The sequence below is a fragment of the Pseudonaja textilis genome, chromosome 2 (assembly GCF_049901715.1).
Source record: "Pseudonaja textilis isolate UNSWEBS1 chromosome 2, rPseTex1.2, whole genome shotgun sequence".
In the NCBI taxonomy this organism is placed as follows: Eukaryota; Metazoa; Chordata; class Lepidosauria; order Squamata; family Elapidae; genus Pseudonaja; species Pseudonaja textilis.
Window position 1 is genome coordinate 15,281,929 of NC_141991.1, and position 144,179 is coordinate 15,426,107.

Here is a 144,179-nt window from a genome sequence, read left to right on the forward strand (position 1 = left end):
GAGGAAGAACCAGGCCCATCCCCTCTCCATCCTAGGACACGCAGGGAGGAATGGAGAAAGAAACAACTTGGCTTACAAGAGAGGAAGCGGCCATGATCCCCTCATTGGTTGCAGCTGGGGAGACTAGTATATAAGAGTGATGGTTAAAACACAATGTTGCCAGAAGCAAAGCAATCTTGGTTGGCGTCCTTCCAACAGACTATGCCTTGTTATCTCCTTGAAGCTGGTAATTACTAATCCTGGTCCATTGTGGAAATTCCTTCATTGCAGTTTGTTTTAATTTTTTATTTCACCTCTATCTGCTCATTAAGTTTGGACTGTATTGCTTTCTTTTGAAGACTATTTTTGAATAAGTTTTATCTCCAACTGAGAATTATTGAACAGTGGGGCCAAGTTGGAGGCATTAAAGGACATTTATTTACGTTTTGGCTTTTGTTATGTTTGTGTTACACTCTGGGTCATCACATGACTGTTGCTGTGTCCCAAGGACAAGTGATCTCCCTTTGCGACCTTTTGACTAGCAAAGTCAATGGAGGCTTAACAACTGGGTTACTAACTTATCAACTGCAGTGAATCACTTAACAACCATGACAAGAAAGGTCATAAAATGGGACAAAACTCACTTAACAAATATCTCGCTTAACTACAGAAATTTTGGGCTCAATTGTAAACTGAAGACTACCCGTATTGTCAATTTCTGCGGTATAGCAAAAATTGGTAATTTTTAAAATGCCGTCTTCCTCAACCTACATACTAGTGCAGATTGGGAATTCTGGGATCTGTTATCCCAAGTTCAGGTAGTCCTTGAGCCCAAAATGTCTGTTGCTAAGCGAGACACTTGTTAAGTGAGTTTTTCCCCCTTTTATAATCTCTCTTGCCCCAGTTGTTAAGTGATTCACTGCAGTTGTTAAGCTTAGTAGCACGATTGTTAAGTAAATCTGGCTTCCCTATTAACTTTGTCAAAAGTTTGCAAAAGTTTGATCACATGACCCCAGGACACTGCATTCCATCCTAACTATGAGTCAGTTGCCAAGCATCCAAATTTTGATCATGTGACCACGGGGATGCTGCAATGGTCATCAATGTGAAAACTGGTTGCAAGTCACTTTTTTTCACTGCCATTGTAACTTGGAACAGTCCCTGAACAAACTGTTGTGAGTCGAGGACTACCTGTACTTTGGAGGTTGCCAGATGAAGGCGACCTTAAAAAAACATCATTGATTCTGAAAAAGGGAACTTCAAGAATTCAGGTCTGTCAGAACTCACAAGGCTGGTGTGGGAGGCTGTGTGTTGTAATCCACAGTGAAACTGTTCATGTTGCCATTCTCATCACTGATCAGGACATCTGCTAAAGGAGAACAGCAGCTGGACCTAGAGAGGAGATAAACATAGAAGATGGCTAAGCAGGTGATGGTAAATTGACACTCCTTAAGAGCTTTCTGAAAGGCTGGTAGAATCAGAAGGTAATGACATTCCAAACATGCAACCCAAAAAGACACATTTTCTGGGTCACCAACCTTTTGGATCTCAGGGACCACCAAACTTATAATTTTAAACCCCGCTGACCATTAATATGAATTTTAACTGACGGTGGCTTGCTGACGTTGGTGGGAAAGTCGGTCCCATATTCTAGAGCTGCAGTAGTCACAGGACTGGCCCTTTGGTCATCCCGGAGCAGCTGCTTTTCCACCGGGGTACACCGGCCTGCCATGGACTGGAGGAGCTGCTCTGGGATGACCAAAGGGCCAGTCTTGTGACTCCTGCAGCTCTGGAATATGGGATCGACTTTCCCACCAACGTCAGCAAGCCACCCCAGGGTGGATTTCGCTCCTCTGCCGCTGGTCTTAACTTCCAGTTCCAGCTCGCGTGGCTCTACTCAAGATAAGGTTTGCACTCGGCTGAAGGGTGGGGCCAGCGGGTGGGCAGGCCATGTGGCCGGCGCAGCCTTGTGTTCCGGCACAGCCTTGTGTTCCTGCACACTGGATTAATTGCTTTGGGGGGAGTGCTTTAGGGGGGGGACATTTCTCTGAGGACCACCAACATTTTCTCACGGACCACCAGTGATCCCTGGCCCATCGGTTGGCAACCACTGTCCTAGATGATATTTTTATTGATGGGAACTGAAGTGTGTTCCTCTTGTTGGACCTGATGAAGCACACAGAAGTAAGTGGGGAAACTCGGTCCTCCAGATGTATTGGCCCCAAGCTATAAACGTCAAGGGTGGGATTCTGCTGGTTTGGAGCGGTTTGTGTGAATCCCTAGCTTCGGTGATCAGCTGGCTCCAAACTGGTTTGCTCCAACGATCATGTGGGCCCGCCCACTCGCCCGCCCCTGCGCTGTACTCACCTATATCTGCTCAACGGATTCACGTGGCAGAGCTGATTGCCGCACCTCAACTGTGTTACTTCCCCAAAGTAACATTGAAGATAAGTAATTTTGAAAGCTGTGCATGCAGCGCGCGCAGCTCACGATTAGCGAACCAGCTGTTACACTGGCAGCATCCCACCACTGATGAAGGTAGCAGGAGATAACCAGAATCTTGAATTCCACTCAGAAGCATATGGATTATGGAAGCCAGGGAAACTTGCCGAAAAAAAGGGTGCAACACAAACATAACATGATGGGAGGGGTCCTTGGTGTGCTCTCTGAGCTTGTTTGTTTTCTTGCAGATGTTTTTAAACAGTTAAAATAGTACTCCTGCTGTTCCCTCCCTGCCTCCCCAAAGTACATATAGTATATGATTAATATATAAGGCATTTCATAGGTGGGTTACTTGTTTCTTTCTGTGTGGAAAGGCGAAATGTGTACAAGAAAAACAGGGATGGGATTCTACTGGTTTGGACCGGTTTGGGCGAACTGGATGTTAAGTTTTCATCTGGTTCGCCAAACTGGTATTTCAACTGACCGGCTAGCCCTGCCCACCCTCCCAGGAATCTCCATGTAATGCAGGTAAGTGCAGGGTCCATGTGGAGGCTCTGGGAAAAAAATGGGCCTGCCGGAAATCTGGAAACAGGCCTGTTTCTGGCTTCCGGAAGGCCTCCAGAGCCCGGGGGAGGCCATTTTCACCCTCCCAGAGGCCTGAGGGAAGCCTCCGGACTCTGGGGAAGGCGAAAAACGGCCCTCCAGGAAGTTCCAGTAGGCCACACCCACCATGGTCACGCCCACCCAGCAACAGGGCAGTGAACCAGTTGCTGGGATTTTTGAATCCCACCCCTGAAGAAAAGCCATGCTTGAAATGGGCCTCAGAAATGCCCCTGAACTAAGAAATTTCAAATATGTTGTACATAAGCTCTATAGCTGTACTAGACACATAGACAGACAGCAGCTTAGGTAGCTTAGGTTATAAACCAACAAGATAAATAGAAAAGATAAATATATCAATCTTTCACTGCAGCAGGCAGTGGTCCCATCGTGCTTTAAGATGGCCGTTACTTTGCCAGTGCCAAAAAAACCCTCTACAATTATGGGTCTCGATGATTACCATCCAGTTGCGCTTACATCCATCATTATGAAATGTTTTGAGAGGCTGATGAAGGACTTTATGGTATCCAGCCTCCCTCCAGCATTTGACTCGCTTCAGTTTGCTTACTGTCCAAATCGCTCTACGGGGGATGCTATTTCTTCTGTAATCCATCTGAGCTTGCCTCACTGAAAGAAGCAACTGTGTGCGAATGCTGTTTGTCGACTTCAGTTTGGCATTGAATATAATCATTCCTTGGCATCTAGGAGACAAACTGAGCCTTTTAGGCTTTAATACCCCTTTGGGCAACTGGATTGTTGATTTTCTTATTGACAGGCCCCAGTCAGGGGTGTGATTCAACCAGTATAACAACTGGCTTGGTGAGCATGTGCTTTGCGCACGCACATCCTTCGCATTTAAGAAAGCTATTACTTACCTTCAATTGCAGCTGAACAAAACAGCTGAGGCAGACCATTCTGCCGCGTGAATCCGTTGTGCTCTGACAAAAAGACATACAGCACAGGGAAAAGCAGGGGCGGGCAGGCCGGCCCACTGTTAGGAATATAAGTCACCTAACAGGTATTTGGGTTAGAAATATATAAACCAGGATAAACATTTTAGTACTATGTCTTTAAGAGATTGCAAAAACTGCAATTGGGTGTGGTTTTTCAAACAGACATAAGATGGAGCCAGAAACCTGGATTGTCTTAGTCTTAGTCTCAGAAGAGAGTGTGTCTGAGTGTATATCTGTTTCCTTCTGTTGGAAAGTATTGCCGTTGCTCCATTTCTTCTAATTGACTGATATTACTGGATTTAATGTAAGTCTGATACTGAACTGTTTTTGACACTGGAATTTGATTATTTGGATTATCCCTGGATTGAAAAACTGACTGATTTACCTGTGAATGACTTTTGGACTGCTTATTTTCAACTTTGCTTAAACCTTTCTGGAAGTAAAAACCTACATTTACTGTACAGTGTATCTGTGTGCTCTGTGTGTATTATTCCAACACTACTCTCTATACGTCTCCCTGTATGCGCTCATTCTCCTAACGGGGAATTACCTCAACACCCACATGGCTTATCGGAGTGAACTGGTTTGGAGCCACCTGATCGTTGGAACAAGGGGTTCGCCTGAACCAGTATGAACCAGAAGAATCCCACCCCTGGCCCCAGTATGTGCGAGTTGGGATTAATCTTTCTAAACACCATTTTCTTGAGCACAGGTTATCCCCAGGGCTGTGTCCTAAGCCCGCTGTTGACCTTGTTGACCTGCGACTGTTGTGCTAGGTTTGCCACCAGACATATTGTGAAGTATGCAGATGATACGATTATAGTGGGCCTTATTCAAGATGAAATGATGGTGCTTACTACAAGGAGGTAGACGGTTTAGTGAACTGGTGTAACAAAAGACAGCCTCGTTTTAAACGTAGGAAAAACTAAAAGGGATCATTGCCGATTTCAGAAAAGGCAGCCACAGCCACACACTTCTGTATATTAATGATTCACCTGTGAAGGTAGTTAGCAGCGCCAGGTTTCTGGGTGTGCAGCTGAGTAAGCTAGCTTGGTGGCTCAACAGTGAGATGCTGGGGAAGTGGGCGCAGCAGCGCCTGCATTTTCTGCATCGCATGAGAAAAATACATCTTCCTTCCACTGTCCTTACCACTTCCTATTGAGGGACAATCGAGAGGATCCTGTCTTATTGCATGACAGTCTGGTTTGGAAGCATTACTGCTTTGGATAGGAAGGCGGTGCAGAGAGTGGTGAGGATGGCAGAAAAGATTATTGACAGCTTCATTGCCTTCTATCCAGGACATGGCAAATAAATGATGCTTGAGCAGAGTCCGCAAAATTGTCTGGGACGCTATGCGTCCACTTCACAATCTGTTTTCCTTGTTAACTTTTGGGGAGAAGGCTCCATGGTATCTGAAGCAGACAATCCAGATTCAGCCAGAGTTTTGTTTCATATAGCACCAACCTTGCTTAGAGAGGGCTGGAAAGCACTGTGAAGCGATATATACGTCCAAGTGCTATTGCTATATAGCATGTGCATATGTTTGTGATGTATGGGTAGATATATATACTTTCTTTTGTGAGCAGGCAACAGAATTTCATTTTTAATGTGGGCCAGTGTGCTCACAGTAAGAAATGATAGTAAAGGTTACCTTATCTTATTACTGATGATGTGAGCAAAACTAAAACCAGAAAACACATACGGTTCTTGACTTACAACTGTAATTGAGCCTGGCAATTGTGATTGTAAGCTGGTCACCCAATGAATGGGCCTGATTTTGCAATTTTTTTTCATGGCTGTTATGAAGCAAGTCCCCCACTGTTTGCTATTGGATGGTTTTTACCGGAAACCGGGAAATAAAGACCTGTTTTGGGCGCCATATTTATAAATTGTAGTCACATGACTGTGGGGTGCTGCAAACAGCCGTAAGCACAGGGGGCGCCGAGCGCTTAAAATGTAGTCACATGACCATGGGGTGAGCAAGGTCAGAACTTCAAAACCAGGCTATAAGTAGTCTTTTTTTGGGGGGGGGAGGGGTCGGCTGTAATTTTGAACAGTTGTAAGTTGAGAACAACCTGTATATAAAGCGGGAACCTAAACACTCCAAAGCAAAAAAACCAGCTCTTTGTACAGAGAAAGAGACGTAACAATCCTTCTCCCACAGTTTGATGGATCAACCCAATCTTTACAGGTTTTCTGAAAATCAGAAGAGAGCGACCATTTGAACATCTGGAGGGGGATACTGGAGGGGGAAACATCTGGAGCAGCCACTGAAAAGCAGTGGTGGTATTCTACTGGTTTGGTTGAACCGGTATTTAAAAAAAAAAAGCTATCGGTTTGTATCTCTTTTTTTTTCCTCCTGACGACTAGCTGTTCCAAGGATCAGCTGCGCCAGGATCCCCCTCACTGTCTTACTGCTTCTCCCAGGAGGCTTCCCTGAGGCCCAGGAGGCAAAAAAGGGGCACAGCCCCCCCCCGCCCCCATGCTCCGTTTTTTTGCCTCCTGGGCCTCAAGGGAAGCCTCCTGGGAGCAAAAACGTGGTTTTCCCAGCAGGCCTGGGGGAACCCAAAGTGTGATGGAGCCCATAAAATGGCTGATTTAATCATGTGATGAGGCAGGAGCTGGGTGGGTGGTAGGTTATTGTTTTATTTTAATCTTTTTTTAAAAAAATTCTATTTTTATTTTTTTTCCTATTTTGTGTTTTTTTTTAACTGTTTGTGAGCAAGTAGCCGGCTATATAAATGTCATAAACAAACAAACAAACAAACAAATAAATATTGCTCAAGTATATCTGGAGAACAGCTGGTTGACCATTGTACATTCTGTTCTACAGTTGTTCAGAAAACAGAGATACTCACTTGTAATCACAGATGAGCTTCTTGTTGCTACCTTCCTCTTCTGAATGACAAGATAAAGCGCTGGGATCTGGGCTGATCTGGACGCTAACAGCAGCTTCAGCACCCTCAGCAGAAAATGTCATGTTCCAGGTGTGTTGAGAGCAGTCAGGTCTTTGCCAGCTGTCAGCTCCACAAGGCATGTAGAATTGAAGAAGGTGGTAGGCTGGTGGGTTTTCTTTAGTTTCCTGAAGGAAGAGCGCATATCTATTAATCCTCCTGGTGACCAGACATTTAGATACAGATTAACAGAGTTGGAAGAGACCTTGTAGGTCATCTAGTTCAACCCCTCCGCCCAAGCAGACCTTACACCATATGTGACAGATGGCAGTCCAGTCTCTTCTTGAAAACTTCCACTGATGAAGCTCCCACAACGTCTGGAGGCAACTGTTCCATTGGTTGATTGTTTTCAATGTCAGAAAATTTCTCATTTCCAGGTTGAATCTCTCCTTCCATCCATTATTCCTTGTCTGGCCTTCAGGTCCTTTAGAAAATAGCTTGACCCCTTCTTCTCTGTGGCAGCCCCTCAGATATTGGAAGACTGCTATCATGTCTCCCCTGGTCCTTCTCTTCACTAGACTAGCCAAGCCTAGTTCCTGCAACCCTTGATCGTATGTTTTAGCCTCCAGTCCCCTAATCATCCTGGTTGCTCTTCTCTGCACTCTTTCTAGAGTCTAAACATTTTTTTTATAGTGTAGTAACCAAAACTGGGTGCAGTACTCTACGTGTGGTCTTACTAAGGCTTTATAGAGTGGTATTTGTGCATAATTGAGCAGTAAAGCAAAAACAGTAAAGAAACAGCCAAGCTTCCTACAGCTGGCTCCAATCCATTGGGTTCACAACCTCTGGTGATCACAGAAAAAGAAGTCCAAGATCTATTACACAGACAAAAGCCAGGAACAGCACCAGGGCCAGACCAGATAACTCCTTCTTGCTTAAAAGTCTGTGCTGACCAATTGGCCCCCATCTTCACCCAAATCTTCAATAGATCACTAGAGATGTGCTATGTTCCTTCTTGCTTCAAACACTCTACTATCATCCCAGTGCCAAAGAAGCCCTCCATCAAGGAACTGAATGACTACAGACCAGTTGCTCTAACATCTGTAGTTATGAAAATCCTTGAAAGGCTTGTGCTGTCCCACCTGAAAACCATCACGGATCCGCTGTTAGATCCCATGCAGTTTGCATACCGAGCAAATAGATCGACAGATGATGCTGTTAACATGGCTCTGCATTACATCCTACAACACCTTGAATCTCCAAATATCTACGCGAGGGTCCTCTTTGTAGACTTCAGTTCAGCATTCAATACCATCATTCCAGACACTCTTTTAATTAAATTAAACCAACTAGCGGTACCTGAACACACTTGTAAGTGGATCATAAGCTTCCTAACAGACAGGAAGCAGCAGGTGAAGCTAGGTGGAATCACATCTGATACCTGTACCATTAGCACAGCAGCCCCCCAAGGCTATGTGATTTCTCCACTTCTCTTCTCTCTCTATACCCTACATTCCCTTGCTGGCTTGGGAATTTTAGGAGTTGAACATCAAACATCCTAGTTACCAAGTTTGAGAAACATTGGGCTAGACAGAGAAAGGTTTTTTTTACTGTTTTCTCTTTAAATGAAGTAAACCAGAAAGAGCAGGAACACAGGGCTGGACTGTGAGCCATTGTCCGCAAGTTGAGAAGCCTCCTGCCCAATCTTTTGATTTAAATTTAGCTAATTTAAGACAACGTGGCTCCATTTTAATCTGGGCTTGTATTTTTTCTTGTTTTTCGGAGGAGCAACAGTTGTTCCTCCTAAGACAGGTTTGTCAAACTGGCAGCCCGCGGGCCGGATGCGTCACGTGCAGGCCATGCCCACCCCAGCTACCGCAAAGCGATGCGTCAAGTGACAGCAACACGATGCTGTGGGTTTGACACCGGCGTCCTAAGATATTGGTCTGGATCATGACAAGGCAGAGAACCAAAACCAGAGCTGCCAAACCAAGTAAAAAAAACAAACAAAAAAAGATTGCAGATTACGACGCTCTCCTTGGCTGAGGGATTGAAGTCCGCCTATCTTGAAGTTGATAAGGTCAAGAAAGACTGCAACGTAGAACCAGTGGTGGGATTCACATTTTTTTTACTACCGGTTCTGTGGGTGTGGCTTGGTTGGAAGTGGCAGGGGAAGGATACTGTAAAATCTGCAGTCAAAGGTGGGATTTGCCGGTTCTCTGAACTACTCAAAATTTCTGCTACCGGTTCTCCAGAACTGGTCAGAACCCGCTGAATACCACCTCTGTGTAGAACACGCAAACAAATTTGCAGAAGTTTAGCAGTAATTTGGGAACTGTGAGAGAAAAGGAGACTCACCGAGGCTGTTTTGGGAATGACAGTGATGAGCAGAGTCAGGTAGTTTTGTGATGAACTGGTTTTGGCTGTAAATGTCGCAAGACTGAAAGAAAAGTTAGTGGTGATTGTTAAGAATGGAGGCATATCTTTGGAAGGGTGATATGAAAAGACCCCCCCCCCCCCAACACACAGGGGTCCCCAACCCTTGGGCCACAGCCTGGTACTGGGCTGTGGCCTGTTTGGAACTGGGTCACCCAAACCGCGGACAAGTGCACACATGCAGCTCAGTGGTGGTATTCAAATTTTTTTACTACCAGTTCTGTGGACATGGCTTGGTGGGAGGGGAAAGATACTGCAAAATCCCCATTTCCTCCTTACCCCATTAACCTGCTTTCCAGCTCCGTTCTCCTGGGCAGGGCAACCAAAGAAGACCCAGCCAATCAGCTGGGACTCGATGGGAAGCCGATAGTAGATGGGGGCGGGGCCAATCAGAGGCCAATCAAACTACTCAAAATTTCCACTACCGGTTCTCCAGAATCTGTCAGAACTGGCTGAATACCATCTCTGATGCAGCTCCATTTGTGTGAGTGGTGGGCACTCGTGCGCACACATGAAACTCCAGCACAAATGGACCTTCGCTTGTGCATGCGAGTGCCCACTGCTCATGCACACTGAGCTGCCCATGCGAACATGCACGCCTGCCACCTTCATGGGTCCATTTCCTCTCCCCCGCTTCCCTGGCTGGTTCTGCAAAACCAAAATGGTCCGAGATCACTGCTTTAGACAACCCAGCACTTACATTACTAGTTAGGACTGGCTCTGACCCAGAGGTGGTATTCAGCAGGTTCTGACCAGTCCTGGAGAACCGTTAGCAGAAATTTTGAGTAATTCGGAGAACCAGCAAATCCCACCTCTGACTGGCCCCACCCCCATCTATGCTCTGCCTCCCGAGTCCCAGCTGATTGGCTGGGTCTTCTTTTGTTGCCCGGAACAGGAGAATGGAGCTGGAAAGCAGGTGAGTGGGATGAGGAGGGAATGGGAATTTTGCAGTAACCTTCTGCTGCCACGCCCACAAAGCCACGCCCACCGAACCAGTAGTAAAAAAAATTGAATCCCACCACTGCTCTGACCCCATTTCAAATTTAAAATAATTCAAAGAAGTCAAGAAAGTTACAACACATGGCTTTCAGAGTGTCTCTCTCTGAGATTAAGTATTGGAACTGCAATCCTATCTGTTTCAAGATTCCCTCTAAGGAATCTTCCCTTTTAATCCAAGTCAAACTGTAGATAAATGTTTGGAATAAATGGAAGGTTGCCTCATGATGGCATGAATACTTGAGGCAGAAATTGGTTTTCTAACGACTGGGTTTGTGTATCGCAATAAACCATAATGCAATTGCTTGGGTGCACTGTCCAAAACCAGCCATAATGGTTTAAAAACTGGATTTAGTAGAAGGAGGAGAAAGCTACTTTAATACCAATACTGGCAGGCCTTGACTTATGACCAGAACTGAGCCCCAAATTTCTCTTGCTAAGGGAGACAGTTACGTGAATTTTGTCCCATTTTATTATCTTTCTTGCCACAGTTATTAAATGAATCACTGCAGTTGTTAAGTTAGCAACTTGATATCAGACCTGCCCTAATTTAGACATTTTGGAAAAAAAAGACCCTCCGTTTGATTGAAGTGATAGGTTCTGTGATGACCCGGGGCGTGGGTCAACACAGGCAACACAGTCAGATAACTAGTCGGAGTCCCTTTATTAGCTCCAACTTTGCCCCCAGTGTCCTGGTTACCTTCTAGCTGGAAAAAAACTCTCCCAGGAACAGCCTTTGGCTGCAGAGAATGAAGTCCAAAACTTGGTCAACAAAAACTGTAACTATAAGTCCAATCAAGGCAAAATGAGATAACGAATCTGGCAGGGCAGGAGTAAGAAGTCCAGACATGAAGGCATGGCAATAACTCAACATGGTTGGGAAGACACCAGGAACACAGATATTCAAAGTCAATACAAGATAAACTCATGTTTGCTCCCAGCAGCTGCCACACTCAGCGTGCATTTCTTTAAAACTCTCTTCCTAGCTGTGGCTAATGAAGGGAATCAGGGCCCTTTCCTCCCCCAGAAGCCACACAACCCATGTTGCTCTCTTCTCCATTCTTCAGGTCCTTTAACTAAAGCTAAGTGGCTGCAGAGAAAGTAAAGCTAGATCTGAACATGCCTGAAGAAAGATTACACTTTTTCCCCTTTCCCTGGCCCTCCCCACTTGACCAGTCCATCAGTGTCCAATAGGATGTCTTTTGGATGTTTTGGGAATGACTCAGAGTGTGGCGTTGCTCACTGCGTTTTTGCATTTGGTACCCAGCCCAGGTGTCCTTGGAGACTGGTTTATTCCTATTTGGCACCTCTGGTTCCCATTAACATCCCTCCTGCCGTTTGTCTTCTCACTCCCATATTACTGCCCAAATTTCTCCCCCTACTTCCTTTGCAATTTATGGCAGGATGCCAGAAAAGTGAAGAAGCTGAAGATGCCGGACCGGACACACGATATCCCAAATGTTGGTACTGCTATCTTACCTTGAGGCAAAATTGGAGCTATTGACAGGTGCCGCAAATGTTGCCATGAGAAGAGTGCTCTCTCCTTTCTTCAAGAAACGTTGTGCTGGTCTAAAGCTCTGTGTGAGATGCAGGTCATCTCGGACATTAAAGGTGAACGTTGCAGCTGCTGATCCATCATTCACCACCTGGACAGAGACCTCTAGGCTCTCACCGGGCAACAATGTACCTTGGAAATACAATAGGGCACACTGAAGATGGGGGGGATAACTTGCAATTAAAGGTGACTGAGTTGTCATATAATGGAAGTCCTCACCATTTGGTACTGATGGCTCCTTTGAACTTTCTGAGAACCATTGTGGCGCAGTGATTAGGATGCAGTATTGCAGACTAACTCTGCCTACTGCCAAGAGTTCAATCCTGACCGGCTCAAGGTTGACTCGGCCCTCCATCTTTATGAGGCCAGTAAAATGAGGACCCAGATTCTTGGGGACAATATGCTGATTCTGTAAACCACTCAGAGAGGGTTGTAAAGTACTTGTCATGCCTCTGTTGGAATCTGATTCCGAGGGGGAGGTGGAACAGCTGACAGGGAGTGGGAGTGTGGCTCCGGTGGCTGTGGAGAAAACTAGGGAAGAGCACAGTCCGGCTGGGCATTTAGAGGAAGACCCAGGCTCACCCACTCTTCATCCTAGGGCAAGCAGGGAGAAACAGATAAGGGAGCAAAGTGGATTACAGGGGAGAAAAAGGCCTTGATTCCCTTCATTGGCTGCAGCTGGGAAAACAGGACATAAAGGGTGTTTGTGCACAGCACCATGCTGGGAGCAAAGCATGCATTATTATTGTTTGTCAAATCTAATCTGGGTTCTGGCATCCTCCCAACTGTGTGTTTCATTATCTTTTGAAGTCTGCAGTTCCTTATCCTGCCCTGTCTCATTAATTGCTGCAGCGTGGTTTGTGTTGGTTTTTATTTATAATTTATATGGGTTCGGACTGAATTTCTTCCCTTTAAAAACTGTTCTTGGGAGAGGTTTTTTTTCTCCAGCCGATGATAACTGGACATTGGGGGCCAAGTTGGAGGAATTAAAGGGACTTCACCTACTTTTGTGACTTAGTTGCTTTTGTGCCACGCCCTGGGTCATCACAGCACTGTGAAGCAGTGTATAAGTCTAAGTGCTATTGCCAAGTGCTAACCTGTAGTAGGTGCTGAAAGGCAATGGTTATTATGGGGGAGGAATAAACTTAGATCCAAATGACTCCAATGGGGCTGAGCGATCACCAGTCTCAAAATAACCATTTTTCAGCCAGCATTCATCAAAAGCCAAATTCATTTATTAGAAGGCAGCCCTTCCCAAATTCTTCATCCTTTCAGGATTCTCTCCATCCTCCTGTCCCTTAAAGGTTTTCCTTGACATACGACCACAATGGAGCTCAACGTTTTTGTGGTTACGTGAGACATTTGTTAAGTGAGTTTTGCCCCATTTTATGACCTTTTCTTGCCACAGTTGTTAAGTGAATCACTACAGTTGCTAACTTAGTAACCTGGTAGTTAAGTGAACTTGACTTTGCTTGTCAGATGGACATAAACGGAGATCACATGACCTTGGGACACAGCAGCGGTCATAAATATGAACCAGTTGCCAAGTGCGTGACTTTTGATCATCTGATCATGGGATGCTATAAAGGTCATAACTGAGAAAAACAGTCACAAGACACTTTTTTCAGTGCCATCGTAACTTTGAATGGTCACTACACGTACTGCTTTAAGTCGAGGACTATCTGTAGTCCTCACTTAAAAACCTGTGGCTTCAAAAGTGACCGTTTGAAGTTACAATGGACCTCCACAGAAGGACTTTCAATTTGATTTCAAAGTTACGATGGCCGCTTCCCCCAGATAGTCACATGATCGCTGTCAACTTTAAAAAAAAACTCCTTTGGTCTTTTTAGTTGCCAGCAGAAAGGGCGGCAGGGGGGAAGCAGTGCATTCCTTAAATGCCTTAGATAATCGCCTTAGCAGCCCAAAGCAGTTGGCATGCAAGAAATTTGCTGGAGAGCATGATTGAGGATTCTTGGCTATGGATGTGTCCCATTGGAGAATGTACATCCAGGGGGCGAGGAGAAGGCCAGGGTCAAGGGGGAAATGAATGATGTATTTCAGTGTTGGCTGCACCCAGCTAATGCCAACTTGTCCATTCCCAATAAAACATTTTTTTAACTCTGAGAGATGAGGCTAGAGACTTATAATTTGAACGGGGGTGGATTTGTTAGTGCCCTGACAATTGCACTTTGGATATGTGGCTACCGGCTCACATTTATGGCTGTTTGTAGCATCCTGCAGTCACATGACCAAGTTTGGGGGAAGTTTCCAGTATTCCTGGTTTCCAGCCAAAAATAATAATAATAAAGCCCATTGGAGAAAAATGGGTTTGTTCGACAAATTGCCAGGTTTGCTTAAAATCCGCTACAACAAAGTTGTAAAATCAGGCATAATTACAGGGCCTTTATTACAGGTTCAGTTACAGTTGTAAGTCGAGGGCTGTCGTATTTTGGTTTTTCTGAGAAGACGGTCACATTTATTGGGCGTCGATAATTTTTATTTTCTAAGGCTGACTTTGCAGGTTTCCATGGAGCTGAAATACCGTTGGAAACAAAGCTAAATATTAGAGGCTGGGACCAGGTTTTACAGCACGCCGACTTCCCTTTTCATTCTGTTTCAGTCACTGCTAAGAAAGGAAATGGAAAAAGGAAAGCAAGCCATTTGGTTCCTGAACAGCAAGGAAAACAGATGTGCTTCTCCTCAGGTCTGCAGGCATTGCATTTATATCAGCTGGTTTACCTGCTTTGAATAGTAAAATGGAAAATGCTCCTGGTTTTTAATTTTTTTTAAAAAAAGACGCCTCCTTCCATTTTTTTTTTCTGGGATGAAAATTAACTGGACTCTTTCAGGGGAGGCGGGAGGGGGAATTCCGGGAGTTGAAGTCCCCATGTCTTGAAGTTGCCAAGTTTGAAAAAATGAGGTCGCACACCTTGGTTTGTTTCAACATTCTTGTCCCAAAGACAACTGGACTTTTTGTGCTTTGCTCAAAGACCTTTCGCTTCTCATTCAAGAAGCTTCTTAGGCTCTGAATGAAGTCTGAACTGATAAACAACTCTCAGAAAGAGTGCTAACAACCAGATGACTGTAAGGAATATAAATCCTCCCGTTCGCCACCATTCAGTCAGAACTGAAGAAGCTTCTGGGATGAGAAGCGAAATGTCTTCAAGCAAAGCAAAGATAGTCCAGTTGCCTTTTGAACAAGCATCTTTGGGACAACCCTGACCTGGATGAGAATCTCCATAGACTTTCAACAGTCTTCTTAGCGGTGTCTGTGAGTTCTGAATGGAAGGTAGGTAGATGTAGCACCAATTGAAGAGCATCTATGTAGCTCTGGGTCGAACTATGGAGTCCTTGAGGCTTTCTGTCCTTTGTTGTTTGCTTGTAGATGTTTTGTTTCCTGACTTGATAAGATCTAATTACTTGGTTGGCAACATCTGTTATCTAATTGGGGAACAAAATGTCTACAAACGAACATCCAAAGATTCCACAGGTAGATGCAGTTCCACTAGAACTGACTATGGAGATTCTCCATCATCCAGGTCATACTTGCTCCAAAGGTGGTTATTCTAAAAAGCAGGGGGACTTTCTTGGTTTTCTACTTAACGTTTTGCTTCTCATCCAAGATGTTTCTTCAGTTCCGAAGTGATGAATAGCTGAAGAAGCTTCTTGGATGAGAAGCAAAACATTAAAGATAAAACCAAGGAAGTCCAGTTGCCTTTTGGAAGAAACATCTTTGGGTTTACAAGATCGGACGTGCAAATAATGACCAATAGGTGGTAGCAAATTCTTATATATTTTTTTTCTGTACCTCTTTGCTGCCATGTTTGCTTTTGGCTCACAGCTCTGGTAGTCCTAGGTCCATGATGGCGAACCTGTGTCACATGTGCCAGAAGTGGCACGCAGAGCCATCTCTCTGGGCACGCTAGCCATCGCCCGTTGCTCTTCCGTGTTCCAGCATGCCAGCCAGATGGTCTTCGTGCACACAGGAGCACCAGAAACCGGAAGAGGAGCACATGCGTGTGCTGGCCAGCTGGTCTTCAGGCACGCAGGAGCACCAGAAACCGGAAGAGGAGCACATGCGTGTGCCGGCCAGCTGGTCTTCATGCACGCAGGAGCACCAGAAACTGGAAGAGGAGCGCATGCGTGTGCCGGCCAGCTGGTCTTCGCACATGCACGCACATTAGAAACCAGAGGAGCAAGTGGATAGTGCCTATGCACATGCCAGGAAGTTAAGCTTCTGGTTTCTGGCGCTCCTGCGTGCATTTGTCAAGGAGGCTGCTCTTCCGGTTTCCGGCACCCGCGCAGATGGATCAAAATGGCAAAATAAGTTTTCATACTGCTGCCAGGACTTACAATCTTGGTCGGCCAAGGGTAGAATCCTTATTGACGCCACATGGATGGGATTGGTGTTGAGGCGTGAGAAGGGCAGGTTGCCAGGAGACAGACCTTCCACTCTTAATATTGGAGACTGGAAAGTAAAAAAAGGGAATTAATGGATTTTACATTGTTTGTCTCTTGCATCTTGAACAGAGAAGAGATTATTCCAATCATTTCTACTGCTCTGGGTAGATAACTGTACTCAGCTGCTTAGAAGCTGCTTTTTAAAATATAAACAAAGTCCTTAAAGGCTTAAGAAATTATAGCTATAGTCATTTTTTGCAGTTCGTAATACCGTAGCTGGCTATAGAAGGAAACCTTAATTCTGCTTTTTTCTTTTCTTTTTTCTTTTTGGGCTTTTATTTTAATCCTTTGTAGTTTTAATTGGAGCAATCTGGATTTTGTTTTGAATGCTGCTGTTTTAGACTGTGATTGCATTTCTTTCTTTCTTTTTTCTTTTTAATAAAGTTTTATTTGGGTTTTCACACATACAAAATACAAGTAAAACATCTTTTTTGAAAATAGCATGGTCCCGGGTTGAACTTCTTCATACAGACACAAAACTCAATTTTATGCTCCTTTTTGTGTTCTATTCCATATCTTATACTATTCTACATTTTCTATATAGTTTTTCCCCTCTTTTAATTTTCTCAATTTTATTTTGATTATCTCATTTCAATTCAAATCATTATATTTATACTTTTGTTTGTTCTGTTTCAATTTCATATTATCTTTTCTCATTAAACAAATGTTCTCCTGTAGTTACTAATTGGAGTATGACACCTTTATATCTTTTAATTACATCCATTCAACTCTTATTTAAACTTCAATATATACCTTAAGTTTATGACCTTCAATATAATACATAATACATAACTTCCAATCGAATTCTGCTTGGTACTTTCTCATAATACACACTATATTCTTTTTTTAAAAAAAAGAAAGATTGTAAACATATGTAATTATAAACCCTCATACCATTCCAGTTCAGTTCTATCATTAATAATCATTAAAACCTTAACATCTTTAACACTTCTTTTCAATTAAATATCATACTTCCTTAAAAACACATATAATCTCCATAATTAATTTTTCCCTTATTTCTCTTCACATATGTTTTATAAATCATTAAATATACCTTTTGTTACATTTATTTATTGACAATCATTCCACTAAATTACGGCAGCTTTTTATCAGACATTTTAATCATACATTGTTTCATATTTTCTAAAATTATTTCTGATTCTAATATAACCATACTATCTTATGTACCTTTGCAGAATCCCTTTTTCCATTAAGTTTTCACGCATTATCTCTAAATAGGCCCTGTTTCTCTATATTTTGCTTCTGTCCTTTATAACTTCTTTTCCTTTCTTTCTTCCCTCTCATCTTCTCCCTCCCCCTTTTACCCCCTTGTCTCTCTAGTTCTAATTCTCTCTTCTGCATTTCCCTCTTCTGTTGCTTTCTGATTTTATACTTATTTTTCACTCTAATTTTTTTTGGAGTTATTTTTCCCAATCTTAAACTTTCCATTCTCTTTCCCCCCTTTCCTCCCCCACCACCTAAGATTACTTGTTCATTAAACATGGCTTCTTCTTTGTCACAATCTTCTTGTTCTGCAGGCATTTCTTGTTGTTTCTCATAATTCCAAATCTCCATTTCTAAAAACTGAAATACGAAGCCAAAAGAACCTCTCCCTTCTTGTGCATCTTCTTTGTACTTTTAAAGTTCCATTTTCAGTCCTTCTAAAAGTGGAGCCATTTTAAACAGTTTTAAACAACCACCGGATTGATTTTAGTCATTCAAAACAATAACCAAGAATCCAGAAATCATCAAGTAATCCAGATAGTCCCGAGTTATATCTTCTTATTTCTTTTTTGACTTTCTCTTCCTGGGGTTTTTGTTGCGATATTTCAGTTAGACTGTATCTTTTGGAAGTCTTGTTGAGATTTTGCTATAAGTTCTTTTTTAATTCCAGGCAGTCTCCTCCCTTCCAGATCCTACCCTTTTATTTTATTTTCTCTCCTTTCCTTTTTTCAAAAGCTTTTAATTATCCAGAAATCTTTATTATCCCTTTGACTTTTTATTTTCAGCATTAAATGCCTATTGATGTCAAAGTGGATTTTTTTTCCAATTTCTTGCTTAAGTCTCTTAGCTGTCAGTATAGGAAAAGGAGAAAACCAAATCTTTTCCCTTTTCTCTCTCCTTCGCAGCTTAAAAATCTTCTTAGGGAACAATGTTATTGTTTTTTAACAGTTTCAATTCCAGGGTACCTCATTTGTTGTTTTTGCTGTTTGACCCGGTCAACCAAAACTTTCTCTTCTTATCTTCCTCCTGCACATTCTTTTCCAGTTGAGTTCTTTGTGGTGGCCATTTCTGACCACCACTGCAACCGCCTTCGGAAAAGGGAATAATGGCCATCTGGGGAGGAGAGATGCGGCTCTCCTCAACCCTGCTGGCAGTCTCCCCCCTCTTCACCACCTCTACGGGGTGGCTTAGCCCCAAAACCATCCGGCTCGGGGTGCTCCAGTGGCAAGCACAGATCGAAGCCTTGCAGAAATGAGGTTTCAGTCTGTTGCTGAAGAAGCTCAAACCAGAAGGCCCCTCCGATTGCATTTCTTTGGTTGATTATTTATTTATTATATTTAATTCCCTTGCCCTGGGGGACTATAAGCCAGGCTCCTAATTCACTGCCTCATATGAACTCATATCCTCATAAAAGAGATTATCAGGGTTCTAAGTAACAGACCCAAAGCAATCAAAACTCCGAGGCAGACACATTCCTCAAAGTATGAATTTATTAGGAACGTCATATTGGCACAGCTGGTTAAAAACCTGACTCTGAAGGACCAGAGGTTTTCCCCACCAGAATCAAAACCCCAAAGTTCTTGCCCCCAGATCACACGTCTGTCACGTGGTCCAATCAGGTCACAGCCCCAACTCTGGCTGGTTTTGGTCCACGCCTCTCCAACACCTGCTTAGAACGTCCTTGGCTCCCATGGGAAAGAATGTTATTTTGGCTACATATTCCCCAGCTATCACTATCTCTCCCCTCATGTTTCCCACAGCTCCAACTCGCCTTGCTGTGGCAGGCCTGAAGATGCTCCCCAAATTGAACGGGTTCAGAGGTATTTCTTGAGAAAAGTACTCCACTTCTCCACTCACTATAGAATTCCCTATGCTTCCAGGCTCGAAATTTCGGGCCTGGACAATCTGAAATTGTGCCGCCTGTGGTCTGATCTATGCATAGAATTTTGAATTTTGGTCATGTGACCATGGGGATTTTGACAAACTGAATTTTGGTCATGTGACCATGGGGAAGCTGCAATGGTGGTAAGTATGAAAATCAGTCATAAGTCATTTTTCTCAGAGACGTTGTAGCTGTCACTGAACAAACTATTGTAAGTCAAAGACTACCTGTACCAATAAATGAGGGAAGCAAAGAAGATAATCAGAAGGATAAGCATTAATATTACAGTCACACTATATGGATTAATATGCATAGACATTAGACAGAATGTTCTCTTAATGGTTACCATGGAAGTTTTAAATGGTCATGCAACATGAAGCCAAATCAGAATGAAAAAACAAACAAACTGTGATTCATACCAATGAATCCAGATGAATCGGGACAAAGGCCAGGATATTGCCAAGGCCATCAGATGTTTGGTTTAAAATGATGGAGTGAATAGGACCTCTTAGTCCATCAGAAATGACCAGACGCTGCATCTGGGTACCTCTGGCTGCCTCCAGCATCTTTATGGAGATGGTATAGTTTGATCCTGAGAAAAATGGAGAAAGTTAGCAGAGCACTCCTCCAGAGTCCTGTCTCTTCCTCAATACTTCTGAGATATCCCAAAGGTGATTTTTTTTCAAGAGGTAAGGGGACTTTCTTGTTTTTTCTTTTGGAGAAGTTTTGCTTCTCATCCAAGAAGCTTCTTCAGCTCCGACTGGATGGTGGGGAATGGAAGGATTTATACTCCTTGCAAACAACCGGCCATTTTGTTAAGGTATTAGGACTTAAGAGCTGACCAGCAATGAATAGCTGCTATATGCTGTGAAGCTGATATAAGTCTGGCTGATGTAACAAGAGTGATTCAGCAGAGTATGAGTATTTTCCCTTTAAGATCCCCTTAAGAGGTGTGTATATAAATGGCAGCCATTAGAGGGCGAGGTTCTCTTTCCTTGTGACCAGTATTCAGCGCAGAAATTCTCCGTGTGTTAGGAAGAAGAAAAACTTGCTTGTAAAATTATGCTACCACATGTAAATATTGTCTATATATACTTGTATATTAAACCACTGTTAATATCTAAGTCTCTGTGTTCTATATGTTGTTCCTGGGTTATCTCATAAAGGTAGTCGCACTGCCAAATGCTCTGACAATTTGCATACTTTTTAGAGAGTCTTTCAGGCCACTTGGAGTTTAATTTGTATGTCCTCAGGGTCACCTGAGTAGTGCCAGCATCTCAAACTGAAGCGCAAATGGTTCCTGTAGTCTGTAATTTTTTCTGGAAATCCATTCATGCTCCAGCACCATTCGAAGAGTGTTCATCCTAAAGTGGACAGTTAAATCTCTATGGAGATTCTCAGTCATCCAGGTCATGGTTGTCCCAACATGCTTTTTCACTTTCTTGTTTTTCTTTGAAGACATTTCACTTCTCACCAGTGGTGGGATTCAAAAATGTTTACCACTAGTTCTGTGTGTGTGGCTTGGTGGGCGTGGTGTGGCTTGGTGGGTGTAGCAGGGGAAGGATGCTGTAAAATCCCCACTCCTGGGGGAAGGATACTGCAAAATCTCCATTCCCTTCCCAGCCCACTAACCTGCTTTCTAGCTCCGTTCTGTGCAGGGTAACAAAAGAAGATGCAGCCAATCAGCTGGGACTCGGGAGGCAGAGAAGAGATGGGGGACGGGGCCAGTCAGAGGTGGGATTTGCCAGTTTTCTGAACTACTCAAATTTTCCGCTACCGGTTCTCCAGAACTGGTCAGAACCTGCTGAATATCCACCTCTGCTTCTCACCCAAGAAACTTATTCAGCTCTGAATGGATAGTGGGGAACGGAAGGATTTATAGTCCTTTCAGAGAGCTGGTAATTTGCGTTCTTTGAGATCAGGAGTGTCAAACTCAATTTCATTGAAGGTCGCATCAGGGTCGTGTTTGATTTCGAGGGGGCAGGGCAGGCATGACCAGCTCGACATCACTCATGCCGGGGTCATTTGTGGTGGTTCAAGGGCTCTGCCAGAGAAAACAGGCTCCCGAGCTTCGTTTTTGGCTGTGATGGCCTCCTGCAACCCCCTGCCAGTGAAAATGAAGCTCGGGAGGGCTGTGTGTAACCCTCGTGAGCTTTGTTTTCACTGGCAGAGGCACCGTGGGCCAGTCTTTTGCTGTCTTCAGGGCAGCCCTGCAGGCCAGATCTAAGCACCCTGCAGGCCGGATCTGGCCCCTGGGGCCTTAAGTTTGACACCCCTTGTGCTGGTTAGACAGTATACAGTTAGTTTAGGAATGAGAGCTGCCCCCTTAAGGGAATGCTTCATGGGAAATGTAGTTAATGCCTCTTGGGAGATGTAGTCCATGTCACATGGTCACATCTTTAATCCTGATTGGTCACTGAATTGATCTCTGGTTGGGCTGGGGGAGTTTTGGGGGCATTCTTGCCTGGACCACAGCATCGTGCTGGAGGCTTCCTTTGCTATAATACTATGGGATGAAGATAACTATCTTTTCACTTTCATGTTCCAGGCAATCCTTTTATGTCCCCAAAGTTCCTGGAGCAAGCAGTCCAACACTATTGAGGTGACTATCAAGGCAAAGATTGGACTGTTAGTTAGATGGATCTCAGCATAAATGTGATTTATATTTTGAGGATGCCTAACAAAATCCAATAAAGGAACTTTGCATGGAAGCCTTTGTACTGTTGGACTGCTTGTCCCAGGAACTTTGGGGACATATGAAACCCCTGTTTTAGAGAGTTGTGGAGGCCACCTTGGGACAACCATGAGCTGGATGATTGACAAGCTCCATTTAGTCATTTAGCTACACACCGAGAGCTTATGCACTGGAGATAAATCCCTTGTGTGTGTCCAATCACACTTGGCCAATAAAGAATTCTGTTGACTAGAAAACTTACCTTTCACAGGCTGTCCTTGGATTGGAAGTATGTAGTCATTCTGCTTTTGCATTATCTGGTAAGTAAAGTCAAGCAAACTCTTGCCTCTGATCTCTACCTCATAAGAGCCCCCGGGAGTCATAGATACAGCCCACCGACCTGGCTGAGGGAGAGGAGATACCTTCACGACCTTGTGATTGCTTGTGTCAATCATCATACGATACTTGGTGAATGGATCACCTATCGTGGAATATCACACACAAAAAAGGAAGGAATTATATTAGTGCTCCTCAACATCCCGACCACAATTGAGGTTGCTCCAAAATTTCTTGTTCCTAAGTGAGACGTCTGTGAAGCGAACTTTGCCCCCTTGTACGACTTTTCCTGCTGCAGTTGTTAAGCGAATCCCTGCAGTTGGTCAATTAGTCACACATGGTTGCTAAGTGAAACAGGTCTCCTCCCCCACCATTGATTTTGCTTGTCAGGTGGTCACAAAAGGGGAATCGCTTGACCCCTGGATGCTGCAACCATCATAAGTATGAGTCAGTTTGCTAGGCGCCTGAATTTTGATCACGTGACCATGGGGATGCTGCAATGCTCCTAAGTGTGAAAAATAATCACTTTTCTCAGTGACGTAGTAACTTTGAATGGTCACTAAATGAACTGAAGTCAAAGACTATCTGCAGAGGCTAAAATGGCCGGCATTATGGCTTCCTCCAATTTCGGGCATCCATGATTGTGCAACTGAAGGCCCCCCCCTTTTTTTACACATGTCCTACATCAGACAAGGGAAGATGCTTGTGTGACGACCTGGGGTGTGGCACAAAGGCAACACAGTCAGATAATCAGTAGGAGTCCCTTTATGAGCTCCAACTTTGCCCCCAATGTCCTGGCTGGAGAAAACCTCTCCTAGGGAACAACCTTTGACTGCAGAGGATCATATCCAAAACATGGTCAACACAAACTGTAACTATAAGTCCAATCAAGCCAAACTGAGGTAATTCGTTTGGCAGGGCAGGAGCAAGAATCCCAGACTTGCAGGCAGTGCAATACTCACATGGTTGGGAGGATGTCAGGAACACAGATAAGCAAAGGCAACACAGGATAAATCACGTTTGCTCCCAGCAGCTGCCCCAGTCAGCATTCAATTCTTTTAAACTTTCATTCCCTGGTGTGGCTAATGAAGGGAATCAGGGCCTTTTCCTCCCCCCAGAAGCCATGCAACCCACGTTGCTCTCTTCTCCGTTCCTCCCTGCATCCCCTAGGATGAAGAGGGGGATGGGCCTGGGTCTTCCTCTGGAATCCCTCTCCCTTGTTCTACCTCTTCCCTGCTCTGCCCAGCTGGACTTTGCCCTTCCCCAGCCTCCCCCACAGCCAACGGAGCCACACTCCCATTCCCTGTCACCTGTTCGTCTTCCTCCTCAGATTAGACTCTGACGGGGGAATGACAGTTTGCTTGCATAGTTGCAGCCTTGTGTGATCTTTTTATATACTCTGTTCAATTACCTGAAGGTTGCAAGATATTAAAGTTGAATCTCATGTGCCTTAATGTCTTGACTGAGATTGATATTTCGGAGAGAGTTTCATCCACAGGGAAGGAGAACTGGGACCCATCCACACAATTATGGGCTATTTTAACAGGAGCGGCATTCATGGACAGCTCCACTGTGCCAAAGGCCTTAGAAAGTTGCTTTTTCTTCATGTTCAAGAAGTAGCCACCAGAAAAGGAGGCTAAATCTTCATAGACTCTTTGAGAGGCTCTAGCGTTCCTCTTAACAACTTCTGCAAACAAAAATGAAATACACATTTCTCCTTTTAAGTAGCTCCTCCCGAGTTCACCCTTTAAGGCAAATCATTTTAGAAAAGTGCCCTTTTGTTCCTATAAAGGTAGTCCTTGACTTACGACCACAGTGGAGCCCGAAAGGTATGTTGCTAAGCGAGATATTAGTGAAGTGAGTTTGGCCACATTTCTTAAGCGAATCACCACAATTGTTAAGTTAGTGTGTCGTGTAAGCATCTTTTGTGACCAGCAAAGTCAGTGGGAAGGCAGAGTCACTTAATAAACATGTTACTAACTTAATCCCTGCAGTGATTCACTTAACAAACTCTGGCCCGAGCGGTTGTAAAAGGAGGCAAAATTCACTTAACCACTGTCTCACTTAGCAACAGAAATTTGGGGCTCAATTGTGGTCGTAAGTTGAGGACTACCTATATATGGTCCCTTGATCAATGAAATATGCCTACGGCCAGGGACATCTGCATGTTTCTGAAATGCCGTGGAAATTGACAAAACCACTCATAGCATCATGGCCCTAGCACAGAGGTCTCCAACCTTGGCAACTTTAAGACCTGTGGACTTCAACTCCAAGAACTCTGGGAATAGAAGTCCACAAGTCTTAAAGTTGCCAAGGTTGGAGACCCCTGACTCATAGCCTCATGGCCCCAGCACAGTCCAATGAAGTGCTGAAGGGGCGGAGTTTGAATCATGTCCTCATGACACGTCCTTCCTCATTTGCCCTTCCTTGCCCTCCTTCCTAGACTTATATACCGCGGCATACCTCTAAGCGGTTTAGAGCAGTGGTCCCCAACCTTTTTTGTGCCACGGCCCGGTACCGGCATCACAAAATCATCTGCGGCCCGGTACATTATCAGCACGCATGGCAAAGCGAGCCAGGCGACCGACCAGCCAGCCGTCGCCCGCTTCGCCCTGCCACCTTCAACTCCTCCTTTGTACCTGTGTCGATGGGCTTCGCGACAGCTTTGGGACGGTCACTCGGCTTGCCTCACCATGCGTGCTGAAAGAATCCTTGCGCCTTAGTTTTGTTCGAAGCCGCCCCCCGCCTTGATGAAACTAAGGTGCGAGGATTCTTTCAGCACCCAAACACCGCTTTCTACCCGGAAAAGCTCACCTGAAGCACTTTTTCATCAAAACAAGATGGCGGCACCCAGCAAACCGGCGGCCAGGTAGAAATTGTTCCACGGACTGGTCCCGGTCCGGGGACCGGTGGTTGGGGACCCCTGGTTTAGAGAGTCAGCATATTGCCCCCGACAATCTGGGTCCTCATTTTGCCAACCTCTGAAGGATGAAGGGCTGAGTCAACCTTGAGCCAGTGGAACCCGAGCTGCCAAACTGCTGGCAGCTGGTGATCAGCGGGAGTAGCCTGCAGCGCTGCATTCTCACTACTGAGCCACCACGGGTTGGACTAGAAGACCTCCAAGGTCCCTTCCAACTCTGTTATTCTGTTCTGTTCTGTTCTATCTTTACTGCCCTCCCCACTAAGACTCATGGATGCCATTGGCAGCAAGGGCCTTTCTTTAGGTTGTTTCAGACCACCAGGGATTCTGGCTTACCATCTCGTACAAAAATGTTCTTGGCGGCTTCAGTGGCCATTTGTCCAGCTTCTTGGTGCAAATAGGAATGAGAAGAGAGGAGAAGGTCAGTCCCCCTTTTATGGCTTTCCCCAGGAGAGGAGGAAACTTTGATGGCATCGTTTTTCCTGTCATGTCCACTGTTCCATATTAGCAGGCTTGAAACCCTGTGTTCCTATTGGTCCAGAAAAGCCGGATCGTGATTGGATGGCTTGAACGTTCCTGATTGGCTCATACAGGGTTTGCCGCGATTGGCTGAAACCAAGCGCGGCAAACTCAAAGAGTTGTCATTGGCTGACTACCCGCTGCCAGCTCTATAAGAAGAGCTGCCGCACGCTAGGGTTTCCCCAGTCTCAGAATCTATCTGTTAAATAAAGAGCTGTTGTTCACTACTCGAGTCTCGCCTATTCATGGGACCCACCGACCATACTTAACATCCACCTTTGCCTGAATGGGGGAAAACAAAGCCTAACAAAAATGCACATTAAAAAAAAGAGGCAGGGTTTTTCATTATGTAGTTGCAGCGGCTTTTTTCCCCCCTTCTTTTAAATTTATTGAAAACATTTATATAGCTGCCCAACTTACCACCAGCTCTGGGTGGTTCCCAGTCAAGAACGAAAAGACATTTAGAATTCTTTTGAAAACGATAGAAAACAACCAGTTAAGACATAAAACATGAAAGAGAACAAAAACCTGGCAACAGCACATGCTAACGTGTCATTCTCTATTATTCCCCCACCCAACACCTGAGAGAAAAGTCAGGTCTTTAAAGCCTTAAGGAAAGTGCAAAGGGTGGAGATTAAAGGGCACGATATTTCATCGCGCAAAGGCTGCCATGGAAAAGGCACACTTCCTATCTCCCATCAGATGACAATATTTAGGATAAGGGACGGAGTGTGCTTGGCCTGTTTGACCTTGTAGAATAGGTTAGATGTTCTTAGGGATAGGATGGTCTGCAAAGTGGTGAGATTCAATTTTTTTTTACTACTGGTGCTGTGGGCGTGGCTTGGTGGGCGTGGCAGGGGAAGGATGCTGTAAACTCTCCATTCCTACCCCACTCCAGAGGGAAGGTTACTGCAAAATCCCATTCCCTCCCCACCCCACTAACCTATTTTCCAGCTCTGTTCTCCTCCGCAGAGCAACAAAAGAAAACCCAGCCAATCATCTGGGACTCAGGAGGCAGAGAATAGATGGGGGCGGGGCCAGTCAGAGGTGGCATTTGCTGGTTCTCCGAAGTACTCAAAATTTCCCCTACTGGTTCTCCAGAACTGGTCAGAACCTGCTGAATATACCACCTCCGGTCCCACAGATAATCTAGCCCTGTGCTTCGAAAGATTATGATTTGCACCCTGAATTGCACCTGTCAAGAAACGGGGAGCTAGTGTAGTTCACACAACAGAGGTGTTATCTGGGCTGAGCTTTAGTGATTTGTACGCCTTCCTCAGTAGCAATTCTTAATAATACTTCATCATTCTGGGCCCTGCTGACAATGTGATCAAAGTATGTCCCAATATCTGAAGACGTTTAAAGTTTAACTAAATGGAAAGAAATAGTTTTTGTTTCTATATCGAAGTTCCCTTTTGGTTCTGGTCTCAAAGGGTTCGCGCTTCCTCTTGTAGGAAGAAAAATCTAACTGGTTCGGTTCCAAGCTTGGAGAAAGGTGCTGGAAATAAAATGGAGGCTGACTGGAAAGAGAGTTTATTGGTGAAGCAGAACCACTAACGGCATGTGGTTCTGGGGCAGCTGACCAATTGGTTGAATAAGTGGATGGATCTTTATAGTTTTCTGTGATGCTGCTGGGGGTTGTGCAATGTCTGAAAGGCCTCTAGGGGTCGTGCGATGTAGTGAGCTCTGTGTCTTTTGCTATTCTAATAGCGGTGGGTTAATCATATTATATCCTAAAAGATCATGTCCTATTCTTAGAATTTGGGTGGTGGAGAATGTAAATTTTTAAATTTTAAATTTAAATTTAAATCCCATTGCTGGAGGTGAAGGTCTTTTATTTGTGAGTAGGGTGGCCCAGGATTTTTAATGCGCACAAAATGAGTTATTAAGAGAGACTGGGGCAATTTTTATGCCCCTAAGAAGATGTTTCTCCATTTCTCCTTTTGGAAAATATAAAATTCTGCCTCCAATATTCCATATTCCCCAAAATATTTCATTCTCTGATGTGTGTGTGTGTGTGTGTGGGGGGGCTTCCCACACTCTGAAACAGCAGATCCTGCATTCTGGATCAATTAAAGGTACCAGGTAGTCTTCAGGGACAGCCCCATGTAGAATGCATTGCAGTTATCCCCACAGGAGATGACCAAGGCATGAGTGACAGTGAGCAAGGCCTCCTGTGCAAAAGACCCCCTAGCCAGAGCTGCCAGGTACTTCTTGAGCAGGAAACTTGACTCCAGGAGATTTCCCCAAACTGAGCACCAACTCAATCTGGGGAAGTCTTTCCCCACCCAGATTCAAAAGAAAGAATCATCTGGGCCTTGGGAGGGGCAAAACCCCAAACCACTCCATCTTGCCAGGATCAAATCTGTTAGAAATTCTGTTTATACTGTATATAGCAAACAAAGAGTACAGTCACCATGTGCTTTACTGATCAACTGTTTAAGAACAAAAGAGCACAGAGCCAAACTTGTAACACTGCCATCAATCGGCCGAATACTACCATAGTTGTCACATGGAAATACATTCCAGCAGAATCCAAGCTGGTTCCTCCTCAGCCAGACCTTATAACCTCCAGGCACTTGACCAGCAAGTCACCACCACTTGTCTTGACTCTTGTGAACTCTTCTGCTTTTTTAAAAAAAGTGATAATACACATTTTGTCACCTGAATTGGTATTTTGCTGCTGAATTTGAGGTCTCATCAACTTTTTCCCCAGCTAGAGTCAATCTCTTGAATGAGTATCAAATCAATCACAGGTCACGTTTTGGGAAAACTGCTTTTTTTTTTTTTTACTTCGCTGCCTTCTCCAAAATCATTACAGATACAGGTAGGACAGCCACAGAAAAAGTGATTTATGACCGTATAGCATCACTCCTGCAGTCACGTAGTTGCAATTACAATTACTGGTTGCAGCATCATGTAATCCATTAAATTAAATTCTACAAATTACGTACTTTTCTTATAATTCTGGACACTTTGCTGAGAGCTTAAACTTTTCAGACAGTACAACTGTTCTAATTATTTGGATTCTTTTTATTTGGAAACCTGTCTCTCTTTTCTTTAACAGGGCAACCTTTCTATATAAGAGATACTCCAGTGCTGTTAGCACAGCTGGTAGACCAGATCAGGAAATCAACAGAGGAAGGCTAAAACTATTTTCTATTGAAATTGACTATAACAACAGTATTTTACAAGTCTGATTGATCTCTTTTCTTTCTTACACTCCTGTGAGTGTAAGACAGGTGTCTGTCTAGGTCTCTGCTGAATATTATCTATCTATTGGGGACCGGATATATTTTTCCCCCTCATCTCTTTGATAGTGGAGTTTGTGTATCTCTCTCAAAGTCATCTCTTTTATTCTCTACATCTCTGTTAAAGTTGTCAGAATATAGAAAAACAAAGACATGGATCCCTAAATTTGCTCTTACCATATTTTTTTAAAAAAGTTTCATTTCTTTGTTTGATTGTTGTGAGACATCAGGAGTTGTTGAAAATCAGGTGGCGTGTAAGTTAATACATTCTTATTAATGTTTTTTTAAATTCTTTTCCTGGCTGGGATCCCCAGATCAATGGAAAGCATACAAACAACAGATGTTCCTCATGTTGGTTACACATAGAAAGGAGTACTCTATCTTCTCTAGCCAAAATGTACATCAAATGTGCACCTCAGATCTCAAAAAACAATGAAAAATGACTGATTTCTTTTTCTAGAAGTGCAGCTCCAGAGAACGTTTGTGAGCAGAATGATTGACATGGAGGAAAAGGGAACCAAAAATTATAGAGCAAGTAAATGGTCATAAAGCCCCTATTGTTCCTGGCCAGATACTACAGACAAAAGAACTTCAAATATTGCAGCTGAAATAGCTGTTGCTAAGAAACACTTAAATCCTGGCAACCCAGAAGTTATAGAAAAATCTTAAATCCCTGACCAATAAATTCAAACCTCATGCTTTCCCTTAACACAAAAGCGTATCATGAAATCTCAACTCTGAAGATACTTCAGCCTTCTCTAAATTAGAGTTTCATAACCTTGGCAATTTTAAGGTGTGTCGCTGGGGAATCCTGGGAAATCCACCTCTCTTCAACCTGCCAAAGTTGAGAAACATCTATATTCTGTCATAAGTATAATATATCCAACCTCCCACCCCAATCCATCCGTTCCCTGATCTCACTCGATCATAGCTATGGCGGCTGGTGAGAGATGTGGAAAGGAAGGTGCTGGCAGGCCGGTCCCTTGGATATGCCTGCTTGAATTCAAGCACATGGCAGCTGTAACAGATCTAAACAACTTACCTGAGCTTGGTTGCTTTCTTGCGGACATTGCATTATCACGACTAGATGGGATAATGTGGACCAGTGGATTAGCACTGATGATGTTTACTTAGTTTGGATAATGATACGTCTCCAAGAAAACAAGCAAGCTCAGAGAGAGATGATGATTTGCACTGTCAGTCAGTCATAATTGTGGAGACATGCTCGTTGACAAAACTCGGTGACCTTACCCGAATGTCTACAAAATATTAAATAAAATATGCCCATGACACCTTGTACAGGCTGAGTACAAGTTTTTTTTTTTTTTGATTTTGCTTATTTTCTGGAGGAAAAATATATTAAGGACAATGGCTCTGAAGTTTAGTAGTTAAAAATTAGGAAGGGGAAATTTGTATCCCAGAAAAATTGGTTTAATTTCATGTGACTTCTATGGCCTGTTGAGATATGACAACCAAGCTAACTCTTAGTTGTTTTTCTATATAGAATAACTACTTGTATTGAACCGTGGTAGCATAGTGGTTGGAGTGCAGTACTGCAGGCTACTTCTGCTGACTTCTGGCTGCCTGCAAATTGGCAGTTCAAATCTTAACAGGCTCAAGGTTGACTCAGCCTTCCATCTTTCCAAGGTGGGTAAAATGAGGACTCAAATTGTTCGGGGCAATAGGCTGACTCTGTAAACTGCTTAGAGAGGGATGTAAAGCAATATAAAGCGGTATATAAGTCTAAGTGTGATTGCAACCTCCTCAGATGCATGGGGGAGATGCTGTTGGTCTGGCCCAGAACCAGAGAGAGAGAGAGAGAGAGAGAGAGAGAGAGAGAGAGAGAGAGAGAGAAGAGACAAAGTCGTGGGAGAAATGAGGAGAGACATTAAGAACTACAAAGATTGTTTTAGAAGGGAGTAGGAAGAGAGAAAAGGTAGAGAGTACTTGGGATATGAGTGTGTGGAACAGTTGGTTCTCCACTGGAGAAGAAAAATATATGGCGGTTTCTCTGAAGGAAGAGAAGCGAAATACCAGAGAGATGATATTTTCTTCCTAGATGGGACAGAGGGAGAAGGTGGCTATGATAGAAGGTCTTTAATAAAACCCTAGTCTCTGGGAAGAAAGAATTGGCGGAAGACTCCCAAGAGAGGTTCTTTTCCCAATGGAGCAGACGCAGAAGAGGATCAGCCGAGCAGATCCAAGGAAAGGAGATGAGTAGTGCTGAGCACGCTCATTTGTAAATCCACCCTTTTACTCTTTCTCGATAATCCTGGAAATGGAGATATAGTGAAGGGTGGGGAAGAAATGAAGCTTTCAGGAGGAGAGTTAGAGGGGAATAGTGACTATTCACCAGGATAGAGACCTAAGACCCTGGGTAGAAGTCAGGATTTTGTTGTTAACAGCTATTGTAAATAGTTTTGCTGTGTACATTAAAGAAGGTCCATAAAAGCCTCCACTATCTTGTCCCAAAGGTGCTTTTTTCAAGTGGCAACTGGACTTTCTAGTTTTCTTTGAAGACATTTCACTTCTCATCCAAGAAGCTTCTTCAGCTCTGACTGGATGGAGGGGAATGGAAGGATTTATATTCCTTGCAGACAGCTGGTCATTTGCACTCTTTTGGAGGGTCACTGAGGCCCCTTGGAGATTTATCTGTCCTCAGGGTTGTCTGAATAGTGCAAGTGGGTGTGGAGCCTTCTGGGAACTGTTGAAAGGACTGTGTCTGAGATAGATGACTACTCAGATGACCCTGAGGACACAGACAAACCTCCAAGTGGCCTCAATGATTCTCTAAAAGAATGCAAATGACCAGCTGTCTGCAAGAAGTATAAATCCTCCCATTCCCCACCATCCAGTCAGGCCTGAAGAAGCTCCTTGGATGAAAAGCAAAACATCTTCAGAGGAAAACCAGAAAGTCCAGTTGCCTCTTGAAAAAAAAGCACCTTGGGGACAACCATGACCTGAATGACTGAGAATCTCCATAGTCCACCACCATCTTGGTTTCTCTGTGTCAGTTACCATCTTGTAACTCTAATTACACTTCCAGTCCTCAAAAGAACCCAGTCACACCATGGCAGGTGGAAACAATGGACCTTCTGACGTCATACCAAGCTTCCTGTATTTTCACGATTTCACCACAGGGGAAATGGTGGAGGATCTATTTGAGCTTGGAGGGGAAAGCAGGACACAACCCACGAAGACCTTCCCACTCTCCCACCAGTTACCTTCAAAACGGGCTTGGAATGGTTCCGTCCCGTTCGTCTCTTTAAGGGCTCCACCTTCCTTGAGATATTTTCCAGGCAGAGGGTTTCTCTCCACGACAGTCTGCCTCACCCTCTTTTCTGGGACATTGGCGTCGGTGAAAGCACTTGATGCCGTGCCCTCCGATTCGTGGCTGGGATAAAACGCGTTCACAAGCCCCACGCACAGGAGCAAAAGAAACTCTCTGGCCAAGAGCATAGTTCGTGGCTGGATCTGGGTAGGCAGGACAAAAACTGAAAAAGAGCTTCCCCACAGGTCTGCCTCACGACCTCTGTCTACCTGCCTTGGCTGTGGGAGTTTAATAGCTGAAGTTACAACCGGTGGGAGGGAGGTGAGGGAAATGAGCAGCTGCCAATTGTTCATCTTTTTTGTTTTTTTTCCATATTGAATCTGCCTCCCTAATGAAGTCAGCATCGTTACCCTCCAGCTGCAAAGAGGAACATGGCAAATTGAGTTTCTGACCAGTTGCCAGACTGGCATTTGCTCAAGCTCCGTGGGTTGCAGTGGGGGGAGTATGTGAGTCCTGTTGGTTTAGATCCGTGTTTCGTAACCCTTGGCCACTTTAAAGATGTGCGTGCTTCAACTTTGACAGGAAAGACCTTTCACAGTGTGTTTGTACTAAAAGCATTGGACATGTTGTCATTTCCTAAGTTTTTCTGGCACAAGAGCACAATGCAGCCCTCTGATAACAGAATGTTAAAAAAAAACACAGAGTTGAAAGGGACCTTGGAGGTCTTCTAGTCCAACCCTCCCCTGCCGAGGCAGGAAGCCCTACACCACTTCAGGCAAATGGTTACCCTACATCTTTTTTTAAAACTTCCAGTTAGCTTGAACCCTTCTGAGTCACACTTTTAGAGTGTAGAAATCTAGATGGTCATAAGAATTATGCCACCTTATGCCACCAGACTTGAAATTCTAGAACTAGAAAACCTTGAATTATTCCGTCTTCGGTCTGATCTAAGTATGGTATATAAAATCATACATTGCAATGACTTACCTGTCAATGAATACTTCAGCTTCAACCATAACAACACAAGAGCACACAGTAGATACAAACTCAAGGTTAACCGCACCAAACTTGATTGCAGGAAATACGACTTCAGCAACAGAGTGGTCAATGTCTGGAATACTCTACCTGATTCTGTGATTTCTTCCCCAAACCCCAAAAACTTTAACCTTAGACTGTCTACTATTGACCTCACCCCTTTCCTAAGAGGTCTGTAGGGGGCGTGCATAAGCGCACCAACGTGACTACCCTCCCTGTCCTATTGTTTCTTTTATTTTTCTTATATGTACCCATTTCATGTATTCATGACTATGTATATACTTATACTTATTATCTTGTAAACAATTGACAAATCAAATAAATAAATAAATAAAAGAATGTCCCTGGCTCTACAAGTGATGCTGTCGAGGTTCTTAACCAGGGCCTGGAGTCTGTAAGGGTTTGGATGGGAGAGTACAGATTACAGCTCACCCTGGCAAGATGAAGTTAACTCTGGGTCTTTGGGTCCCCTGGATCTGGTGATTATTATTTTTTTCATCTTTACCTCTTTATGGGATAACATCCCCCAGAATGAATGGTGTACAATCTTGGAGTCCTCCTGGATTCATGGTTGCTGCTCAAAGAGAAGGTGGCCCAGAGGTGGTATTCAGCAGGTTCTGACCAGTTCTGGAGAACTGGTAGCAGAACTTCTGAGTAGTTTGGAGAACCTGCAAATCCCACCTCTGACTGGCCCTACCCTCCATCTATTCTCTGCCTCCTGAGTCCCAGCTGATCGGCTGGGTCTTCTTTGGTTGCCCTGAACAGGAGAACGGAGCTGGAAAGCAGGTTAGTGGGTGTGGGGAGGGAATGGGGATTTTGCAGTAACCTTCCCCTGCCACGCCCACCAAGCCACACCACACCCACCAAGCCATGCCCGCAGAACCAGTAATACATTTTTTTGAATCCCACCACTGAGGTGGCCACTGTAATCATGAGGGGCATTGAACAGATTCATCTTGTGCACTGGTTGTAATGTTTCTGCTCTACACACTATCACTTCCTGATTGGATTACTTCAAGGCAATCTATATGGGGCTGCCCTTAAAGCAAGGGTTGCCAACCTTTTGGACCTCAGGGACCACCAAACTCTAATTTTAAATCCCGCAGATCAGAGACCCCGGGAAAATCCCTGAAAAAGTCTGCAGGACAATTCCCCATCCCATTTTCCTATCGATCGATCATTATTTAATTTGGGAACGCAGGATACCATCTCCAGCTCTGTTCTCGGGGGGAGAGAGAGAGAGAGAGAGAGACTTTTGGATTCATGCAAAGAAAGCAGCAGAAGCAGCAGAAGTCTTTCCTTCCCTCTCACAAACTCCACCAGAAATGAGTCTTTGCCGGTGCAGCTTCTTGGAGCAGGATGCCTTTCAGGGTCCCAAAGACTCATTTCTGGCAGAGTTTGGGGGAGAGAAAGAAAGACTTTTGCTGCTTTCCTTGCCTGCAGCCAAAAGTAGAAGAAGAAAGAAGCAGAAAGAAGCAGCCCAATGGCCAGGCCAGGCACATGGGGTGTGTGGAGCAAGTTCCCCCGTCCATCCTTTCCCACCTCCCTCCCTACCTCCTGATGTTCCCAATGCAAGCGATGCGTACTTGGGTTTCTGCGGGCTATGTGGGTGTCACAGCCTTGTGTTCCTACGCAGCCTGGATTAATTGCTTTGGGTGGGGGGTTGCTTTTGGGGTGACATTTCTCTGCGGACCACCAAAATTTTCTCACAGACCACCAGTGGCCCCTGGCCCACTGGTTGGCAACCGCTGCCTCAAAGAACATTTCAAAGGTGCAGAATGTGGCTCGGTGTTTATTTTTGGGTGCTCCAAAGTTTGCTTATTTATGGAATGTGCTGTATTTGCCACCCATAGCACAAACTCCTTAAAGCATTAAAAATATTAAAATCTACAATCATATAACACAGCGAATAAAACCATTAACAAATAAAATCCATTAACATCAGATGGGAAAAGAAGGAGCTGGACACCCGAGGTGGGGTGAGGAGGTGGGTTAAGTTTTAATTAGTAACCATTTTTGTTAGATCGGGTAGATCGGTTCCCGCAGAGACGCGAGACCAATAGTGAACGTTCAGCTCTTTATTTAGTTATAGATCAGTACAAAAACCTTGGAGCCGCGGCAACTCTTCATATAGGGATTGCTCGCGGCTCGGCGGCCAATGACATCACTTTGAATCTCTCGCGATCGGCTCAGCCAATCGTGGTAGATTCTTAGCGCACCAATCACGGCCGTTAAGTCAGCCAATCAGGTTGCGGTCCGTGTGGACCAATCAGGTGTCAGGGTTTGGAGTATGCTAATATAGTACAATTTTGTAGAAAGTTAGCAGCCACCCCTCTCCTAGAAGAATTAAATATTTTGAGAAATGTTAAAAAGGCTAAAATATTTCCCCTAAGGGAGACAGAAAGACAGAGCTCCAGCTGCCTGCCCCCAGCAGATATTTGGTGCCCATTAAGAAAGACTGGGGCAGCCTATCTACAAGACAAAAGACCTCCAGCTGCAGTGTGATGGGATTATGACATGACCCTCCAGGACATAATAGGATTAATCCATCTAGCAGCAGAGCTCACCACATGGAACAATCTAAGGACATTGCATCACCCAGCAAGCTTCAACCAAACCTGGGAGCTCAGACAACCTCTGAGCTCCCAGCTTTGACCTCTGCATAGCCCCGTGGGAGTCTGACAGCAACCAATAGAACCCATGTTCTTGCACAGGAACAGTGTCAGCATTCCAGAGATTATCCATTCCAGCCAGTAACTCCAAATCAACCATAATCTCAAAGTACTTTTATTAGAATAGAAACTTGGTACCTGTGTGGAATTAAAAAAACTAAAGTTTCCCCCCAGATTTGTTTATTTATTTTTATTTATTTATTTGATTTGTCAATCGCTTACAAGATAATAGGTATAAGTATAAACATAATTATGAATAGATGAAATGGATACATATAAGAAAAATAAAAAACAATAGGACAGGGACGGTAGGCACGATTGGTGTGCTTATGCATGTCCCCCTTACAGGCCTCTTAGGAAGGGGCTGAGGTCAATAGTAGACAGTCTAAGGTTAAAGTTTTTGGGGTTTGGGGAAGAAACGACAGAGTTAGGTAGATTATTCCAGACATGGACCACTCTGTTGCTGAAGTCGTATTTCTTGCAATCAAGTTTGGTGCAGCTTACCTTGAGTTTGTATCTATTGTGTGCTCTTGTATTGTTATGGTTGAAGCTGAAGTATTCATCGACAGGTAGGACATTGTAATGTATGATTTTATATACTGTACTTAGATCAGACCGAAGGTGGTGTAGTTCTAGGTTTTCTAGGTCTAGAAGAAATTTTAAGTCTGGTGGCATGAGGTATTCTGCCACAGAGTAGAGGAGTGGAGAACTCTTCTTGTGAAATATTTCTGGACTTTCTCAACTGTGTTAATATCAGATACGTAACGCGGGTTCCAGACTGATGAGCTGGATTCAAGTATTGGTCTAGCAAATGTTTTTCCCACAAGGTACCAACCTACAAACCATTCCCTTTTCCCCACATCATACATCACGTGAACCAATCCCCCTTCAGTCCCAATTCTTCCTGCGCCATTCACAATGATCTTGAATTACTAAAGAATTGATTTTGTCTATTGGGAGCTACTCAAATAATATCAGCCCTGTTAGGAATATAAGTCACCTAACCGGTATTTGGGTTAGAAATATATAAACCAGGATAAACATTTTAGTACTGTAACTTTAAGAAAATGCAAAACTGTAATTAGGTGTGGTTTCTCAAATGGCCATAAGATGGAGCCAGAAACCTGGTTTGTCTTAGTCTTAGTCTCAGAAGAGACTGTTAAGTGTATCTCTGTTTCCTTCTGTTGGAAAGTATTGCTGTTGCTCCATTTCTTCTAATTGACTGATATTACTGGATTTAATTTAAGTATGATACTGAACTGTTTTTGACACTGGATTTTGATATTTGGATTATCCCTGGATGAAAACTGACTGATTTACCTGTGAATGATTTTGGATTGCTTATTTTGGACTTTGCTTAAACCTTTCTGGAAGTAAAAACTTACATTTACTGTACAGTGTATCTGTGTGCTCTGTGTATATTATTCAAACACTACTCTCTATACGTCTCCCTGTATGCACTCATTCTCCTAAAGGGGAATTACCTCAACAAGCTCCCTCCAATCCTCCGCAGCTGTGTGGCAGCTTTTAATAACGACTTCAAAGCTGACAAACAGGAAGCTCAAGTTCAAAGCCCAAGAGAAGGTATAAATATCCTCCACTCGCAACTCCATGTAGTCAGCTACCCAGAACCATCTGCTTGGCAGTTCTGCTTCATCAATAAACCATCTTTCCAATCACCCTCCATGTTTCCAGTGCTATTCTCCCAGCTTGGAATTGAACCAGATGTATATTTGTTCCAGCAATCTCCAGTATGAAATTGCCCCATTGGGTCCCCAATCTGTCACTGATGGAATTGCTATGTAGTAAAAGCTGATGGAGGTAGCAAAACTGGCGAAAATGTTTAATTAGAGAAAAGATTTTATCTAGCTTTGTTTCCGTATGGAAACCTCTTTTGGAATTTTGCTTGAAACTGAAAAAAAAATAATGAAAATTTGATTTAAGGTTTTGATGATTAAAATAATTTTGTTATTATAGGTTTAGCTTGAAAAGTGAAATGTGAAGCAAAAGGTTGATGTGTTTTTATTTTTATTTTACTTGCACTGAAAAGAATCAGAGGTCACCACTTTTCCCCATTTTCTCTGTTTGCACTTTTTCTTTCTCTTAGCTTTCTAGCTTTTGTTTTTTTCTGTGTTTTTATTTTTAATGCAACTTAATAAAATTATATACAAAGAAACAATTTGCTATGCAGTACCCGGGCATTTTTTTTTGTATTGGGTTACTTTAATTGATGATCATTTTCAATATATTTTTTTCTACAGATTGTTCATCATCCAGAATTGCTTGTTTAAGGTGGGAGACTGTATAGGTTTTCTAAATAGAATAAAATAAATAAATAAAAACTCTCCACAGGCACAAGTGTTTCTGAAGTTAGTTTTATTTGGATCCACCAGAGACTTGGGGCAAGGGTACTACCATTTTTTATTATCTCAGTGTGAGGCACATCCAGGGACCAGAAATAAAAACCATTTTGTGTCAGGACATTCCTTCAATGTACGTCAATCTCTATGGAGTAAAAGTGAACAAAGGAATTGGTGTGAGAAATGTAAGCTATTTTTCATAATCTCCCTTCCCCAGATCTTATCCATAAGGCTATCAGAAAAATTAGCAAAAAATTAGCAACCCTGGCTTTCTGGCTAACATCTGTTGTTGTTGTTTTTTTTAAATACAGCATTTCTCAATGTTGGCAACTTGAAGACGTAGCTGGCTGGGGAATTCTGGGAGTTGAAGCCTACATGTCTTCAAGTTTGAATTCTAGTGCCGAGAAGGGCCAATGGTAGAAGATGCACCTGTTGGATTTTACACTGGCCACAAGCTGTTCAAGAGGAAGTCTATTGGTTTGTGGGGTCTTAATCCTTTTTCTTTGACTTTGGAAATTCTCTGTTTGGTGGACTGGTGTGACAACAAAGCAAAACTACAATGTGGCTGCAGATGGCCTTTGAAGTTGTGTTGTATTCTCTTTAGGAGCGCTCACAAAGTCCATTCCAGCAAATCTATCACTTTTCTGCATGAGATATTGCAAAGGGCATAGAAAATGGGCGGTGCTTGTGTTGCGATGTTGTCACACTTCTTGTGTTACTCTCTCATTGTCTCCCCTGGATCTATCTTAACTCTGTTTGGTATAAACAGGAGGGAAGGAAGGAGGCATAGAGGAAAAATGCCACCAAGCTTCCAAGCTTCCTTACTTGCCGTGTCCTGCAGAGGTGGAATTCAGCAGGTTCTGACCAGTTCTGGAGAACCGGTAGCAGAAATTTTGAGTAGTTCGGAGAGAACCGGCAAATCCCACCTTTGACTGGAGATTTTACAGTCTCCTTCCCCTGCCACGCCCACCAAGCTACGCCCACAGAACCGGTAGTAAAAAAAATTTGAATCCCACCACTGGTGTCCTGTATTAGTTTTTCTCAACCTCAGCAATTTTAAGACGCATCAGGGAATTCTGGGAGTTGAAGTCCACACATCTGAAAGTTGCCGAGGTTGAAAAACACCGCTCAATATCAGGGGTGTCAAACTTGATTTCATTGAGGGCCACATCAGGGTTGTGTTTTGACCTTGGGATGTATGTGTATGTGGCCGTTGGCGGGGGGGCGTGGCCAGATCGACATCACTTGTGTTGGGGGTGCTTGTGGCGGCCTGATTGCTTTGTCAGAGAAAATGGGCTCCTGAGCTCCATTTTCGGGTGTGACTGACTCCTGTAACCCTCTGCCAGCAAAAATGGCGCTCGAGAGGGCTGCATGCGCCCCCTCTCCTGAACTCCATTTCTTCTGGCAAGGGTTCTGCATGCTATTTCCAGGACGGCCAGATCTAAGCATCTTGCAGGCCGGATCTGGCCCCCAGGTCTTGAGTTTGATACCCCTGCTCTATATCAATAAAACGGGCTCCAGAATTTCTGGTGCAGTCTATTCTTTCCTTAAGGGGCTGATAAATACAACTTCCAGATTCATAGGTGATGCTATTTAAAAGAATTTTTTTTTTAAATTGCTGTTGTTATTTACACACAGTGTTCCAAATAGTTCTAACTGGATTCAGTACTTTTGGCTATTAGGTCCTTCCTAAAATCTGGGACCCATCATTGCAACAGAATTGAAATTTGGCAAATTTTATAAAAGCATTTTAGGACATCCAAATGACCATAAAGCATTTTGTGACAAATTACAAAATGTCATGAAAGATTTCCTGCGGCCAACTGGTGACGTTTGACTGTGCTATACAAGAGAGGTGCCCATCGCCCGGGCTGCAGGCTGGTACCAGTTTGTGGACCGTTAGGAACCGGGCCGCACAAGCAAGCGAAGCTGCATGTCCACGTGTGCGAGATCTAGGTAGTGTGTGAAACCACACACACATACTATTAGTCTGTGGAAAAATTGTTTTCCACAGAACTGGTTCCTTGCACCCAAAAGGTTAGGACCCACTGTTATATGGTTCAACACTGGCTATTTTCAAGGCAGATACATCCCTAAAATTTTAAGAACATTTGTAATGAAAGCAGCAGTGCATTAAGTGCTAGAGAAATCAGAAAATCCAGGTAGTTCAAATGAGTATAAAGGTTTATTGCTCGCTACAAGAATCTGAACTACTAACAGTCAAAGAAAATTGGCGGTAGATGTCAAAGGAATTCAAGGATTTCTGGATTTAGATTTCTTATGATTGCGAAAGGATTCATGACCGATGACACATTTGACATCCCACCCCCCCGGCTCAGCCAGGTCATCTCCTACACCTGCCATCATTGATGGCATTGAAGAATCTGGCAAGAAAACATCTCTTTATCTACGAGCCAGGCTCATGGGTTGTCTAGTTTGGACTAAAGAGAAAGGTAACGTGCTTTAGTGAATGAGTTGGCAGCTTCAGATGTTTAACTCACTAGCTTGGAGAAGGCTTAGGGTTTCTGTAGTCCATCGTGAAACTGCTCGTGTTCCCGTCATCATCACTGATCAAAACTTCTGCTAAAGGATCGCAGCAGGTTGACCTATGGAGGAGAGCAAAAATAACAAGATGGATAAATAACGGGAGAGAGTGAAGGAGGAAAGAGTTTGGACAGCTAGAAGCGGAATCGGGATTAAAAACAAGGACACCAGAATGAAAGAGTTCTGTAAGCAGTGAAACAATTAGAAGGGGTGACCGCTTCACTAAGGCAATTCCGCCGTTAACCTGTTTCATCAAGGCGAAGTACAGGTTGTCCTTGACTTATGACCATTCATTGAGTGGCTGTTCGAAGTTACAACAAAACTGAAAAAGTGACTTACAATCAATCCTTGCACGCATGACATTGTAGCATCCCTACAGTCACGTGATCAATATTCAAATTCTTGGCCTGTGGCATGTAGTTACAAACGGCTGCAGCACCCCAAGGTCATGTGATTGGGGGCCTTTCCAGCCAGTTCCCAACTGGGGGAAAATCTGGATTCACTTAATGATATGCAACTCATTTAACAACGGCAGTGATTCACTTAAAAACTGTGGCAAAAAGATCATACATTTGAATGTGACTTACTTAGAAACCACTATGCTTACCAGTAGAAATTCTGGTCCCAATTGTGGTTATAAATTAAGAATGACCTGTACTTATTTTCTTATGCTACACAGTCTGGTTGAAATACGAACATACATTATTTTACCTTGATCAATGAAAAAAGAAAAGGAAGAATATAGACTAGTGTTCTGCAGCTGCCTTTTAGGTTCAGGGCTAAAATTGGGGTTTGAACAGGATGTCTCAAAAGTAACTGGTCAGGGCATCATAAAAATGAAATTTTGTTCAGATTAAATTTAAATATGGTCAATACATTTTTTCCTGGTACTAATATGTTTACTACTTTTTTTCCCTTTATGTTCAGAATTTGGTAATAACTGGGAATTTAGAATGTCAACTTTTCTCAAAGTAAGATGGTGATTTGTAATGTTAGTAATTAGTAATTTTACATGGATGCAACATATGTGATGTGAAGTTATTGTTATTATTATCTGGAATTATAGATATATTCTAAAAATGGAGCATTTTTTTCTAAATAGTGTAGATTTAATAGGCTTAAGGGCCAAATTAATTTCATATATATATATATATTTCATTTCTTCTTTTTTTCTTATTTTTTCTCCCATTATGTTCATCTTTGCTTTAATCCTTGTAATGTATGTCGGATTTGTATTACATACCCACTGACATTATTTTTGTTATTAATAAAAATAAAGCAATTGTACTGCTTTGATTTTTTTTTCATTGCGCAGAAAACTAAAATAAAATCGTCATAAATTAAAAACCTAAGAGTTTCAAAAGAAGAAAAAATGAAATCAAAACATGTTTAATATACGCTCTGTCCTAAATATTAGCTAATTTTAAACCTAAAAATTAGCTAATATTAACAACTGCACATTCTGTCTGCTTTAGCAACAATATTTTTTTTTTTTTTGCTACTTCTTACCTAATAAAGATCTGGCTAAAATATGGGTGTTTTGTAATTTTGGTTTCAAACTAATAAAAGCATTTTTTAAAATTCTGGATTACTTTCCCCTAGGGAAAAGATATTTCATAGCTAGGGTTTAAATGAATAAAGACAGCCATCTCTTTGCATCTTTGTTTTCATTTTCGATGAAAACTTGTAAACTCCAGGGGGCACCCTAAGTCTACTTCAGAAATAGGCCAGCTGATTTTCACAAATACCCTGGAATTAAGCACACAAGCAGCATGCAAACTGTTATAAATGACTCAATCAATCAATCATTCCATCAGAATAGAACCGGGAGGGACCTTTGAGGTCTTCTAGCCCAAACTCCTGCTAAAGCAGGACACCCTATACCATTTCAGACGGTTTGTTGTGTCCAATGTCTTCTTAAAAACCCGCAGTGATGAAGGCAAACTGTTCTAGTAGTTAATTGTCCTCACTGTTCCAAGTCGCTTCTGTTCTTGATTGGTTTCCACCCATTGTTTCCTGTCCTACCTTCTGGTGCTTTGGAAAATAAATTGACCCCCTCCTCTTTTTGGCAGCCTCTCAAATACTATTCTGTCACCCCTGGTCCTTCTTTTCTCTAGACAAGCCAAACCCAAACTCTTCATATGTTTTAATTACTTGGCTTGCTCTTTACATATAATAAGACGCTCAGGCAATAATGAAGACTGCTGCTAGTGTTGGAAGTTAAAACCCACCCATCTCTGAGAGAAACGAAACATTTTAGGATATATTTAAAAGGCAGAATTATAGAGAAGTAGAAACTCAGAGAGGCAGACACTAATGGGCCATGAAGGCCTGGGGCAGTCTATTCTACATAACAAAGATCTACCTCCTTCAGGCAGATCCATAATAGGAATTGTCCAAAGCCCTTTCATTACATCATCATTCAGCAGGGCTCAACCAAGCCTGGGACTCAGGACAGCCTGTAGAGTTGCCCCTGCATGGCCCCATGGGAGTCAGACAACCAATCGGAATACAAGCCCAAATCCAAATCCAGACAGACGGCATAAAACCCAGGGACTCTCAGCATCTCTTCCCTTTTTCGCCCAAGAGCTCCAAGGCATGTGATCCTGTCCACCATTAAACCATCTTTCCAAACAGCCACCATGTTTCCAGTATCTTTTTCCCCACTTGGAACCGAAGCCAGATGGACATTTCTTCCAACACTGGTGTTGGGGACCTGAAAAATGTTGTGTGCTGAAAAATGGATATTGCGCATTCGTAAGGCAGGCAAGGGACAAAACAGGCTTTGGGATGTCATGTTGTAAAATCCAGGGCAGAGAAGGAGACAGCTAAGATTTATTTGCACTTACATTTACAGATAGTCCTTGACCTACGTCCACAATCGAGACCAAAAAATTTTGTTGTTAAATGAAGCAATTATTAAGTGAGTCATGCCCAATTTTACAATCTTTTTCCACCATGGTTTTTAAGCGAATCCCTTCAGTTAAGTGAATCGGGTGGTTTTTAAGTGAATCTGAATTTTCTATTGATTTTGCTTGTCATAAACCAGCTGGGAAGGTTGTAAAAGGTTATTACATTACCCGAGGATGCCACAACCATTGTAAATACATGCTGGGTACTGAGCAATCAAATTTTGATCACATGTTGCTTCATTGGTTTTAAGTGTGAGGAAGTTACATTTTTCAGTACTATTGCAACTTTGAACAGTCACTAAATGATTGGTTGTAAATCAAGGACTAGCTGTATCTATCTATTACCTTTATTATTATTACTTTCATATAATTATTATAAATAATTAAAGGAAAAGGTATCTAATACTTCTTCCTCCCCTTTTTTTCCCCATAACAACTAAGGTGGAGCTAGAACTCACAGTCTTCCTGTCTCTAACTTGGTGCCTTAGTGTTAGAAATTCTGTCTATATATAGCACCATAGAGCAAACAAAGAGTACGGTCACCATGTGCTTTACTGCTCAACTGTTTAACTGTAACAGGAAACAGGACACTCTTTTTGGAATAAAAGAGCATGGAGTATATACCATAGATCCAAACCTGTAAACAGTGCCATCTACTGGCTGAATACTACTGCGGTTGTTGCATAGAAATACATTCCAAAAATGAATTCCAACACTTAGCTACTAGAGAACTTGGCTTTCAATTGTTCTCCTTCAGCTCCAGATTAAAGGAACTTTCACAGAAAACAAAAGGAAGCTCAAGTAAAATTGAATTGGAAAGATTCAAGTTTCAAGTTTCTGTTACACAGACAAGCATAGGTTTAAAACTGTAAGAAACTTGGGGGATGCAATCATTTTAATTTTCCTTGGATTATTTTAATTAGACATGCTAAAAACTAACTGGAGTGGTGTGGCATCCTAGAGATGAAGACAGTTGCCTCCCATTCGAAGGTTGATAATTCAATCCTAGGCAGTGATAAATGTTTCTTAATCAAGCCACAAAGAGAAAAATATCTGCTGCGAACTCTGTAAATGCTCAGTTCGATTCAATTATCCCAACCCCACCACAAACAAGGGATTACGAGGTCATAAAAAGAAATGCTAGAGACTAACTGAGTTTGTAGGAGTCTGACTTCTCCTAAACATCCAAAATAGTAAGAAGATATGCTCCATGAGATGCTCCTTAGATGAAAGACAATGGCTGTAAGAGCTGCCAATTTTTCCAACAGAGAACAGGTTAAATGTTCTTCCCAAAGGCCACACCTTCTCAAATTTGCTGCGTGGTCTTACAAAAGTGCAGAGTTTTGAAAGAGAGCTCATTGCACTCTTTCCAGAGAATATAATTAAGCAAGAGAAAGTAGAGCTTTCAGAAGCTAGTACCACCTCAAGCCTGCTGCATAGATTGATGGCCCCACATAGCTCTGCTCTTTTGTTTTGGCCAGGGAGAAAAAAAATGAACCATGGTGCAGAAGAAGTGTACTTGAGGATCAAAAGGAAGACTGAGTGGCGCAGTGGTTAGAATTGCAGGATGACTCTGCTCACTGTCAGGAGTTCAATAAAGATGGGGCTCAAGATCGACTCAGCTTTCCATCCTTCCAAGGTGGGTAAAACGAGGACCCAGATTGTTGGGGACAATATGCTGACTCTGTAAACCACTTAGAGAGGGCTGTAAAGCTCTGCGAAATAATATAAAAGTGGAAGTACTATTGCTATTTCTAAATTGGCCATAGCATAATAGTTGACAATCTCAAGTTCGAAGTGCAGTTTTGCTATTGCAACCATTAATCCTAAATTGTATTAACAGAGGGATACAATCAAGATCAAATGAGGTACTAATACCACTCTGTAAAGCCTTAGTAAGACCTCACCTAGAGTACTGTATCCAGTTTTGGTCACCATACTATGAAAAAGATGTTGAGACTCTAGAAAAAGTACAGAGAAGAGCAACCAGGATGGATTAAGGGACTGGAGACTAAAACATATGAAGAACGGTTACAGGAACTGGGCCTGGCTAGTCCAGTGAAGAGAAGGACCAGGAGAGACATGATAGCAGTCTTCCAATATTTAAGGAGCTGCTACAGAGAGGAAGGGGTCAAGCTATTTTCCAAAGCACCTCTATGCCAGACAAGGAATAGTGGATGGAAACTGAACAAGGAGAGATTTAACCTGGAAATAAGGAGAAACTTTCTGACAGTGAGAACAATCAACCAATGGAACAGCTTCCCTCGGAAGTTGTTGAAGCACTATCACTTGAGACTTTCAAGAAGAGATTGGAGTCCCATTTGTCAGAAATGGTGTAGGGTCTCCCACTTGGGCAGGGGGTTGGACTAGATGACCTAAAGGTCCTTTCCAACTCTGATTCTCTGTTATTTGTTATCCATTATCGCTTCTCAATGAACTAGGGGAGATGGAAAGGTGAGATGGAATTTATCAAAAAGTCGAGCCGTGAGAGCCAAGGGCACTTCGGCATGTATTTCCCAAAGCCAGAGACTTTTTCTCATAACGATACAACGAGACTCCATTGGACAATGTGACCTGTTCCAATAGGGGGAGGGAGAATCCTATATTTTCATTATGTGGGCTTGCGCAGGAATTAGTCAGATCTGGTTTTGCCCTCACCAGTGCCGAAATGATGTGTGCTCAATAAAGATTGGATCGTCTCAACTGTGCTTGGTTTGGTTGGGCTTGTCAGTTGGAACAATGGCAGGCAAAGCACCTTAGACTTCTGGAAGTCCACTTCTGGACATGCAGCAATCAGCACTAGCATAACTCAGGACTGTTTAAGGCTCTTGCATGTAAAAGTTGGACAAGACTGGGCGATTGTCAAAGCAAATGGGAAAAAGATCCCCCCCACCCCAGAACAATGGATGAATACGTACCTATATTCACATATTACATTCTTCACATCACCTCTGATTGGAGTGCAAGTGAGACCAGAAGGATTTGCATTGATTTTGACAGTGACGGCACTTTTGTCATCCATGGCAGTGAATGACATTTGCCAAGTATAACGACGACAGTCTGGTTCACTCTGGATGTGGCCTCTACAAGGCACGAAAAATTCTCGGAGTTTGTACACAGGTGGGACCTCATCAGTCTTCTGTTGAACAGAAAATGTGTTGGTTAATAATAAAGCTAATGAGCCATAATACATGAGTACATGAATTTAAAATGCCAATGCCAGGACACATAGATCTTCCTTTTCCCAATATGGATCTACAGGTGTCAGGTGCTAAAGACTAGGTACCAGGGCTGGGATGCAAATATTTTTACTACTGGTTCTGTGGGTGTGGCTAGGTGGGCATGGCCATGTGACTGGGTGGGTGTGGTTCTTTTTTTACAGCAACTCCCCCGCACTCCATTTTTTTGCCTCCTGGGCCTCAGGAAGCTTCCTGGGAGGCCATTTTTGCTCCCAGGAGGCTTCCCTGAGGCCCAGGAGTCAAAAAACACGCAGCAACCCCCATGCACCCCCTTTTGCCTCTTGGGCCTCAGGGAGGCCTCCTGGACGAAGCAATAAGGCAGTGAAGGAGATCCTGGCACAGCTGATTGTCAAAACAGCTAATCATCGGAAGAGGGAAAAAAAATACCAGTTCGGCTGAACCGGTAGCTGTTTTTTTTTACTACCGGTTCAGCTGAACTGTAACATTTTTTTACTACTGGTTCACCTGAACTGGGCCTAACTGGTAGAAAACCACCACTTCTAGGTACCCAATGAAGGTCTAATTCAGAGGTCTAAGAGCTAACCGGAAGCCCCCATTCAATTCTGGAGCCGACCAGAAGTCCAGTTCCCCCCACCATAGAGTCTCCACCTAGTGTGGCATCCTTTTTCTTCTGCCAACTGGAAGTCCGGTTCCCCACCATAGAGTCTCCTCCTAGTGTGGCGTCCTTTTTCCTCTGCCGACTGGAAGGCCGATTCCCTACCATAGAGTCTCCTCCTAGCGCATCCTTTTTCCTTTTACCAACTGGCATCAGGGAGCCTCAGCTGAGGGATGAAAGAGCCACATGAGGCTCCAGAGCTGTGGGTTGCTGACCCCTGGTCTAATTAAACCTAGCAGAAGACATTCTCTTTGTTTATCTGAGGCTGCAGAATTCAGTTTGTGAGTCCTTGGGAATAGGTGGCCTTAAGTATGAGAAGAACAGAAGTCTTCCTGGATGATTAAGTAATGAATGATTGCTGTGAATAAAATTTCAGGCTTACCAAAGCTATTTCAGGAATAACACTGATGGGAATTTTCAGGTAGTTCTGAGCAGAACCGCTGTTAGCAGTGAATGTCACGATGCTGGGGAAAAAAAAAACATTTGTGGATTCATTAACAACAAACCATTTGTTCTTCCCTTTCTGCAACCTTGCTCCGCTTTTGCTGCATTACTACACAAAGAAAAGGGAGTTATTCTCCAAAGCTCTTGAAGGCAGGGCAAGAATGGAAACTGGTCAAGGAGAGAAGCCACCTAGAATGAAGAAGAAATTTCCTGACAGTGCGACAATTAACCAGTGGAAGATCTTTGCCTCCAGAAGTTGTGGGTGCTTCATCACTGGAGGCTTTTAAGAAGAGACTAGACGGTCTGAAATGGGATAGGGTCTCCTGCTTGAGCAGGGGGCTGGACTAGAACAGGGGTCGTCAACCTTTTGGACTTCAGGGACCACCAAACTCTTAATTTTAAGTCCCACAGACCACTAATATGTATTTTGACTGACGGTGGCTTGCTGATGTTGGTGCGTGGGAGAGAGGGGAGAGAGAGAGGGGGAGAGAGAGAAAGAGAAGAAGAGGGAGAGAGAGAGAGGGGAAGAGAGAGAAAGAGAAGGAGGGGAGAGAGGGAGAGAAAGAGAGAAGGAGGGGGAGAGAGAGAGGGAAAGAAAGAGGAGGGAGAGGGGGGAGAGGGGGGAGAGAGAGAGAAAGAGAAGGAGGGAGAGACAGACAGAGAGAGAGAGAGGGAGAGAGAGAGAAAGAGAAGGAGGGAGAGAGAGAAGGAGGCAGAGAGAGAGAGAGAAAGAGAAGGAGGGAGAGAGAGAGAGAGAGAGGGAGGGGGGAGAGAGGGGGCGAGAGAGAGAAAGAGAAGGAGGGAGAGACAGAGAGAGAGGGAGAGAGAGAGAGAGAGAGAGAGAGAAAGAGAAGGAGGGAGAGAATGAGAAGGAGGGAGAGAGAGAGAGAGAGATCCAATCTAACCTCGGAGAGTTGGCAGTGATTCTCTCTCTCTCTCTCTCTCTCTCTCTCTCTCTCTCTCTCTCTCTCTCTCACACACACACACACACACACACACACACGTCCCTCACATCCCCACACCCCCTCCAAGGGAGGCACATTCATAACCTGCTTTTTAGCTCCACTCTCAGGGTGGGGAGAGAGATAGATGGTATCCTGCGATCCCAAATAAAGAATGTTCAGTAGGAACACAGGGTGGGGGATTTTCCTGCAGACTTTTGGGGGGATTTTCCCAAGGTCTCTGTCTGCAGAGTCTGCAGGAAAATTCCCCATCCCATTTTCCTACTGATAGATCATTCTTTAATTTGGGATCCCAGGATACCATCTCCAGCTCTGTTCTCAGGGGGGAGAGAGAGACAGAGAGACTTTTGGCTTCATGCAAAGAAAGCAGCAGAAGCAGCAGAAGTCTGTTTTTCTCTCCCCCAATCTCTGCCAGAAATGAGTCTTTGTGAGACTTGTTGCGCTGGCTCAGCTTCTTGGAGCAGAATGCCTTGCAGGCTCCCAAAGACTCATTTCTGGCGGAGTTTGGAGGAGAGAAAGAAAGTCTTTTGCTGCTATCCTTGCCTGCAGCCAAAAGCAGAAGAAGAAAGAAGCGGAAAGAAGCAGCCCGGTGGCCAGGCGAGTCACATGGGGCGAGTGGGGCAAGTCCCCCCTCCATCCTTTCCCCCCCTCCCCTCGTGTTGTTCGCAATGCAAGCGATGCAAGCCTTGTGTTCCCACGGGCCATGTGGGCGGTGGAGCATTGTGTTTCCATGCAGCCTGGATTAATTGCTTTGGGGGGACATTTCTCTGCGGACCACCAAAATTTTCTTGCAGACCACCAGTGGTCCCCAGCCCACTGGTTGGCAACCACTGGACTAGAAGACCTCCATGGTCCCTTCCAATTCTGTTATTCTATTCTATTCTATTCTATTCTATTCTATTCTATTCTATTCTATTCTATTCTATTCTATTCTATTCTATTCTATTCTATTCTATTCCATTCTAATTCCAATTCTAATTCTATTCCATTCCATTCTAATTTCCATCCTATCCTATCCTATCCTATCCTATCCTATCCTATCCTATCCTATCCTAAATTCAATTCAATTCAATTCAATTCAATTCAATTCAATTCAATTCAATTCAATTCAATTCTATTCTATTCCATTCCACCCCATTCCATTCTAATTTCCATCCTATCCTATCCTATCCTATCCTATCCTATCCTATCCTATCCTATCCTATCCTATCCTAATTTCTATTCTATTCTATTCTATTCTATTCTATTCTATTCTATTCTATTCTATTCTATTCTATTCTATTCTATTCTATTCTTCAAAGAACTTTTCAAAGGTATTATATTAAAATTTGGACGTGTGCCTTGATGCATTAATATTAACAAGTTTAATTAACCAGTGGAACAACCTGCCTCCAGAACTTGTGGGTGTTCCATCATTGGAGGCTTTTATGAAGAGACCGGAGAGCCAATGATCTAGGCTCACCTGCTTCAGCCGGGGGTTGGACTATAAGACCTCCAAGGGTCCTTCCTGTTATTCTGTTATTCCTGGTGACTGCCTGAACAAGCCCTGGGAGATTTATTGGCAACGTTTTTCAGAAATGGTCTCCTCTGCCTTTTTCTTCCTGGGGCTGAGGGACGGTCTCAAAGTCCCGCAGCTAGTGTTGTGCCTAGGGCAGTGATGGCTAACCTTTTCGTCCTTGCGTGCCAAAATCGTGCGTGTGCGTGTGTGTTTCCCCGCATAAGCCCCGCCCCCACACTTGCATGACAGCTACCCAACAATCAACTGGCTGGCGGGAGGCACGCACGCATGCGCAGTGCCCCTGATCTGGGGCAACGGCTCGTGTACCAGCAGAAATGGCTCTGTGTGTGCCACTTCTGGTATGCGTGCCATAGATTTGCCATCACGGGCCTAGGGCAAAACTAGAGTTTAGGTTTCCCCTGGTCCAAATGCCTTTAAGCACGACGGTGTTATTTACCTAGATATGCCTTCTTTAGCTAAGTAGTATGTTCTTCTCTTTAGCCAGAAAACATTTGTGCTGGGCGTTTTTCATTCATCAAAGGGATCACGAATCCCCAGGATTCTCCCTTTGCTTTTCTCTCTTGACAAGTGCCTGTCGTTGCTGATTCTGGATATCCACCCTGGCTGTGTTAACCAGTGGTGGGATTCAGTCAGTTCACAACCACTTTAGTTTTTTTAGCTTTTAGTTTTACTTTATTGTCATCGCACCTCGTACAGCAAAACCAAACACCATCTTCAGTGCACATCATGCCCATGACCATGAAAATAAACACAAACGCACATCCTTCACCCTTCACACATTGAACCGGAAACCCCCGACACCACACCAACACTGTACCATACAGCAGAATTCAAAAGAGCTACTGCCCTGGGATAGAAGCTGTTTTTCAGCCTATTTGTCCTTGTTTTTATTATCCTGTACCGTCTGCCAGATGGTAATAGTTAAAAAAAAAAAGGGTTCCCAGGATGAGATGGATCTTTGAGAATGTTTTGAACTTTCTTAAGGCAGCGGGAGCTATAAAGCTCTTCCAAAGAGGGGAGAGGGCAGCCAATGATCCTCTGGGCAATGATGTTAACCGTCTGGAGCCCTGTCCTATCTGCCACTGTGCAATCGGCAAACCAATTCGGGAGAACCGGTTGTTAACTTTCTGAGCAGTATGGTGAACTGATTGTTGGAAGAAATCATGAGGGCAGAGAATTTGGTTGTTAAATTATTTGAATCCCACCATTGGGGTTAACCTACCTGGAGGCAAAGCTGTCATTTGCAATGGGTGCAATAAAGGTTGCCGTCAGGGTCACGTTTTCTCCTGTGTTCAGGAAACGTTCTTTTGGTTCATAGCTGCTCATGAAACCCCGATCATCCCAAACTTTAAAACCAAATTTTTTGCCTGCTCCATAGTTGACCACCAGGACAGAGATTTCCAAGGTCCCACCAGGTGCCATCGTGCCTGGGGAGGAAAAATGGCATTGTAAGGCATCCAACTGATTTATTTAGGAACAGATTTGGTACGCCTAAGGCAATTTCTCAAAGTGAAAGTATTTTTGTGTGTTACACAGAATCCACCTTCTCTTCTTCCACTTCTACACTTCATAAATCACGAGAACCAATTTCTTAGTACGACATATAGAATAACCTTGAACTTTTCAACTCCTCCACCCCCCTTGAATTATGTGGCAGCTGAATTTCAAAGCTGACAGGCTTTTTATTTTATTATTTTATTATGTACTAGCTTGATACCCATGCTTCGCTACGAAACTATGTGGTCGGGCTTAGTTTTGGGGGAGGAAAAGAAGGGGGGAAAAATCTGACTCTGCCTACCGGCATCCATCGGTATTCATCTGGCTAGCGTCCTGTCAGTGTGTGAGAGAGTTGAGGGCTGTTTGGAAAACTGAAACAGCATTTGCTGTTTGAGCAAGAAGGAGACAGCAAGGAGCCTGGGCGTGGCTTAGCTCAACTGTTCTGTACCAAAGCTGGTTGCTGATGTGAAACTAAAACTGAAACTGAAACTCCTCTCCTGTGCTTGTGTTTTGCATTTGGAACAGATTTCTTTTCGGGTGGGGAGGGGGAGTAGAACTCCTTAGCATCAGAGCGTGTTAATCATAATAATATAGGAAATACTAATGCTCTGGTGGTCCTTTCTTAGCGAGCACCTAGAAGCCAAGAGGAACATACGAGTCAAATTTCAAGTTTGTAAGCTTTACGGTTCTGGAGATTTTGTGATGATGCGTGAATGATATTTCGCTTTTATATATATAGATTATTTTATTAGTTTTATTCTTTTATATGATGTTTTTATATTTTTGTAAGCCGCCTTATCACCATGTTGTGAATAGGTGGCAATATAAATCTCCTAAACAAACAAACAAAAAAATAAATAGAATATCATCATAGAGCAGGCAGTCTTTGACTTACGACCACAGCTGAACCCAAAGTTTCTGTTGCTAAGCAAGGTAGTTCTTAAGTTTTGACGGGGTTTTTTTATGACCTTCCTTGCCGCTGTTAGATAGCCCAGCCAAAAACCAGCCAAATTCAGCTAAGCAGGAAACCCTGGATGAGGGATGTTTGAGATACAGATATTTTGAGATACAGATAACCTGCGTGCCACCAAACAGACAGCTAGCAAATTATCTTGGAATTCTTGATTTAAATCTAGAAAGCAGAAGCAGAATATCTGATGATATACGAGGAGGAGGTAGGAACATGCTTGAAGAGGCAAGCAACCGTTTTGGAGACATGTCAGGAATGAGAAAAGGAACAGGATGCAAAACTAGTTAAAGAATTTGTGAAGAGGACTGTGTGTGTTTGGGGAATGTCTGTTACTGTAGCCACCTATCCATCCATTCGGGGGAAAAGCTGCTGCAAAATAAGTATGCCCCCTCCTCCAAAAAATTGCTTGGAAAATCACATGGCAAAAAAACATTAAAAATGCAGGCGTTGAGAGGAAATACATGTGAAAATTCATCAGCGTTTTTTTTTTTTTTTGCTTTTTCTTTTTGACAAGGCCTGGGCTAAATAAAGGAAAAAAATTTACTGAATAATGAAACAAAAGCAAATATGACAAAGAAAAGTATAAAGGAGTAATGAATTTAGAATAAAAAATAAGAATGTTAGAAGGAATTAAGATATAAATTGAAAGTGGATTTAATAAGTGTAAAGAAAATAAGAATATTGGAGAAAATTTATTGGAAAATGGAAGTAATGATATGATATAGAATTTAATGTGAAAGATAAATATATACTAAGGTCATGATTGTATTGGAATGTAAAAACCTTGGAACCGCTTTGTTCACGGAAAGAGATGTTTTTAAAATATAAAAATATAAAAATTATTATAAAAAAAAAGAAAAAATGCTAGAAACTGAACCAAGAGCAAAACTGTTAATCCCATGTTACTGCTGATATCTTCCACCAGGGATGGGGTTTGCCCGGTTCGCGCTGGTTTGAGCGAACCAGATGTTAATTATACATCCAGTTTGGTGAAGCAATAGTTCCGATGACCAGATGATCCCATCCCGTCCTTCCCCTCCCAGGACTCCCCAGGTGCCAGGTTCTGGCTCCCAGGTAAGTGCGAGGAGGCCTCCTAGCCTTCCGCCCTGTTAGGGACTTACTGTTCTGCTCTGGCAGAGGCAAAACCTGCACAAATTCGGTGGTGATGGAATCCCCACTGATTCGTACGAAGGGGAAGTTGCCTGGAGAAAGGCCCTCCACTTTCAGTAAGGTTCTCTGGAAGGGAAAGAGGGAGAAATTACTATTAAAAATTTTTCCACATTGCTCCTATGCATGTTTATGAATTAAACTTGGTCACCACACTATAAAAAAAGAGGTTGAGACTCTAGAAAAAGCGCAGAGAACCTCCTCTCAAAAACTCAGTAGATCTGTAGTAGGACACCTGCTACCAGATTTGAACTCACCTCATCCATCCCAATGTATTGGAGGCTCTGTGAGGAGGGGGAGTGTGTCAAAGAAGTCAAAATGATAGCCATAACCACCTCACAGCTGATTTTTGGCTGGTTTGAGGCCTTTTTCTGCCTCCCAAAGGCTTGAGGAAGGCTTCTGAGGCTTTGCAGCCGAAAACTAGCCCCGTTTCATCACTTCCTGTTTTTTCCGAAAATACTGGAAGTGATGAAACAGCGCTAGTTTTCGGCCTGCAAAGCCTGCAGAAGCCTGCAGAAGCCTTCCTCATGACGTTGGGAGACTGAAAAAGGCCTCAAACTGGCTGAAAATCAGCTGTGAGGTGTAGTGCAGCTAAGGGGGTGGGTGGGTGGGTAGAGATTACGCGTGCATTCATAGGGGGCGTGGGGGGGCGCACATAGCCATCTGGGTTCTGGCACGTGAGTGCGGGCATGCAAGCCATGCACAATTTTTGGCACAGGAGCCCAAAAAGGTTAGCCGCTACTGTTCTAGAGTCTCAACATCTTTTTTATAATGTGGTGACCAAAACTGGATGCAGTATTCTAAACATGGTCTCACTAAGTCTTTGTAGAGTGGTATTAGTACCTCACTTGATCTTGTGTCCGTCTTGGAGTTGGCTGAAGTGGCAAAATTGACTACTTTGCTTAAAGAAAAGAACATAAATACTTCTGTTTCCGTATGGAAACAAAGCTTCTGAACTTCGTGCTTGATGCGGAAAAGGATGAAACTTTGATTCTGGGTTTTCCAGATTAGACTGCTCGATTGTTGGAGAAATGACTGGTTTATACTATTATGGTAAAACAAAAAGTTGTGATTGTTGTTTAATGCCCTATTCTACTGCAACAGATAGAGTCGGAGGTCGATGCTTCTTTTCCTTTTCCTTTCCTTACCCTTCCTCACTTTTCTCTGGCCTTTGCCCCTCCCTATCCCTGCCATTTTATTTGCTTTCGTATTTTGTATTTTATAACACTTTATAACCTAACTAGCTTGATACATAGTTGATAGTTGGGGGGAAGGAAAATAAGGGGAAAAATTCTGCCTTTGCCTATCAGCATCCATCAGTATTCATCTGGGTAGTGTCCTGTCAGTATGTGAGAGAGTTGAGGGCTGTTTTGAAACTGAAACAGTATTTGCTGTGTGAGCAAGAAGGAGACAGCAAGGAGCCTGGCTGTGACTTAGCTGAACTGTTCTGTACTAAAACTGCTTGGTGCTGTGAAATTAAAACTGAGACTGAAACTCTTCTCCTCTACTTGTGTTTTGCATTTGGAATAGATTTCTTTTCAGGTGGGGAGGGGGAGTAGAACTCCTTAGCATCAGAGTGTGTTAATATATGAAATACTAATGCTCTGATGGTCATTTTGGAGAATCCTTTCTTAGTGAGCACTTAGAAGCCAAGAGGAACATATGTGGGAAATTTCAAGTTTGTAAGCTTTACGGTTTTGGAAATTTTGTGATGATGCGTGAATGGTATTTCACTTTTATATATATAGATAAAAAAGTGGATTACGAGCAAAATGGAGGATTTCTAATTGGCTACTGATCACCATTCGGGTGCATTAAGGTGCATCGCCCCCATCATTTCTGAATAGTAGCCAGGAGATAGTCAAAGGCCATGGCTAAATTGTTGGACTCGGATTGGGCATCCTCAGCTTCAAGTCCTTGCTCAGTCACTTGCTCACTTTGGACCAGTCTTTACTTTCATAGTCTTATCTCAAAGGCAGGAGTGGGATCCAACAGGGTTAACTACCGGTTGGGTTCATTTACGATGTACTTCCCTGCACGCTGCACGCACGTGTAAATCTTCGTCAGCTTGCTGCCTGGACAGCTGAGCAGCGCTATGTGCAGGGAAGCAACGTTTGAAAAAGCACTTTTTTCCTGCTTTTTCAACCGCAGCTGTGCCTCGCACGGCAGCTGAGGTTGAAAAAGCAGGAAATAAAGGACAGGTAACAACCCGGGCAGGTGGGTGGGCTAAAACCTCAGCAGACATAGAACTAGTTCTATGTCTGCTGCTCTTCAGAGCTACCGGTTCTACAGAGCCAGACAGAACTGCTGGAATCCCACCCTGCTCAAAGGATTCCTGAGAGGGCAACCTAAGTGAAAAAAGGAGCTGCCTTTTTCCAGATGATTACTAGGAAGGGATACATACTGGGCCATGCAAGGAAATAGGTCCAACAGCAAAGATGTTGCCCAAAGCATCAAAGGACTGGGACAAAGGTATAGATTCTAGAGGGGTTCCGTCTTCAGAAAGAGGCACCAGGCGCAGGACTTGCATGCCGGAATTATCTCCCATCAGCTTCATGGAGACCGTGTAGTTCAACCCTGAAGGAGATGCAGAAGAGTCAAGAAACAAGTTCCTTCCTTCCTTCCTTCCTTCCTTCCTTCCTTCCTTCCTTCCTTCCTTCCTACCTTCCTACCTTCCTACCTTCCCTCCCTCCTCCTACCTTCCCTCCCTCTTTCTTTCCCTCCTTTTTCTTTCTTCTTTCTTTCTTTCTTTCTTTCTTTCTTTCTTTCTTTCTTTCTTTCTTTCTTTCCTTCCTTCCTTCCTTCCTTCCTTCCTTCCTTCCTTCCTTCCTCCCTTTCTTCATTTCTCCCTCCCCTTCCTTCCTTCCCTCCCTCCCTTCTTCCTCCTGCCCTCCCTCCTTCTTTCCTTTCTCCCCTCCCTCCTTCCCCTCCCTCCTTCCCTCCTTTTTCCCTCCTTTTTCCCTTCCTTCCTCCCTTTCTTCATTTCTTCCTCCTCCTCCCTCCCTCCCTCTCTCTCTTTCTTTCTTTCTTTCTTTCTTTCTTTCTTTCTTTCTTTCTTTCTTTCTTTCCTTCCTTCCTTCCTTCTTCCCTTTCTTCATTTCTCCCTCCCTCTTCCTCCCTCCTTCCTCCCTCCTTCTTTTCCCTTCTTCCTTCCCTCCTCCTCCCCTTCCTCCTTCCTTCCTTCCTTCCTTCCTTCCTTCCTTCCTTCCTTCCTTCCTTCCTTCCTTCCCTCTCTCCCTGCCCCCCCTTCCTGCCATATATCTCAAAACCTACTCAGGCCTTTTCATTTCCTTCTCATTTGTACAGGTAGTTCCTGACTTACGAACACAATTTAGCTCAAAATTCCTGTTGCCAAATGAAACAGTTGCTAAATAATAAACAAACGATTAGGGGTTAAATGGATATTTCTTCCCAGTTGACTTTTGCTTGTTGGAAAGTCTCCAAAGGGGATGGCGTGAGCCCGGGACACTGCAACTGTCATAAATATGAACCTGTCAGGCGTCTGGATTTTGATCAGGGAACCAAGGAGATGCTGCAATGGCTCTAAGTGTGAAAATCAGTCATAAGTCACTTTTTTCAGTGCTGTTGTAACTTCAAACGGCCACTAAATGAACTGTTGTAAGTCGAGGATTGCCTGTGGTTCTGGAGAAGAGAAGGTTTGCAGGATATTATGCTTAGTCAGGGGTCATTCATTCCTCTCAGGTGAGGCTTCATGAATCAGACAATACAACGGTCAGTTAAGAAAATGCAGTCAGACCTAGAAATAATATAGGTAGCTTTTGATTTATGGGCCGCAATTGTGCCCAACATTTCTGTTGTTAAGCGAGACGTTTTGGGAAGTGAGTTTTTCCCTGTTTTATCACATGACCGTCATAAATATGAGTCATTTGCCAACCATCCGAATTTTCGATCAGGTGAGCATGGGGTTACTGCAAGGGTTGTAAGTGTGAAAAAAGGGTTGTACGTCACTTTTTTCCAGTGCCGTTTTAACTTGGAACGGTCACTAAGCAAACTGTCGTAAGTCAAGGACCACTTGTGCATGGGTGGGATTCAAATTTCTTAACAACCGGTTCTGTGGGCGTGGCCTAATTTGTGGGTGTGGCTTGATGGTCATGTGACTAGGTGGGTGTATGAGCAACTTTTACCCAAAATCAGGCAAAGCAGATTGAGTTGCTTGCAGAATCACAGATTCATTCAGAGATCTACCTTTTTGCATTCTGCTGCCCGAGTCTGCACTGAAAAATAGAAGCTTCAGTCCTAAGGAAGGTTTGGCTCTGCTCTCGGTCCACTTCTCCCCAAGCCCCTGAATACCACCCCTGACTGGGCATCAGGGAAGCCTCCTGGGTGAAGGCAAAGCAGTACAACAGCGATTTAGATTAGCTAGAAAGCAAATCCGACAGGAGGGGAGGGGCCAGCCAAGGGCACGATTTGCCAGTTCTTCAAACTACACAGAATTGTAACAACTGGTTCTATAGAACTGGCCGGAACTGGTAGAATCCCATCCCTGCACCTGTGTTTTTTTTACACGCAATGGATCTTGAAGGAAAGCAAAAAAGTACCTTTCACTGGTCGTCCTTGGACCGGAAGTACATACTCATCTTCCTTCTGCAGAATCTGGTAATCAAAGTCCATCAAACTTTTGCCTTCCACCAGTATCGTATAAGTGCTTATGGGATCAAACTTCACGGTCCATGATCCTGGCTCGGGGATAGGAGATATCTTCACAACCTTCTGGTTCACCAAGTTGATTAACATCTTCAGAGATCCCAGTTGAGTACCTGCCATGCGGTGACACATAAACAGACACAAGAGCGGATTGAAACAAAGGGAGAATTTGAGGAAAGTTCCCCCTTCCCATTAACTGCCTCCAGCCAATCCCGTTATTCTGCTCTGTATGCCTAATTTTAATTGCTTGTGATTTATAATGGGGGTCGCCAACCCCTGGTCTGCATCCCAGTTCAGAACAGGGGCGTGGAAAGGGTGGGTGAGCGCGCGTGTGCAGCTCCACTTGAGTAAGCCACGGGCGAGTTCACACACGTGAAGGCTCATTTGCACAAGCGTGTGCACCCACCACTCATGTGGAGCCATCTCCTCTCCCCACCCCCACTCCCACCCAGAGAAGTTGGGGAGAGCAGCTTTTTAAGGTTTTCAAAGCATTATCCAGGTTTCAGGGAAGTGATACAAAACCTGTCCTCATTTCCTGATGATTGGATGCCTCTAGAAGTGTTTTGTCCTGTTCATGTTGGAGGCACTATTCAAGGCACTTCCAGGCCAAAAGGAATACGATAGGATGGGGTAGGGTAGAGTAAGGTAATGTAGGGTAGGATAGAGTAAGGTAAAGTAGGGTAGGGTAGGGTAGGGTAAGGTAAAGTAGGGTAGGGTAAAGTAATGTAGGCTAGGGTAGGGTAAGGTATGGTAGGGTAAGATAGAGTACGGTAAGATAGCATAGGGTAGGGTAAGGTAGAGTAAGGTAAGATAGGGTAGGGTAAGGTAGGGTAGGGTAGGGTAAGATAGGGTAGGGTAGAGTAAGATAGGGTAGAGTAAGGTAACGTAGGGTAGGGTAAGGTAGGGTAAGGTAGGGTAAGGTAGGGTAAGGTAGGGTAGGGTAGGGTAAGATAGGGTAGGGTAGAGTAAGATTGGGTAGAGTAAGGCAACGTAGGGTAGGGTAAGGTAGGGTAAGGTAGGGTAGGGTAGGGTAAGGTAGGGTAGGGTAGGGTAAGGTAGGGTAGGGTAGGGTAAGATAGGGTAGGGTAGAGTAAGATAGGGTAGAGTAAGGTAACGTAGGGTAGGGTAAGGTAGGGTAAGGTAGAGTAAGGTAAGATAGGGTAGGGTAAGGTAGGGTAGGGTAGGGTAAGATAGGGTAGAGTAAGGTAATGTAGGGTAGGGTAAGGTAGGGTAAGGTAGGGTAGGGTAGGGTAAGGTAGGGTAGGGTAGAGTAAGATAGGGTAGGGTAAGGTAGGGTAGGGTAGAGTAAGATAGGGTAGAGTAAGGTAAGATAGGGTAGGTTAAGGTAGGGTAGAGTAAGATAGGGTAGAGAGTTGGTCCTAGAACACTGCCTTGGGGGACACCACTATTGACAGGTACAGAATTTGATGGGACGCTCCCAATTTTGACCATTTGTTGTCTGTTTGTCAGGAATCCTTCTATCCAGTTATGCAGGTGTCCAGAGATACCATAAGATTGTAGTTTTAGGAGTAGTTTGTCGTGTACCACTGAACCAAAGGCTTTACAGAAGTCTATGTAGATTGCGTCTATTGCTTTGCCCTGATCGAGTTGTGTAGTCCATATGTTTTTGCAGTGTAAGAGTTGCAGATTACAGGATAGTTTTTTCCTGAAACCAAATTGTTTATTGGAGAGTAGGTTGTTTGTCTCTAAGTGGAGGATAATGGATTGGTTAATAATTGTTTCCATGACTTTACAGGTGACGCAGCATAAGGAGAGCTGTTCTTTTGGTTTCCAGCACTCCCGCATGCGTGAAGACCAAATGGCCGGCATGCATAGGTGTGCCGGAACCCAGAAGAGCAACAAGCGATGGCTGGCGTGCCTGGAGAGATGGCTTTGTGTGCCACTTCTGCACACATGGCATATTTTCGCCATCACGGATCTAGTCCAAACTTCTGCTCAAGCAGGAGACCCTATACCATTTCTGACAGATGGCTGTTCAGTCTCTTCTTGAAAGCTTCCAGTGGTGAAGCACCCACAACTTATAAAGGCAACTGTTCCATTGATTGATTGTTCTCACTGTCAGAAAATTTCTCCTTATTTCTAGTTGAAACTCTCCTGGATCAATTTCCATCTATTATTCCTTGTCTGGCCTTCAGGTGCTTTGGAAAATAGGTTGACCCTCTCCTCTCTATGATAGCACCTCAAATATTAGAACACCCCTGGTCCTTCTTTTCAGTAGACCTTTTTAATGGTGTGGTTGACCAATACCAGATGCAGTATTCTAGGTGTGGTCTTACTAAGGCTTTATAGAGTGGTATTAGTACCTCATGTGACCTTGATTGAATCCCTCTGTTAATGCAATTTAGGATTGTATTGGCTTTTTTGGCTTCTGCCTCACACTGCTGACTCATATTGAATTAGTTGTCCACTAAGACTCCAAGATTCATCTGACAGTTACTGCTATTAAGCCTGGTTCCACCCAGTCTATATGTGTACTTTTGGTTTTTCTGGCCTAAGTGTAAGACTTCACTTTTCTTTACATTGAATTTCATTTCGTTTTGTTTGATTAGCCAGTGCCATCCCTGCTGCTCGGGGAATGGCCATGGAGGCTCCTTTCATGTCCCTGCAAGGAGGCTGGAGCAAGTGACGGGAGCTCACCCCAACACACAGCAGCACTCGGGTCTCGGACATGGGCTTGCTAACTTCTTAGCCCCGTGTTCTAACCATGTGAGCCACCCTGCTCCATGCAGAAGAGCGTTTCTCAACCTTGGCATCTTGAAGATGTGTGTGGCTTTCAACTCTTGCTAGCTGGAGGTTTGTGAGAGTTAAGTCCACACCCCTTCCACAGGAAATGCCATGTGTCACACTGCCTCTTACCGGAAGGTTGGAACACTTTCATGCTGAATGACGTTGATGCTTTGACAGAGATGGTCAACTCTTTGATGGTTTCATCTACAGGGATGGAGACATTTGAAGTGTACATTTGGCCATCGATCAGTTTAACAGGAGCAGCATTCAGGGACTTCTCCATTATTCCCAGGACCTGTGAAAGCTGACTTTTTGAAGTAAGCACATAGAATCCGCCAGAATAATCCGCCAATTCTTCATAGCTGTTCGCAAATATTTTAGGCTTAACCTCAGGAGCACCTGTGGAGGAGAATGAACAGAATGACAAAGGGTTGGTAGGGACCTTGGAGGTCTTCTAGTCCAACCTCCTTCGCAAGCAGGAGACTCTCTATCATTTCAGACAAATGGTTGTCCAATCTCATCTTGAAAACCTCTGGTTTTAAAGCTGTCCCTAATGATCTAAGTGCTGGAGCCCACTGTAACAACATAGCCAAAAAGGCATTAAGAGTTGTTAACCTAATCTTACATAGCTTTTTCTCTGGTAATATTACACTACTAACTAGAGCATACAAAACATTTGCTAGACCAATACTCAAATATAGCTCATCAGTCTGGAACCCACATTACGTATCTGATATTAACACAGTTGAGAAAGTCCAGAAATATTTCACAAGAAGAGTTCTCCCCTCCTCTATTTGTTGCAGAATACCTTATGCCACCAGACTTGAAATTCTAGACCTAGAAAACCTAGAACTATGCCGCCTTCGGTCTGATCTAAGTATAGTATATAAAATTATACATTGCAATGTCCCACCTGTCAATAAATACTTCCACTTCAACCATAACAATACAAGAGCACACAATAGATACAAACTCAAGGTAAACCGCACCAAACTTGATTGCAGGAAATACAACTTCAGCACCAGAGTGGTCAGTGTCTGGAATACTCTACCTGACTCTGTAGTTTCTTCCCCAAACCCCCAAAACTTTAACCTTAGACTGTCTACCTCACCCCTTTCCTAAGAGGGCTGTAGGGGCCGTGTATAATCGCACCAAAGTGCCTATCATCTCTGTCCTATTGTTTCTTTTATTCTTCTTATATGTATCCATGTATTCATAACTATGTTTTTACTTATACCTATTATCCTGTAAGCAATTGACAAACCAAATAAAATAAATAAAATAAATAAAACATTTTTACTGTAAATATTTACTAGCCCATGGATGAAAGGCGGGCTCCTTTTTAAGAAACCTTGGTTTTTTGGGGCTCTCCTTGAGGCAGAGGAAACAACTTTTTAAAGCTTGGGATGCCACTGGCCCCCAAAACAATCACTCTCACTCCCTCAACACACCCTTCACCAGAAGCAGTTTCTCTCTTTGCTGCAAACTGCTGGAGATTTCATCAACATCCCCACAGGAGTGTTTTCCAATCCAGCGGCTCTACTTGCTTTCAGTTAAATCCAAAAGTAAATGCAAAACTGGCTTGGAAACTGCTCAGTGACATAACCCAGCCAGCTGTCATGTTTAAATCAAGCCGAGAAAATTTGGCTGCCATGCCTGATTTTCAAGTTCAGCCAGTACAGAAACTCGGCTCCTTTGTCTGTTATCTCAAGAATGTCGAAAGCTCTGCCACAGCGATTCCCTCAGTCTGATGCAACTGCCCTGAGGGAAACACGGACACGGCTTCATATAATCTGTGCTTTTAAGACGTCTGTGAAGCAAATAGGAACTAGACACCAACAGGGCCGGCTCAAGAGATCTTTCTTGCCCGAAGCAAAAATCAAGATGAGCCTCCTTGACAGATTTCACAGGCGGAAGCTGATCGGGCTGGCACACAAGAAGTGATGCTAGTGCATCTCCTTTGAGGCCAGGAGGTGAGATGACAAGAATCGAGAGCAGGCCTTGCGATACACACAACTCTTCCTTTCCCTCCTTGGCAACCTCTTGCCCTGTCTCCTGGGCTCTGCTGCCCCAGACGGCAGCCCTGTTGGGCGTAAAGGCAGAGCAGCCCTTGTATGGGACAAATTGTTTGCTGGTGTAGGCGATGGTACTCCATGCTGCAGAGTTCTGTGCATGGAAGACGAGGGTCTTGAAAGCAGCAGATGGATTGTTCTGTTTTCTCTCTATCAGTCTATTTGGTTGTATTTGAATGGCACAGGAAGAGAAATTGTCCCTGTATTATTCTTCCTCAAACACCTTATGTGTTTAGAAAAATATTACCTCTCCCTCTTCCTTCCTCCCCCCTCCCTCCTTGACCCTTCCTTCCTCTTTCTTTCATTCTCTCCTCCCCTTTGACTCCTTTCTTCCTTCTTTTCCTCTTTGCTCCTTCCTCCCTCCCTTTCTCGCCCAGTTCTTTGCACCTTCCTTCCTCCCTTCTTCCCTTCCTCTTTGACCCTCCCTTCTTTCCTATCCTCCTCCTTGACCCTCCCTCCCTTCCTTCCTCTTTCTTTCTTTCTCTCCTCCTCCTTGACCCCTTTCTTCCTTCTTTTCTTCTTTGCACCTTCCTTCCTTCCTCCCTTCTTCCCTCCCTCCTTGACCCTCCCTTCCTTCCTCTTTCTTTCTTTCTCTCCTCTTCCTTGACCCCTTTCTTCCTTCCTTTCCTCTTTGCTCCTCCCTCCCTCCCTTTCTCCCGTTCTTTGCACCTTCCTTCCTTCCTCCCTTCTTCCCTCCCTCCTTGACCCTCCTTTCCTTCCTTTTCTCCTCATCCTTGACCGACCCACCCACCCTCTCCTCTCTCTCTCTCTTTCTTTCTTTCTTTCTTTCTTTCTTTCTTTCTTTCTTTCTTTCTTTCTTTCTTTCTTTCTTTCTTTCTTTCTCTCTCTCTCTCTCCTCCACCTCAACCCTTTCTTCCTTCTCCTCTTTGCTCCTCCCTCCCTCCCTTCGTCCCCCACCTCTTTTCCCCTTCCTTCCTCCCTCCCTCCCTCCCTCCTTGACCCTCCTTTACTTCCTTTCCTCCTCATTCTTGACCCTTCCTTCCTTCCTTCCTTCCTTCCTTCCTTCCTTCCTTCCTTCCTTCCTTCCTTCCTTCCTTCCTTCCTTCCTTCCTTCCTTTCCTCCTCCTCCTTGCCTGTAATGTCACTAACATACTTTTCGCTGAGGAAGCTGGTTTAACAAAAAGGATGCAGGTTTGTAACATTTATGGGATTATTTGCAAGACTTAATACCAAGCAATTTTCTATTCTTTCTGCCTAAGAAAACCTCAGAATATTTTCTTCACGGGGATTGACTTACTTCTGCGTTTCCTGCTGTCACAATAGCCTGTGAGGAGATAATTCACTATGGACTTAGAAGAATCAATCAGAATTTCCACTTCTCCCTTCAGGGACTCGTCTTTGGCTCCCGCATCAGTGAAGACAAAAATCTTGGATCTGGAGGGACACAAAGGATTTTAGGAAGTTTGTGCTAGGGGAAAAGTAGCGTGAATGTAGGATTGCCAAGAAAGTTGCTTTCTCTCAGTTGTTCTCATATAGAACTGTGGATTTTTTAACTTATAGAATTTTCTAAACCAGTCCAAAAAGTAGTTTGGAAATGGAAATCCTTCTATCTGAAGAGCATCCAGATTGAGGAACAATGGGTGAAATTGATGGAAAAAGGGAGATGAATATGGATTGGCTGAATCTCTTTTATAAACAAGATTGTCTAGGACAGGGGTCCCCAAACTTGGCAACTTTAAGACTTGTGGACTTCAATTCGCAGAATCCCATGCTGGCTGGGGAATTCTGAGAGTTGAAGCCCACAAGTCTTCAAGTTGCTAAGGTTGGAGACACCTGGTCTAGGAAAGGTACTAAAAGAATTCAGCCAGGAGCCCTGGAGAGGCCTCAAATAGGTGAACTATAGATTGTCTTTGACTTACAACCGTTTAGCAACCATTTGAAGTTATGACAGACCCTCAAAATGTACCGAGGACCCAGATTCAAAGTTCTGAGGGCCAGACCATCCTGTGGTCACATGATCTTATTTTGGGGATCGGTAACCGGCTCATATGATTTACGATTGTTTGCAGTGTCCCACTGTCACATAACAAAATTTATAGGGTTTTTTTGTGCTTTGTTTTGATGGAAATCGGCATCTATTTCTGGTTTTTTTGGCAAACCCCGCCTATTGCAGGCAATGGGTTTGCTTAACAACTGCGGCGTTCACTCAATGATTGTGTCTTTGCTTAATGACCATGAAGATCTGTTTCCTGACCTACATAACTATAATAAGGCTCAATTGTTTGGCGTTAAAAAAAGTATCCATAATGTCACGTTAATGTTCACAGTTACTGCTATTGAGCCTGATGGTTAGCTCTGATGTTAGCTTAATAATGTTGGTCACAGACTTTGCATTGTAACATTATGGCTCACGCGATTCTGTGGAAGTAGTTGAACCCAAAGCAGTTAAGTGAGTTTTGCCCCATTTTACAGCCTTTTTTTGGTCATAGTTGTTAAGCAAATCACTGCAGTTGTTAAGAGAATCACAGAATCGTTAAGTGAATCCGGCTTCTCCATTGACTGTTTGTTGGAGGCTGGCTGAGAAGGTTACAAATGGTGATTACATGACACATACATACATGCTAGTTTGCCAAGTGGCTGAATTTTAATCATGTGACCATGGAGATGCTGCAATGGTTGTAAGTGTGGAACAGGTCATAAGTCACCTTTTTTTTATGTTGTAACTTTGAACTGCCACTAAATGGATGGTTGTAAGTCGAGGGCCACCTGTATGGTGCCTGTGAGATGGTTGTATTGTTTGTAAACTACTGGTTGGTCCTCTTTCCTGCTTTATGTCTGCTTTAATAGTTTTAACTTGTTTTGAATGTTTTTTTTATTGTTGTTTTGGGTTGTTTATTTATATGGACTTTCTTTGTGATTTCTTTTATCTCTGTGAGCCACCCAGAATCATGTATGTGAGATGGTTGGCTATATAAAGAGAGTTAAACAAATAAATAAAAATAAGATTTATCACATGCTTCCTCTGACACCCACTACAGATGCTTGTGCCTACATTAGCAATAGCAATAGCACTTAGACTTATATACCACTTCACAGTGCTTTTACAGCCCTCTCTAAGCGGTTTACAGAGTCAGCCTATTGCCCCCAACAGTCTGGGTCTTCATTTTACTGACCTTGAAAGGATGGAAGGGTGAGTGAACCTTGAACCAGTTAGGATCCAACTGCCAAACTGCTGGCACCTGGCAGTCAGCAGTTAGCCTGCAGTATTGTATTTTAACCACTGTGCCACCAGGGCTCATTCCTGGATTATACTGTGTACTTGATACTTTAGAAATTTTAAAAAAAGGGAAGCAGACTTCTGCCTTAAAGCTCTATCTGTTTACACTTTTTTGAAAAATATTTTTACTACAGTTTTGCGGTCCTATAAAACCTGTGGTCCCCAACCCTTCTAGCACCACGGACCAGTTTTGTGGAAAACAATTTTTCCACAGACAGGTGGGGCGGAGTTTTGTGCGCAACCCTAGATTTTGTGCATGTGCAAATGAAGTTTCCTGCAGCTTGCACGGCCCAGTCCCTAATAGGCCACGGACCGATACTGGTCCACAACACTGGAATTGTGGAACCCCTGCTATAAAAGCATGCAAAATTAAAAGAACAAGAAAAAAATAATATCGGAAATAAGAATAAAAGAAAAAAGAAAAGAGGGAAGGAAGGAAAGAAGAAAGAAAAGATTGGAATTATGATTTGCCCCTGTAAAAAGTTAGCACCCATCCCTCTCTTAGAGGCATGAAATATTTTAGGAAATATTAAAAAGGCAGAAAATTATATTTCCCTAAAGGGAAAAATGGAGAAACATGCTCTTGGACAGCAGCCTCCACTTTTCTTAATAGCCCTCAGCAGATGTCAGCACTTAAGAGAGAAAGAGATTAGCTAGGTCTATTCATAAGCAAACACCCTCACTCAAGATCCAATAAAGTTAAGATTTGCCCTCAGCCACAACAGGAATTACCCAATGTCCCTTCATTGCACCACCCCCAGCAATCTTCAACCAAGCTTAGCTCAGACAAATTTAGGATTTGTACATGGCCCCAAGGGAGCCTAACAACAGCCAACAGAATACATGCTCTTGCACAGGAACAGGAAGTTCAAGTGCAAAGCCCAAGAGAAGATATAAATAGCCCTCACTCGCAACTCCATGTGGTCAGCTGCACCAGAACCATGCACTTGGTAGTTCTGCTTTATCATAAAACCACCTTTCCGATCAATCTCCATGTTTCCAGGGTTTTTCTTGGAAAGGCTTGGAACTGAACCAGATGGATATTTCTTCCAACACATCTTTATATCAAGCAATTGTCATCTTATTCTTTTCCCTTTCTTCTTTGACCCTTTTAAATCCTCAAATCTAACACATTTTTAATTTAACCTTTTCTTCTTTCAACATTAAAAGACCATGCAAGTCTCCCAGTCTTTTTTTTTTTCAAGTCCTTTTTCTCTGACCCCACCTATCTAAAGTTGGACCCGGAGGCTACGGTGGGAAATGTTGGCTAGACAAAACAAAAGCACTTCATCAGCCCACTATACACTTCAGAGTGAGAAGGCTGAAAGTTCAGAAGGTTATTGTGTGGGATCTGACAAATTTGAGTGGGGATAAGGTCAGCGATGGTTTCAGGCCATAAAGACTGCCTTTATTCCTTCCTAGAGTCAGAAAGATTAAGCGTTCAAATGCTAAAGCTCAAGACAGAACATGAAGGCCGGTTCTACTCTGTTAACCTCCTGTGAGAAACAATTTGCTTCTCTCATTAAATCTGCGAAGACATCCCGTTTATAAAGCGGCAGAAGAGGAAACAATGAGACAAATGATTTCAGGAAACAAGTCGTTTAAGGGTGTGACAGTTGATTCATAGGCCGAGAAGCTTTTGGGAGACCGTATGGTAAATTGCCTAGGCCCTCCAGATGATTACTCACACCTTAGAATGCAGGGCCTGGGTTAATGCAATGCGCTCTACCTCCCTTTCAAGACAGCTTGGAAGCTGCAGTTGGTGCCGAAAAGTGAAATGCATGCGATGGTTGTGCTGCTGTGTGAACTGCGCTGGATGCCAGTTAATTCCCAGATTGAATGCAAGGGTGTGGTTCTTACTTATAGAGCCCTTGTTATGTTATAAACCTGGCTGTGATGACCCGGGGCGTGGCACAAAAGCAACAAAGTCACAAAAATAGGTAAGGTCCCTTTAATTCCTCCAACTTGGCCTCCCATGTCTAGTTATCATCGGCTGGAGAATAAACTCTCCGAAGAACAGTTTTTAAAAGAAAGAAATTCAAACTCAAAGTACATATAAATTATAAAGAAAAATCAACACAAACCAAACTGCAACAATTGACAAGACAGGGCAGGATAAGCGATTGAAGACGTCAAAAGATAATGAAATACACACAATTGGGAGGATGCCAGAACTCAGATAAGACTTGATTAAACAGAATAATTTCATGCTTTGCTTCCAGCAACTTTGCTGTGCACAGTTTGCCCTTTTAAACAGTATTCCCAGCTGCAGCCCATGAAGGGGATCAGGGCCCTTTCCTCCCTCATAAACCATGTTGCTCCCTTCTCCATTCCTTCCTGCATGCCCTAGGATGAAGAGGGGTGGGTGGGCCTGGGTCTTTCTCTGAAAGCCCAGGCGGACTGTGCCCTTCCCCAGTTTCCTCCACAGCCACCGGAGCACACGCCCACTCCCTGTCAGCTGTTTGACCTCCCCCTCAGAATCAGATTCCAACTGGGGCATGACACTGGCTTCCAGGGGTGGGCTTCAAAAATTTTAGCAACTTGTTCTCTGCTCAGTTGCTGCGTGGGCATGTCCATGCTGGGCGCGACCTAGTCGGCCTCCCTGCACCACGCGGGGGGGGCATTTTTGCTTTTCCTGGGCTCCGGAGGCTTTCCTTGAGCCTCCAGGAGGATGAAAATGGCCTCCCTGAGCTTTGGAGGCCCCTGGAGGCTGGAAACGGTCCCGTTTCTGGGGTTCAGAGCCTCCAGGAGGCCCATTTTTTACCCTCCCTGAGCTTCCACACAGGCCCTGCATTTACCTGGCATCCAAACGGGGACCATGGAGACTCCTGGGAGGGGTGGGGCGGGGTGGCAGTGCCAACCAGGGGTCGGATTTGCTGGTTTGCCAAACCAATAATTAAAAAATGATAAAATTAGCTACCGGTTCGCCCAAACCAGGGCGAACCGGTATCAGCCCACCCCGGCTGGCTTCCCCATTGACTTTGCTTGTCAGAAGATCGCAAAAGGGACCTTGTGACCCCAGGATCCCGCAACCATCACAAATATGAGACAGTTGCAAAGCGTCTGATTTTGATCACGTAATCATGGGGATGCTGCAATGGTGGTTAAGTGTGAAAAATGATCATAAGCCAAACTTTTTTTCGGTGCTTGTTGTCCCTTTGAACGATCACTAAAGCAAAAGCCATAGCTGCATAAATGGCCACTTTGGTAACCTTGCAGATGCTTGAGAGAGATGTTATAGGTAGACCACTACTTACAACCACAATTGAGCCCTAAATTGCTGCTGCTAATTAAGACACTTGTTGTGAGTTTGCCCCAGTTTATGACCTTTCTTGCTGCAGTTGGTACATGAATCACTGCAGCTGATAGGTTATTAACCTGGTTTTTAAGCGAATCTGGCTTCCCCCTTTGACTTTGCTTGTCAGAAGGTCGTAAAAGGGGATCACGTGACCCGGGGATGCTGCCAACATCATAAATGTGAGCCAACTGCCAAGCATCTGAGTTTTGGTCACATGATCGTGGGGATGCTGCAAAAGTTAGTATTGGTGACACATGGTCCTAACTTAAGTCACTTTTTTCAGTGCTGCTGTAACTTTGAACGGTCACTAAATCAGGGGTCGGCAACCTTTTGGACCTCAGGGACCACCAAACTCATACTTTTAAATCCCGCGGACCAGAGACCCTGGGAAAATCCCCCCAAAATGTCTGCAGGAAAATTCCCCACCCCGTTTTTCTACCGATAGATCATTCTTTATTTGGGATTGCAGGATACTGTCTCCTGCTCCCTTCTCAGGAGGAAAGAGAGAGACTTTTGGCTTCATACAAGGAAAGCAGCAGAAGCAGCAGAAGTCCTTTCTCAAACTCTGCCAGAAATGAGTCTTTGTGAGACTTATTGTGCCAGCACAGCCTCTTGGAACAGGTTGCTTTGCAGGGTCCCAAAGACTCATTTCTGGTGGAGTTTTGGGGGAGAGAAAGAAAGACTTTTGCTGCTTTCCTTGCATGCAGCCAAAAGAAGAAAGAAGAGGAAAGAAGCAGCCTGGTGGCCAGGCGAGGCACGTGGGGCGAGTGAGGCAAGTTCTCTTACTGAAAATGGAGGCCCTTTCTCCCTTTGTACAAATCAGTGGGGATTCCATCACCACCAGTGGTGGCATTCAAATTTTTTTACTATCAGTTCTGTGGGTGGGGCTTGGTGGGTGGGGCATGGCTTAGTGGGCATGACAGGAGAAGGATACCGCAAAATCTCCATTCCCTCACGACCCCACTAACCTGCTTTCCAGCTCCGTTCTCCTGTGCAGGGCAACAAAAGAAGACTCAGCTAGGACTCCAATCAGCTGGGACTTGGGAGGCAGCAAAGAGATGGGGCGGGGCCAACCAGAGGTGGTATTTACCAGTTCTCCGAACTACTCAAAATTTCCACTACCGATTCTCAAGAACCTATCAGAAGTGGCTGAATACCACCTCTGATCACCATTGAATTGGTGCAAATTTTGCCTCTGCCAGACCAGAACAGTAGGTCCTTAACAGAGTGGAATATACACTGTGTATATGATACAGGATTACCTGTGATTCAAGGACTATCTGTACAGTATCGAGAGATATGGGCAGAAAGAGACAAGAGGCCTCAACTTGGACGCTTCTCACCTTGGCATGCTCTGTTGCAAAGCCAGCTTCAAGCCAGTCATGGACATTTCTGGGCAATCGCCACCCCCTGTAGCAGTCAGGCGAGAGATTGCAGATTCCAATTCGTCCACACTTTGGGTCTTAATGATAGGTCCAACCTCTGCAAAGACAGATCAAGGTGGGAACTGAGCCTTGATAGGATGAAGAAGGCCAGCCAAGGTCCACAGTTTCAGACAGAGTTCTCTATCAATCATCATCATCTCATCTATCTATCTATCTATCTATCTATCTATCTCTATCTATCTATCTATCATCATCATCTCTATTATCTATCTATCTATCATCATCATCATCATCTCTATTATCTATCTATCATCTCTATCTCTATCAACCTATCATCATCTTAATCTCTCTCTCTGTCTCTCTCTCTCTCCCCTCTCTCTCATATCTATCTATATCTATTCTATCTCTATCTATCTATCTATCTATCTATCTATCTGATTTTTATTAGTTTTTCAAAATATAAAATACAAAGCAAAGTAAAAGAGTAGTGGGAAACTGCTATTTTTTATTTTGAAAACCAATACAATCGTGCATTTTTACTATTGATTTATAAACCTCATGACCTTAATTGAAGATCTGCTATGCTCTTTCTCCTTCAGTTTCAAATGCAAACATTCTCAAAAAGACCAACTATTAACTTCCCCATTTAAGGGAAGAATTCAAGTTTGCAATCCTCCTCCTGATTATTTCCCTCATTTCTCTCCTTCCTCTGCATTAAGCGGTAACAAATAATTTAGACATCGGGAGAGTTTTGTGAACTCTTGGTTCCATGGGTGGGATTCAAAATTCCCAGGAACCAGTTCGCTGCCCAGTTGCTGGGTGGGCATGGCCATGGTGGGTGTGACCTATTGGAACTTCTGGGAGGGCCATTTTTTGCCTCCCCAAGGGTCTGGAAGCTCCTGGGACTCTGGGAGGGAAGCCCACTGGAAGCCAGAAACAGGGCCATTTCCGGACTTCCGGAAGATCCCCGTGGACCCTGCACTTACCTATATTAAAAATGGGCTGTGTGGAGACTCCTGGGAGGGGCAGGATGGGGTGGGCGGGGCAGCTGGTCTCTTGAAATACTGGTTCGGCGAACCAGATGAAAACTTAACATCCAGTTCATCCAAACCAGTCCAAACCGGGAGAATCCCACCCCTGCTTGGTTCACTTTCCACTGAAGGATGATCTGTCATTTTAACACTAGTCAGCCCAGTAGAGATGTAATTGCTCCTGTTTTTATATTTTTAAAAAAGAAGCTGCATTCCCTATTGTTAAATCACATAACCCTTTCTAGTTGGCCATCACATTGCTTGGATCAGGGGTAGGTTTCTACTGGTTCTGTCCACCTCTGTAGAACTGGTAGCTCTGAAGAGTCGCAGATATAGAACCGGTTCTATGTCTGCTGATGTTTTTGCCCACCTGCCCACCCCAGCTCTTACCTGTCCTTTATTTCCTGATTTTTCAACTTCAGCTGCCGAACGAGGCACAGCTGCAGTTTAAAAAGCAGGAAAAGAGGGCTGTTTCAAAGGCTGCTTCTCTGCATGCAGCATGCTGATGACGATTTACAGGCGTGCGGCTCGCAGCATGCAGGGAAGCACATCATAAATTACCAAACTTCGTAAATACCGAACCGGTAGTTAACCCTGTCATATCCCCCCCCGCCCCCAGCTTGGATACTTGAGGGGGGGGGAAATACTGAGCAAAAGAAGGAGGGCAATTCCAGCCTAAAAGGGATAATAAATCAGAAGGAATCACAGTTTTCTACCTCCTCCTTACCAGGGTCATTAAATGGCACAAGAATGTAATTAAAAGGTGCATCCGGTGAGCCAGAATAAGTACGGAGGAGTTCGATGCATTTGGTTTTGACTTGACTGATATCATCTGACATGCTGCCGGTAGTGTCCACCACAAAGGCGAGGGAATAACCATCCAGGTTGAAAAACCTCTTAAAAGTAATGTCTCCCACGTTACTTAAGAGGCCGAAACCTGAATAAATAAAAGAACAGAACAGAATCACAGAGAAAACTAAGGATAATAATGACGTGTCATGTAAAATAAAATAGGAGGTAAGATGAAAATGGAAACAATAGGGAAAACTTATGTATGGATGAAATGATATTGATATTGAATTAATGAACTGAAATATGAAATGTAAACTTATTTAAAGATGGGTGAAGTGGATAATGATATGAGTTAATATTATATAAGATTAATGGAAATGAAAGCATGACTATGCACAAGTGTTATAACGTGGGAACATATTGCTCATGTGGAAAGATGTATAAAATTTTTAAAAATAAACTATTTAACTAGCACAGTGTATCTATTTTACTGAGTGTAAGTTACAAAAATGTGTATCCCTAACGGGTAGTCCTCGACTTACTACCACAAGTGAGCCCAACATTTCTGTTGCTTAGCGAGACATTTGTTAAGTGAGTTCTGCCCCACTGTACAGTTGTCAAGTGAATCACTACAGTTGTTAAGTGAGTAAGATGGCTGCTAAGTGAATTTGGCTTCCCCATTGATTCAAGGTGATGACCCCAAGACATTGGAACCTGTCATAAATATGAGTCAGTTGCCAAGCGTCTCAATTTTGATCACATAATGATGGGAATGCTGAGATGGCCATAAGTGTGATAAATGGTCGTAGGTCACTTTTTTCGATGGTATTGTAATTTTGAATGGTCACTAAATGAACTGTTGTAAGTCGAGGACCGCCTGCATTTTTACACATCGATTGAATATCCAGAGAATGGCTATCCGACACCTGTAATTGACACCAGGTTGAGGATTAACCAGGTTATTCTAAGAAGCACGCCAAGCCTTTTTATCTCGGGCAGAACAGGGATCAGAGACATTTTCTAGCAGGTCATTCAAATAGGGATGGAGGGGGGCTTTACAAATGTGATAAATAACTAAATAAAAAGAAATAAACCTAGGACACCGCCTTACCATCTCCCACAAAAAAGCTCTTGGTTGCTTCGATGGCTAATTCTGCTGCTTTCTGATGCAAGCTATAGTGTGGCGAAAGTTCGGGATTAGACGTCTCCTTATTGATGCCACCAGTGATAGGGAACATTTCAGTCACATCATATTTCCCTCCATGTCCACATTTGCCTATAATGCAGAAAAAAGAAAGAAAAGGCACAAATACCTTGGCATATCAAAGACAAATGTACAGTCTCTGATAACGCTTACTATGTTAGCTCATGTGGTTAGAACGCTGGATTGGAGGTTAGCGATGCGATGTTCGAAACCTGAGAGTGGCTGCATGTCGGGGTGAGCTCCTGTCACTTGCTCCAGCTGCTTGCGGAAATATGAATGGAGCTCCCAGGTGGGTCCCTCAAGCAATGGTCGTGTCACCGGCTAATCCTTTCAGTCTGGGAGCTCCTTAAACAGTGCCTCCTACATGAATGCTATGGGACTCCTACATTTTACTGTCATGTACGCAAAGTATGTTACCAGATACACCTTATCAACTTGAAGATATGTGGGCTTCAACTCCCAGAATTTCCCAACTAGCATGCTGGGTGGAGAATTCTGGAGTTGAAATCCACACATTTTCAAGTTGCTGAGATTGAGCAGCGGTGAGATAGATCTTTAGGTTAGCATATTGCTAAGACTGTTGTTAAAAGCTTAGCTCAAAATAATTTGAAAGGACTCCATTGCCAATTTTTATTGTAAATATTAATGTCTTGATCCAAGGGCCAGCTCAGCATATAGAAATGATTAGTCCCCTTCTGTTTGTTTGGAACACAGAAGAAGAACTGATGAAAGTATTTAGCAGGCACAGGTGATTTTTACCTGGTAGCTTCCTCTTGCAGGAAATTGATACTTTATATCCACTTGTAAGCATGTCTTTCACCAGGAGGTTGTTCTCACACTGGAACAGGGTCCTGTTAAACAAAGAGTTTGGTATGTGGGATTCGTGAACTTAAATTTGACCGAAATCAGCAATCTATCCTGAACCCTATTTTATAAACATGCTGAAAATAACAGAAATCATTAATTTTAGATGTGTTAGATGTGTTTGTAGGTTTGTTGCTCTGTGCCTATCACTAGAACAGGGGTGTTAAACTCAAAGCCTGGGGCCCTGATCTGGCCCGCGGGGTGCTTAGATCTGGTCCACAGGGCCACCCTGGAAACTGGCCTGGGGTGCCTCTGCCAGTGAAAACAGCGATCACAAAGGCCTCATATGGCCCTCCCAAGCTCAGTTTTTGCTGGCAGAGGGTTGCGGGAGGCCATCACAGCTGAAAACGGAGCTCGGGAGCCCATTTTTACTGGCAGAGCCCACAGGTGTCACAGGTGCCTCCCAACATGAGTGATGTCATGCCACCCAGCCCTGCCCCCCCTCCCCACCCCCCCAGCCCCCCTGAGGTCAAACACAACCCTGATGCAGCCCTCAGTGAAATCGAGTTTGACACCCCAGCACTAGAACAATGCAAATCTTTCAGACTGATGTGTCAGAGAAGTGTGCACAGGTAGTTCTCCCTTAACCATGGAAATTGGGGCCGGAGATTCTGTCACAAAGCAATGTGGTTGTAAAGTAATGTCACATGACCATGCTGACTTATGATGGCAGTTGTGGCCATCCACAACTTATCATCCTTAGAAGAATCCTATGCAGTTGCAGGGGCCTCCAGTCACCCGATCATCATTTGTGACTTCCTGCTGACTTCCCCATTGACTTTGCTTATCGGAAGATGGCAGGGGAGGTTGCAAATGGTGACTGGAGGATGCTGTGATGTCATTATTGTGAGCCAGTTGCCAGGCACCCAAATCATAGTCCTTCCTTTTTTAAAAAAAAAACAAACTTGCATGTGAAAATGAGAATTTTGGAGAGAAAAATAAGTGAAGCCCCGTTCCCTAATTGTAATACTTTTCCACGGTCACAAAAAAATTCATATGAAGACCAATTTAGATAAGCCATAAGGGTAGTCCTTGACTTGCAGCCATTCATTTAGTGACTGTTTAAAGTTATAATGGCACTGATAAGAGTGACTGATGAACTTTTTTTTCACATTTATGATTGTTGCAGCATCCCTGTGGTCATGGGATCAAAATTCAGATGCTATGTAAATGTGAAAAATGGTCCTCGCTCTTATCAGTACCATTGTAACTTTGAATGGTCACTAAACAAATGTTGTAAGTCAAGGACTACCTGTAATTCTTGTTTAGCAACTCACTTGCTTAGTCAGTGGCAGTTAGGAAAGTGATAAAAATCTAACTTTGCAACTAGTTCTCGCATTTATGCAGGTCTATAAAGCAAATTCCAGCTGAAGTGAAAATCAGAGGTGCTGTTTCTGTTTTGGTTAGCAACTGCTTTGTTTAACCATTAAATTGCTAGTTCTGTCTGTGGTCGCTAAATGCGAACTACTTCTATTTGATTTATTTACAGGTGAAGATCAACTTTACAACCCATTGTATAAAATAAGCCTTTGAATTCACTGGTAGCCTCACATTGCAGTGAACAAGGACACACATTCAATTTTACAGCAACTCAGATTGTTGGGGGAGCAGGCACAAAAACAGCCAGTGAAGGGATTGAAGCCTGGGAAACAGACTCCTTGTCAGTCAACCTGCTGATTTATCACTAGCCTATTAAAGAGTTAGAAGGCAAGGGCTGGGCAGCACAAACAAACGATAGCTAATGATTTAAAAGCCAGCCATCAACACAACCCAATCAACATCTAAAAAAGTCACGTACAACAGGTATTATAAATACCACACACACAGAGAACAGCACACACACTGCTAGAGAGAAGTTCCGTGAAGATGGACACAAGTCTGAAAGCTCAGAATACAGAACCAACCCAGGTTGGATCTTGCGACATTATTCTGGGACACACCTATTTGCCTTCATTCATGAAAGTAAGCCTTTGGGTTTTTTTTTAGATGAGCCCATTTGTGGATTTACCTTGATATCCTTTTACAGTTATCACATGTCTTCTTCGAAACTGGTGCAGTGGGAATGACAGGACTACTTTGATTTACTGAGGGAAACATAAAAAGAAGAAAGATTCTCTTTAGACGTAGCTGAACTCCTCTAAAATCTGAAATTGCTCCAATCTGACATTCAGAATTTGGATGGTACTGGGAGGGTTCTTACCAAACTGCCGGTAGGGTGGCTGGCCATAAAACACACAAATATTAGAAGGCAAACCAGGGAAGCTGACATTAATTAGGCCAAAAACAAGACAGAAGGAAGGTTGGAGGTCCAGCAAAGGCAGGTCACAAAATACAATAAGGTCTTTATTTCACATAACTACCAATGATGCTCAAAAGTGCATGAACATACACACACATACACGCACACACCACCTTTCAAGTGCAAGACTCAGCTGGAGAAGCTACTATTTTTAGAAGATTTTGCCAGGTTTGCAAGGCAGGTCAAACTATGGGATTAATGCTACAAAGGTCAAATATTACTTTTACTGTCAAGCTATGGTAACCAAATTTTGAAAGCCTGAATGTGCTCTCCTTTCCCTCCATTTATCACCTTGTCTGAGGTGTTTGCCCTCATTACATTCTTGGTCTAGGATCAAGCCCCTCTTATCTGACTATTGTCTTGGTAGTGGCTGTTCCTTTTGTCCTTCAAGGTCACTCCCTCTGCCCTGTACAAATTTATATCCCCACTGTTGTACAGTCTAGGGAGAAATCCATCACTCCCTCCTTACATAGAACTCTGATCATGACCATAATTTATTCCATAACTTTGGCAATTTCTTCATCTTCTAATGTTTTGTCTTTAGGAATTTCTGGGTCAGGGGTCATGTTTGATCTCCACCCAATTATGTGTTAATGACCATATTCAAAAATTTTGTGAATTTTTTGGTTGGAACCTGTTGTGGCTCCGGGCTTGGATTCAGCTCCTGTAATTGATATGAGTTCAAGTGAAGAGGTCATCGCAAAAAAATATGAGCCGGCCTGGCTTACTGATTGGACTGATAACCAGGATGAGGAGATGGACGTGACAAAGGACGACAGACCTGATGTATTAGAATTGTCAGGACCTTTGACCTCCTCTGGTTCCTTATCTGATCAACAGCCAGGAATGGCTGACAGGGAAGTTTTGAGAGAGTCTTCTAGTGGAGATGAGAACTTGGAAAATTTGTGGTTAAATGTAAAAAATAGAAGACGGTTGAAAAGGCAAAATCAGCTGGAGCAAATGAGAAGAGCAAGTCAGTAAATTAGCACATTGCCTCAATGAGTATAAAAGGACACAGCTGGGCTGGTACATTTTGCCAGGAACAAAAATGACTATTTGACTGAGGACATTACAGCAAGGAGCTCTGAGACTGGAGATTTATTGCCAGGATTGGTTTGCCGGACAGAGTAAAGATTTATGCTGTGGTTTCTGCCAGCCGTTATCTTGTAAGACTTCTTTCCGTTTGATTTAATTGTGAAACGGCTGCTTTCTGTTTTGTTCGTTTGAATTTCGAAGGGGAGTCATAACAGGAACCCAAGTTGGTCATGGTCAGAAGCCTTCATGACCAGAGGTTCTACAGTATTTTCCCCAGCACAGCAACTATGTGAAGTGGGTTGGGCTCAAAGCCACCGAACTGGCTTCTGTGCCTAAGGGAGGATAAAAAAAACATGGTCCCCTGCATTCCAGTCTAGCACTTTAACCACTATACCAAAGTATAGATTTCTAATTTCAATTGACCCCTGATGTATTCTTTGAAATAAAACTGATGCAGGAGTATAGTGACTCCTGCTTTAACGCACATGACTACACACACACACAGATGCACACATGCACACACAAACCCAAAACATCTGATTGGAAGTCTCCTTCCAAATGAGCTCAACTCCCTTTCGCTTTGTAGAGATATTACTGCATTTATTTTGGCAACACTATAGACAGTGTGGGGGGGATTCAAACAGTGTAACAACCAGTTCAGCGAGCACGTGATTTGCACGCACACATGTGCTTTGCGCACACACGCACCGAATGTGTGATTTGCGTGCACGCGCAGTGTTTGGAAGTCACCCATTTTCAGCTCCAAAACTTACCTTCTACGGCAGCCCCGGTAAATAAAACAGCTGATTCGCACGGCAATCCGCAGTGCTGCACGAATCAGCTGAGCTGCAAAACATGGAAATAAAGAACTGATCGCCGGAAACTACCAGTTCTCCTGAACCGGTCTGAATCGGCTAAACCCCACCCTTGACTATAGAAGTAGTTTGCTATGCCTTTTTCTAAGACCTGCTTTGTTTTCCTAAGCAAGTATGTGTGTTTGTGTGCATGTGTGTGTACATGCATAGGTACAAACATGCAAGAATGTGTGTGAATGTGTGTGAAAAACAGTCATAAGTCAAGCTCGGTGACCAGGGAAGCCTCGTCATGAACATAGGTATGTATGAAGACATCAAAACCCAGAAACTTTTCATTGAATACTTCTACCAGAAGTTGACCTAATTAATATATATATATATGGAAAGATGGACTAAATATTACAATAATAAATAAATGAAAATAGAACCAGAGTTTTTTGAAGTTTGGTGGGAGGGGAATTGATATGTATGTATTTTTTTCCAATAGCAAAACCACTTAGACTTATATACGACCCCATAATGCTTTACACCACTCTCTGGGTGGTTTACAATGTCAGCATAGCATCTATCTACCCTAACAATCTGGGTTCTTATTTTACCAACTGTGGAAGGACGGAAGGCTGAATCAGCCTCGAGCCCATCAGGATTGAACTCCCGGCTGTGGGCAGAGTAAGCCTGCAATACTGCACTCTAACCACTACACCATCGGGGTTTCTGGTGCCTTTTATGTCCTTGGGACTAGCCTTTGCCCTTTATAGCTGGCCATGAAAATCTGAACTGGTCTCCAAGGCATCAACAAAATGGCAGACTGGGAATCCAGAGCACATTCATTGGATCAACGTTAGAAAATGTTCTGCGGTAATACCAACCATGATGAATTTTTGGAACCTGTGTTCTTTTCCCCAAAGCTTAATAAGAAGCCTGACATCTTTTACAGTCTTCTATACAGACGTAATAACAAAGGGAGGACTTTGTAATTTTGACTATATAGAAAAGTAGAAAAAAACCTATCCCAAATAGGGCAATACTGGGGTTATTTGCAGTGTGTGTGTGTCTGTGTGTGTATTTATAAAAAAAAATCAAACAGATAGTCATGGCCACTTGATTATTCCCTTCATCTTGACTTTTTTCAAATGCCCTTCCTTTATGGTCAGCTCTAGGCAGCAGCCACTTCTTTGCTCCCATATTCGTTGTGACTTACACAAGTATTCGTAAGGGCTGCTTTTTTCCATTTCGACCCAGTTGGTGTTGCTGTAGAATTTCTGAACCACGTGAAGGGCTCTTCCAGCATTCTGGCGAGCTGCTTCCAAAGCAGGGGTGTTCACCTCCCCTTTCAGACTGGAAAGCATGGAGTCACCCAGAATTCGAATTTGGTTAATACCTGGGAAAAGATAGCACGAAACTTCTGAAGAGCTGAATGTGAACTTAGTCATCTTCTCTTTACAATCTCTACAGAACAGGAATTGGTTACTACAGATCTCCCACCAAAGGCCATCTCTGCCTGCCTGCCTGCCTGCCTGCCTATATCTATCTATCTATCTATCTATCTATCTATCTATCTATCTATCTATCTATCTATCTATTTATATCTATATCTATTTATTATCTATCTATCTATCTATCTATCTATCTATCTATCTATCTATCATCTATCTATCTATCTATCTACTAATACAACAGAGAAAATGAAAAGAGAGAAATAAAAGAAAAACTAAAAGAAAAAAGGGTAGACGAAACTAGAAAATAAGAGAAAGATATAAGTAAATGGGGGGTGATATTCATTTTTAAATATACATCAACAACAATATATGAGCAGTGTGGCATCTGGGTATCACTGATACAAATAACAATAATATTATTTGTTACATTAGTCAAACTTATGTAATCCTGGTATTAATATATGTGTTTGTTTTAAAGTAGTTATTCAATATTTCAATGTTCCATTTCAATGCCAATCACAATATTATTTGAGCATACATAGTAATGCCATATTTTAACCTCTACTTTTTCCATCTAGTTATTACTTTTATTCTATTATATAAAAATATGTATGCTAATATTCCCCCTATTTCTTATTTCTACCTTTATTCTAGCTTCTAGTCAGGCCACCATTACTAATCGTAGTGTTAATCAGGGGTGGGATCTGACCGGTATAACTACCGGTTCTGTTGCTGTGTGTCGTGCGCGCATGTGCAAGTTGCATGAGTCGCGCGAATCATGGGAGTGCAATTTACCATCTGTTGAGCTGCCCGGACATCTGAGCAGTGCTGTGTGCGGGTGCACAGTGGTTGGAAAAGCACATTTTTCTTGCTTTTTCAACTGCAGCTGTGCCGCGCAAAGCAGCTGAGTTTGAAAAAGCAGGAAATAAAGGTCAGGTAAGAGCCCAGGCAGGTGGGTGGGCCAAAACAGCAGCAGACATAGAACCAGTTCTATGTCTGCTGCTCTTCAGAACTACCGGTTCTACAGAGGTGGATAGAACTGGTAGAATCCCACCCCTGGTGTTAATACACATGTTTTATATTAACATATAGTCCTTAATTTTTTTAGTTATTCAATATTTCAATATGCCATTCTAGTGTCAATTTAAACATACGTAATAATGCTATCTTTCGACCTCTAATCCTTCCATCTAGCTATTGCTTGATATAAAAGTGTGTATTCTTATTTCTATCTCTATCTATCTATCTATCTATCTATCTATCTATCTATCTATCTATCTATCTATCTATCTATCTATCTATCTCTATGCCATAGAGCACTGCACACCAGAACAGCTAGACACAAGGACAGTTTTTTCCCGAAAGCTATCACTCTGCTAAACAAATAATTCCCTCAACACTGTCCAACTATTTACAAAGTCTGAACTACTATTACTGTTAATCTTCTCATCCCTCCTTATTACCCCCACCCCCCCACTTGTCACTGTATGACTGTAACTTTGTCACTTGGATCCTTATTGACTGTTTCCTAGAATGATTTGATTGCTTATTGTACCCTATGACTATCATTAAGTGTTGTACCTTATGATTCTCAACTCTTGATGAATGTATCTTTTCTTTTATGTACACTGAGAGGACATGCACCAAAGAAAAATTCCTTGTGTGTCCAATCACACTTGGCCAATAAAGAATTCTATTCTATTCTATTCTATTCTATTCTATTCTATTCTATTCTATTCTATTCTATTCTATTCTATTCTATTCTGCCTGCCTGCCTGCCTGCCTGGCTGCCTGCCTGGATGCCTGGCTGCCTGTCTATCTATCTATCTATCTATCTATCTATCTATCTATCTATCTATCTATCTATCTATCTATCTATCTATCTATCTAGAACAGAGAAAACAAAAAGAGAGAAATAAAAGAAAAACTAAAAGGAAAAATGATAGACGAAACTAGAAGATAAGAGAAAGATATAAGTAAATGGCTTCTGATATTCTTTTCAACAGCTACATATCTAATTAAAGGGAGTCCTCGACTTGAACAATAGTTTCTTTAGTGACCATTAGAAGTTACGGTGGCACTGAAAAAAGTAACATGACCATTTTCACGTTTTTCTCTTCTTTTTCCTCTCAGCTGATGAGGCTTTTTTCCCCTCCTCTCAACTGATCGTAGGACGCTTTTTTAAAGCTACCAGTTTGGCCCAACCAGTCCAAACCGATAGTATACCACCACTGATTAAAGCCCTTCAGATACCTGGAGACAGTTCTCATATCTCTTTGTACTCCCTTCTCCGGAATGGGGCAACTCACTGCAACTAACTCACCATGGCCAACTTGCTGGGTGACAATTCAACAATTCGATTTAATTTTTTATAATAGTTAAAAAAATATTATGCAATATGGTATAAATGGTATGAATGGTTGGAGTATAGATATAAAAAGGAAGATTAGAGTAATATAACCAATTTAAGAGGCCTTAAGAGGGTAATATGATAGACATATAGAATATAATTTATATAACCTATATAAGACAGAAACAAATATAGATAAGATACAATAGATATGTGTTGTGGAACATTCTTTCACATGTGGTGGTCCTGCACTGAAGCCCAAAGATACTGGCATAGAATTAAAAAAAAGGTTAGAGGAAATAATGGTGGAGCACATTGAATTAAAACCAGAATTCTTCTTACTGGGGATATTTAATAGACAAATTTCTAAAAAAGTCAAATATATAATATTGCACATTCTTACTGCAGCCAGAATAACCTTTGCATAGTGTTGGAAACAGGCAGATATTATAACAGAGGAAATGGTCATTCAGAAGATAACAGCCTGTGCAGAGATGGATAAGTTAAGGAAAAAGAAACATCAGAATATTATAATATTATAAGCTGGGAATACTGGTATGACTGGATAGAACAAAATTAGAAAATATATTAGTAAACAACGTAAAATGTAAAAGAGGTAGTAATTATATATTTGCAATAAGATGTATTTGTAAATATATCACCTATATTGATAACAAACAAGGAATCATGGACTGTTGATAATAGAACTGCTAGTTTTTAATCATTTTCTTTATTCCTTTTTCCTTTTTTTCTGTGTGTTGTGTATGTGTTTGTTTGATATTTTAGTTGTATAATCAACAGTTTGTTAAAAAAATAGATATGTGTTGATGTATGTAAAGAAAAATGTATATAATAGGATTTACTTTTTAGATACCTTTGACTTTAATCACTGATACCTATACTTCTTAATGTGTTTTCATCAATGTTAGCATTGTATCATTATAATGCTGTCTTGTTTCATAAGCTATATTTATATAGCTTATGAAATGTGACTCTTGGTAGCTTCCAATAAAATCATAAAATAACCGTATTAGAGTAAAATTTCAGCAGTCTGCTGTGAAAGTTCTTTAAAAAAACCAGAATACATAAAAAGAGGAGCAATTTAATGCAGCAGTAAAAGTGCTGGCCTAGAAACCATGAAACTGAGAGTTCTAATTCGGCCTTAGGAATGAAAGCTGACTGGATAACAGATAACAGATAATCAGAGTTGGAAGGGACCTTATAGGTCATCTAGTCCAACCCCCCGGCCAAGTGGGAGACCCTACACCATTTCTGACAAATGGCAGTCCAATCTCTTCTTGAAGGTCTCAAGTGGTGGCGCTCCCACAACTTCTGAAGGCAAAGCTGTTCCATTGGTTGATTGTTCTTACTGTCAGAAAGTTTCTCCTTATTTCCAGGTTAAATTTCTCCTTGTTCAGTTTCCATCCATTATTCCTTGTCTGGCCTTCAGATGTTTTGGAAAACAGGTTGACCCTCCCTGTTCTCTATGGCAGCCCCTCAAATATTGGAAGACTGCTATCCTGTCTCCCCTGGTCCTTCTCTTCACTAGACTAGCCATGCCCAGTTCCTGTAACCGTTCTTCATATGTTTTAGTCTCTAGTCCCCTAATCATCCTGGTTGCTCTTCTCTGTACTTTTTCTAGAGTCTCAACATCTTTTTTATAATGTGGTGACCAAAACTGGATGCAGTACTCTAGGTGTGGTGTTACTAAGGCTTTATAGAGTGGTATTAGTACCTCACTTGATCACTTGATAACTTTGGGCCAGGCCTTGTCTCTCAGCCCAACTCCCCTCACAGGGTTGTTGTTGTTGTGGGGAAAGAGGTTGAGTAAGGACTATTAGATATGTTTCCTGGCTCGAGTTGTTTATGAAAAAAAGCAAGATAAAAAAAAAAGTATTCTTGTTCATGAAATCCAAAATCTCTGCTACATGTAAAGTAAAAATTTCCCTCTGCAAATATTGACTTTTATTATTTTTCTAAAGCTCTTTCTTTTAACAGAACTTGGAGGTCAATAACATATGCACACAATAAGAAAGTCATCCCGTCCTTTGTATAACTGACAAGCATTAAACCACAAATGTGCTGACAGCAGGAATGGGAGTGCTGGACAAATATGACAACTTTATCCACTGTGGCTAAATTAAAGCCGAGCATTTTCAGTTTTGAACTAGGGCAAAGGCACGAACTGTAGCCCTTTAAACAGAATTCAAACATGGCCCGTAGTGGGGCATGTTGGGAACTTGAGTTCACCAATATCTGAAATTTCACCAGTGCCCTGCCATTGCTCCAGAGACTGTAGTGAATTCATCAGCTGTTCCAAGTGGGATCAATGATTTCTGGTGAATGAATTGGGCAAAACTATACCTACTAATTAGGGACGTGGCTAAGATGCTGAGCTTGTCGATCAGAAAGGTCGGCAGTTCAGCGGTTTAAATGCCTAGCGCTACGTAGTGGAATTAGCTCCCGTTACTTGTCCCAGCTTCTGCCAACCCAGCAGTTCGAAAGCCTGTAAAAATGCAAGTAGAAAAATAGGGACCACTTTGGTGGGAAGGTAACAGCGTTCTATGCACCTTCGGCATTTAGTCATGCAGGCTACATGACCACGGAGATGTCTTCGGACAGTGCTGGCTCTTCGGCTTTGTAACGGAGCTAAGTAATGCCCCCTAGAGCCAGAAAGGACTAGCTAAGTAACTAACCATGTTCAACCATAAATCATCTGAAAACATGCTGCAATTATCACATTTTATATTTTGTTTTTCCTTTAATCCACTGATTGCTCTCTCTATCCCAGGTTCATAAACTGGACTTAGGTGTGTATCTTTGGATGAAGATTTTTTAAATGGATCGGGCTAGAATGACTGCCTCTGTTAGAATCTTGACCACTGACCAGGTTTGTTACCTGTTTCCATTCAAAGCAGAGTTCCTCTATTTCCTAATACCACCCTCCCTACCACTGAACGTACCCCTCCTTCTAAGCATCAACAACCATAAATCCCATCTTACTTTTGCTGAACTGTTCACAGTAGAAGTAGTAGTCGCTGTTGCCTTTAGATGATTCCACTAGATTATTTCCAGTGACAATTTCCTGGATGGCTTTTATGAATCGGCTGGGAGAGACATCAGCTGTGTATAAAAAAAAGTGGATCAGTTAAAATTGTCCTCAGTAGTAGTAGTAACAATAGTAGCATTCTTCTTGATCTTTCAATCTATCTGGCATATTCAATATACATTCTTTGAAAATCTATCATGTCTGCCTGCCTGCCTGCCTACCTGCCTACCTATCATATCTTTTTATCTTTCTATCTATCTATCATCTATCTATCTATCCATACATCTATCCATCCATCTATTATCTATCATCTATCTATCTATCATCTATCTATCTATCCATCCATCTATCCATCCATTATCTATCTATCATCTATCTATCTATCTATCTATCTATCTATCTATCTATCTATCTATCTATCTATCTTTATTTATTATATATCCCTCTATCATCTCTCTCTCTCTCTCTCTGTATATATAATCCTTCTATCAATTTATCAATCAATCAATCAATCCATCCATCCATCTGTTATCTATCTATCTATCTATCTATCTATCTATCTGTCTGTCTGTCTGTCTGTCTGTCTGTCTCTCTCTCTATCTATCTATCTGTCTATCTATCTATCTCTATCTCTGTCTCTCTATCTGTCTATCTATCTATCTATCTATCTATCTCTCATCCATCATCTCTCTCTCTCTCTCTGTCTCTCTATCTATCATATTCTCTCTCTATATATGATCTCTCTGTTGTCTCTCTTTCTCTCTAAGATTTCTCTAGATCTGGTCTCGAACTCTCTCTCTCTCTCTCTCAGAAACACACATATATATATATATATATATATATAATCCCTCTATCAATTTATCAATCCATCCATCCATCCATCCATCCATCCATCCAACTATCTATCTATCCCTGTATATCTACTTCTCAACTTACAACCACAATTGGGCCCCAAATTTTGTTTGCTAAGCAAGGCAGTTGTTAAATGAATTTGGCTCCATTTTACAACTGTTCTTGCCACAGTTGTTAAGTGAATTGTCCTGTTGACTTTACTTGTCTGAAGGTTGGGAAGGTTACAAACAGTGACCGCGAGACAGTGCAACTTTTAGAAATACATGCTGGTTGCCAGGCTCCCGAATCTTGATCACATGACTACGAGGATGCTGCCACAGTGAGAGGTGTGAAAATCTATCCTAAGTCACTTTTTTCTGTGCTGTTGTAACTTCGAATGGTCACTAAATAAATGGTTTTAAATCTAGGAGCACTTATAGGATTGCCCATCTCATAAGAAAATAACTCTGGGCTGCTTATAACAATTAAAATACAAAACTGCAAACATAAACCAAGCAAAAACTATTTAAAAAAACTGTATAGTCAAAAAGCATATGAAACAAGAAAAGATAAAGTTTCGGTAGGTAAGAGAGCCACCACTATGTTCCCCTGATTTCCTGGCCTGATAGCATACAGCCAGTTCTGGAGGGGTTTGTGCCGCGTTAAGGGAGATGGAGCTAACCTCACTTCCATGGGGTGGAGGGAAGAAGATTCCATAAGGTGGGTGCCATGGTAGGAAGGTCCTGTCTGCTGGGACTTGCCAAGTTCCCTGATAAAGGGGATCCCCAGTTTGCCTTCTCCGATACTCTCAGTCACTCTGGTCCTTTTCCACAAAGGGATTTAAAGATCAAAACCAGCATCTTGAATTGAACCCGGAAGCAAACTGGCAACCGACACAGTTTGCGGAACAGGTGTGTAATGTGTGCCATTCTAGCATGCATTTTGCACCAGCTGAAGCTTTCAGTGATTCTTCAAGGATAGCCCTACATAAAGCACATTCCAGCAGTTCAAATGGGAGGGGACCAGGCTGAGAATGACAGTAAGCAGAGCCCACTGATTCAGGAACGGACGCAACCAGTGGGGTGTGATTCTACCGGTTCAGCCCGGTTTGAGCGAACCGGTTGTTACAGTGATGATTTGGCCCCACTCACCTGCCCCTGCCCTATTCTGTCCTTTATTTCCAGGGTTTTCAGTTCAGCTGTTTGGCATGGCACAGCGGATGGCTGCTCCTCAGGTGAATTTACTCACTGGGACTGCAGCAGAAGGCAAGTTTCAGAGCTGGAGAACCAGCGTTTTTCAAATGCTGCGTGCGTGTGAAATGAGCATTTGGTGTGCGCGTGTGCAGAGTGGGGTCTCCCTGAACCGGTTGTTCCACCGGCTGGATCGCATCCCTGTATGCAACTGGCACACAACAGCTGTGCAAACAACAGCCTCCCAGCCAAAAGTGCCACCTGCTCTTTGAACAGGAGTTGTGAGTCTCCCAAGTACCCCAGATTGTGCCTCTGGGTTTATAGGGGGCAATGCCACCACATCCAGTACAAAAAAAAAATAAATGACACAGTCCTAGAACTGGGATCCACTCAGCCTTGCCAGGGTTCATCTGAAGCCTGTTGTTGGAAAGAGGCCACCTTGGTGTGAGTCAAGCCAAAGCTTCAGAGGGGCCCCTTACATCAAACAGCAAACAGGACTTTTGGAGGAACTATACCGCAGTCCAGCGGAATCCACTGAGGTTCGTTAGTTGCTAATGGGGGGCAGATCAATCTAATGGGTGGTGGAGCTAGCGAATCCCTTGATAATCAGGGTGTGAGGTAACCATGACAACAGGGACACCCAAAGCACCCCCAATATTAGATCTTGGAGCCACTGCTCCAGGGGTGGGCTTCAAAAATTTTAGCAAAGGGTTCTCTGACTGGTTGCTGGGTGAGTGTACCCATGGTGGCTGTGGCCTAATTGGCTTCCTGCACTATGCCAGTGGTGGGGGCGGGGGATTTTTGCCCTCCCCGGGCTCTGGAAGTTTTCTTTGAGCCTCCAGGAGTGGAAAAACGGCCTCCCCATGCTCCAGAGGCTCTCTGGAAGTCGGAAATGGGCCCATTTCTGGTCTTCCCAAACTTCTGGGAGGCCTGTTTTTCTCCCTCTCTGACTCCCCACACGCACCCTGCACTCACTTGCATCAAAAATGGGCCATGTGGGTACTCCTAGGATGGGAGGGGTGGAGTGGACGGGGCCAGCCAGGAGAGGGATTTGGGGGTTCTCTGAACTGCACAGAATCTTAGCGAGGGGCTCTCCCGAATCTCCGTGAACCCCTAGCAGTGCACCTCTGCACTGCTCTGACAGGGACATCAGATCTGTTCCATGTCGGGCTCTGAGATAGGCTCATGGCTGTCATAGTGGTGATGAACTCCCAAGCCACCTCAGGCCCCATCCCTGAGGAAGAAGATTGAACTCCCCAAAGACCACAAGTTTGGGGACCTCCACTGTCAGCCCAGAAATGGAGTCAGTGAGCTCAGGCAAGAAAGCTGCTGGGCAGCAAGGCGAATGGTACAATACCAGTAACCCTGGCTGATTCTTAGATCCCAGCTCAATGATGCAGCGTCCCTGAGGGCCATAAGACAGTGGTTGGTTCTCAACCTGTGGTCCACAGATCCCTGAGGGGCTGTGATGTCATCACAGGGGTCCATCCAAGCTTGAAGAAAAATTGTGATTTCAATCTTGAGTTAAGTCTTGGTGATGGATCTAAAGGGGATCTTGTGGTAAAGAAAAGGTTGAGAACCACTGTCATAAGAGATTCCCCAATGACATTCACCACATCTCCACTCCTGCCCAGGATGTTAGCTGATGCTACATCTGAAACACCGCTGGGCACAGCTTTGAAAGGGCTATCCTAGTTCTAGCCAGGTCTAAGGCTCAAGGAGATAACATTAAAAGATGTCTCCTGAATCCCATTTCCTCTCCCAACCCATCCAATTCAACTCAACTCAATACGACTATAGAGATTCTCAATCATCCGGGTCATGGTTGTCTCAAAGGTGCTTTTTCAAGAGGCAACTGGAATTTCTTGCTTTTTTCTTTGAAGACGTTTTGCTTCTCATCCAAGAAGCTTCTTCAGTTCTGACAGGATAGTGGGTAGGAAGGAATAGAAGTAATCCTTCTATTCCCCACTATCCTGTCAGAGCTGAAGAAGCTTCTTGGATGAGAAGTGAAATGCCTTCAAAAAAAAAAAAACACCCAAGAAAGTCCAGTTGCCTCCTGAAAAAACACCTTTGGGTCAACTCAACATGGAGAACATTTGATAGTATGGAAGAAAAGAGTCTTGAAAGAGTCTAAAAGAGCAATCTAGAATCTGTACAGATTGATCAGTATACCCCAATGTTCCTTCAGATGATGATTCTTTCATGGTCTGAAGGTGAGATGAAGCACTGATAATCACAATTAGCCTTCTGGAAAGATGTGGTTTTGGAGAAAAGTCAGGTATGGGAAGAACAATGCAATTTAGTTGTAGATATGACAAGAGGAGCCAAGGTCTTAGGACCGAGGGCCGGACACTGGGCTTTGGACCAAGACGAATACTTTTGTTTTGGGCCCCAAAACCAGCTCACCTTTGTAATAGGCCTTGAAGAGCCCGGTTGCATTCAATGGATTCATGTTTTCCAGCTCTCCAGGAGTCAGGGCAGGTCTTCCAGGAAGGGGGTTCCTTTCCATGTACCAGGCTACGGCCCGCAGCGCCCCCAATTCCGTGATGTCAGTGTCTGTGAAGTCACTTGAAGAGATCTCCCCTGATTCATGGTTGGGGCGGAATCCGCTCACAATCCCTGCGTAAAAGAGCAAGGAGAGCAGCATGCTTAGCAACACAGCGGCCAGATGACAGAGGAGGAAAGGAGTGTGTTGCCTTGCCTTTCAGCTTCCTTCGCTCTAGAACATGCTCTTCGCTCTGCTGGTTAAATAACTTGAGTGGCACAGGGGAAATCCCCAACCTCTTCAGCCTGTTTCCTCCTTCAGGTAGCTAAAGAATCCAGGAAAAGAAATGCACCAGCCCTTCCTCATGCTACACGGGGCCCAGATAAAGGGACATTAGCAATCGTATCCATCATCAAGGCTGTCCCTGAAATGGACACTTTTCTTCTAACAAAACTGCTGTGTCTCTAAAACACTTGGCAACTTTTAAGTCGGGTGGACTGCAAGCTTCCAGGATTCCCAGCTTGCAATCAAGACTGTCCTGTTTCTCACAAAATTGGAGGGCAGTAGGTTAGCCTAGGGGGCCAAACAGCAACCTAGTTGATGAGCTCAGGTGGCATGCAGAGATGGTGAGGATGCAAGTAGACTTTTTAGTCCCCAAGTTCTGCTGCCCACCCCAACAAACTGCGTGCCTTCCATTGTCCGATGGTGTCGAGTGGAAGTGACCCACTAAATTCAGCCTAGAACTTGCAACTCAGTGGGCCTTCTCCTGATTCCTCATTAATTCTTCTTCTTCTTCTTCTTCTTCTTCTTCTTCTTCTTCTTCTTCTTCTTCTTCTTCTTCTTCTTCTTCTTCTTCTTCTTCTTCTTCTTCTTCTTCTTCTTCTTCTTCTTCTTCTTCTTCTTCTTCTTCTTCTTCTTCTTCCTCCTCCTCCTCCTCCTCCTCCTTCTCCTCCTCCTCCTCCTCCTCCTCCTCCTCCTCCTCTTTTACAAAAGTAATATCAGAAGTGTCTGATATTAACACAGTTGAGAAAGTCCAGAAATATTTCACAAGAAGAGTTCACTCCTCTACTCGTTGCAGAATGCCTTATGCCACCAGACTCAAAATTCTAGACCTAGAATACCTAGAACTATGCCACCTTCAGTCCAATCCGCCTTCGGTCCGATCTAAGTATAGTATATAAAATCATACATTGCAATGTCCTACTTGCCAATGAATACTTCAGCTTCAACCATAACAACACAAGAGCACACAATAGATACAAACTCAAGGTTAATCGCACCAAACTTGATTGCAGGAAATACGACTTCAGCACCAGAGTGGTCAATGTCTGGAATACTCAGCCTGACTCTGTGATTTCTTCCCCAAACCCCAAAAACTTTAACCTTAGACTGTCTACTATTGACCTCACCCCTTTCCTAAGAGGTCTGTAGGGGGCGGGTATAAGTGCACCAATGTGCCTACCGTCCCTGTCCTATTGTTTCTTTTATTTCTTTTTAAATTTTTCTTATATGTATCCATGTATTCATAACTATGTTTTTACTTATACCTATTATCTTGTAAGCAATTGACCCAAACAAACAAACAAACAAACAAACAAACAAAAGAAGTGATTATAAGAGAGAAGGAGATTCCTTTCCTTGTTGGCACCTCCACTTATGGAATTCCCTCCATGAAAGGTTCCACTTCATTAGTATTATTTTAATGGTAAGTAAAGATCTTGTTAGTTTCTCATTTTAATCCTATTTTAATTCATATTGCTCCAGATTTTGCTGACCACCTTGCAGCTGTCTAGTTTCCATAGTGTATGTTTATTCCTCCTTTTTATTTTTCATATATAAGTCAAGGCAACGAAAATACTTACTAATCCTTCCTCCTCCTATTTTCCTCAGAACAACACCACTGTGAGGTGGATTTAGGGAGAGGAATGGGCCCAAAGATACCAGCTGGTTTTTCATGTTTTATTTTACTTTATTTGATTTTATTACAGTAATTCATTTTGTTTTTTTATTTTATTTTATTTCCTTTATTTTTTTATTATTTTTATTTTATTGCAATGTTTTCATTTCAGTTGAATGGATAGATGGATAGACAGACAGACCTAAGTTTTATTGTAAATTAACCACAGAGCTTAGGCTCTGTTGGATGATTTGGTGGGTTTTTTTAAAAAGAAAAACTGCTGAAAGACTTGAAAAGATCAGAGTATGGACAGAGTGTGATGGAGAAAATTTATCTGTTTGGTCCTTAAGATTCAACAATGAATTGATGGCACCTAATCCATCCACTTTTTTAAAAAAGAATGAAATAACAGAAAGACCTGAGGGGCCATTGATGAGGGAATCTTGAGGGTTGAATTGAATGAACAAAAATTAGAGGACAATACAGAAGTACAAAAATATTGACACTTGGCCCAAGATGTCTTCAGGGCTGGCACTCAACTGTACATTTAATGGTGGGATCTCCAATTTGGCTTAAGTACGTATCAAGGTACGAATTGCTTCACATCTTTCAACTTTTGATTATTATTTTATTTTAAAAAATTGACTTAATTTAAAAACAAAACAAAAAAGAAAGCTACAAGCAAAAAACTAATTTCCCAAAGTATCTTAATTACCAAAGATGCCTCCAATCATATGCTGGCTCCATAAATGTTATTTGTTAATCAGTTTATTTATTTAAAGACAGAGAACAGCTGTGGCACAGGGCTGTAAATGTGTCCATTTGCTCTGAAAGAAAGAAAGTAAAGAGGAAGGGTGAGGGGGAAAAGCCAGAAAAAAGGCAAAGAAAGATTGGGATTATATATTTTTGAGGTAAGGGTGTTTGCAGTGTGTGGAAAAAACAAATCAAAATGCAGCCATGATTATGCAATCAAAGCTCTGCCTTATATGTAGAAAACAAGAGAGTGTCAATCCCAGCCTTGTGGTTTTTGTGACAAACATTTTCTCGTTTTGAGTGGGGATGAGAGGCATGCAAGAACATGAGAAGTTATAAACCAATATAAAGGGGATTGGCCTCACTCTACATTTGGTCCAACCTTGCAACCAGTTTCTTTGTTATATTTCCCTGCTTGCCACCAATCCAGACGTGGTTTTCAGCAGGTTTTGATCAGTTCTGGAGAACCGGTAGCAGAAATTTTGAGTAGTTCGGAGAACCGACAAATCCCACCTCTGACTGGCCCCGCCCCCATCTATTTTCTGCCTCCCGAGTCCCAGCTGATTGGCTGGGTCTTCTTTGGTTTCCCTGCACAGGAGAATGGAACTGGAAAGCAGGTTAGTGAGGTGGGGAGGGAATGGGGATTTTGCATTAACTTTGCCCCAGGAGTGGGGAAGGAATGCAGATTTTACAGCGTCCTTTCCCTGCCACACCCAACAAGCTACGCCCAACAAGCTACATCACGCCCAACAAGCCACACCCCACAGAACCGGTAGTCATTTTTTTTGAATCCCACCACTGCACCAATCATGTCAAAAACTGAGAAGATGCTTTAGGACAGAGGTGGGGAACGATGGCCCCTTCACGACTTGTGGACTTCAATTCCCATGGCTAGCTGAGGAATTCTGGGAGTTGAAGTCCACAAGTCATAAAAAGGGCCATTGTTCCCCACCCCTTCTTCAGAAGACTGGATCATCAAACTCAATAATCAAAGTTCTCTGAGATTCGGGGCAAACTTCAGATTTAGTCAGATTAGTTTTTATCCAGCTCCTTGCAACAAGTCAGGTGCAAAACCAATTGAAGATGGAAAATATACTGCAAGAGTGACTTATGAACTGCTTTCCTGCCTTAGCCATGGTTTATTTTACTAAGCCGCTCTAAAATAAGAAAGTAAACCTCCTTACTTGCTATCTCTCCCTTCTCCTTTCCCACTTCTACATTTATTTACTTTTTTGTTCTGTTGGCTAAGTCGTTCTTAATTAGAGACAGAACCAGAATTGTAATTGCTGGTTTGAATATATGTCACCCAGCGTCACTTTGTGTGAGATGGATGGCCATTTAAATTTGGCAAATAAATAAAGGATAAAATTGCATTTTTAAAAAGTCTGCAATTATCGTCTCTCTTCCAGCCTTCTGTCTTCACATGACTTGTAGTGACCCCAATTAAATAAGTTCAATTTTTGCCAAGGGTATGGTGGACTTTAAACTGCAGTCCTTTCTGTTAATTCCCTGAACTTGATTAATAAAAAATAATTCGAATAATGACAGTAAGGATGGAAAAATCTCTGATACTTCCAACGTACAATTTTCTCTTTTGATGATAACCAGGGACTGTTAGCTTTAGTTTCTTTGAAATTTCTCAAGCACCAGGGAAAATCAGTACCCTTTGCGGGAAGTTAAAAAAGATCATGGAGAAAGGCAATGGCAATTTATTAAATATTTACTTCATTTATTCAATTTATGTAGCTGCCCATCTCACATATGTGACGGTGGGTGGCTCAGAATTAAATAAAGCAATAAGCACAAGCAAATAAACAGCCAAAACAAATAAAATCATTAAAAGGCAATTAAAACAATGGAAAACCATTAAACATAAAATTTCTTTTTGCATTGTTCTCAAGTTTAGGGATGTATATTGTATTGAAACAGTTTTTTTTTTCAAACTGTGTTCTGCAGAATCTTAAAATTCTCTTAAACGTGATGAAGTTCACATTCCTCAGTCTGAAAAAAATTGAAAACTCTGCCCTAAAATCAACCAAAACTGAACTCAGTTCAGAAGAGATGTTGTATTCAGATGAGAGTCATGGTAGATTAGCCAGGTAAAGATCATCGCAGGTACATTTTCTAAATGTAAAGTAAATTGAAGCTGGTGCAAATCTGTGTAATCCCAAAACTTGTGATGGAAATCAGATTGGGGAATTATTTATTTATCATATGCCATCAAATCATTAAAATTTAGTGATCACATTGGTAGATTTTCTTCATTATAATCTGTTCCTAACCTTGTCTTTCATGTCTTCCAATGGACCATCCATCAGCACTGTACCTGAGTCCATTTACCTGGATGTTGGGAAGTCGTCTTCTTTTTTCTTTCCCTTTTGCCAGGATCAGGAACTTCTCTAGAGAGCTGGGTCTTTGTATTATGTGTCTGAAGTAGGAAATTTGAGCCCTGGCCATGTGTGTCTTGAGTGAGAATTCTGTGTTGATTTGTTTGAGGATTCGTCCGTTTGTTTTCTTGGTTGTCTGTGGTATCCTCAGAAGTCTTCTTGTGTCAATTCTCCTCCTATTCTGCTTCTTCAAAATCCAAAGTTTGTTTCTGTGGAATATCACAGGGAATACCGTGGTTTTCAGGATTCTGACATTTGTAAGTATAGATACACCATAGACAGCGATGGCATTCAAATTTTTTTACTAGCGGTTCTGTGGGCATGGCTTGATGTGTGTGGCGTGGCTTGGTGGTCGTGGCAGGGGAAGGATACTGCAAAATCCCCATTCCCTCCCCACCCCACTAACCTGCTTTCCAGCTCTGTTCTCCTGTGCAGGGCAACAAAAGAAGAGCCAGCCAATCAGCCGGGACTCAGGAGGCAGAGAAGAAATGGGGTTGGGGCCAGTCAGAGGTGGTATTCTGAACTGCTCAAAATTTCCACTACGGGTTCTCCGAACTACTCAAAATTTATCCAGAACTGGTCAGAACCTTCTGAATACCACCTCTGACCATGGCATTTGAATATCTCTCCCAAGGCTTTCATGACTGCTTAGTCTATATAGCATATTTCTTGATTGCTTGTTTCTTTTCTGTTGAAAGACAGAGAAAATTTAGCCTAAAACTTCCCTATTTTCAGAATAGAAAGAAAAATGGGAAGGATTAAGACAAGAATCTAATTTTTAGGTATCTGCCAAGTGATATTCTTTCAGGCACTGATCAAGCATAGATCCTTCCTTCCTTCCTTCCTTCCTTCCTTCCTTCCTTCCTTCCTTCCTTCCTTCCTTCCTTCCTCCCTCCCTCCCTCCCTCCCTGCCAGCCTGCCTGCCTGCCTGCCAGCCTGCCTGCCTGCCTGCCTGCCTTTGTCTATCTCATGGCAGTGACTCTATATCCGTGATGGTGAACCTATGGCCCATGTGCCAGAAGTGGCACGCAAAGCCATTTCTGCCAGCATGTGAGAGGTCGCCCAGAACAGACCCACTGTGCATGCGTGCATGCCCCCTGCCAGCCAATTGATTATCGGGTTTCTGCCATGCATGCACGGGAGGAGACGCGCACACATGCACAGAGATGTGTATGCAGGGGGTTGCGTGCGTATGCGCAGGGGTCGGGGGGGGTCACACACGCATTGCATTATGGGTACAGACACACATGAGCATGCATACTTTTGGCATGCGATGAGGAAAAGGTCAGCCATCACTGCTCTATATCATGTTTTCCTTAAAGGTGAAGGTAAAGGTTTCCCTGTCCAGTTGTGTCTAGGGCACAGTGCTCATCTCTATTTCTCAGCCAAGGGAGCCACTGTTGTCTGAAGACATTTTCCTTGGTTATGTGGCCGGCATGACTATAGGCCAAGGTGCATGGAATGCTGTTACCCTCCCACCCAAGTGGTACCTATTTACCTACTCACATTTGCATGCTTTTGAACTGCTAGGTGGGTAGCAGATGCTTTCCTTAAACAGAGTTTATTCCTAAGTTATAAATGGCTGGTTTGATGCGACATACTAAGCCAAAATATAGGCAAAACACATTATGGCTTAGCACATTGTATGAACTGAAACTGACTTTTTCCTTGGAATCTTTGTTAAAGAATTTGCAGAGTTGTTCAGCAGTTCAACCAAATGTCCTTCTGCGAGAAGGAAGTTGGTAGTTTAATGCCTTCAAGTTTACTACTGCAAATTTGGGGGATCCAGATGAGCCAATAAAGATTTGTAAACAAACGAGGCAAGCTTTCACATTTCGAGACGAAGTCCCTTTATTCTTCTACTGATATCCTTTGGTATGGAAACAATATTAGTTTGATTTCACATCATTTAACCACCTTCGAGATTACTGTAAGTGAACTCGCTTCTTGTTCCGGTGGTATTCATGTACATAGCTTTAATTTGAACCTGGACTCAGATTGGCAACTGATTTTGGTCTGGGAACAGTAATGAGGAAGCGTTTCTCAAATTCCAAGAAACACACAGTTCACCAAACTCATGTTCTGAGATATAATCTTTTCAAGGCTGGAAGGAGCCCTGGAGTAACAAAGCAAAACATGACGTCTACTCTCTGAAGACTTAATTAACACCCTGTGTACCTGATTCTTTTTTTTTTAAAGCTACTGTAGTACCAGTGTCAAACACAGTGTTTTTCAAGCTTGGCAACTTTAAATTATTTAAAGAATTGAGGCAAACGTTCTGGAATTTCTAGAAGTTGAGGCCCACATATCTTAAAATGGCCAAGATTGACAAATGCTGATCTAGTATTGTATTTATTTTCAGGAAAGTCTTGGACCCTTAAACGTTCCCCTAAAGATGAGAAGGAATCTCCTGGAGGATGAGCTTCCCATCTGATAAATGGGTATTTTGTGACTGGCCAAGCATGATATAGGGTTTTTTTTAAAAAAATTAGGTAAGCCTTCTTGTGTCTCCATTTTGTAAATGTGCCCATGCAAAGAACCATAAAAATGACTTTGTAGAAACCAGGACCAAAGTGTGCGCTAAGCTCAGGAAACAGAAAATTCTGGAAAGGAGCTCAAGCTGAATCCATACAGAGGTGGCATTCAGCAGGTTCTGACCAGTTCTGGAGAACCGGTTGCGGAAATTTTGAGCCATTCGGAGAACCGGCAAACACCACCTCTGACTGACCCTGTCCCCATCTATTCTCTGCCTCTCGAGTCCCAGCTGATTGGCTGGGTCTTCTTTGGTTGCCCTGCACAGGAAAACGGAGCTGGAAAGCAGGTTAGTGGGTGGGGATGGTATGAGGATTTTGTAGTATATCCTTCCCAGATGTGGTATTCAGCAGGTTCTGACCAGTTCGGAAAACCAGTAGCGGAAATTTTGAGTCGTTTCGAGAACCGGCAAACACCACCTCTGACTGCCCCTGTCCCCATCTATTCTCTGCCTCTCAAGTCCCAGCTGATTGGCTGGGTCTTCTTTGGTTGCCCTGCACAGGAGAACGGAGCTGGAAAGCAGGTTAGTGGGATGTGACGGAATTTCTGCACATTTTCTCCAAAGCCTGCCTAAGGAGATTTTCAGCCATCGAAATCATGGCTGTCCCAAAGGTGCTTTTTTCAAAAGGCAATGGGACTTTCTTGTTTTTTCCTCAAACGCTTCTCATCCAAGAAGCTTCTTCAGTTCTGACTGAACGATGAAGAAAGGAAGGATTTGGAGGGCTCATATACATTTCCAAGTGGCATCAGTTACTCTCCGAGAGAGTGCTAATGGCCAGATAACTGCAAGGAACATAAATCCTTCCATTCTTCACCATTCAGTCAGAACTGATGAAGCTTCTTGGATGAGAAGCAAAACATCTTCGAGGAAACACAAGAAAGTCCAGTTTGAAAAAAAAACACCTTTGGGTTTCTCCAAAGCCATTTTTGTGCTCTGAAAACTCCAACTAGACTCCTAATGTTGATAATGACAAAGATTTAAAAGTCGCTTATTTCTGGTTTCAGGTCACCTTGGACTAAAAGACTGATAAATCTCCTAATGTAACTAAGAAAACTGCATGCTTACTCTCACCAGGAGGATAAGCATCTTCAACAAACGTCCATTGATATCAAGATGATCCCACATGGGTAGTGATGTCATGATGTTAATCCCACCCTTAGCTCCAGTACTCATGCCCTGCTGTTCTGATGGCTGACTGTATACATGGATTTTCATATTCTTTTCCCCAATGGACATCCATAATCATAAGGTTGAGGTTGGTTCAAGGACTATTATTTTTCTGCAGAAAGTCATCTATTCAGCCTCTCCCTTGAGGAGGAGGAGGGTGATCAAGAAAGTTCTGCTATTTACTTTTTCCATTTGTATATGTCCATATTCTTTTTCCTAAAGCACACCAAAAGGTGGATTGACATGTTATGTTTAGGATCAAGCTGTTTGCTTATTGATCTTGATTGCATGGACATAGTGCGCTGCCGACAACTTGTATAAGATTTGCCATCATTTGAGATTAAGTATGCTTCTTAATACAAAAGGTACATTGTGACAACTCAACTTTGCCTTCGGATGACAAGGCGCTTTAGTAAGAAGGGGAAAGTTGAACCACTACTAATCTTTTAACTATGTTTTATAATAACACAAGTTTATCTTCTGCTGGTAGCATGGACATTAAGTGTTTTCCTGGCAACTCTTCAGAACTGATTTGCCAGTAACTTCTACCGGGTATTTCTCAATCTCTCAGTTTATCTTGAGCTTTAGGATTTTCCTTCAAAGTATTAGCCAGATCCAACTGTCTTTTTATTTTTTTTAAGATCCCCCAATATAATGGTATGTGGAAACAATTTTGGGGGACAGGAGGAAGAGCTACAGACTAGCAGCCATCATGTAAAAGGATCAGCCCACTGAAGCAGAAAGGACCCCCTCTAGTTTTCTAGAGACTAAAAGGAAAGTGTTCCAATATTCATGGGGCAATAAAGATGATTAGGGGAGTGGAGGCTAAAACATATGAAGAATGGTTGCAGGAATTGGGTATTAAGTTTAATGAAAAGAAAGACTAAAGATGAGATGATAGCAGTCTTCCAATATCTAAGGAGGTGCCACAAAGAAGAGATGGTCGACTTATTTTCCAAAGCACCAGAGGGGCAAGACAAGAAACAATGGATGGAACTAATTAAGCAGAGAAGCAATCTAGGGACAACACCTATACATCCCAGGATTTCAGACATTTAGATCAGACAGAATTGAAGAGACATCAGGTAAAACAAAGGGTGGAAGATTATGTTTATTTATCAACAACAGCTAGTCTCAGGATATAAACTATAATATATAAGTTTTGTGATGAAAACTTAGTCTTTATACATCAACTGCAAGCCATTTTACTCTCCACGCGAGTTCTCCCCATTGCTCCTAATAGCTGTGTATGTTCCTCCACAAGCCTGTGTAAACAAGGCATCACGAACTCTTGCTAATCAAATTATGGAGGCTGAAGCCAAACACCCAGGTTCCCTTCCCATAATTTTAGGAGATTTCAATCAAGCAAATTTAAGGAAAGAGCTCCCAAAATATTTCCAGCATGCAAATTGTCCCAGCAGAGGCAAAAATACTTGAGACGACTGCTACACAACAGTGAAAGATGCTTATAGGTTTTTACCACGAGCAGCTGTGGGACACTCTGACCACAGAGGAAGTTATACAACTTGCCTCGTGGTGTAACTGGAACAATCTGGAACCGAACACACTCAAAACCATAGAAATGGTGATAGACTTTAGAAGAATCCCTCCCATACTACCACGTCTTACAATACTAGACAACACAGTATCAACAGTAGAGACCTTCAAATTTCTAGGTTCTACTATATCACATGACCTAAAATGGACACCTAACATCAAAAACATCATCAAAAAGCACAACAAAGAATGTTCTTTCTGCGCCAACTCAGAAAGCTCAAACTGCCCAAGGAGCTGTTGATACAGTTCTACAGAGGAATTATTGAGTCTAACATCTGCATCTCTGTAACTGTCTGGTTTGGTTCTGCAACCCAACAGAACAGACACAGACTTCAGAGGATAATTAGCACTGCAGAAAAAACAATTACTACCCACCTTCTTTCAACTGAAGACCTGTATATTGCACAAGTCAAAAAGAGGGCTGTGAAAATATTTACAGACCCTTCACATCCTGGACTTGAACTGTTTCAACTCCTTCCCTCAAAACGATGCTATAGAGCACTGCACATCAGAACAACTAGGCACAAGAACAGTTTTTTCCCGAAAGCTATCACTCTGCTAAACAAATAATTCCCTCGACCCTGTTCAACTATTTACAAAGTGTACACTGCTATTACTGTTAATCTTCTCATCACTCCTTATCACCCATCCCCTCCCATTTGTGACTGTAGGACTATAACTTTGTTGCTTGTATCCTTATGATTTATATTGACTGTTGGATTGGAAAACACTCCTGTGGGGATGTTGATGAAATCTCCAGCAGTTTGCGGCTAAGAGGGAAACTGCTTCTGGTGAAGGGTGTGTTGAGGGAGTGAGAGTGATTGTTGGCATCCCAAGCTTTAAAAAGTTGTTTCCTCTGCCTCAAGGAGAGCCAACCCCCACCCAAAACCCAAGGTTTCTTAAAAAGGAGCCCGCCTTTCATCCAAGGGCTAGTAAATATTTACAGTAAAAATGTTTTATTTATTTTATTTGGTTTGTCAATTGCTTACAAGATAATAGGTATAAGTAAAAACATAGTTATGAATACATGGATACATATAAGAAGAATAAAAGAAACAATAGGACAGAGACGGTAGGCACGTTGGTGCGCTTATGCACACCCCCTACAGACCTCTTAGGAAAGGGGTGAGGTCAATAGTAGACAGTCTAAGGTTAAAGTTTTTGGGGTTTGGGAAAGAAACCACAGAGTCAGGTAGAGTATTCCAGACATTGACCACTCTGGTGCTGAAGTTTTATTTCCTGCAATCAAGTTTGGTGCGGTTTACCTTGAGTTTGTATCTATTGTGTGGTCATATATTGTTATGGCTGAAGTTGAAGTATTAATTGACAGGTAGGACATTGCAATGTATAATTTTACATACTATACTTAGATCGGACCGAAGGCGGCACAGTTCTAGGTTTTCTAGGCCTAGAATTTCAAGTCTGGTGGCATAAGGTATTCTGCAACAAATACCCTGTTTCTCCAACAATACGGCCTCCCCCAATAGGAAGTCCCAGCCTGTTTTATAGGCATGAAATGAAATTAAGCCCCTCCCCCCAAATTAAGGCCTATATTAAAACATGCGAAATGGGGGGGAATGGTGGGGGGGGGGCTTGCCGTTAGGAAGTACTTTTGTTGCACACCCGGATATGGTACTGCCTGCGTTGACCCCGATACGAAGTGCCCCACCAACGCCGAGCTCAACCTCCAAGCCGTCGCCACCCACCCACCCAAAGATGCAAGGGGGGGAGGGAAATTAAGTCACCACCGAAAAGACAGTCTAGCCATTTTGGGGGGGGGGGGCTCAAAAAAAAAGAAAGACCCGGCCTTATTATATGAGAAACACGGTATGTATCCATTTCATGTATTCATAACTATATTTAAACTTATACCTGTTGTTTTATAATCGCTTGACAAAATAAATAAATAAAATAAAATAAATAAATGTATTTACAATGATTGCTGCATTCTGACTCATGTCATCATGAATGGAGACCTTCCAGGCCAGCCACCACAGGCAATTGATAGTGAAAACGGGATTCACTGAGTGACCATGTGATTTACTTAACAACCACAGTGGGTGGAGCATATGGGATGAAGTGTCATCTCTTCTTCAACTAAAGCAGTTGGGAGGGAATTCTGCTTTGTTGCTGGGATAATCAGAAAGTCCAGCTCTGCCTTTAGATACTTGAGTCTATATCCTGCCCTGGCTGGGAATTCTGGAAGCCAACATGCAAAAGATCTCGAGATTTAATATGGGATGGTGTCCATGAAAATGTTTGCTAATGTTGGGTTGGTGTTTTCAGTGGCCTATCCTGAGAAACTTAAACCCAATGGATTGATATATCATGGATTTTAATCAGAGAAACATGTGGAGAAAACGAAAATGCAATTGAAGTCCTGGGGTTAGAATCATGTCTGTCCTCCATCTTGACTTTTCTAGCCCATCCAACTGACACTGCTAATATTTTTCAAGCAAATTTACCAACCAAGTGTCTTTTTGCAAAAATCTTCATCCAGAGAAAAGCATTCCACTGCAGCTAGTAAACAGGCCAAGGGAACAATGTCTTCCCATTATGTAAACATTCAGAGCAATATGAAAATGCACTCTAGTCACAAATCTTCCATTGCAAAGCAAAAACAAAAAACGCAACTATGGCAGAGTTCTCCAACATCCTAAGATAGGTACTGTGTCTAGAGATGTGATCGGCAGAAGGAATAAGCTGGATGAACAAGAGGAACAGCCATAGCAAGACAAGGGTCAGATAAGAGAAATATAAGTCCGAGCTAGAACTGTAGCTTGAGAAAGCATGTCAAGCGTGGGAAAATCAGAAGCCCAAATAAATATAAAAATGTTTATTGAAAGCTTATGCTCTCTACAAGAATCTCAACTAGTAATGGTCAAAGCAAATAGGTGGTAGATAAGAACAGGAATGGGCTGCTGTCAGTTCTCCACGGTTCGGGTGAACTGGTAACTAATTTTATCATTTTTAATTATCGGTTTGGTGAACCAGTAAATCCCACCCCTGGCTGGCCCTGCCCACACCACTCCACCACTCCCAGGAGTCGGCCCATTTTGGATGCCAGGTAAGTACAGGGCCCTCATGGAGGCTCAGAAAGGGGGGGAAATGGGCCTCATGGAGGCTCCAGAAGGCTGGAAACGGGCTCATTTCTGGCCTCCAGCGCCTCCAGAGACCGGGGAGGCCACTTTTGCCCTCCAGAAGGAATCACCAGGAATCAAGAGAATTATAGTAGGAAATAAAATCTGCTTTGGAAGCTAGACTAAGCCCCTAAAAAAAGGCAGAATAAGATGTAGACATGAAGTAAACAAGAAATCACATCCCCATTTGACTGCACAGCAAAGTTTATTTTGTGTATATTTTCTAAGAAAACCACGATCTTTCCTGACAAAATTTGGCTTCTGCTCTGCCTGAGTTTGCTATCTCGGCCAGGCAATCATTTGGGACCCTATGTTCAACCTCCTCCAGCTAATTCTTTAAAAACATTTCCCCAGTCGCAAAGCAGAGCAATAGGTGGCTTCAGGAAAGACAGCAGAGTTGACTTCTACCAACATGAGGGCGGCTAGAATTCTTCTTGTCTTCTGTCTCTTCTGCTCCATCTTGTCAACAGGTAAAGAATTTAATTTTCTTCAAACGGAGGTTATCAACGACTGCGAAAAGGTTGTAAAACTGGGCACGACTCACTTAACAATATTACTTAGCGATAAAAGCTCCAGTTCCAACTGTTCTCCTATGTCTCCGTAGCCACCTTTAATAGAAGTAGGATTAATGATCATCTCTTCAGGGTATCATGAGAGTCAACTTGGTGTAGTGGCTGAAGGTTTTGGAGTAAGAATGGGCGACATGAGTCTTGTCATCGATGAGGAACGAAAACTAGGCAAGAGACATTTGACCATTGGGCCAAAAAGTAGGTAGGTAACTCTCTCTCTCAGCCCCAAGAAGAAGTTATTGGCACATCATATCTAGCATATGCCCAAATCCTGCATCACCAGGAATCAAGAGTAAACACTGATATCAACAATAATTCAGAACTCATAGACATTCAGAATTCAGGTTCTTGTACGTAGATAAATGGCCTCAGCCAGCATCCACATGGCTTCTTCATAACACTGATCTACGGCACAAGTACCAGAAGTTGGGAAGATCCAGTTTCATATTAATATGTTACAGGTATGAGAGGGTGAATCTCTCCCTTAGTCTCAATTTGCCTTCCATTTCCACAAGTTGATCTCACCTCCCACCCTTCCACAGGTTCCCAGCAGAAAAAACAACAACAGGGGAGACCTGCTTAGTAAACCAGATTATAGCAGGAGCCTTGAACATGAATGCTAGGATAGCAAAACATATAAAGGTGACACTGATCATTGGCATGACTTTGTCTTTTATTTGTAGTGACATCTCTAAAGTGTTCAGAGACTTATCACTAATACATAACAAAGTACTGACTGTTATATTATGCACAACTGTAGGATCAGGAAAAGGTCGAAAACAATCCAAATAAATGAATGTAGGAATTAAAGTGAAACACAGTCAAGAGGGGCAAAGGATACAAATCAGAGATGGAGGATTATAGTAGGATATAAAATCAGCTCCAGAAGCTAGACTAAGCCACTAAGAAAAACAAGAATTCACATCTCCATTTCACTGCCAAGCCAAGTTTATTTTGTGTATATTTTCTAAAACAACAACAACACTACCTTTTCTAATGGAATTTGGCTTCTGCCCTCCCTGAGTTTTCTATCTCAGCCAGCCAATCATTCGAGTCCCTACATTCAACCTCCTCCAGCTAATTCTTTAAAAACATTTTCCCAGTTGCAAAACTGAGCAGTAGGTGGCTTCAGAAAAGGCAGAGGAGTTGACTTCTACCAACATGAGGGCAGCTGGAATTCTTCTTGTCTTCTGTCTCTTCTGCTCCATCTTGTCAACAGGTAAAGAATTTGATTTTCTTAAAACAGATATAGAAACTTTGGGTGACTTCAGGAAAGGGATGGAGAATAGGCAGCCCGAGGCAGTTTCTGGGAAATTGTTCTACCATAGATCATTCTTGACATATGTCCATTTGTTCACTGGCCATCTGAATTTAAAACAGCCCTGAAAAAAGTCACTTACAAATGGTCCTAACTCTTTCAACAATTCCCACCATTTCATATCAAAATTTGGGCATTTGGCAGCTGGCATGTGTTTACAACAGTTGCAGTGTCCTGGGACATATGACCATCATTGACTTCCCCGAACAGCTTTTAACAAACAGCACCAATGGGGGAAAGCAGATTTGCTCAACAGCCATGTGATTCACTTAATGACTGCAGATATTAACTACCACAAAAAGGTTATAAAACTGGGCACAAGTCACTTAACAATATTACTTAGCGATAAAAGCTCCAGTCCTAATTGTGATCCTATGTCAAGGACTACTTGTAGTAGATGCAGGATTCATGACCAGAGTATCATGAGAGCCAATTTGGTGCAGTGGCTGAAGGTTTTGGAGTAGGAATGGGTAATATGAGTCTAGTCATTTATGAGGAACAAAAACTAGGCAAGTGACATTGGACCATTGGGCCAAAAACTAGGCAAGTGACTCCCTCTCAACCCTAGCAAGTAGGTATAGGCAGACCACATCTAGAATGTGCCCAAATCCTGCATCACCAATGCAGATATCAAAAATTATTCAGAATTCAGGTTCTTGCAGAAATATGGCCTCAGCCAGCATCCACGTGGGTTCTTTACAAATCTGTTCTATGGCATAAATACCAGAAGTTGGGAAGATCCAGTTTCATATTAATATGTGAGAGATATGAGAGGGTGAATCTCTCCCTTAGTCTCAATTTGACTTCCATTTCCACAAGTTGATTTCACCTCCCACCCTTGCCCAGGTTCCCAGTAGAAAAAACAACAACAGGGGAGGCCTGCTTTGTAAACCAGATTATAACAGGAGCCTTAAACGTAAATGCTAGGATAGCAGAACATATAAAGGTGACACTGATCATTGGTATAACTTTGTCTTTTATTTGTAGTGACATCTCTAAAATGTCAGACATGTGTTGCCCTTGGAGATAAATGTGAAGGAGAGGCTGTGAAGGTGGTGGAGTGCAAAGAAGATGAAGAATTTTGTTCTACTGTCGTTGCTAATACTACTATAAGTAAGTGAAAATTGGGTTTGTTCTCAAGTATGTCCATTACTTGGTTCCATTTTTTGTATAATATGTATATATTGATTAGAACATAGACCACCAGAGTTAGAAGGAACCTTGGAAGTCTTCTAGTCCAACTGCCTGCTCAAGCAGGAGACACGACACCATTTCAAATCAATGACTGTCCAGGCTCTTCTTGAAAGCCTTCAGGGTTGGAGCACCCACAATGTCCGGAGGGAAGCCATTCCATGGATTGTTCTCATTGTCAGGAAATGTCTCCTCAGTTTCAGGTTGCTTCTCTCCTTGGTTGGCTTCCATCCATTGCTTCTCGTCCCGCCTTCAGTTGATTTGAGAATAAGGTGGCTCCCTCGTCTTTGTGGCAGCTCCACAAAGGGAACACTGCTATCATGTCACCCCTAGTCCTTCTTTCTTACTTGAGTGGACATACTGAATTCTTCACGGGTTTTAGCCTCCAGTCCCCAATCATCTTTGTTTTGCTCTTCCCTCCATTCTTTTCAGAGTCTTAACATCTTTGACAACATATGTCATTGATCATTTCATTGATTTATTTTTATTTTATTTGGTTTGTCTATTGCTTACAAGATAATATGTATAAGTAAAAACATAGTTGTGAATACATGGATACATATAAGAAAAATAAAAGAAACAATAGGACAGGGATGGCAGGCACGTTGGTGCGCTTATGCACGCCCCTACAGCCCTCTTAGGAAAGGGGTGAGGTCAATAGTAGACAGTCAATAGTAGACAGGTTAAAGTTTTGGGGGTTTGGGGAAGAAACCACAGGGTCAGGTAGAGTATTCCAGACATCGACCACTCTGTTGCTGAAGTTGTATTTCCTGCAATCAAGCTTGGTGTGATTAACCTTGAGTTTGTATCTATTGTGTGCTCTTGTATTGTTGTGGTTGAAGCTGAAGTATTCAATGACAGGTAGGATATTGCAATATATGATTTTACATACTAAGATCAAACCAAAGGCAGTGTAGTTCTATGTTTTCTAGGTCTAGAATTTCAAGACTGGTGGCATAAGGTATTCTGTAACCAGTAAAGGAGTGGAGAACTCTTCTTGTGAAATATTTCTGGACTTTCTCAACTGTGTTTTTCACTATCAAGCAACAATAAAATGCTAACATTTTGTATCTAATTTGGGCTAAAACATGATTGGGTTGGGGAGTCTCCTTCAATGACTTCTCTTTGGGGTTCATTAAGGAACAATAGTCCAATCTTATTTGCCGGATGTAATTTTTTTAAAATGTATGTGCATGATATGATACATGGGGACAAGAGTGGACAAGTGATGAAACACACATCCTGATGTAGCAATCTACACTTTGCCCTTTTGAATGTGCATCACACATTGCAAGCTAAACAGAAGGAGCTTACATTACTTTCTCACAATGCAAAGTTCATCGTTCTGTAAAAAGATTCGGCAGTTACCTGTGCTAAAATGTTTCTTGGGAATAAATAAATCTTCTAAGGTGCCAACATCTACATGAAAGCCAATGAGGTTTAGTAATTCAGGTTAGGATTAGGAATCGCGGTTGTAGAAGTTTGGCTGGCCTGTTATTTTCTGCAGGTCCAAGGATGAGTATAGTGGGATATGTGCTGGGTCGGAAGCAGGAAGACTCAGCCATGGAAGTTCACTCAATAGTTTGGGTGGGTCAAACTTTCACAGCCCAACTAACCTTAGTAGTTTTATAGAGAAAAGTAACAAGTGGAAGGGCTATGAGCTCCTAAACAAAAAGGATATACAGTTTATAAAGTGAAATAAACACGGGTCTTTAGTGATTTCTTCCAAAATACAACAGCCAAATGAACAGGTTTGATATGCATTTCTTCATTTTTTGCCGAGTTCCATATTTTTCTTTTAAATTCCCTTCTGCAGCCAATAGTGCCATTAGCTTAATTATCAAGGAATGCTCAACACGTGAGGACTGTTTTGACAGCTTCTTCAGCACCACAACAGTAGGTGGTAGATTTGAAATAGCAAGAGCTAACTGTTGTGACACTGATGTCTGCAATGCAGAACCGCTTCTGTGTAAGTATCTACAACTTAATACATTCTTTTTCAAACTCTAGCTTTTTTTAAAAAAAAAAACCTCTTGCTTTTTGCAAAGAATCTTGGGTTCTTTGATTCCATTTGAGCTGGAATTGAACTCAAATATGTGAAAAGAATTCAAGTTGGAGGAGGCTGTGTTAGACATTAAAAGGGTAAGTGGTTGTTATGAAACTTTGCTAACTGGAATATTTGCTTCCTCCAGTGGAAAAGTATGAAGAGTTGCAACCAAATGGATTACAGTGCCCAGGCTGCTTTGCACTAGATGAGGATCACTGTAAAGCCAATCAATCTGTAGTCTGTGTTGGCGAAGAGGATCAGTGTCTTACCATAACTAGTTCCACAGAGGCTTGTGAGTAGATATTTCCTTCCTTCCTTCCTTCCTTCCTTCCTTCCTTCCTTCCTTCCTTCCTTCCTTCCTTCCTTCCTTCCTTCCTTCCTTCCTTCCTTCCTTCCTTCCTTCCTTCTTTCCTCCCTTCCCTTCCCTTCCCTTCCTTCCCTTCCTTCCTTCCCTTCCTTCCCTTCCTCCCTTCCTTCCCCTTCCTTCCCTTCCATTTTTTTAAATAAAGGAAGATGATCTATTTGGAGAAACTTTATCAATATATGGTAACCAGATTTGTATCATGTTTTTCAAAGACCTTTATGTTCCCATAAAGGCCACAATAACATCAAGGCCAGGATATAAATAATAAAGAAACTGTTAAGTTCGGGAGGACAGTGTTCAGAGATGAGAGACTCGGGTTCAGTAACGACAGCTCTTTATTATTAGGCTAAATCAGACTGAGAGAGATAGCAGCACTGGCGGCTCTTTTATAGAGCTTTGCCGAGGCTAGGCGGCCAATGACGCTGCTTTGAGTCTCCCGCGCTTGGATTTAACCAATCGCGGCAGACTCTTAGCAAGCCAATCACAACCGTCCAGGCTGACCAATCAGGTAGCAGTTCAAATGGACCAATGGGAATGCAGGGTTTCAAGCCTGCTAATACGGAACAGAAACAATCTGCACTGCCTTATAATATCTATTCTATAGAGTCTCATATGCGCCTTTTCTGTCTTTTTCTTATCTCCAGTTGGAAATTTCACTGAAAAGTCCACTTACCAAGGATGTACGACACAGAACTTATGTTCCTTCCCTGTAGGATTTTCTGAGATGGCCGGTGGGCTGATTCAGTTAAATATCACCACTCTGGAATGCAGAAATGCATCTTCTTCTGAACCAGATCTTCAGTTATAGTTGGGAAGAGCTTACCTGAGTCAGGAGGGGAAAGCTGGAAATTTGGGGCAAAAAATATCATGCTTTGAGACCACAGCTCAATAAAATATGTGTTTTCGATCCTCAAAGTCCACAAAACCATCATAAAAATAAACTGCTAAGACAAAGGAATCTGCATTCAGTATCTTTTTCTTTAGAATTTATACAAACAAAGGTGTTCTGAATAAAATAGCTCCTTCTGATCCCTCCTGTCTTCCATACTTAAGAAATTATAATTATCATTTTATGCATTTTCACTTGGAATTTTTCTCATCGAGTTCTACAACGTCCTTTTGCCTGAAGTTTATAGATTACTAATTCATATGTCTTATGACCTTTCCCAATATCCCGTTAATCATGCATTCAAAATTTGGATGTTTGGCAACTGACAAGTATTGGTGTGCATAAGCACACCAACATGCCTACCGTCCCTGTCCCATTGTTTCTTTTTATTTTTCTTATACCCTGTTTCTCCAACAATGCGGCCTCCCCCAATAGGAAGTCCCAGCATGTTTTATAGACATGAAATGAAATTAAGCCCCTCCCCCCAAATTAAGGCCTATATTAAAACATGCAAAATGGTGGGGAATGGTGGGGGGGGCTTGCTGTTAGAAAGTAATTTTGTTGCACACCCGGATATGGCGCTGCCTGCGTTAACTCCGATACGAAGTGCCCCACCAACGCCGAGGTCAGGTTTTGCTAATAAATAAATAAATAAATGCCTCCTAGGCAAAACCAAAAAAAAATGCCACCCACAACTTCTGGAGGCAAGCCATTCCACTGATTAATCGTACTTCTGAGACTTCTTTCAAAGGGAATTTCTGCACTTTAATACTAATAAAAAAGTAGGATGAAGGGTGACATGATGGCAGTCTTCCAGTATTTGAGAGACTGCCACAAAGAAGAGAGGGTCCACCTATTCTCCTGTGGGAAGAAAAATCCAGTCCAGTTCCAAGCCGGGAGAAAGGCGTTGGAAATAAAACGGAGGCTGGATGCAAGGAAAAAAGATTTGTTTGGTTTCCAGAAACTTCCATGACAGTAGCAAATGTTTCTGGGGTAGCTGAGCGAAGGGATGGATCTTTTTAGGGTTCTGGGGTTTTGTGTTTGAGATGCTCCAGGGGGTTGTGCAATGTAGTGAGCCTTGTGTCTTTTACTATTTTAATGATGGTGAGTTAATCCTATTATGTCCTAAAGGTCATGTCCTGTCCTTAGAATTTGGGGGGGGTGTGTGTGTATAAATTTTTAATCCTATCAGCTGTAGCTGAAGGCGTTCTGTTTATGAGCCCAGTCTTTCTTAATAGGTACAAAATATCCATCTCTAAAGACTGGAGGTTTCTGCTTAAGACTATTAAGAACGACTGGGGCTGCTTTCTGCCTTTGTTAAGGTTTCTCTCCATTTCTCCTTTGGGGAAATATAATATTCTGCCTCTTTTTAATATTAGGTAAAGGTAAAGGTTTCCTCGCACATGTATTATGCTAGTCGTTTCAGGCTCTAGGGGGATGGTGCTCATCTCCATTACAAAGCCAAAGAGCCAACGCTGTCCGAAGATGTCTCTGTGGTCATGTGGCCTGCATGACTAAATGCCGAAGGTGCATGGAACACTGTTACCTTCCCACCAAAGTGGTCCCTATTTTTCTACTTACATTTGTACATGCTTTCGAACTGCTAGGTTGGCAGAAGCTGAGACAAGGAATGGGAGCTCACTCCATTACACAGCGCTAGGGATTTGAACCACCGAACTGCTGACCTTTCTGATTGACAAGCTTAGCCACTGAGCCACCACATCCCTGTTTTTAATATTAAGAATAACTAATATTTTAACAGGGGGTGTCCCTACACTCCAACGCACCGAAGGCAGAATAGGGAGTAATGGGTGGAAACTAATCGAGGAGAGATCCAACCTAGAATTACAAAGAAATTTCCTGACAGTGAGAACAATTAATCAGTGGGACAGCTTTAAAACCGGAGGTTTTCAAGATGAGATTGGACAACCATTTGTCTGAAATGATAGAGAGTTTCCTGCTTGCGAAGGAGGTTGGACTAGAAGACCTCCAAGGTCCCTACCAACCCTTTGTCATTCTGTTCATTCTCCTCCACAGGTGCTCCTGAGGTTAAGCCTAAAATATTTGCGAACAGCTATGAAGAATTGGTGGATTATTCTGGCGGATTCTATGTGCTTACTTCAAAAAGTCAGCTTTCACAGGTCCTGGGAATAATGGAGAAGTCCCTGAATGCTGCTCCTGTTAAACTGATCGATGGCCAAATGTACACTTCACAGGTCTCCATCCCTGTAGATGAAACCATCAAAGAGTTGACCATCTCTGTCAAAGCATCAACGTCATTCAGTATGAAAGTGTTCCAACCTTCCGGTAAGGGGCAGTGTGACACATGGCATTTCCTGTGGAAGGGGTGTGGACTTAACTCTCACAAACCTCCAGCTAGCAAGAGTTGAAGGCCGCACACATCTTCAAGATGCCAAGGTTGAGAAACACCCTTCTGCATGGAGCAGGGTGGCTCACATGGTTAGAACACGGGGCTAAGAAGTTAGCAAGCCCATGTCCGAGACCCGAGTGCTGCTGTGTGTTGGGGTGAGCTCCTGTCACTTGCTCCAGCCTCTTTGCAGGGACATGAAAGGAGCCTCCATGGCCATTCCCCAAGCAGCAGGTATGGCACTGAAACCAAATTGTTTAATCAAACAAAACAAAATGAAATTCAATGTAAAGAAAAGTGAAGTCTTACACTTAGGCCAGAAAAACCAAAAGTACACATATAGACTGGGTGGAACCAGCTTAATAGCAGTAACTGTGAGAGGAATCTTGGAGTCTTAGTGGACAACCAATTAAATATGAGTCAGCAGTGTGGGGCAGAAACCAAAAAAGCCAATACAATCCTAAATTGCATTAACAGAGGGATTCAATCAAGGTCACATGAGATACTAATACCACTCTATAAAGCCCTAGTAAGACCACACCTAGAGTACTGCATCCAGTTTTGGTCAACCACACCATTAAAAAGGTCTACTGAAAAGAAGGACCAGGGGTGTTCTAGTATTTGAGGTGCTATCATAGAGAGGAGAGGGTCAACCTATTTTCCAAAGCACCTGAAGGCCAGACAAGGAATAATAGATGGAAATTGATCAAGGAGAGTTTCAACTAGAAATAAGGAGAAATTTTCTGACAGTGAGAACAATCAATCAATGGAACAGTTGCCTTTATAAGTTGTGGGTGCTTCACCACTGGAAGCTTTCAAGAAGAGACTGAACAGCCATCTGTCAGAAATGGTATAGGGTCTCCTGCTTGAGCAGAAGTTTGGACTAGATCCGTGATGGGGAAAATATGCCATGTGTGCAGAAGTGGAACACAAAGCCATCTCTCCATGCATGCCAGCCATCGCTTGTTGCTCTTCTGGGTTCCGGCGCACCTATGCATGCCGGCCATTTGGTCTTCACGCATGCGGGAGTGCTGGAAACAAGAAGAACAGCTCTCCTTATGCTGCGTCACCTGTAAAGTCATGGAATCAATTATTAACCAATCCATTATCCTCTACTTAGAGACAAACAACCTACTCTCCAATAAACAATTTGGTTTCAGGAAAAAAACTATCCTGTAATCTGCAACTCTTACACTGCAAAAACATATGGACTACACAACTCGATCAGGGCAAACCAATAGACGCAATCTACATAGACTTCTGTAAAGCCTTTGATTCAGTGGTACACGACAAACTACTCCTAAGACTAAAATCTTATAGTATATCTGGACAACCGCATAACTGGATAGAAGCATTCCTGTCAAACAGACAACAAATGGTCAAAATTGGGAGCGTCCCATCAAATTCTGTACCTGTCAATAGTGGTGTCCCTCAAGGCAGTGTTCTAGGACCAACTCTCTTCACACTCTACATAAATGACCTCTGTGATCATATTAAAAGCAACTGCGTTCTTTTCGCTGATAATGTAAAGTTGTTCAATACCACAGACAATACTGCTACCCTTCAAAAAGATCTTGACTATGTATCAGAATGGTCAAACAACTGGCAATTTCAAATCTCAACAATTAAATGATCTGTCTTACATATTGGCAAAAAAAATCAGAAAATAAAATACAAGCTGAATAGTCAAGATCTTATTGATGATCCAAGCTCTGTAAAGGACCTTGGAATACTCAACTCTAATGATCTAAGTTCTAGAGCCCACTGTAACTACATAGCCAAAAAGGCATTAAGAGTTGTTAACCTAATCCTACGTAGCTTTTTCTCTGGTAATATCACACTACTAACTAGAGCATACAAAACATTTGCTAGACCAATACTCGAATACAGCTCATCAGTATGGAACCCACATTATGTATCTGATATTAGCACACTTGAGAAAGTCCAGAAATATTTCACAAGAAGAGTTCTCCACTCCTCTACTCATTGTAGAATACCTTATGCCACCAGACTTGAAATTCTAGACCTAGAAAACCTTGAATTATGCCGTCTTCGGTCTGATCTAAGTATGGTATATAAAATCATACATTGCAATGTCCTACTTGTCAATGAATACTTCAGCTTCAACCATAACAACACAAGAGCAAACAATAGATACAACTCAAGGTTAATCGCACCAAACTTGATTGCAGGAAATACGACTTCAGCAACAGAATGGTCAATGTCTGGAATACTCTACCTGACTATGTGGTTTTTTTCCCAAACCCCCAAAACTTTAACCTTAGACTGTCTACTATTGACCTCACCCCTTTCCTAAGAGGTCTGTAGGGGGTGTGCATAAGCGCACCAACGTGCCTACCGTCCCTGTCCTATTGTTTCCTTTATTTTTTAAAAAAAAATTCTTATATGTATCCACGTATTCATAACTATGTTTTTACTTATACCTGTTATCTTGTAAGCAATTAACCGAAATAAATAAATAAATAAATAAATAAAAGAAGTGATTATAAGAGAGAAGGAGATTCCTTTCCTTGTTGGCACCTCCACTTATGGAATTCCCTCCCTGAAGGATTCCACTGCATTAGTATTATTTTAATGGTAGGTGAAGATCTTGTTATTTCCTCATTTTAATCCTATTTTAATTCATATTGCTCCAGATTTTGCTGACCACCTTGCAGCTGTCTAGTTTCCATAGTGTATGTTTATTCCTCCTTTTTATTTTTCATATATAAGTCAAGGCAACGGAAATACTTACTAATCCTTCCTCCTCCTATTTTCCTCAGAACAACAACACTGTGAGGTGGATTGAGGGAGAGGAATGGGCCCAAAGATACCAGCTGGTTTTTCATGTTTTATTTTATTTATTTTATTTTATTACGGTAATTCATTTTGTTTTCTTATTTTATTTTATTTCCTTAATTATTTTTATTATTTTTATTTTATTGCAATGTTTTCATTTCAGTTGAATGGATAGATGGATAGACAGACAGACATAAGTTTTATTGTAAACTAACCACAGAGCTTAGGCTCTGTTGGATGATTTGGTGGTTTTTTAAAAAAAAAAACTGCTGAAAGACTTGAAAAGATCAGAGTATGGACAGAGTGTGATGGAGAAAATTTATCTGTGTGGTCCTTAAGATACAACAATGAATTGATGGCACCTAATCCATCCACTTTTTAAAAAAAGAATGAAATAACAGAAAGACCTGAGGGGCCATTGATGAGGGAATTTTGAGGGTTGAATTGAATGAACAAAAATTAGAGGACAATACAATAGTACAAAAATATTGACACTTGGCCCAAGATGTCTTCAGGGCTGGCACTCAGCTGTACATTTAATGGTGGGATCTCCAATTTAGCTTAAGTAAGTATCAAGGTACTTACAAAATGCTTCACATCTTTCAACTTCTGATTATTATTTTATTTTAAAAAATTGACTTAATTTAAAAACAAAACAAAAAAGAAAGCTACAAGCAAAAAACTAATTTCCTAAAGTATCTTAATTACCAAAGATGCCTCCAATCATATACTGGCTCCATAAATGTTATTTGTTAATCAGTTTATTTATTTAAAGACAGAGAACAGCTGTGGCACAGGGCTGTAAATATGTCCATTTGCTCTGAAAGAAAGAAAGTAAAGAGGAAGGGTGAGGGGGAAAAGCCAGAAAAAAGGCAAAGAAAGATTGAGATTATATATTTTGGAGGTAAAGGTATTTGCAGTGTGTGGAAAAAACAAATAAAAATGCGGCCATGATTATGCAATCAAAGCTCTGCCTTATATGTAGAAAACAAGAGAGTGTCAATCCCAGCCTTGTGGTTTTGTGACAAACATTTTCTCTTGTTGTGAGTGGGGATGAGAGGCATGCAAGAACATGAGAAGTTATAAACCAATATAAAGGGGATTGGCCTCACTCTACATTTGGCCCAACCATGGGCCAAATTATATTTCCTTGCTTGCCACCAATCCAGACGTGGTATTCAGCAGGTTCTGATCAGTTCTGGAGAACCAGTAGCGGAAATTTTGAGTAGTTTGGAATAATGGCCAATGCCACCTCCGACTGGCCCCGCCCACATCTATTCTCTGCCTCTCAAGTCCCAGCTGATTGGCTGGGTCTTCTTTGGTTGCCCTGCACAGGAGAACGGAGCTGGAAAGCGGGTTAGTGGGATGTGACGGAATGGGATTTTGCAGTCACCTTCCCCCAGGAGTGGGCAGGGAATGGGGATTTTACAGTATCCTTGCCCTGCCATGTCTGCCAAGCCACGCCCACCAAGCCACGCCCACAGAACTAGTAGTAAAATTTTTTTGAATCTGACCACTGAATCCACACTAATTGATTGGGAAAGAAGAGGGCGGGGAAGGAAAACACAGCCAGGGACTCATGATTGGGTTATTAGACCACTAAAATAGAGTTCCACTCAAACTGCTGGAGTCTGTTTTCTGACCTGGCCTGCCTTAATGATTGATATCTTGACAGCTTATGTTTCACATCCTTCCTTCTCATACTCATGAATTAGGATGGATCCACTCTCGATGTCTGTCTCCTCTACTTTGTCTTTTTTTCCCCCAGACTTAACTAATGCTTTTGTTCCTGCAGCCGTTTCTGCACATTTTCTCCAAAGCCTGCCTATGGAGATTTTCAGCCATCCAGGTCTTGGCTGTCCCAAAGGTGCTTTTTTCAAAAGGCAATGGGACTTTCTTGTTTTTTCCTCAAACGCTTCTCATCCAAGAAGCTTCTTCAGTTCTGACTGAACGATGAAAAAAGGAAGGATTTGGAAGGCTCATATACATTTCCAAGTGGCATCAGTTACTCTCAGAGAGAGTGCTAATGGCCAGATAACTGCAAGGAACATAAATCATTCCATTCTTCACCATTCAGTCAGAACTGACGAAGCTTCTTGGACGAGAAGCAAAACATCTTCAAGGAAACACAAGAAAGTCCAGTTTGGAAAAAAACACCTTTGGGTTTCTCCAAAGCCATTTTTTGTGCTCTGAAAACTCCAACTAGACTCCTAATGTTGATAATGGCAAAGATTCAAAAGTCACTTATCTCTGGTTTCAGGTCACCTTGGACTAAAAGAGTGATAAATCTCCTAATGTAACTAAGAAAACTGCATGCTTACTTTCACCAGGAGGATAAGCATCTTCAACAAATGTCCATTGATATCAAGATGATCTCGCATGGGTAGTGATGTCATGATGTTAATCCCACCCTTAGCTCCAGTACTCGTGCCCTGCTGTTCTGATGGCTGACTGTATACATGGATTTTCATATTCTTTTCCCCAATGGACATCCATAATCATAAGGTTGAGGTTGGTTCAAGGACTATTATTTTTCTGCAGAAAGTCATCTATTCAGCCTCTCCCTTGAGGAGGAGGAGGGTGATCAAGAAAGTTCTGCTATTTACTTTTTCCATTTGTATATATCCATATCCTTTTTCCTAAAGCACACCAAAAGGTGGATTGACATGTTATCTTTGGGATCAAGCTGTTTGCTGATTGATTTTGATTGTATGGACATAGTGCGCTGCCGACAACTTGTATAGGCTTTTGCCATCATCTGAGATTAAGTGTGCTTCTTAATACAAAAGGTGCATTGTGACAACTCTGTGACAACTTTGCCTTCGGATGACAAGGTGCTTTAGTAAGAAGGGGAAAGTTGAACCACTACTAATCTTTTAACTATGTTTTATAATAACACAAGTTTATTTTCTGCTGGTAGCATGGACATTAAGTGTTTTCCTGGCAACTCTTCAGAACTGATTTGCCATTAAATTCTACCGGGTATTTCTCAATCTCTCAGTTTATCTTGAGCTTCAGGATTTTCCTTCAAAGTATTAGCCAGATCCAACTGTCTTTTAATTTTTTTTAAGATCCCCCAATATAATGGTATGTGGAAACAATTTTGGGGGACAGGAGGAAGAGCTACAGACCAGCAGCCATCATGTAAAAGGATCAGCCCACTGAAGCAGAAAGGACCCCCTCTAGCTTTCTAGAGACTAAAAGGAAAGTGTTCCAATATTTATGGGGCAATAAAGATGATTAGGGGAGTGGAGGCTAAAACATATGAAGAATGGTTGCAGGAATTGGGTATTAAGTTTAATGAAAAGAAAGACTAAAGATGAGATGATAGCAGTCTTCCAACATCTAAGGAGGTGCCACAAAGAAGAGATGGTCGACTTATTTTCCAAAGCACCAGAGGGGCAAGACAAGAAAGAATGGATGGAACTAACTAAGCAGAGAAGCAATCTAGAACTAAGGAGAAACTTGCCAATAATGAGGACAATTAAGTCTAGCCTAAAAAACCATGTGTTAAGACAAAACATGTATAGATGTCAAAAAACGCTGTTGAAAACATGTTTTATGTTGCAATAATGAAAAATTAATAAAAATATGATTAAGAAAAACACACACCCCACAATTTAAAACAATAAAACCTGTAAAATCAACTATATTAATATAGTAAAATCACACGCCCTTCCCCAGCGACAGCAGATCGCACAATCCATTTGATGGGCTCCATCCCGCTGTGGGTTCCCCAGGCCTGCTGGCAGAACCAGGTCTTCAGTGCCTTCTGGAAGAGTATTGAGAGGAAGCCATTTTAATCTCTGGGGGGAATCATGTTCCAGAGAGAGGGAGCCATCATGGAGTAGGCCCTTCTTCTGGGTCCCACCAGGTGTATCTCCCTCAGGGGTGGGACCCGCAATATTCCCTGACTCCCTGCTCCAATGGGTTGGGTAGATGTGACCGGCAAGAGAAGGTCCCTCAGATAACCTGGTCCCAAGCCATGAAGGGCTTTAAAGGTGAAAAACAGTACCTTGAATTGCCCCCAGAAGCAAATCGGCAGCCAATGCAGCTCCCACAGGAGAGGTGATACATGTGCACACCGGGGTCTGCACAAAATATATTCTTATGGACCTTGGTTTATATTTGTTCTCTCTAATCAAGGGCTATGAGCATTTGATGATCAAGCATTGTTTAACATAGAAAAGTTATGTCTTATGCACATTAATGTGCCTGACATGGATTTTGTTCTGGGGAAATTTTAAAAAACACACACTATGCTAGGCATATTTTAACAGAATAACAGAGTTAGAAAGGACCTTGAAGAACTCTACTTCAATCCCTTGCTCAAGCAATAAACCCCATATCATTTCAGACAAATGGCTGTCCAAACTCATCTTAAGGTAAAGGTAAAGGTTCCCCTCGCACATACGTGCTAGTTGTGTCCGGCTCTAGGGGGCGCTGCTCATCTCTGTTTCAAAGCCGAAGAGACAGCGCTGTTCGAAGATGTCTCCATGGTCATTTGGCCAGCATGACTAAATGCCGAAGGCGCACAGAACACTGTTACCTTCCCACCAAAGGTGGTCCCTATTTTTCTGCTTGCATTTTTACATGCTTTCGAACTGCTAGGTTGACAGAAGCTGGGACAAGTAACGGGAGCTCACTCCATTATGTGGGGCTAGGGATTCGAACTGCCAAACTGCCAACCTTCTGATCGAGGAGCTCAGCATCTAGAGCCTCCAATGATGGAGCATCTATAATTTCTGGAGGCAAGCCGTTCCACTGGTTAATTATTCTCACTGCCAGGAAATTTCTCCTTAGTTATTCATTATTATCTGCAATTCACTACGGATTTCATACTCACGAGACCATCTGCTAAGAATTAGGCAATGTTTCCTTAAGGAGCTGTTAATGTTTCCTTTCTGATTCCCCACCCCCACCTGTCTTTGCAAACACAGAGGAGATTCTAACCAATTCCCTGGTGCTATGGATTACAACAAAGAAAGCAAAGAAGCAACCACGCCGGAAGAGGAGGTGAGGTAAACAAGCGGGAATTTTAAACAGACTAAGGAATAGGGGAAAAAATCCCTCTCCCTTCAATCTTTCTGACTAACTTATGCTCACTGGCTAACAAGATGGATGAAATTCATCTCTTAAATAGATGGAATTCTGATTTTCATAATTCAGCTGTTCTTTGTTTTACTGAAACCTAGCTTAATCCACAAATTCATGGGGACAACTCTTATATATCCCAGGATTTCAGACATTTAGATCAGACAGAATTGAAGAGACATCAGGTAAAACAAAGGGCGGAGGATTATGTTTATATATCAACAACAGCTGGTCTCAGGATATAACTATAATATATAAGTTTTGTGATGAAAACTTAGTCTTTACACATCAACTGCAAGCCATTTTACTCTCCACGCGAGTTCTCCTCATTGCTCCTAATAGCTGTGTATGTTCCTCCACAAGCCTGTGTAAACACGGCATTACGAACTCTTGTTGATCAAATTATGGAGGCTGAAGCCAAACATCCCATCATTTTAGGAGATTTCAATCAATCAAATTTAAGGAAAGAGCTCCCAAAATATTTCCAGCATGTAAATTGTCCCAGCAGAGGCAAAAATACTTTAGAGGACTGCTACACAACAGTGAAAGATGCTTATAGGTCTTTACCACGAGCAGCTGTGGGACACTCTGACCACTGCATGATTCACCTTGTACCTGCCTGCAGACAAAGACTTAAAACCATTAAACCAACAATTAAATCAGTGAAGACTTGGTCAGATGAGGCAAAGCTGAAACGCCAGGCCTGCCTTGATTGCACTGATTGGAATGTTTTTGAAGATGCCTCTGCAGACCTAGATGAGCTCACAGATACTGTAACATCATATGTTAGCTTCTGTGAAGACTTATTTGTACCAACAAGGAACCTGCAAATATATAGTAACAATAAACCTTGGTTCACAGCTAAATTTAAGCAGCTACCTCGTTCCAAAGAGGAAGCCTACAGAAAAGGTGAAAGAATGCCATACAACCAGGCCAGAAACATATTAATAGAGATCAGAGGAGCAAAAAGAAGCTACCCTGAAAAGTTAAAGAATCAATTCTCAACAAATGAACCAGAAAACATGTGGAAAACTCTTAAAAACATCACTGGCTTCAGCAAACCTCTTTCCCAGGCAGAAGGAAATCAACAACTAGCAGATGACCTGAATGTATTTTACTACAGGTTTTAAAAGAAACTACAGCCACCTATCTCCACAACCCACATCTCAAACACACCAACAACAGCCAAGCCTCCTACAACTGGTTCCAATCCATTGGTGTTGGATCCGGGATCGGGTCACAAAAGAGGCGAGACGCAAGTGAACATTCAGCTCTTTTTATTCAGCTCTAGTTATGGACAAAGTAACTGTGTAAACCGCTGGCTTTATACTGCCGGCCGGCGGCTCGGCGGCCAATGCAGCGCTGAATTTCCCGCGATCGGCTCGGCCAATCGCGGGAGATTCGTGGCGCTCCAATCACGGCCCGGCAGTCAGCCAATCGGGCTTCAGTTCAGGCGGGCCAATCGGGTGCGGGTTTCTCTGCGAATGCTAATACAGAACACCCCTCCCCTCATGGTTTCGTCTGACGCTGTGTTGTGACGTAGTCGCGCAGGTAGGCGGGCTACGGGTTTGCCTAGTTGACTTGCGCGGTTCAGTCTGTGTGAGGTCGCTGGCGGTTCGGACGGGCTCCGCGTCGCTCTCCACTCCGCTGATGGAACCGCCTGGTGATGTGGGCCAGGCCTGACGCCGCAACTCCCGTCCGGGTCTCCTGGGTCGGTCGAGTTGTGGCCCTGGCTGCTCTCGCTCGGTCTTTCCGGGTTGGTGGAGCTGGCCTGGCTGTACCTCTCAGGTGAAGAACCCGTCTGCGGCGCGTCGAGGTCTGTAGGTAAGTCTGGTTGGTTTGTTTGGTCGTTGCTGTCATTAGGTGGGTGGTGTCAGCTTGCGCTGGGGTGTGTGTCCCGGTTGGTTCTGGTCTATTGTTGGCTTCTAGGTTGGTGGTTGAGGCTTCCCTTCCCTCTCTCCTCTCTTGGGCAGTCGTTGTCGCTGGGTCGCTGGGGTGTTGTAGGCTAGTCTGGACCGTAGCTGGTGGATGTGCGCTTCCAGCTTCTTCCGTCTGTAGTTTGTAGCCTGTATGATCGGGGTCCCGTTACCTCTGCGTTATTTGTGCGGGCACCCAGAGAGGTCTCCCGTGAAGTTTTTGCGTGACGGCATCCCGATGTTGAATGACCGTGTACCGGCTGGAAGAGTCCGGGGGTCTTTCTGGGTTGTAGGTGGGTGTAGGCGGTCTAATGGGGATCGTAGTTTCCTCCCCATCAGTAGTTCTGCCGGGCTCTTGTTCGTTGTTGTGCTCGGCGTGATGTGTTGAATGAACAGTAGTTTGTTTATTTTTCTTGGATGTCGCCGGTTTCGATTTTCTGAATGGCCTTTTTGTGTATTGGACCATTCGTTCCGCCCTACCATTCGCCGCCGGATGAGCCGTCGAGGTTAGGGCGTGTCTGATGCCCCGCTCGGCCAGGTACTTCTCAAGCGGTATTGCCGTGAACTGGGGCCGTTGTCCGACACTATGGCGTCCGGTAACCCGTGCGTTGCGAAGAGTTTGTTGAGTTTGTCGATGACCGCCTCCGTTGTTGTTGTTCTCATGGTGCTTACTTCCAACCAGTTGGAGTAAGCGTCTGATGATGAGGAATGTATACCCCTTGGTTGGTCGGCGAAGTCTATGTGCAACCGCGACCATGGTCCTCTCGGGGTTTCCCACTCCCGGATTGGAGCGGCGGGGGTTGGCTCTTGACTCTTGGCACTTTCTGCACCCGGCGACCCAAGTTTCTATTTGTTTGTCCATCCCTGGCCAAGCGTAGCTCCTGGCCAGGGCTTTCATCTTGCGATCCCGGGTGTCCCTCGTGCAGCAATGTCAACACTCTGTCTCGCAGTGCTTCGGTATGACTACCGGTCACCCCAGAGAATGCAGCCCTTTTGTGAGAACAGCTCAGTTTGGCGGTTTCTGAAGGGTTTAAAATATTCGTTGCCTTCATCTTCTGGCCATCCCGCTCTACCCAGCTCAGTATCGCGCCAGCCGTTTGTCTTTATTTGTTTCATGGGCAATGTCTGGCGCGGTTAAAGCGAGGCATGGCATGGTCTCGATCTGCAGAGTCGTCGTTGTGGGTGCTGGGTCGTCATCTACGTCCGGTAGTGGTGCCGGCTTAGTGCGTCCGCGTGTAGGATTGCCTTACCGGGTCGGTGTGAGAGTTCGTAGGAGTATGCTGCAAGGAATTCGGACCACCTTGTCATCCGGGCGATAGGATGTTTGGGGTGGCCTTGTTCCCTGCGAGTATTCGAGCAGGGGCTTGTGGTCGTTATGATTGAGAAGTTCCTGCCGTAAAGGTATTCGTGGAATCTTTTAATTCCAGCGGCGATGGCGAGGCCTCTTTGTCTAGCTGACTGTAGTTTCTTTCCGGTTTTGCTAGTGTCCGGGAGAAGAAAGCGATGGGTGCTTCCGTCCCGTCAGGTAGGGTGTGGCTGAGGACTGCTCCTATACCGAAGGGTGAGGCGTCGCATGTCACTGAAAGCGGGAGGGTTTCGCTGTATTGAATTAAAACCGCGTCTGATGTTAGTAAGTCCTTGGTTCGCTGGAGCGCAGTCTCTTCCCGCTTTCCCCAGGTCCAGGTGGCCGCCTTATCGAGTAGCCGGTGTAGGGGTTCCGCCACGGTCGCCTTCTGGGGTAGGAAAACATTGTAAAAGTTAAGTAACCCCAGAAATGCTTGAAGCTCCGCCTTGTTGGTTGGTGTGGGGGCTTCCTTGATGGCCCTGAGTTTCTTCCGGTCGGGTGTATTCCGTGCCGGTCCAGAAAGTAGCCCAGGAATTCGACCCTCTCGGTGTGTAGTTGGCATTTGTCCCTTTTGACTTTAAGGCGGCGTTTTGAATTTGTTAAGTACCGCCCTTAGCGGATCTCAATTGTTCTCTGTCGGCGGCTGCGATCAGCACGTCGTCAAAGTATGGAACCACCCTTTGATGCCCTGGAGGAGCCTCTCCATGAGGCTTTGGAAGATCCCGGGCGACGCTGACTCGAACTGGAGTCGGTTGCAGCGAAAGCCCCGGTGTGTGACAATCGTTTGCGCTTCTGCGGTCTCCGCGTCGACCGGCAGTTGCTGGTAGGCTTGTGCCAAGTCGAGTTTTGCGAAGACCGGCCTCCCCAGTGAATGCAGGAGGTGCTGCACCACTGGGGACGGGGTGGCGCTTTGTTGTAGCGCGTGATTAAGGGTGGCCTTATAGTCCCGCATATTCTAATAGAGCCGTCGGGCTTGATGGGGGTGACTATGGGCGTCTCCCAACGGGCATGGTCGATGGGTTCAAGCACCCCCTGCGCGGCGAGCTTGTCTAGTTGCTCGTCAATTTTGGTTTGAGCGCAAAAGGCACTCGCCGGGGCTTAAGGCGGATGGGCGCGATGTTGGGGTTAAGGTTGAGCGATATAGGGGCCCACGGTACTTGCCTAGCGAGTTGTCGAAGACTTCCTGGAAGTCCCTCACGGTCGCTTCCCAGTCGGTCGTGTCCGTGCGGTGGATGCCGGTTGCTTCGATGCCGGCGGGGCAAACCATTGTGAGCCCGAGCAGGCTGGGGCAGTCCCGGTCCACTATCGTGAGCGGCAGGATGTCAGTGTGGTTCTTGAATGTTACCTTGAAGTGCCCGATGCCAACTACAGGGATGCGATTTCCCTGATAGTCTTTCAGGATTAGCTTCTGGTCGTCCAGCTCGTTGCGGCGGATGGTCGGGACCAGGCGCTTGATTGTGCGCCATGATACCATTGAGAGGAAGGACCCGGAGTCCACCTCCATCTCGCAGGGCCTGTCCTCGATGCTCAGGGCCACGTGCACCTTCCGGGCGTCGGTGGTTGATGAGTGGCGATGGCGACCGTCTGATGGGTTTCTTCAGCGCCGCTGTGCCTCGCTGAGTCGTCGGCTCCGGTTGTCGCGGCTCCACCGGCTCTCCAGCGGGTCGGTCTCGGTGCCTGGGTGGGGTGCCGTCTCGTCGGCGTGGGCTGTCGCCTCGGCGGCGCGGGCTATAGCTCTTCTTGTTCCGGCACACCTTGGCGATGTGCCCCGCTTCTGCAATGCCTGCAAATGGCGTCGAGAAGCGGCATTCGGAGCGGGGTGATCGCCGCACCAGCGCACGGAACCCGACTTACGACTCCGGTGGTCTCGGCGATCACGTTCGGTCTGCAACCGATGGATCTCTTCGTCCTCATCCTCGGTGTCTGGCGGGGATTGAGTCGCCATGGTGTGCGGTCGTTTCCCGCTGGCTGGTGTCTCGGGGCTTCGCGGCGGCTGGGGATGCCTCATCGGTGGATGGCCGTTCCGGCGCGTTGGTTTGTCTCATCCGGGCTGCGGACTGGCGGGTGGCCTCGGCTGCGGTGGCCTCGGCGAGGGCATCGGCGAGGAGATGTTGCCCTTGGCCATCAGTCGGCTCTGCAGCGCGGGATCTCGGAGTCCGAGGGCGAGTCGGTCCCGGATCGCTTGGTCCAGTTCGGGAACTCACACGGTCCGCCCATGTTCCGCAGCTGGGCCACAAAATCGCTGATGGACTCGCCTTCGCGTTGGTCCGGCGGTAGAAGTCATACCTGCGGATGAGGATCGCACGGTGGGGGCGTAATGGCGGCGCAGGATGGGCTCGAGATCAGCCCAATCCATCTCCTTAACGTCTGTGGGCCTTGCGAGTGCCTTGGCCATTTAAACACTGCGGCCCCGCAGTGCGTTAGGAATACTGCCCGCTTCCTCTGGCCGTTGGCGTCCTTGAGATTGCTGCATTCCAGAAACATCTGGAATCGATCAATATAGGATTCCCAGTCTTCGGTCGCTGGGTCGAAAGGAGGCGGGTGGTACGGTACTGGCCATCTTGTAGATGCGGGTCACTGGTGCCACGTGCTAGTTGGTCTCGCCTCACGATCCCACCTTGTCGCCAGTGTTGGATCCGGGATCGGGTCACAAAGAGGCGAGACGCAAGTGAACATTCAGCTCTTTTATTCAGCTCTAGTTATGGACAAAGTAACTGTGTAAAACCGCTTGGCTTTATACTGCCGGCCGGCGGCTCGGCGGCCAATGGCAGCGCTGAATTTCCAGCGATCGGCTCGGCCAATCGCGGGAGATTCGTGGCGCTCAATCACGGCCCGGCAGTCAGCCAATCGGGCTTCAGTTCAGGCGGGCCAATCGGGTGCGGGTTTCTCTGCGAATGCTAATACAGAACAATTGGGTTCACGACCTCTGGTGATCACAGAAAAAGAAGTACAAGATCTATTACACAGACAGAAGCCAGGAAAAGCACCAGGGCCAGAAAAGATAACTCCTTCTTGTTTAAAAGTCTGTGCTGACCAATTGGCCCCCGAATCTTCAATAGATCACTAGAGATGTGCTATGTTCCTTCTTGCTTCAAACACTCTACTATCATCCCAGTGCCAAAGAAGGCTTCCATCAAGGAACTGAATGCCTGCAGACCAGTTGCTCTAACATCTGTAGTTATGAAAATCCTTGAAAGGCAAAACCATCACAGATCCACTGTTAGATCCCATGCAGTTTGCATACCGAGCAAATAGATCAACAGATGGTGCTGTTAACATGGCTCTGCATTACATCCTACAACACCTTGAATCTCCAAATATCTATGCAAGGGTCCTCTTTGTAGAGTTCAGTTCAGTATTCAATACCATCATTCCAGACACTCTTCTAAGTAAATTAAACTAATTAGCGGTACTTGAACACACTTGTAAGTGGATCATAAGCTTCCTAACAGACAGGAAGCAGCAGGTGAAGCTAGGCGGAATCACATCCGATACCTGTACAATCAGCACAGGGCCCCCCAAGGCTGTGTGCTATCTCCACTTCTCTTCTCCGTATATACCAATGACTGCATCTCAAATGATTCATCTGTTAAAATACTGAAGTTTGCTGATGACACAACAGTGATTGGTCTCATTCAAGACAATGATGAATACAGACAGGAAGTTATACAACTTGCCTCATGGTGTAACTGGAACAATCTGGAACCAAACACACTCAAAACCATAGAAATGGTGGTAGACTTTAGAAGAACCCCTCCCATACTACCACCTCTTACAATACTAGACAACACAGTATCAACAGTAGAGACCTTCAAATTTCTAGGTTCTACTATATCACGTGACCTAAAATGGACACCTAACATCAAAAACATCATCAAAAAGCACAACAAAGAATGTTCTTTCTGTGCCAACTCAGAAAGCTCAAACTGCCCAAGGAGCTGCTGATCCAGTTCTACAGAGGAATTATTGAGTCTAACATCTGCATCTCTGTAACTGTCTGGTTTGGTTCTGCAACCCAACAGGACAGACACAGACTTCAGAGGATAATTAGGACTGTAGAAAAAACAATTACTACCCGCCTTCCTTCAATTGAGGACCTGTATACTGCACAAGTCAAAAAGAGGACTGTGAAAATATTTACAGACCCCTCACATCCTGGACATGAACTGTTTCAACTCCTTCCCTCAAAACGATTCTATAGAGCACTGCACATCAGAACAACTAGGCAGTTTTTTCCCAAAAGCCATCACTCTGCTAAACAAATAATTCCCTCAACCCTGTTCAACTATTTACAAAGTGTACACTGCTATTACTGTTAATCTTCTCATCACTCCTTATCACCCATCCCCTCCCATTTGTGACTGTAGGACTATAACTTTGTTGCTTGTATCCTAATGATTTATATTGACTGTTTCCTAGTATGATTTGATTGTTGATTGTACCCTATGACTATCATTAAGTGTTGTACGTTACGATTCTTGATTCTTAACGAATATATACTGAGAGTATTTACATCAAGACAAATTCCTTGTGTGTCCAATCACACTTGGCCATTAAAGTATTCTATTCTATTCTATTCTATTCTATTCTATTCTATTCTATTCTATTCTGTTCTATTCTATTCTATTCTGTTCTGTTCTGTTCTGTTCTGTTCTGTTCTGTTCTGTTCTGTTCTGTTCTATTCTAGTCTGTTCTGTTCTGTTCTGTTCAGTTCGGTTCTATTCTGTTCTGTTCTGTTCTGTTCTGTTCTATTGACTCTCTCCTTGATAAGTTTCCATCCATTGCTTCTTGTCCAGCCTTCAGGGGCTGTGGAGAAAAAAAAGGCCTCCCTCTTCTTTGCAGTAGCCCCTTTTCTATTGGAAGAATGTTATCATGTCACCCTTATTCCTACTTTTCATTACACTAGTCATACCCAGTTCCTGCAACTGATCTTAGACTATAACCATCTTAAGGCTATGCTACTATCACAAAATAGCGGGAAAACCCTCTTCCAATTTTAAGGAGTGGTGGCATATATGTGGGGGACTAAAAACCAGACAAATAGGCAAGGGAACTATAATTTGCCCTAATTTTTGTTTATAATTTCTTTTTCTTGAAATTGTATGTATAAAAGCATGAGACTTTATATGGTGGACAATATTGTGGATACTACAAAGAAAGTAGGCGTTTTTAAATACACCTAGCTCTTTATTCAACAGGCAAAATAAATCTAGTGACATGTCATTTTTGGGTAGCATTTTTTCACGAGAGCCCCACTTTCTGGAACACTCAACAATTGCTTTGTGTCTGTGAGGTATGTACTTAAGCAAATACACAGAGGAGCCACAAGTGGCAAAGCAAATACCATGATTTTAAAAAATAAACAATTAAACTGAAAAGCTCAATCTGATAAATCTAATAAACGGATACAGTCTTAAGCATACCAGGAAGGAGGAAAAAGAAGTAGTTGCTAAGAGTGGATATTAAGAAATAAGGCCACATAAGGAAGCTAAACTTATTAAGGAAATTTGTTGAGATACCTTCAGAACAAAGGAGTGTCTGAAATTGGCTATATTAGTGTGATTTAAAAAAGTAGTAAGCACTACTCTGTGGTTTCAATGACCTGAAGTGGAAAAGTCATGAGATTTAAGAAGCTTAAAAGTGACACGTCTGACCTTCTGTACAAAAGTTCCATTGTTTCCTACTTTAAGTCTTAGGAACTTGAACAAAACTGTCTTCCTGGGAAGCCAGATAACGGAATGACTTTACAGGAAGACTCTACTGAGAGCATGCCTTCTGTAATCTTGCTGAGATCTTGTTCTTGTCTCCCTATGATTTATTCGGAGGTTGCTTCCATCAAAAGCAGGAGCCATTCCTAAATCACAGAACCTGTACCAGAGACCAAGATATGGGAAATGAATAGCAAGAAACGGGAGGTGCACAATTCCACTTCACCAGCATCTCATGACCTTCTACCCAATGGTGTTTGTATGGATAGCATCTGTCTGCTCAGTAGGTGAGCTGGCTCTCCATAATTCGGCCTGGGACAGCCAAGAAAGGAAAGACTCAGGAGGGCCCAAAAGATTGTAGAGCAGGGATGTCAAACTTGCGTCCTGTGGGCCGGATGTGTCATGCTCTGGACATGGCCATGCTTGGCTTAGCGAAGGGGCAAAAAGTCACTATGTCATGTGATGCCGCCGAGTTTGACATCCCTGTTGTAGAGAGTAAAGGAGATGACATGTATGAAAGATGGGAATCTATGAAGCTGTTAATTATCATCTTCATATTTATGGCTTCTCTGCAGTAAATCCACTTATCCACAGCGTTCTGTGGCTGCTTAAGTGTGTTGGCTAGGCACAGGGGTTGGGATTCAATTTTTTTTAACAACCGGTTCTGTGGGCGTGGCTTAGTTGGTGGGTGTGGCTTGGTGGTCATGTGACTGGGTGGGCGTGGCCAACTCAACATCACTCACATCGAGGCACGCATCTCCTCGCCTGGCCTCTCATGACTGTGGGGATGCTGCAATAGTTGTAAGTGTGAAAAATGGACATAAGTCACTTTTTTTCAGTGCCGTTGTAACTTTGAATGGTCACTCCACACAAGCAAAGCACCGGTAAAGGAGGGGAAAAAAACTCCAGAGAAGTTCCTGAGACAGGAAGTCTAGTCCTGCCAAGAATGTAATAAGGGTTAACAGAGAGGCAGTTTCTGTAAGCAACACCAGAATGTTTCCTTCCTGCCTTCCTTACAGGATTAGGCCAGTAATTTCTTCTAACAACTGGTTCTCCGAACTGCTTAGAATGTTAACAACTGGTTCTAGCAAATAGGTGCGAACCTGTAGAATCCCACCCCTGGTTAAAATGTTGTGCTGACTATGGAAATGCTCAAATTTTTGTCCCCTGACCCCTTAGTGACAAAGCTCCCTGGGTGACTTGAGGCTGTTTTCTCCTTCTCAGCCCAACTGTAGGAGATGACCAGGCTGAGGCCAAGGGAGAAGTCAAGCATGTCATCAGTTTGGGGTACTGTCAGAACTTTTATATCAAAATATATTTTATTCTTTATCCTGTTTCCACCTTCCTTTAAAACATGAGCAGACTCCCCAGTGGGCTGAGTGTCAGAGTCTCCACTAGATAACTGACAGTCAAGCTGAAACTAAATTGATCAAGTCAAAAAATGGTGGAGGGAGAATCCTTTACCCAAACTTCCTCAAACCCCCAAATAAGTTACCCAGACCTAATTCACATACTAAAGGACCAGGTCTATAAACACAAACAGAGTTAATTAAATTAGGTCTCCCAGCAGAACTGCATGCTCACAAAAAATACATACCTACAGACACAGAGACACACACACAGAGACATCCTTCAAGTGAACCGGTAGCTAATTTTATGGCCAGTTTGACGAAATGGCAAATCTCACCCCTGACTGGCCCCGCCTGTCCCGCCTCGGCCCTCCCAGGAGTCTCCATGCAGCCCATTTTGGATCACAGGTAAGTGCACAGCAGGGGCGGGATTCAAAAAATTTAACAACTGGTTCTGTAGGCGTGGCTAGGTGGGCGTGGCCATGTGACTGGGTAGGCCTGGATTTTTTTTGCAGACCCCCTCACTTTTTTTTTTACCTCCTGGGACTCAGCGAAGCCTCCTGGGGGGCGTTTTTGCTCCCAGTAAGCTTTCCTGGGGCCCAGGAAGGCAAAAAATAGAGTGCAGGGGGACTGCAGATCCCCCCCCCACTGTCACCCCCATGGACCCCCCCCCACCACATCCCTTTTTGCCTCCTGGGCCTCAGGGTAGCCTCCTGGGTGAAGCAGTACGACAACAAGGGGGATCCCGGCATAGCTGATCATCAGAACAGCTGATCATTGGATGGGAAAAAAATAAATACCTTAACGAGTGACTGGGCAGGAGAGAAAGCAGTCAGCAATGTCAGGCATGCATGCGATGTCGTGCATGCGCGATAAGGACTGACTGGGTGGGGAGGGGAAGGGTGGAAAGAGAGGGGCGGGGCCAGCCAGGGACACGATTTGCCGGTTCTCCAAACTGCGCCGAATCATAACAGCCGGTTCTATAGAACCGGTCCAAGCCAGTAGAATCCCACCCCTGGTGCAGAGGCTTGAGGAGGATGAAAAATGAGCCTCCCAGAAGTTCCGGAAGGCCAGAAAGGGGTCCATTTCTGGCCTTCAGAGAGCCTGCAGAGCCTGAGGAGGCCATTTTTGTCTCCTGAGGCCTCAAGGAAGCCCTCCGGTGCTTAGTGAGGGCCAAAATGGGCCTCATGGAAGTTCCAGAAGGCCAGAAATAGGCCTCTGGAGCCCAGGAAGGCTGTTTTCGCCCTCCTGGAGGTTCAAGAAAACCCTCTGGAGCCCAGGAAGGCTGAAAATGGGCTCCCCATGTCCCATTTTTGCTCCCAGGCCAAGGGAGTGCAGGAGGCTGACTAGCCAACACTCACCCAGCAACCAGGCAGAGAACTGATTTTTGAAGCCGACCCCTGAAGCTCCCCCTATAAAAGTCTACCTTTTGCTGGTTAATACAGAAAAAAAAAAGACTTTAAATTTGTATTTTAAATTATTTAACTCAGGGTTAAAGAAAACTCATTTGGGGCCGGCAAATATGTCTATCCAAAGGTTTCTAATACTGTAACTGAAAAGCAGTTAACAAGCAATTTTCAAAAGTGAATAAAAAACAAAGGAATGTCCTTTCGAAAGCATTGACCATGGTTTGAAGAAGGTGGCTACTCCTCTGTCTAGCAGCTCTAAACACTGGAGATGACTATCTTGAGGCTTCCTCATAAGGAGCAGCTGTCTGGAGCACTTGTGGGTGATCTCATGTCCTCTCCTTTCCAGAGAGGTTTCAAAGAGCCAATTGTCAGCTCTTCATTTTTGTCAGCTCTTCATTTTTTTTGCAATTGTTGATTCCAATTTTTGTGGAAAACAAGACACTGAAACACTGGAGATTAAACCTCAGAAATACTCCACTGTCTCACACTAATTCTCCTAAAATTAAACAAACCAATAAGGCAAAATCACCTTGTACTTGAAATTATGATAATTACAGTAAGTATAGGTTCCCATATACATAAAGAGTCTTATGGTGGTTTTGTAATCATCTGGCTGCATGCCTATCCATCAACACTGGATTAAGGCCAACTGATTGATGTCTTAAACACAACCCAACAATGGTATTCTTCCATGAAAGCGAAGTTCTCACATCATGAGACAGAAATGAACGTGATATGTGACACTTTCACACCAAATATTTAAACTTTGTCCAATCACCAGGTCAAGGAAAACATTTTTTTAACATTACTGGTTAAAATGAAATACTTCATTTTAAAATAAAACCCTTCAGATAAGGACGGTTATGAAAAACTTTAAGTTAAGCATAGCTGTGAAAGAGTTAAGGGTATGAAGGCTAGGGTGGAAACATGTGGTGTTCCCATTTCCTTGGGGCCCCAAGTTTATTCCAGTTAATGGCTGATCCAAGGCTGAACTCCAACATCAGAGAAAAGATCATACCATCCACAAGATTGTAGGAATATTATTATTAGAAATTAAATTAAAACTTCAAAATAAAACAATATCATCAGTTTTGCCCTACTCAATCTGGTTTAAATTGTTCAAAATAAGAAATAGCTCTGTTGCTAGAATTCTCTTTATCCTTTATCTCAATAAATATTGTTAAAGAGAACTTTCTATCATTTAGTCTCATTGATTGATCAACTATTCCAGTTAGAGCCACCCTTAACTAGGTGTCAGCTGTTAAAGATAGGCCAGGGTAAGAAATAATATGCCAATCTGCCAAGAATCTGGATAGCTAATTATGTTGCAGAACATGGAAGGTGAAAGACTTACCTTTTGGGGCCTGGGAGAACAGGTGGAATTTGGGGACCATATTGAGAACTAAGATGGCCAACTCCCATTTCCCAGAAGTCAAAATAGTGCAGCACCTTCCTACCAACCACACTTGTCTCCCTCTTGATCTTTAGCTTATCTTTAAATAAAGGTAAAGGTTTCCCTTGTCCAGTCATGTCTGACTCTAGGGGTAGTGCTCATCTCCATTTCTTAGCCGAGGGAGCTAGCATTGTCCAAAGATACTTCTGGGGTCATGTGATCAGTGCACATCCGGGGTCATATGCCAAGGCACACAGAATGCTAGTACCTTTCCATTAAAGTGGTACCTATTTAGCTATTAGCATTTGCATGTTTTAGAACTGCTAGGTTGGCAGGAGCTAGGGCAGCGGTGGTGAACCATTTTATTGTGGTGTGCTGAAAGCACGCATGTGTGCCAGCACCCACAATGCAATGCACCCTGCCCCTCCCCTGTGCATGCATGTACAACATCCCCCCGCCCCCTTACCTGCACTGCACATGTGCATGCCTCCCAGCTGATTTTCGACTCATTTGCGGCTGTTTTTGCCCTCCTGCAGGCTTGAGAGAAGCCTCTGCAGCCTTTGGAGGCTGAAAAATGGGTCTGTTTCGGCACTTCCGGTATTTCTGGAAATACTAGAAGTGCTGAAATGGGCCCATTTCAGGCTCAGGAGGGCAAAAACAACCTGCTCTGAGCTCCAGAGGCCCACTGGAGGCTGAAAATGGGCACTTCTGGTATTTCTGGAAGGCTCATTTTTTGGCCTCCTGAGGTTGCAGAGGTTTCCCTTGAGAATCCCGGAGGGCGAAATCGGCCTCAAACAGGCTGAAAATCAGCTGGGAGGCACGTACATGCACAGCGCAGGTAATTTTGGCACAAATGGCTCTGCGTGCCACCTATGGCACACATGCCATAGGTGCACCATCACGGAGCTAGGGCAAGTAATGAGAGCTCACCCAGCTGCACAGGGTCTTGAACCTGAGCTCTCAGCTTTCCAGCAGACAAGCTCAGCATGTTTCACTGCTTTATTTAAAATATCTTTAAATACTTTAAGTAAAAGTGATTCTATTCGATCACAGCTTTGCTTCCTGCTTTCAGGGCTTCACAAAGGATGCAGCACTTTCTTCTCTGCCTAGCCAGGGATGGGATTCTACCAGTTCTCACCTATTCGCTAGAACCGGTTGTTAACATTCTAAGCAGTTCGGAGAACCAGTTGTTAGAAGAAATTACTGGCCTAATCCTGTAAGGAAGGCAGGAAGGAAACATTCTGGTGTTGCTTACAGAAACTGCCTCTCCGTTAACCCTTATGACATTCTTGGTAGGACTAGACTTCCTGTCTCAGGAACTTCTCTGGAGTTTTTTTCCCCTCCTTTGCTGGTACTTTGTTTGTGTGGAGTGACCATTCAAAGTTACAATGGCACTGGAAAAAGTGACTTATGACCATTTTTCACACTTACGACTGTTGCAGCATCCCCACAGTCATGAGAGGCCAGGCGAGGAGATGCGTGCCTCGATGTGAGTGATGCCATGCCCAGCCAGTCACATGACTACCAAGCCACAGCCACCAACTAAGCCACGCCTACAGAACCAGTTGTTAAAAAAAATTGAATCCCACCCCTGATTTTAACTCCCTTCCCCCCGCCCACTGGCTGGCTGTGGATAGCCCTGAACAAGCTAACAAACTGCACCTGGATAGCATCACAAGATTATTAGATGACAAGATGTTTAGAACCAGAGCCAGGGAAGGCAGGCGGGTTTTGCTTTTTTTTGCTTTTTTTTAAAAAGGTCTGATTTCTTTCTCTTTTTAAAAAGATGTTAATGGTAAATCATGGGCTGCTTGCCTGGTCCTGGAGTCTGTCTAAGATCTGAAATTTTACTCTTCCTTTTTTTTGTCACCCTTTACAGCAGCCTCTCCTAATTTGGTGTCCTGCCTTTACACTGGACTTCAGAAATGTTGTTAAATCAAGAGTACTTTCCCCATTCTCCACCTCTCTCATGACTTTTGCTTCTGTTTCTCTTCAGCTTAATTTTTCTTTTTCCAAAACAGAATTTTTAAAAAAGGCAGCCATTCACTTTCTATGGCAGAAATGACAATTGCATACAAAGGGAAGCATTTTTGGTATGTATGTGTAATAAATCCCCCTTCCTGGTAATTCCAGTGTCTTGAAAACAGAAATGTAGGCTTGTGTGGATTTGTGGAATCGCCCAGTGCTTATTTTGAGCCACAGTTTTTAAACATTTCAATACTACAAATGCTGAACCTGTGGGATCCTTGGTGCTTTCTGAGCTTGGTTGCTTTCTTGCAAATGTTTCGTTACCAAATTAGGTAACCTATTCCATTAGAATCTGGCTGTACGGAAAGGGTGGGTTATGTACAAGGCATAGTCAGTAAATTTACATATTTACATTTAAATATATTCAGATTGCAATCACTTCTGCTCAAAACGTTCCGCAGAACTGAACTCACAACGTTGGTGCCTTGCAAAACAATCCAGGAATAAAACGATTATCTATTATCAATCTAAAGGTAGATTAAGAAACTGATGCTATATGTAAGTCAGAATTACTTTTCTTGTAAAGTTATAACTGAGTCTGGAATGTGCTTCGCTCCCTTTATCTTCTGTAAACTAGGGTGAGGTTTGCTCATGTTATCTTTCTGGCTTGAGCTCAAGGAAGAAGTAGTAACCAAATCAAGGCACTATTTGGAAAGACCACACCCCACTAAGATTTGTAAAGCAAACTCCTTTATACAAACAGTCAGCACAGCCCACTCTCCCTTGTACTGTGGATGTTACCGCTTCTTCTTCTTCCTTGTATTATTTCCCACGCTTGTCGGCGTACCTGCTTCCATTTGACTTGAACCAAGGCCTCTTCAGAGGTGACACCCATGCATTTCATGTCCTCCTTAATACGATCCATCAACCATTTCTTGGGTCTACCACAGGGTTGCCGACTATCAAGGGCCAGATGCATGGCTGTCCTCGACAACGAGTCTTCTTTACCGTGTACAACGTATCCAGATCATCTAAGTCCGTGATGGCGAACCTATGGCATGCGTGCCACAGGTGGCACACAGAGCCCTGCCTGTGGGCATGCGAGCCATCACCCCAGCTCAGCTCTGCTGTGCATGCGCCTCCCACTGGCCAGCTGGTCTTCGGGTCTCTAGTGTGCATGCGCAGGGTGTGTGTGCACAGTGGGGGCGCGTGCATGGGAGACATGCATGCATTCCATTTTGGGGGTGTGCATGTGCTGTCAGGGGTCCGACATCCCACCTCCATTTGAAACATGAGTCTCTAGTCGCATCTCTCAGAGTTTAAAAAAATAATTTATTAGGAGTGAACTTGTTGGCGTTACTTGGGTGCAGCCGACACTGAGAATAGAATAGAATAGAATAGAATAGAATAGAATAGAATAGAATAGAATAGAATAGAATAGAATAGAGTTCTTTATTGGCCAAGTGTGATTGGACACACAAGGAATTTGTCTTGGTGTGAATACTCTCAGAAATGACACCTCATTCATCTCACCCTTGACCATGGTCTTCATCCACCCCTTGGATGCACATTCTCTAATGGGACACATCCATAGCCAAAAGTCATCAATCATCCTCTCCAGTAATAAACTTGCGTGCCAGAAGCTTCAGCTGCCTAGCAATTATCTAAGGTATGCATTACTGCCCCCACTCCTTTTCTGCTGACAACTCTAAAAGGACAAGAGAAATATTTTTGAGTTGACATGCGTGCTTTGGGCACTCAGTGCCGAAAGGGTTAGCCATCACTGATCTAAGTCTTCCTTCCTGCAGTTTTGCTATAATTGGCTGGTAATTAGCCTGATAATTAATTTTCTGCAGGAAAATAACCAAGCCAGAATACATCAAGAACCCAAGAGCTACATATTTTCTCCAGCGTTGGTTTTGTTCAAAAGGCAAATGCTTTCTTCTGATTCTTTCTTGGTTTTTAGTGATATATTTGAAACTGCACTATTTGTTTTCCACAGCAACATTGTAGCTCTGCCAAACTTGCAAAAAAGTCAGCTCTCACATTGGTAGAAATGTTTGCCTTATATTACTTCAAGGATCTAGTAAATCGACCCCATGCTGAGAAGCCTAAAGAAAGATAATGCGGTGTCTGTCTTTGGAAAAAAAAGCGCCATTTACATCTGGTATGGTTGCTGAATGCTTTCAAGTTGCGGTGTTGGAGAAGAGTCTTGAGAGTCAATCCTAAAGAAAATTGACCCTGATTATCCTTTGGAAGGACAGATACTGAAGCTGAAGCTCAAAGGATTTCGCCACCTGATGAAAAGGGAGGGCTTGTTGGAAAAGATCATGTAATTTGTTGTAACTTTGAACGGTTCAGTGGTGGGATTCAAATATTTTTACTATAGGTTTGGTGGGCGTGGCTTGGTGGGCTTGGTGTGGTAGGGATGGCACTGGAAGGATACTGCAAAATCTCAATTCCCTCCCCACTCCTGGGGGAAGGTTACTGCAAAATCCCCATTCCCTCCCTGCCCCACTAACCTGCTTTCCAGCTCCGTTCTTCTGTGCAGGGCAACCAAAGAAGACCCAGCCGATCAGCTGGGACTCGGGAGGCAGAGAATAGATGGGGTTGGCGGGGCCAGTCAGAGGCGGTAGTTGCCAGTTGTCAAAATTTTCACTACCAGTTTTCCAGAACTGGTCAGAACCTGCTGAATACCACCTCTGGAATGGCTGCTGACTATAAATCGAGAACTACCTATATGGCGAAGACCGTGTTCGTCATGGTTCAACATTTTATTAATTTAACAAAGCATAAAATACAAAAATCTAAAGAAAGATGAAGGTGAAATAGGAGAGGAAAAGGAGAAGAGAGGAAAGTATCAGGTAGAGGGGGAAAGCAGGGAAAAGCGTTGACTTCCAACTCCTTTTGGTGCAGTAAAATAAGATAATAACATAAACTCTCAACTTTTTACTTTTATATCCTTGCCCTGTGATGGCGAACCTATGCCACGCATGCCGGAAGTGGCACGCAGAGCCATCTCTCTGCGCATTCCAGCCATCATCCATTGCTCTTCTGGAAGACCAGCTGGCCAGCCAATTTCTAACACACATGTGCATGCCGGTCAGCTGGTCTTTGCACACGTATGCATGCCGACCAGCTGGTCTTTGCACGTGTGGGAGCTCCAGAAACGGGAAGAGTAGCTCCCGTGCACGCACACTTGGTCTTCCAGTTTCTAATGCACATGCATGCACGAAGACCAGCTGGCTGGTGCACACATGAGCACTAGAAACCGTCTGGCCACCTGGTCTTCTGGTTTCTAACGTGCGTGCGCCTGCCAGGAATTGCTCCTTTGGTTTTCAGCACACGCATGCTCCCATTTTGGTACTCAGTGCTGAAAAGGTTAACCACCACTATCCTAGCCATTTCTATAACACCAAACCTATCTAATCAGCGAAACCCCGAATCCCCAAATCAAACTTTCATTTTTTTCCCCATCTCAAGCATGAAGTCCAAAAGTGGTTTCCAAGTAGAAATGAAATTTCATTATTTTCTTTTTACCAAAGCAGTCAACTGAGCCAGCTCTGCTAACTTCATCAACTTTTGCAGCCATTCATCTATTGTGGGTATCACAGTGTCCTACCATTGTTGTGCATAAAGTATTGAAGGCCCCTTTTAAACAACTTTAAGATATATTGATTTCAACTCTCGGAATTTCCCCGTTCTGGTTGGCGTATTCTAGGAGTTAAAGTCCTTGTGCATGCTGGCTGGGAAAATCTGGGAGTTGAAACCCAGACCTCTTAAAGTGGCTGAGGTTGAGAAATACAGGTGCAAAGTATTGGATTATATTTGCCCTCTTGCTTGCATTAGAAATAAACCTGTTCTGTGCTTCCGGTTTGCAAGGCTTCGGCGGCGGCAGGAATCCGCGATCATGTGCGGTTCCTGCTGCGCTTGCTGCTGGAGTGCCCCTGATCTAGCCGGATTTGGGGGCTAATAGTTACTCCGTAGAGGTAATTGAAGACAGGGGAGATCCAGCAGGGGTCCGGGGGAATCACAACCCACCTCCTGAGCTGGCTTAACTCCCTTTTCCAAAAGCGGTGGAGCGGCAGTCAGCAATGGCCGCCACAAAGAAGCTTTCATCTGGACAAGAATGTGCAGGAGGAAGCTGAGAAAGTGAAAGTTTTGGGCTGAACTGGGATAACAAGTAACATTTAAATACCCTGGAATTTTATTTTCATTAAAGATGCATTGTTCCCAACGAAGATTGGAAAAAGTGGCAGATGAAAGTTAAAAGGGGAAGTTTGTTTTTTCTCACTCTCCTTCCTTACGATGATAGCGGATGGAAACTGGGAAAATCCGTTTTGGCACCAGCAGGTAATTAAATTTGAAAATTAAAGCCAAGGGGACATTAAAGATTTCTGAACATTGGAATTAAAAAAAAAGTTTTTTTTTTTTGCTATAAGTGGGAAGGGAGAGGAAAAGAATTAATTTTAAGATTTTGCTGGAGAAGGCTACTTGGAACTTATAAAATCAGAGTTAAATTGTAACAAGACTTCTAAAAGATATATTTTGGAACTTTGTAATTGAACTGTACCCCAGGAAGAGAAAGTATAAAAAGAAGAAAGTGCTAAATGAAACAGTGTGTGTCTATTTGGATTGCTTGGTGACTTTGGACCTTTGGAAATTATTATTTGAAAGACTAAAACCATTTGGGTTGTTTAAAAATTTTTCACAATGGCATTACTTGTTGATGAACTGAAAATGGAATTTAAAAAGCTAAAAGAAGAGGAACAAGAAGGGAAGGGCTCTTCTGGATCTGTTTTTCATTTTTTAGAAATGGCGATTTCTACCTATCAGAAATTACAAGAACAAGAAGGTTGGGATGAAGAAGAAGAAGCTATCCTTAATGAACAAACAACTTTAGCTGGGGAAGAAAAGGGAAAGAGTGGAAAGAAAATGGAGAATTTAAGACTTAAAAAAACAACCAAAAAAGGGAAAAATAAGGTGAAAAATCGATACAATGTCAGAAAGCAACAGAAAAGAGGAATACAGAAGAGGGTGGAGATTAAGAGGGTGGAGATCAAGAGATGGAGGGGGGGTAAAAAGGCTAGATTGGAGAAGAAAGAAAGGGGAAAAGGGAAGAGAAGTTACAAAGGTTTGAAACAAGATGTAAAGAAACAGGACTTATTCAGAGATAATGAGTAAAAATATATTTAAAAAAGAGATTCTGCAAAAGTACATAAGACTGTATTGTTGTATTTGTATTTGAAATAATGATAGAAAACTGGAACATTATATGATTATAAAATGGGATAAAATATTAAAAGGAATGTGTAAATGCTTAAGATTTAATGATAGAGTTTAATTTGCTATGGATTATTGTTTTAATTATATTATAAGTTTATTATTTTCCTATTTTAAAATATAGTACGTAGCTTTAGAAAGTACTAAGCAGAATCAGAATGAAACTTATATATATTATTTTAAGTGTTAAATTTAGGGGAAAGATATAAAGGCGTCATACTTCAATCAGTGATTACAGGAGAAATTTTGTGTTAATGAGAAAAGAAAATAAATAATTGAAATAGAACAGACAAAAGATACAGGTATAATGATTTAAATTGAGATGAAATAAATAAAATAGAATTAAGAGAGTGAAAAGAGGGGAGAAGCTATATAGAAAATGTAGAATGGTAAATAAGATATGAAATGGTATATAAAGTGAGCATGAATTTGATTTATGTCTGTACAAAAAGATGTAACCCGGGACTAAGCCGCTTTCCAAAAAGAAGTTTTATGTTTTCATGTTTTGTGTTTTGTTTGTGTATGTTTGTTTATTGAAAATTAATAAAAAAAAATTTTTTTAAAGAAATAAACCTGTTCTTTCTCTGAATGAGTTTGAAGTGGTAGCATGAATTAAATCAACAAAGATCATATTCTCACATAATGCAGAGGGCACAAAAGAACAGAAGGCTGACAAATCATTCTTTCAAAGCCACTAGAGTGCACTGTTCACTTGTTTTTAGTGATTCTGTCCCTCTCTTAGGATGTTTTTTTAATAGAGATATAGAAGCTTCTAATATTTCTTCAGATGAGGGCATCCTCGCTGTACTATGATGGCATCTAAAGACTATCAAAAGGATCATAGCATACGCTTGTGTGCATTAAAATCAGATTTATCCAATGTGGGTTTGAGACGTGGGCAATATATTAAAAGTGGAATCTGAGAAAAATAAAACTCTGGAGGTGTAGAGTGGAGAATGATACTTTCCCATTGATAATAGACATTCACAAAATGACTATTTTTGCATGCTGAATGCATATACTGGCAAAGATTCTCTGATTTAAAAGCTGGCTGGTCTATTTCTGATAAAGTCTGTCTTTATTATCATTGGATTGCAGACCGTAAGTTTATTGTGGACCATTACTTGGATGTTAACGAAGATTTTCAATCATCCAGGTCATGGTTGTCCCAGGCAACTGGACTTTTTCTTTTTGGCTTTTTCCTTGAAGACATTTTGCTTCTCATCCAAGAAGCTTCTTCAGTTCTTTGGATGCCAAGTTTGCTTCCCCAGAATCAGGCAGTTTGTCCTACCTAGCACAGTGGTGAACTGATGAAAAAGAGGCATGGCTCCCAACTTATCTGCCTCCATGGATCCTGGCAGCAGTAGCAGTAGATGGTAGCTGTGGTGGGGTGAGAGGAAGGGTTTCAATGTGCGATCTAATCCTGCACATGCTCAAATGGAGCTTCATGTGCTTGCCTTTTGCTTCCAAAGACTGGTTCCCAATGAGTCATGGACTGATACCATAGTTTGTGGAGCAGGGGTTGGGGACTCCTGCCTTAGGAAATAAATAGGTGTATCCAGTGGTGGGATTCAAATAATTTAACAACCGGCTTGCCCGCGGTCAGGTTGGCTGTTGTGGGAGGTGTGGCACATCCCTGTCCTCCAGCTCCACCACACATGCGGAACAAGCCGTATGTGCAATGGGCAACCTGACCCTGGGCGAACTGGTGGCTAAATTACCTCCCCACATCAAAGTGGATCCTGGGCGCTGCGCTGCATTGGAGAAACAGGCAATAAACCGTCTGGCACGAGGGGAGCAGAAGGAGCAGGGAGAAGAAAGAGAGAAAGCGGTCTTGTCTTCTCCTTGCACTGGCCACTCTGTTGCCTGTTTCTCCATTGCAGTGCAGTGCCCAGGGTCTACAGAGGTGGATGGGTAATTTAACAACCGGTTTGCTGGAACCGGTGCGAACCGGCTGAATCTCACCACTGGGTGTAGCTGGTGGTGATGTTACGAGGTCGGAAATAGTCTTGTCAAAATAGATACAGGAGCAGAGATTTCTTTCAGATCTGCTGCACAGTTTGATTCCTAGGGTGACTCAGTGCAATCTGTTGCTGGTCTGGGATTGGGAGCTTGCATAGGTCTGCCATGAAAGGTCTACAGGCTTTGTAAAGGAAATTGTCAGGTGCAAAAAATAAGGAACCAGGGTTGTTCAAATGAGTACGAGTTTATTCCATGTTATCTCTCCACAAGAATCCGAACTACTAACGATCAAGACAAATTGGCGGTAGATAAGTTAATGGAATTCAAGGTGGGCTGGACATAGATCTCTTGTGGGCACAAAGGGACTCGAGACTGATGAAGCATTTGACTCCCTCCCTCAAACTTCATCTGGTTATCTCCCCTATAGAAATTTCATTATCAGAAAGATTATATGCTGGTGGTTTTAGTTGTGAATTGCATGCAATGTAATTTGTTTTTATTTCTTGTAGGAAATTATTGGTATGGTGTGACTTGATTGATATGGCTTGTTTGATGAGAGTATGTACATGTATGTGGGTGTTTACATGTATGTGATTTAACATGGTTGGATAGGTTGAGAAAGGCCTGCTTTAAAAACCTTTTCAGTGTAAACC

General features: G+C 43.2%; 3 protein-coding genes across 4 annotated transcripts; 1 reads left to right on the forward strand and 2 right to left on the reverse strand.

The window, feature by feature from the left end:
• Positions 1–1,262: 1,262 nt before the first annotated feature.
• Positions 1,263–32,627, reverse strand: LOC113449068 (uncharacterized). The gene is made up of 10 exons (XM_087927673.1): positions 32,340–32,627; positions 25,689–25,846; positions 23,844–24,119; positions 22,359–22,577; positions 19,842–20,014; positions 16,209–16,323; positions 11,780–11,987; positions 9,227–9,308; positions 6,833–7,056; positions 1,263–1,371 (listed from the first exon to the last, which is right to left on the reverse strand). The coding sequence occupies exons 1-10, from the start codon at positions 32,579–32,581 to the stop codon at positions 1,263–1,265; spliced, it is 1,806 nt and encodes a 601-aa protein (XP_087783799.1). The 5' UTR covers positions 32,582–32,627.
• Positions 32,628–38,459: 5,832 nt separating this feature from the next.
• LOC113449077 (von Willebrand factor A domain-containing protein 7-like) lies at positions 38,460–91,356 on the reverse strand. 2 transcript variants are annotated; one of them, XM_026720036.2, is made up of 18 exons: positions 91,042–91,356; positions 86,569–86,688; positions 80,978–81,157; positions 77,636–77,711; positions 75,523–75,614; positions 74,671–74,835; positions 73,495–73,704; positions 71,695–71,833; positions 65,074–65,210; positions 61,873–62,142; positions 58,890–59,108; positions 56,735–56,907; positions 54,285–54,399; positions 51,919–52,123; positions 48,154–48,235; positions 46,835–47,055; positions 40,962–41,066; positions 38,460–38,605 (listed from the first exon to the last, which is right to left on the reverse strand). In XM_026720036.2, coding segments are annotated over exons 1-18 (2,751 nt in total). In that variant the 5' UTR covers positions 91,283–91,356; the 3' UTR covers positions 38,460–38,604. The 2 variants fall into 2 exon arrangements, with proteins under 2 accessions (XP_026575821.2, XP_026575822.2); XM_026720037.2 differs by lacking the exon at positions 38,460–38,605 and having other exon boundaries at positions 40,627–41,066.
• Positions 91,357–106,183: 14,827 nt separating this feature from the next.
• Positions 106,184–111,001, forward strand: LOC113449098 (phospholipase A2 inhibitor NAI-like). Its single transcript, XM_026720083.2, has 5 exons — positions 106,184–106,342; positions 107,429–107,554; positions 109,449–109,601; positions 109,825–109,971; positions 110,688–111,001. Exons 1-5 carry the CDS (start codon positions 106,285–106,287, stop codon positions 110,849–110,851), a joined length of 648 nt encoding a protein of 215 aa, XP_026575868.1. The 5' UTR covers positions 106,184–106,284; the 3' UTR covers positions 110,852–111,001.
• The last annotated feature ends 33,178 nt before the right edge of the window (positions 111,002–144,179 follow it).

Coding starts and splice junctions, on each gene's coding strand:
- LOC113449068 (XM_087927673.1), bottom strand. CDS start 32,581: ATGCTCTTGGCCAGAGAGTTTCTTTTGCTCCTGTGCGTGGGGCTTGTG. Junction 20,015..22,358: donor CCAAGGACAGCCTGTGAAAG/GTAAGTTTTCTA, acceptor CATTTTTCTCAG/GATCAAACTATACCATCTCC. Junction 11,988..16,208: donor ACCCTTGGCCGACCAAGATT/GTAAGTCCTGGC, acceptor TGTATTTCCAAG/GTACATTGTTGCCCGGTGAG.
- LOC113449077 (XM_026720036.2), bottom strand. CDS start 91,282: ATGCTGCTCTCCTTGCTCTTTTACGCAGGGATTGTGAGCGGATTCCGC. Junction 73,705..74,670: donor GAGCTTTTTTGTGGGAGATG/GTAAGGCGGTGT, acceptor TTATTTATTCAG/GTTTCGGCCTCTTAAGTAAC. Junction 62,143..65,073: donor TGACAGCAGGAAACGCAGAA/GTAAGTCAATCC, acceptor TCTCCTCCACAG/GTGCTCCTGAGGTTAAGCCT.
- LOC113449098 (XM_026720083.2), top strand. CDS start 106,285: ATGAGGGCAGCTGGAATTCTTCTTGTCTTCTGTCTCTTCTGCTCCATC. Junction 106,343..107,428: donor CTGCTCCATCTTGTCAACAG/GTAAAGAATTTG, acceptor TTTTATTTGTAG/TGACATCTCTAAAATGTCAG. Junction 109,972..110,687: donor AACTAGTTCCACAGAGGCTT/GTGAGTAGATAT, acceptor TCTTATCTCCAG/TTGGAAATTTCACTGAAAAG.